Below are 144,179 nucleotides of genomic sequence, written 5' to 3'. Positions count from 1 at the left end.
TGAGAGAGCAAATCTCTCATGACAGGTGGCTTGCTGTGTGGTACTTCCTAGGAAGAAACCAGAGGCTCTGCCTTTACTGTCTCTATGCTCCCAAAGGACTTCCCAGGTGGCGCTAGTGGTAAAGAACCTGTGTGCCAATGCAGGAGACATAAGAGACTCAAGTTTGATCCCTGGGTAGGGAAGATCCCCTGGAGGAGGAAATGGCAACCCACTCCAGTATTCTTGCCTGAGAAAAGTCAGGCAAGAAAAGTCAGTCCAGAGGAGCTGGTATGCTGCAATTACACAGGGATGCAAAGAGTCGGACATGAAAGCACACACTCATGCTTCCAAAAGGAGGGAGATCAGAGCCCCCTGGGCCCTTCCTTGCCAGCTCCTCTCTGCTCCTTACCCTCCTCCAGCCAGCCTGCTCCCAGAAAGGTTCAATTAAGAAGGCATTTCCAGACCTCTCTGTGGCTGGCACCACCACATTTTTTGCATTCCCTCCTCCTCCACTGCTCCAGGAGGGGTGTGTGTGTGTGTGTGTGTGTGTGTGTGTGTGTGTGTGTGTGTGTGTGTTTCACCTGCATCTACATCAGGAGTCCTATGACCCCACCTAAGAGGGATTCTTTCCTTCAACTTCATCATTCCAGCTGGTAGGATTTTCTCCAGGCTCTAGAGACAATTTTCTTCACTCTTCTCTGACTCTCCAGGACTTGTGAGCCAGCGCTGTCTGGCCTCATGGGGATTCTGGGGTAAGTGGGGTCTGGCCCCTGGCCCAAGGTAACCACAATCAAACGGGGGCTATACATACTTTTGCAAGGAGCTCTCACCCTGGGAGAGGGATGATCCATGCCGCAGGGCTGGAGTGCTGAAGACCCAGGGAGGCAGCTGGTGATTAATTCTGACCCCAGGCGCACGGTTCAGCAACAGCTTCAAGCAGTAGGTGAGGTTGAAACTGGGGTTCAGGGATGAGTCAGAGACTGGGAGTGGGAAGAATGCCCATGATTTTGAAGCTCTCGCTGGCTTCATTTTTGGTCTGTGAATCCTTTTGTTCTCTTGGTTTTCACACCAGTGAAAGCATTTCCCTTCCAGGGTGTGACCTGCCCTGGCTTCAGACACCCCTTTGGGTGGGGTCTTGCAGGAAGGACCGTCTGGCTGCCAGAGGTGGCCCAGATCCACCCCCAGCCCCTAGAAGACGCTGCCCCCCTCCCCTTTTCCTCTCTCCCCTCCAATGCCCCATCTGGGGAAACTTATCCAAGTTCCAAATAGTAAATTGAAGTCCTTGGCAGCCCTCCCACAGATGACTCCCGAATTATCCCTTTCCAAGGCTGCGGGTGGGGGAGGCCAGGAGTTCAGGCCTAGGATGTGTGGCCCTGTGGTCTGAGAGCTCCGGGCGCCATCTGCTGGTGAAAACCAGTAGGCAGCCTGGAGTGGGAGGCGGGGGCCCTGGGACTTGACCAGCGACAGGGAGAAGCCTGGTCTCGCATCTCTGACAGTGAAGGCAATTCACTGTCTCACCGACACCGGACAGAGCAAGGGGGAGAAAGGGTGCGTGTGTGTGTATGTGCACGTGTGTGTGCCCAGTCTGTGTATGTGGATTCCTGCATCATCTCCCCCTGCAGCTGGGCTAGGGGTAATTTGGAAGGTGTGTTGGGATGGTGTGCATGCTTCTGTTATTGTCCCCTAGGGTGAGTCTACGAGTCTGTCTCCAGAGTAAAAAGACAGTAAATAAGAAGGTAATCAGGCCCAGATGTATCCCTCCAAGGGAAGTTTCCAGATGTCCTCTCATTAATCCCCAGCCCAAACGTGGGTGATGTGTGAGACTGTTGATTGCATTTTCAGTTGGGGAGAGTAAAACACACACAGTACGATCAGGGCCCAGAACAAGAACACGGGTCTTTACAACAAACATCAAATGACCCGGCAATAAAGACCCTACCGGTCATTTAGTTCAGCCTCACCATTTTGCAGAGTAACAGCCTTGAATTCAATGACAGAAAAGCAAGAGACATCGCATTAGATTACCTTTAAAATCCTTCTCAGGCTTCCCAGATGGTGCCCAATGCAGGAGACTTAATAGACGTGGGTTCAATCCCTAGGTCGGGAAGATTCCCTGGAGGAGGGCATGGCAACCCACTCCAATATTCTTGCCTGGAGAATCCCATGGACAGAGGAGCCTGGTGTGCTATGGTCCATGGGTTCGCAAAGAGTTGAACACCACTGAAACAACTTAGTGTGCCAAATCCTTCTTCACCCTGAGTTCTGGACAAATCCCCAGCCCATTGTGTGTGCCCAGAGGATCCTAGGCAGCTGCTCCCTGCCTTGCCCACCTCTGCCTCACCTCTTCTCTATTTATGTTCCTGAAGGAATTTCCTGGCCCATAAATCTCGAGAGATTTATTGTTTCCTGCGGCATCCCTTCATTGGAAAATGTGGCTTTCCAGAACCAGACTGAGGTCACAGCTTTCAAGTGGGAGCAGAATCTCCCCTGAACGGTGGTGGGAAGGATACCAGCCCTCCATCACACCTGAGGGGCTACCACAGACACACCTTACTTTTCTTGGCTTCCAGCTAATGCTGCCAAAACAACTGGATCAGAAGGTTCTCTCTGCAGATGGTTAAGAGCCGCCAACAGGCCCAGAGAACTGAAGGGCTTCATTCCTATGCTCACATCACCTGGAAGGAGAGGGGAGTGGGGGGCGGATATGTAGTCTTCCTATATTCTCTCCAAAACCATGGCCTCTGACTTTAGTTGCTCCACCATGAGCAAAACCTTCCTAAAACAAAACTCAGCTCAAACTCCTGCAGCCCATGCCTCTTTTTGCCCATAGGATAAGTCCAAATACCTTTACAGACAGGGTCTTCGAACCATTCAAGACATGACCCTGACTTCCCTCCAACACGTGGCTCTCTTGTGGTGTTTCCATGTGTGCGCTGAGCTCCAGCCTCGTCAGGGTCCCCTCCCTGTTTCTGCTCCCGCCCCCACCATGCTGTCCTGCAACTACACCAGCCCCACGGTCACCCCTTGCTCCCTTCAACCTCATGCCCTTTCCTCTACCTCCAAGTGCTGAAAGCTTTTCTATTTTCTGGAAGTCTATCAAAGGTCACTTTCTCCTAGAAGTCTTCAGGGATTTCCTCCCTCCAAAGTAGGCAGAATGTCATTTGGGTCTTCCAGTAGGTATTGGATTTGCACCCTTTCAGATTCTTGTAGGCTGCTTTATTCTGTTGTCCCTCATCCACATAATTACTCTTCTTCTTAGAGTCTGAACATCTTGAGGGCAGGAGCAGCATCTTATTCTTCTGCATGCCCCTCCCCACTCCTTCCCCCACTCCCCACGACCTAGTGCTGTTCCCAGCAGTGAGGATGTTCTTGGGGAAAGTTATAAATGACATCAATATTTGATTTTTCCAACCTCTCCTTCCCCTCCCCAAAGGACACATTAGACCCAAAGAGCAATGTACTTCAGAGGAAACAACTTACCACCATCATCCATCTAAGAAGAGAGGATGGTCCAAAGCCCTGGTGTGCAGACAGCAGCTGTACTGGGTCCCCCAGCCCTTGGTAAGCCTGCTCCAGACTCAAGATCTGCAGGCAAGCCTCATTCCAGAGCCAAGGACCTCCACTGAGCAGGAAGTTACCTGAGCTCTCAGAATTTATACCTGGAGAAGAAAGGAAGGATTCATACCAGAAGGAAGTCTGCCTGTATCAGTCAATCTGCTGCATCCTCCAGAGGGGCCTGGAGAGAAACGGTGTTTTGACAGCCCAGGCCTAGAGATGGGAGTTGGGAGGCAGGTACTAGTCTGGCTTTGATGTAACCAGATCTCAGACCTGAGGCAAGTTCCTCCCCATCTGTATAACGTGGGGGCCAGCCTGGGTCATCTTTAATGCCTTTGCAAGACTGATACTCAGAAATCATAAGGACATGCACCAGATAAGCGGCCCTGCATTCAGAAACCTTCACACACTTTGTCTCTACATTACAAGTCGCACAGGGACTTCCCTGGTGGTCCAGTTGTTCAGACTCCAAATTTCCACTGCAGGAGGCAAGGATTGGGTTTGATCTCTGGTTGGGGAACTAAGATCCCACATGCTGCTCAGCAGGGCCAAATAATTTTTTTTTTTAAACGAAGTGCCAGAATTGCGCTGATATCAAATAGTTTTGGTCATCCAAAGTTTTCATGAAGAGCCTCCAGCTAATAAATCATTTATTTCCTGATCTTTTGAGATGATTGACGGTTGTCATTGTGTATGTGTGAAAGCTGAGATGGAAAAAGAATACATATATTCAGAGCCAAGATTTTATTTCCCTTAAAAAATTTCTGTAATGTTTTTAAATTCTAAGAGTAATTTAAATTCATTGTGAGTAAATACTGAAAATATAGGAAAGTGTAAAGAAGAAAACAAAAATTCCCTAGAATCCTACCCCCCCAAGGATCTCTATGAACATAGTGGTATAGATCTTTCCAGATCTTTGTCTAAACATATCTATGGACATATTTTTGCAAAACTGGTATCATATGAGAAATCCTGTTTAGAAACCTTAGATTTTTGCATAAAAAATACTGTGAGCCTTTTCCCATGCCTACAATATTCTGTGGTGTTATTTTTAATGGTTTCATAGTATCCCATCATATAGCTATACTATATTTTATTTAACCAATCCATGATGGTCTCATAAATACCCTTTTTTTCCCCATGCGTTTGTCTGATTTTCTTCTTGGGTTACATTCCGTAAAATAGAATTGGTGGGCCAAAGTATATGGACTTTCTGAAGATTTCTGATATTTCAAAACTCTTCTTCTGAATTGATCCCCTTCCCAAGGCTGAGTCACCCAGCCTGCCTCTGGCATTTCTTACTTGCTGAATGATGGTGTATCAAAAGTGGAAGAAACCTTAGGCATGAAGATTTACAGAACATTTAACAGGTGGAAAAGAAGAGGTTCACACAGGGCAAGTGCCTTTCTGCAGTTTCCAAAGGAAGCTGGTGGCAGTCTGGATACAGTTGGCTCCCCACCCAGCGAGCTTCTCTGCATTTCCCTGCCTCCCTTATAACCCGGACCCTGAAGTCCATCAGCTTGATGCAGGCTTCTCAGGGTTTCAAACATACATGCAGCAAAACTGGCCATTTACTGAGCTGGCATTTATACCAGAGAAACATCTAGGCTAGATGTCTATATTAAATATGAACATGACCAACTGTCCATCGTCTCAACAAACAGAAATCCTCTCCCAGAGCTTAGATTCAGTTTTTCATTGGAGGGGATAGAATTGAGAGTGTGAGAAATAGCTGCACAGGCTGTAAAACTGAGTTTTGCAGAAACACTGTTGTGAAACAGCTTGAAGACTTGAGGGCTTAAATACTCTCATTAAAATGAAGGACAGAGTCCATGTTTGAAACCCCAGGGTGGGTGGGGTAAGCCCACATCTCTGCTATGGCTTCTCAGGTATTTGAGCCTAGAGAAACCATACGTGTCCCAGGAAAATTCCACATGGCTCCAGATTAAGCCTTCCGTGGGGAGCGGAGGGGCTGGGGAGGCCCTGCTTATGCTAATGAGACACTAAATTAGTGCATTACATGCCTCATTTAACACGACTGTGCAAAATCTAAAAGTACTAATAAATTTTCCTTCTGGGGTCAAGAATCATAAAAGGATAGATGATCAGCCATTAATTAGCAGAGAAATTAAAGCTTGATGACTTCTGTTCTATCCCTGCCTTCTTTCAAACAGCCCAATTTGTTCAAAACTCTCTTGCAAAGCAGTCTTTCTCAAGAAAAAAAACAGCGGCATCAGCCAGGAGAGTGGCTTTCTTATCCTCTCTCTGGATGATGGACTTTGCTTAGAGCTGACTATTCTAGAAGATGAGCCATGGACATTTTGTCAAGAGAAAGGAACTGGCCAGTTCATTTACTTATTTTTCCTCTTAGATTTAGTATGAGATCTATGTCTCATAGTGGGAGCAACTTTTAGAAAAGAACATTCTTCCCTGTTATTTGCACTAAAAGCCTATCACTCTGAAGGATCTCAATGAATTTGGCCATATACTGCAAAACAGATACTTTCAGGATGAAGGGAAGTCAGTCTTTTGTTTGCCTTTTCTAGTGACTTTTGAAGACAAATCTCTTAACAATTCACTGCTCCTTTCTCCCCCTTCCTTTTCAGGATATGTATTTATATATTACAGAAAGTTAGGTGTGGGGCTTTACATAGTTCTCAGCTGAAAGTCTTAAACCTTCAGGGGACCTCTCTGCACATTACTGCTACCCCAGCTTCAGTGCCCTCGTGCACCCACTGGCTATAAAGTGAGATACTTGATTATGCAAACAAAAGATGCCTTAAGCAATAGTATAAAGGTAAGGCTTTTTCAGACTGCTAATGCCCCCTCTTCTCCTTCCCAGGTCTTGGCTTTGCTAGAGGGCAGGTGAGCATCCTCAGAGAGTGGAGGGAGGGCTTCCCCCGAGGCGTCCCATCATCACTAGATCCTCCCAGGTGGCTGCAAATAAGTTTAAACGAAAGCCAAGAGGAAGGTTCAGCTCGTTTAAATCCTCGTGTGTTTTGTGTGTTTTGGTCATGGCTTTGGAGGTATAAACACACCCAGATGTTTTAAACTTTTCCCCTGTTGCATCTAATCACCAGAACCACTGGGACTCAGCTCCTCTCACCCCGCCCTGCAAGGACATGCAGAGTCTAATTAAAAGGGTAGTCTTTTGTTTCCCTACTAGCTCTCAGCCCTGGGGAGTCCAGAGCATTTGGTCAACAAGACAGACCCTAATTTTAAGGCTCCACATGTGGGCATGCCTGCATCAGACATTCAAGGCAGCTTAGCATCCTTAGGGAGTTGAGGGGCTGGAGACAACGCAGCAGGACCAGGTTCGTGGGGAACATCTCCTGAGATGACTCTCAAGGGAGGCAGTTAAGGAGAGTGTGGGAGGGCGAAGCCTGCCCAGGAAGTTCTGTTTTCTAATAGCAGTTGTAGCAGCTGTTGCTGGTCCCTCACTCATTGGAAGAATCCTTTCCTCTCCCCGCAAGGTCTTGGCTAGAGGAGCCCTCTCTGGTCCCCTTCTCTCCAACCTCCAGCCACTGCCCTTTCTGGTCCTAGGACAGCTCTAACGGGTCTCTCCTCTAGTCTCTACTGCTCGCTGGAATCACTGCCAGCCCAATGCATCCCCCAGGCCACTGCACAAATAACCTTCCCAAGAAACAGACTGTGTCACTCCTAGGCTTGAAATCCTTTTCTGATTCTCTGTTGCTTCCAGAATAAAGTGCAATGCTACAATCTCTTGGCCCTGACTTCATCTTTCCCCAGTTCCACCTCTAGTTATCCTACTGGATTTCTTACTCTTCCTGTTGTGCCTTCTACTTGCAAAGCACTTCCCACTGCTGGGCCTGCAAAACTCCAGGTCGCCCTTCACAACCAAATCAAGTGTCCCCTCTGCAGTGCAGCCTCCCTGAGGCTCTGCAGGCAGGTCATCTGGCACCCCCTTCTCTACGTCACATTCTATTGAAATGTACTCTCTGTGTATTTCTTTTCCAGACCTTGAGCTCCGTGAAAGGAGGGGTAGGTCTCATTCATCTCTGTGCCCCCTCTCCTGTGCACATTTCATAAATAATATTTATATCACCTCTGTAAGTATTGTACATGAAAGTGGAGAAATCATATTTGACTATTTCACAGGAATTTTCTGGGTCACTGAAGCTAATCTTCAACCTTAGTCACTAGTACTACTTCCCAGATCACTGCTTATTAGATGTTAATTTCTAGTGTGACAACTGTCCATGAGAGTCCCAATCTTACAGCATGGAGCCCAGGAGAGTATGGGACCCCTCACGCTCAGGCCACTGTAACATATAACCCCTCCCTCAACGCTCCTGGTCGGAGGACACCTGCAGGACAGGCTCAAACTAAGAGTCAAGGAACACCCTAGCTTAAAATGGACATGAATAAAAACACAATGCCTGGGACTTGTCCAGTGTTACAGTGGATAAGATGTAGTGCATGGGGCACTACACAATGCCAGTGCAGGGGCCACAGGTTCAATCCCTGGTCTAGGAAGATTCCACATGCTGTGGAGCAGCTAAGCCCATGGGCCATAGCTACTGAGCCTGTGCTCTAGAGCCCAGGAATCACAACTACTGAACCCACTTACTGCAACTACTGAAACCCATGCTCTTAGAGCCTGTGCTCTGCAATGAGAGGAGTCACTGGGATGAGAAGCCTGAACACTGCAACTAGAGATGTAGCCCCTGCTCTCCACAACAAGAGGAAGTCCACGCACAGCAAGAAAGACCCAGTGAGATGCATTTTTAAACAGTGAGCTTGTTTAAAAAAGCAAAAACGCAATGCTGGATCTCATCTCAGACCAGTTAATCTCAGTCTCCAATTGGGGTGCAGGCGTGAGTGTTTCTAAGCTCCTGATGTGCATCCAAAATTAAAAATCACTACTGTGGTCCAAAATAGTGAAAACCTTGCAACCCACTTTTGAACTCTTAAGAACACAGCCAAAGCAGTCTTTCCTGGAGAGTTCTATAAAATATCACTACCCGCCCCTGCTATTTGAAGGAGTCAAATAGAGCTTGGCACAAGTGGCTTCTCATTATCCCAAACCAGCTGACTCCTTGGTCATAAAAAGGCAGGCAGAGGGATTAAGAAAAGCCCCTCCAGACTGGAACTATTCAAAATCACACGGGACCTGCGCTCAAAGGGCTTTGGATAGCTTCTCTGAGTGTTGTTTTCTTCATCTGCAAAATGGATTTAGCAATAATTCCTACCACATAGAATATGGTGAAGTTTGGATAGGAGATGTGAAAGCATTCCATAAATATAAAGGACAGATGTTAATTGTTGTTATTTCGGTGCTATAATTACACTTTTCTGAGTTGATGGCAAACAGGGCACATCTTCATTTCTGCACGCTTTGCACCAGACTCCTGTCCATGGCTCATGTCCTCCTCAGAGTGTACTGAGTATGTGAATGAATGAGTGAGTGAGGTTAAGAGTGAGTGAGAGAATGAACCAATGCATGGATGAACACTGGAGTTCTGGGTCCCCAAATCCATACTCCAAAGCTCTGCAAGGCTGTGTGACAAAGCGTTTTCCTCTCCTGCCTTCCAGCCTTCAGCTGACATGACCCACACATGCAGCAACTTAACAGACAAGCAAACATCTGGGGACCAGAAGCACCATCACACAACCCACCCTGGACCTATCCCTGAAGTTCAAGGAATGTGTGTAGCTTTGCAGTTTCCACTTGTGTCTCATGCCCTTCCCCTCTTCGATGCTGCTAACATCAGGCTGAGACTGGCCATGGCCAAACGGCCAAGGACAGAGATCAAGGCAAGGAGCAGGAGGAAATGTGTGGCTTCACCCAGGCTATGTTAGTGCCTGAAGGGAGAGAGCTGACCTTACTCACACAGCTCTGGCCCATAGACAGAAGCCACCAAACACAGAGGCAAGAAACAGGATTGCAGAAAAAGAGCACTGGACTTGGAATCAAAAGACCCAGATTCAATTCCAAAGGCCACCATTCATTTTCCACGTGGCCCTGGGCAAGTCACTTAACCCTTTTGTAAAAAGAGGCTAATCACTCCCCAAAGGGTTGTGAAGAGTAAAAGGAAAAAATATTTCTGCAAACTTTGAACTTGGAACAAGCTAGCTTTAAATATTCACTCGTTCATTCATTCTTCAACAAAATTCATTTATGGTGATTTTTCCAAGCGTACACTTTTCCAGGACACGAGGCTCTCAATAAATCCTTCCTCCCTTCTTCCTTCCCTCCCTTTCTCTTCTCAGAGAGGGAAGAAGACTTGCATATTATTTGGTTTAAACATAAAGGCATGGACTGATGAAACGATCATTGTTTTTCCTAAGAGAGCTTCTCACCCCCGTACCCAGGAGGGAAACAAGAGCAGAGAGCTGTGCAAATACACACTTATCACATAAACAGAAAAGCACACACATCTTCAAGATGATTTATCTCAACAGCCTGGAAAAAGGCAAATCAAATTAAACCCTTGATTGGAGAAGCCCGCACTTGGCCAGAGGAGTCTCTGTGGGGCCAGATGTGTCCAGTGGGGCCAGGAGGGCTGGGAGAATTCTGAGGGCACTCCTCCGTGTTCTGCGTTATCTCTCATTTCCTTTGGGAGCCCAGGAGACACGGCCTTCCCAAAGCAGCCTCTGAGGTGGCCTGTGAAGCTTTTGTCCTTGGCAGCAGAGAAATTTCTGCTTCAGTGGTTCCAAACAAGGCTTGCATTAACTCCGGGCCTGTGAGGAGAGCACGCGCGACAAAACCCAACACCGTGTCCCAGCCCTCAGACAAGCACAGAAACAAACGGTGGAGGAATTTTTCAGAATAGAATCATCCGCTCAATGTCACTGCATACATTTACCTACCTCAGTGCCTATTCAGGGCCCCCTTTAAAGGGGGCGATCAATAGAGATGGATCAGACAACATCTCTATGGCAACACCTCCACTGAAGACTGATGGCCGCCACGGCGAGAAGAGCGATGACCATTTTTTTAAAAATATACACAAATACAGCACTACTCACCCCGAAGGACCCCTTGGCTCCTGGGACACAAGATGATGTTTAAAACAATAGTGTAGGAGCCCATGACAAGACTAATTAGGAGCACGAAGGGGCATGCAAACACAGGACACGAGTTTGCACAAAGAATTAAGACCTGGGGCTTCCAAACCCTGGAATTTGTCAACAAAGTTAACATTCTCTTTCCTGAAAACTCTCAATCTGAAGCACTTCACCAGGACCTTATTCTGTGGTTGCATCTTGGGACAAGGAGTCCATCCGTCCATGCTCATGCTCAGTCATGTCCGACTCTTTGTAACATTATGGACTGTAGCCCACCAGGCTTCTCTGTCCATAGAATTTTCCAGGCAAGAATACTGGAGTGGGTTGCCATTTCCTCCTCCAGGGGATCTTCCCAATCCAGGGATCAAACCCTTGATTCCTGTGTCTGCTGCATTGAAAGCAGATTTTACCCACTGAGCCATAGAGAAAGCCCTGGGACAGGGAGTGAGAGATGGTAAAAACAGAGTAGCCACCTCCAGGCCCTGAACAAGATATTAAACCTAGCAGAAGGATGGAGTATACCTCTAATTGGCGCACTCCGTGACCTTCCTTTGAGTCCTTGCAAATCAGGATTTGTGGAAGGAGTGGACTTCACGACTTCAGGGTAGGAAATCTTATAGACTTTGTGGTTCCAAAGGGCTGTGATGGTGGAAAGCCTAAATTGCTACTACTGAGAACAACCACCACCATCATCACAATAATAAGAATAAGAATAGCAATGATGATAATAATGATGGAGCAATGAGAATTCCATTTATAGGCACTTTCAGGGAGTCTTATATATTGAGTGCTTTAGAAAGAAATCAGGCACCATCTCGGCAAAGAAGTTTTTCTGTCAAAAAGGATAAGCTAAGGAAAAAAATCCCACTTCATCTTGCTTCCTATTGAGTTGCTTCGTGTATCACAGAAAAGAATGGAGAAGAAACGAAGACCAAAGTCTAGAAGGTGGTCAGGGCAGACTGTTCTGTTTCCATTTTCCCCACTTACTTTCCCCGTGACCTTAGGCAAGTCATTAACCTTGCCTGCCTCTCGAGCTTCTTTCATAAAACAACTACTTGCGGAGAGTCATTTGAAATATTCCGTTGTGCATGCAGAGTTTCTATCTAGCACCCATTCTACCCAACACGTGAAAGAAATTAGCTGTAATAGGTGAGGTGTCAGGTGGAGGGCATGTGGGGGTTGCCCCCTGTGACCCCAGTGTTTGGATTCCAGGACTTTGAACAGCCTTATTTTAAGAAACCTTGTCAGTGGAGAATGTATTATGGTTGACTCTTGCTTTTTCCTTTTCTTTCCTTTCTGCTCATTCTTTCCAAATACTTAACTTCTTTTAGGCAGTGGCAAGAATTTGTACCATAATTGTTCTAATTTTTAGGATAGTAAAAACTTCTTTTTTTCCCTTCTATTAAGTGAGATGCTCTTAAACACATACAAATTAGATCATTAAAGTTATTCCTTCTTCTAGGACCTATACTTCAAATATCTCTTATGGAATTTTAAAAATCTATTAACACAGTTAAAATGTATATTTTATACTCATTTGAGATATAACAAGTATTAATGTCACTAACATATCAATTTCTCTATTTATTTCATTAATATACAACCAGTATACATTCATTAGAATTTCTGCAAGGGCTACCAAAAAAAGCCTGAAAAACGACTTAAAACAATTAATTAAATTTAAAAGAACAGCACTATTAAGTTCAAAAGCAATGAATATAATTTTGCTTTCTCCATAAATTTTCATCTTATTTTAATTCCCTGTCCAACATTATCCCAATATAAATGCTTTAATAAACTATATTTGTTTTAAATGGCTGCTGTTACATTTTACAAAATCATTATAATATTTTGCTCTGATAATACTACTTTTTAAAACTAACTCAAACTTTTCTGCCTTTTCACTAGGTCAAGAGTCAGTTTCAGCCCAGCTGAAAGAGATACTTGACCATGTGACTAAGGTCCATTCAGGATAAACACATGTTGAAAGTTCTGTTTTTCAGTCTTGGGTTTTATTCATTGAAGTGATGACAATTGTTTCCATGGGGTTTAGTGCTTTACAACCTCAGCCATACAGGACTGAGCTTGACAAAATAATTGATTGAGCTCCTGCTTTTTTTTTTTTTCTTCCAAGGCTATTTTGCGTTAAGATTTAATTCATAGCACAAGTGAGACTTGCTGTGTACTCACCATGCCCTCCCATATTTGCTCCCCTGAGTAGAGTTTGACCTTGGAATAGGGCACCCTCAGAATTACTAGTCTCCTAAGAGGCAGATGACCCAGAAAGCAGCAGACATCTACTGCTTATTCCTCAGGCCTACAAGTGAAGAGGGGGTTCTGGGTCCTGTTCCCATCTCCCTCTGCTGCCAAGAGAAAACAGAGGGACCATCACTTTTTGAGGTCACGTCAAAGATGTCATGATGTATCTCCCACCCCCACATCTTCTTACAACACTTCTGAAGTTCCAGGAAATCCTCATGAGCACAGAAACCATCAATTTAAAAGGAAAATCATACACTGAAGTTAGGATCTAATGCTTAAGACATGCATTGCTGCATTGCCTGCTGATTGGGTAATAACTGGGGACAAGCTCATGGATTGGTTGATTTCAACAGACATTTACCCCACTTCAGGGTGTGTAGGTGTGTGTGTTGGGAAAGCATGGGCATTCAATGATAGGTGTTATAGCTCTATCTCTTAATATGTCCTTATCCAAATAACTAGGCAAGACCTTGCAGATCATACATCTCACTTTGCTGCTACTGCTAAGTCACTTCAGTCCTGTCCGACTCTGTGCGACCCCATGGACGGCAGCCCACCAGGCTCCCCCGTCCATGAGATTCTCCAGGCAAGAACACTGGAGTGGGTTGCCGTTTCCTTCTCCAATGCATGAAAGTGAAAAGTGAAAGTGAAGTCGCTCAATCGTGTCCGACTCTTCGCGACCCCTTGGACTGCAGCCTACCAGGCTCCTCCATCCACAGGATTTTCCAGGCAAGAGTACTGGAGAGGGTTGCCATTGCCTTCTCCAACATCTCACTTTACAGATAGGAAAACTGAGGCCCAGAGGGGGTTGTGTGTTGCCCCAGTTCATTTGGCAAGCAAGGCCTGAAGCCAGGTGTGCTGGCTCTGCATTAGGTTACGTTTTGGTTTGGTGATTAACTCCATCATCTCTACCACATGTTGTATTAGATTCCTACGCCACAGTTTTCACATTGAGGGATTGTGTTAAGGGTCACAGCCAATCTAAGCTCACTGAGATTTACAACATCCATTCTTGCCCTTAGTAATAGCCTGCTGACCTAGGCAGAGAGCTGCGAGGCTCATATGAATAATGGATGAGGAAGTAAGTGACTTGCAAAGGGATAGGCAAAGTACGGTTACGAGGCACTGTTCTTCCAGTGCTTTTTTAGGGACCCTGGTCACAAGATTCGATAGCAGCCTCTCTCCATGCAGCTGGTGCTGCTGACTCAGCTCTACAGCCCCAGGAGCCAGAAGCACAGGCAGGCTGCATTAGAAGGGTGGGTGGGGCAAACCTATGTGGCCATTTGGAAAGCAGAAGCATTTTGATGCAGCCAAAAGAAAAAAAAAGCACACATCTTTCTGTTTGTTTTCTTCTTAATTACTAAATAATATCTAGTTTAGTCATCCCCCTGACTCCCTGGGGGCCTGGGAATGGGTTGAAGGGGTTCCAGAAGGGGGTAGGGTCAGGACACGTGCTACACAGACTGCTTGCTGCAGAAGGGTGTTTGGACACTGCAACACAGGAGCAGCTGGGCCCAGATGGCCATGAGAGCACAGGCTGTGGTCCAGGGCCCAGGGGACAAGGCAGCCCAGCTCTCTGAGCCACTGCCTCATGGGGCCCCCAGGCACTGAGTGAGCATCTCTTTCATGTCATAAGCAGGGCACGCTGGGATGGCTGGAGTGAGTCAGGAAATGAAGGCAGCCACTGGGATAGAAATGCTGTAGAGTCTTAGAGGACAGGCCTCCCTGCCCACAGCTCACGCGACAAGTCAGAAACAGCATGTGCCCAGATCTTTAAACTTCTGGGCTGCCTCTTTCTCCATCGTCCTCCATCACCACTACAATCTTTACTGATTCTAAAGTCATTGAACTTTTGACCAAGGTGTCATTGACCTGGGAGTGTGTTGCCAAAATAAAGAAGGCTTCTACTCTGACTTTCTCCAATCACTCCAGATTAGAAAGTATTGTGCTCTTACTTGGGAGCATAAATGACTCAAGCTGAAATGCAGCCTTGTATATTGGCAGGAGTGGGTGGGGAAGGAGAACCGAGTTGGAATAAACAAACAGCAACATCCTCAACTAGAGGTTAATGTTGTCTAGAGGAGACCAGTCCTCGTGGTGTTCTTTACTCAGTGACCTTGGGTTCATTTCGTCCCATCTTGGTCCCTAGATCAAGTTTCACCACCCACAGGATGAGACCTTTTGATAAATAGTCCTTAGTGTTCTGTGTCCAGGGCTCCTTCAGTTAAAGAATGTTCTGCCTTTGTTCTTGGTTTTTTCTGCTACCGTAACCAAGAGAAGATGCTCTCTGGGTCACATGTGGAAACTTCAGTGCCCTGGGAGTTATTAAAACCCATGCATGCTGACTCCTCCTCCCACAGAGAACAGGAAGTCTTACCCTGGCACATGCTACTGTCAGGGAGGACCATTACATTGTACGGTCTAGGGACAAAATCCAGTGTGTCTCAGAAGCCCCTATGGAAAGGGCAGACACTCTCATGCCCGGCTCTCAGTAGCAGCATCTTTTGATGGATTCTCCAGGAATGATTTCCATTTCAGGTAAAACAATAGCTACTCACAGTTATCTCTGGCTAAGAGGTCTTTGGGTCTTGAAGATTAAAAACTGCAGATATTTAGGAACTAGCCCTTTCTCTTTGAACCCTTTAAGCCTTTCTATTTATATATTTTTTGGTCTAATTCCAAAGAGGTCTGTCCAGTTGTAGAGTCATTCCTTTATTCATTCAACAAACAATTCTCAGATCTTATATACCAATCACTCTGAGACACTGGGGCTACAGGCAAAGTTTTTGCCCCCATGGAGTTTATAATCTATTATGTTAAATGCAAACAAAAAATTGGGAGAGGTTGAGAAGATACATGTGTGATTACAAACTCTTTTAAGGGCTCTGAAGCAAAAGAGGGAGCAAAGGGCAAACATAATAGGTACAACTAATCACTGGACAAGGAAGAAGTGACATCTTACCCTGAGATAGGTTTTTACAAGGATATTCAGTGCCTATTTGCTTCAGGTAGATCTCAGTTTTCTATTAACCTGAAAAATGGGGATTCTAGCAGAGGGTGATGGGTATAAAGGGAAACAATGGTTTCATGTGCTCTGACACCACATTTATTTCCTACATGGAGAACAGAAAATTACAGTAAGCCTGCTCAGAGCTGAACCTTTTCCTTTTGGGGAATTTGCAGTCAGAAAAGATTTTTTTTAGCAATAAAGCAACCATTTATCTCTTTATAGTACATTTTGGCCAGTTTCTAGCTAGTGCTCATAAAACTTCTCAGTTAAATCATTCAGTCAGCCAAGCCTGAGTGACACATGACTTCTTGCTTCCAGTTAAAGGGCCTTATTCAGGAATATGTGATAGTTTAAGAAGACTTGAACCCTTTCACTCTGAAACATCAGGAGAGCTGATGTTGCAAAGAATTTAAATCCCATGGGGATTTCTGTTTCTGGCTGTGACAGAGTAACTGGTACATAACTTGTCTCCCTGCTTTAAACAACTACAAACAGGGCCAAGACATGCAGGGCAGATATTCTCAGACACTGAACAAGAGACAGCTATTAACCTGATTTTGAGGTTAATTTCGAAGGCTGATTCAAAATTAGGAGGCTGATTTTGAAGAGAAGTGAACTATATGAGGAGACTCAAGTGGTCACCCCAGCTTTCTGCCCAGGGGGACTTCCTGCAACAGTGAGGAGTGAGCCCAAGCTGAGTAGGGCCCTCTCAGCTGAGGAGGCAGAAATCAGAGCTCCAGACTACAGGAGAGGCTGGAATTCATGAGGAAGATATCAAAGAAAGAGCTCCACAAAAAGGCAGGCCCCTGAAGTCCACATAGGGACTGACTGTGGTCCATAGCTGAGAACTGAGCTATACATACACAGTGAAGAACCCAGGAGACCTAACAGAGGTCACACACTGCAGGGTCCAGACCTGGACAGAAGCACTAGAAGTCCTATATCGCTGAGAGACTGTGGACTCCTGGCCCAAGCAGAGTGGACACACCTTTTAAAGTACCTTGAGGATTGAGTGGAGGCCTCAAAAAGTCTATGCCCTAAGAGTAAAAGCCATGACCTAGAATTAGGACCTGAAAGTAGGCTCAAAACAAAAACAGACTCTCCCGTTTCACAAAGAAAAAGAAACAGGCCTGACAGGACCAGACACATACAATCAATTGATGTTTGGCAAAGGCACCAAGGCAAATTGCTGGTAAAAGTAAAGTCTTTTCAACAAATAATGTTGGAACCACTTGACATCCTTCAGGGAAAATGAACCTTGATTCCTACCTCACACAGCTCATGAGGATTAATTACAGTTGTCCCTTTGTATCTCCAGGGCATTGGTTTCAGGATGCCTCCACTCCCATCAAAATCTGAGAATGCTCAAGTCTCTATATAAGATGGTGTATTATTTGCATGGAACCTATGCATATCCTTCTGTATACTCTAAATCAGTGGTCCCCACCTTTTTGGCACCAGGGACCAGTTTCATGTAGATAATTTCTCCACGGACAGGAGTAGTGGGGATGAGAGAGATGGTTTGGGGATGATTCAAGCTCATTACATTTATTGTGCACTTTATTTCTATTATTACATCAAATCTACCTCAGATCATCAGGCATTAGATTCTGGACGTTGGGGACTCCTGCTTTAAGCAATTCTAGATTACTTATAATACCTAATATAGTGTAAATTCTAAATATGTAGTTGTAAATACAATGTAAATGATATGTAAATAGTTGCCAGCCCTTGGCAAATTCAAGATTTGCTCTTTGAAACTTTCTGGAATTTTTTTTCCTGATATTTTTAATAGTTGTCTAAATTCATGGATTTGGAACCCACGGATATGGAGGGCCAATTGTAATTCAAGATGGATCCTAGATCTAAACCTAGAGGCTAAAACTATAAAACTCCTAAAAAAAGGAAAATATTTTTGAGATTGGAGGTGTGCAAAGATTTCTTTAAGTTGACACTAAACCACTAACCATGAAATTTAAAAATCAATAAGCTTGACTTTATCAAAATTAAATATTTCTACTCATTAAAAGAATTTTTTTAAAAAGGAAAACAACTCACAGCCTGAGACAAAATATGTATAGGAGAGACAGAATATGTATAACCTGAGACAAAATATGTCCCACTAGGGGAGAAAACGGAAACCTGTGTACTGTTGGTGGGAATATAAATTGATACAGCCTCTACAAAAAACAGTATGGAGGTTCCTCAAAAAGATTAAATATAAAACTACCATTGTTATTCAGTTGCTAAGTCATGTCCGACTCTTTGCAACCCCATGAACTGCAGCACGCCAGGCTTACCTCTCCTAAACTGTCTCCCTGAGTTTGCTCAAGCTCATGTCCATTGAGTCAGTGATGCCATCCAACCATCTCATCCTCTGTTGCCCTATTTTCATCTTGACCTCTGTCTTTCCCAGCATCAGGGTCTTTTCCAATGAGTCAGCTCTTTGCATTAGGTGGCCAAGGTGATCCAGCAATTCCACCTTTACATATTAATCCAAAGGAAACATAAGCACTAGCTTGAAAAGATATGTGCATCTTTATGTTCATTGCAGCATTATTTATAATAGCTAAGACGTGGAAACAACCTAAGTGTCTGCTGACAGATGAATGGATAAAGGAAAAAAACACACATATGTATAAATACGTACAATGGATTATTGTTCAATCATAAATAAGAAGGAAATCCTATTTTCAACAACATGGATGAACCTTGAGGTCATTACACTAAATGAAATAAGACAGGTAAGTCAAGAAGAGAAAGACAAACATTGTATGATCATACTTATATGTGGAATTTAAAAACAAAGGGAAAAAATTAACGCACAGAGAACTGTTTGGTGGTTGCAATGGGTGAAAGGGGTCAAAAGATACAAACTTCCAGTTATAAAATAAGTAAGTCATGGGGATGTGATATACAGTTCTGTGAGTGTAGTTAATAATAATGTATATTTCAAAATTGTTGAAAGAGTGATCTTTAAAGTTCTTGTCACAAGGAAAAAATATAACTATGTGTGGTGATAGATGGTAGCTAGACTTATTGTGGTGATTATTTCACAATATATACATATATGAAATCATTATGTTGTATAGCTGAAACTAATATGTTATATATCAATTATATTTCAATTTTAAAAAATGCCCCATTAAGAACTTGTATACAGAAAATATACAGAAAACATAAAGAACTTATGCAAATCAGTATTAAAAAGCAAAGGCCAACTGTCTTTTAAAATGGGCAAAAGACTTGAATAGACATTTCATAAAAAAAGATACATCAATGGCCAATGAGCACATGAAAGGAGGTTCAAGTCTTCAGTCATCAGAGAGATGCCCTCATAGTGCTTGAAGTTCTGTAAGGAAGATAGACATTGAACAAGCAATTAAGTAACATTTGATGAACAAAATAACATCAAAATAGCAGAAACATACCAAGGAGGTGGACATGGTGGAAACAGTCACCCCAGAGTAACATAGATGGTAGGTTGTCTATAGAAAATTTTAAAACAATAGTAAAATTGACTAAAAGCTGTCTGCCTTCCATTATGTGACAGCAGTTCGAAACAGTATCAGTGAAAAAATATTCTTACCACTCCCACTTATCTTCAGTGATAGTTAAGCCCTTGCAACATATATATATTATATGTATATATAATTATTTGTATATACAGTGTATATATATATTAGAGCCCATGTTCCCTCTTAAGATTAATCTTAACATGTTTGTTTTTGTTGTTTAGTTGCTCAGTCATGTCTGACTCTTTTGTGACCCCATGGACTGTAGCCCGCCAGGCTCCTCTGTCCAGGGGATTTCCCAAGTAAGAATACTGGAATGGGTTGCCATTTCTTTCTCCAGGGGATCTTCCCCACTCATCATCTCCTGCGTCTGCTGCATTAGCAGGCAGATTCTTTACCACCGAGCCACTGGCCTATTCCCTCTTTAAAAGCTTCCTGGAATAGGACATTTTAATGGCTGTGTGATACTCCATGTTTTTTTAACCAACTTTCTCTTATTAAACACTAAGCACTCCCAATTTTTCACCTACAAGTAGCATTGAGATCATATCTCTGTGTATGAATCTTTGATGTTTTTTTAGGTTATTTCCTTAGAAGAGGAACATCTCTTTTTGGTGGTTGAAGTGTGAGGAAATTTGTGGACAGTGAATTAGCTGGAAGTGTAAACATGAGAGTGTGTATGAGAGAACCATGTCCCTTCTAGGGCTGAGAGAGGTGGAAAGGGCAGAGCAGCAAGTGGGAAGCAGCCTGGGAAGGACTTTTGGGAAAGAAGTAAGCCTGGAGGACTCTACCTATTAATAGATGGCAAGCAGAGGAAACTCCAGGCCATGCCTGCACCCAGAGCAGGGATTAGAAGCATATGGAGGTAACCATGTTCCTTGTGCCTGGCAGATTTTATCCTCTGGGACTCAGTTCCCTCATCTTTCTAAAGAACTTGGATATAGTACCTAACTCTGTGACTGTCTTCCATAGATTAGATAGGTTAACGTTTATACAGCACCGAAAATATGATCTGGCACACTGTGAGTGCTATGTAAGTGTTTGGTAAACAAAATAAAAATAAATATGATTTCTGTGGGGAGCCTAAGTCAGTGCTCAAGAAAGAAATCTGCACATAAAACAAAGAGCACATAAAACAGACGCCTTGTGTCCCTTCACAACAGAATGTGACTGGCAGCCTTGCCCTGAGTCAGCTTCCATCAGAGCAAGTGCTATGGGGGGCCAGCCAACTTTCTTCTCTGACTCTGGCCAGTATCTCAGAGACAAGCCGTGAGAAAGAAAACACACTGAACTAGGAGACAGAAGGCACAGCCTTCCCCTTCCATCAGCAGTTTGGGGGCACCAGTCACCGCTTATTAAGCAGTGTATGTCATTAAGCATCTCCCTGGGGAGCTGGAGAACTGCAGGCTAGTGTAGATAATGAAGATCTATTGCATAAGCAGAAAATGTTCAATGGATAAATACCTCCTTCTCTCCCTGGCCACCCCCACCCCAGTAGTCCTGTCTCCTTTTAACAGAGGATTCAACATGGATTTTATTTTCTCTCTCCTTGTGGGAAAAGACATCAATTCTGGCTTAAAGAGCTGTTCTGCACCTGTTCCCTGAGGTGGAGAATTCGGTTCCTCCAGGCACAAGCTGAATTGCTCCACATGCCCGGGGAGACCTGGCATGCTTCTGACCCACCTCAGTTCCCTTTCTGGGCATGTGAGATCACAGATAGTATCTGCTCTCAGGCCTCCTCCAACCAAGGAGGAGGGGCTTAAAAAATATAAGTCTGCCTTGGAAAGGGAACCAGACACTTCGGTTCCCTTGTTTGGGGCTTCTCTGATGCCTCAAGCGGTAAAGAATCTACCTGCAATGCAGGAGATCCAGGAGACGTGGGTTAGATCCCTGGGTTGGGAAGATCCACTGGAGGAGGAAGTGGCAACCCACTCCAGTATTCTTGCCTGGGAAATCCCATGGACAGAGAAGCCAGGAGGGCTGCAGTACACGAGGTTGCAAAGAGTTGCGGTTTTGCCATGGGATTTGCCCTTTCTCTGTAAAACACAGGGCAAAACTGGAAAACATGAGGCCTCAGCGCCTTCTAATCTGGACATTCTGTGGACTGGAAAGTCACTGATGGGCCAGGCAGCATGTGCAGACAGGCTGGGCTCAGACCTGGTTGAGGTCATGAGGGGAGAAAGGGGAGGGACACACTGCCTGGCCCCTGGTCAGTGGAGTCTTTACTGCAATCGTTTATTTTACTCCATTTCTGGACCTCTCACTCTTTGATCCAGTCAGGTTTGTCATGTTTGAACAGAAACAGGTGAAAAGCGGCCTCTAATGTCTAGCACGCATTTCTCTGAGCCATCTTCAGTGAGCAGTTTGGAGCCTATATTCCATTTCTCCCGCTCTTTGGTCTCCTGCCTTACTTGTTTGCCTAGACCTTGCAGACCAGCTCATTCAAGCTAATCTGAGGTTCATGTATACCATCTGAAACTCATATGCCCTCCAGCCCAAATATGGGGCTTTTAAAATCTCACCTCGCTAATACACTCTATCCGTGTTCACTTCATTCTTGTACTCCTTAGCTCATCTCACTCCATTCCACCTCTGGTCCCACAAAAACCAGGACCCTGTGACCATATGAGATATTGCATCATAGTCAACCCCATGTTTACTTTTACAGGGAAAGTAAGTACCTACAAGCCTCTGTGGTTTAGAACAATGGTGTGACCTGAATGATTGCCTTAAACAAAGCATTAGGAAAAGTGCCTTTCTCTTAAACCTGGTAAGCTATGTAGTTCTGAGGTAGAGATCAAATTAGAAACACTACAGCTTGAAGACAAGTCACACATCCAAACCCTCAAACTGTGTTAAAAATTGGAAGTGCAGAAATGAACAGCATATAGATTGATTGAGAGAAGCATACATCACCCAGTATATCGAAATCAGAGGACTGTGAAAGGCTAGTGATGTGGAATTAAATTAAAACACTGGAATTGCCACTCCGGGGAATTCGTGTTTAACTCAGTGTTTCTTAATCTGAGCACTTTTACATTTTTGACAAATAAATATTTGCTGTCAGAGGCTATCCTGTGCGTTGTAGGGTATTTAGCAGGATTCCTGACCTCCACCCACTGGATGCCAGAAGTACTTTCTCCCAACTGTGACAACCAAAAATCTTTTCAGTGTTGGTACTGGTACCTGTGTCCCAGAGGGAAGGTGAGAGTAGCCATTGGGATGAGGAAATAAAATATGAGTTTGTCTACATATCTTTATTTGATTATAACATATAGCAGTTAAATTCTATTAACATCAATGATATCCTCATTGAAGATATGTCACTGAGATAACCGATAACTTGAACAGGTAGACAGAAAAATCCTCATTTGTTCTGTCCCTCTAGGCTTATTACCAGCTGTTGCAGTTCATATGTGCACAATTAGGTGAATTTAGTAATTATTTTAAATAGCAGATGGTAACCATAAGACTCCACAGGTTATCTCATGGCAAGAGACTTAAAAATGAGGCATTTTTTTTTCTGTTACAAAAAGACAAATTATTCCAAATTTGCTGCCTTTTTCTGTGACAGACAGTATACCAACAGTATGTTACCTAGTAGATATTTTCCAGACACATATAACTCATCCTTTTAAAGAAAAGGTGATATTTTACAATGAGTGAAAATACGACTTCTTTTAGAAAGAAACTTGTGCTATGACACTTCCGGCAATAGCTAGAGAGCTTAAAAATTTGTCCTTAAATAGAACATATTCTGTATAAAATATACACACTTTTAGATTCAAAAGTGAGCTGACCTGAAAGTAAGGAAAATCACCAGATTTTCACTTGGGATGCAGAACCCACAGATACTAATGGCTGAGCATTAGTACTTTGAACATCTACAGATTTCGGCATCTGCAGTTGGTGCTGAAATCAATCTTCTGAGGATACTGAGAGTTGATTGTAGTCTAAAAATGCCCAGGCATTTGTGGAAGAAGACTAAATAGAATATTAAACACAAGAAAATGTAATTGTTATAATTAAAAACTAAATGGGATGAGGAAAAAAGTAGATAGACATTAAGCATGAAATTAGGCACACTGAAGAAAGAAATTAGTGAACTGGAAGATAGACTTAAAGGAACATGCAGAATACATGTGTTTTTGAATTAACAGAAAAATAAAGTGCCGAAAGAAAATTATTGTCAACCAAGAATTGTAAACCCAACCAAAATATTATTTAAGAAAAAGAACAAAACGAAGACATCTCCAAACAAATAAAAACTGAGAACTTTTGTTATAAACAGAATAGTTACTAAAGGAAGGTCTCAAAAAGAAGTAATTCAGAGGAAGAGGACAGTCTTTCCACGAATGCTGAGCTTCAGGAAGAAATGACTTTCCATTTGGGACAAGGATTCCTTAATTAGTTCCTAGTTATTAAAGATTTAAATACAAATTTGTGCTACTTCGACAATTTTAAATGAAGTTCAAGGATATGAAAATAAATGTTAGAAGTTGAAGATTTTATTTTGCCACTTATTCATAGTAAAATTTTAGGTATTTTTTAAAAAGAGGAAAAGAAAGAAAAAAAACAAAAAAGCAAGTGATATCATTTATAAGAAAATGTGTGTTTGAAAATACAAACATATAGATTGGGAAGGAAGGAAAAAATGTGACTATTTAACAGCATTGAACAATCTGAAAATTCAATCCCTCTTGCCTTAATTCAATCCCTCATCAGCCACATGTGACTAGTGGCCATTTTCTGGGATATCCCAGACATATAACATTCCTGTCATGTAGAAAGTTCTACTGGGCAGCACCACCCTAGCATGAAACAAGGGCTCTGTCTCCTCACCTCAAAAACTGGGATAGTTTCCATCTCACAGGTTGTTGGTGACTATTAAATACAATGATGTCTGAAACAGAATAGATGTTCAGTAAGTAGTAGTATTGCTATGATGGATAAAAAGGAGTCAGCAATCCTAGCTGTCGGGATGCCCAGATGGTCCTCAGGCTATCACTCACTCTCCTTGTTACCTTGGCTGGTTTCCTTGGACAGCTCACTTCCCCAGCCTTGGACCTTATCACCCTTGTCTGGAAAACACAAGAGTTGGGCCAGATGCTGGTGATCAGTTCTGACATTCAAAGAGTTGGTGATCAGTTCTGACATTCGAAGAGCCTATTAATCAAAGGATCTTTCAATGATAAATGATTAAATAATTTTTTTCACTGCACAATAGGGCCAAATCATGTAAAATGTAAAGAAAAGGAACCAGGGGATATACGCTGTTTTTTTACTCATTTTTATGAAAGGTCCTAGAATTCTTGGTGAAATTTAACAATTAAAAGTAAAAATGATTCACTCTTTCAACATAATGAAGAGGAGAGAAAGAAAAGTCAGGAGGTTGGGGGGAGGGGAAAAAGTATGTAAATTCACAGGTTGACTCAACCTGTTCCAGCTGGCAGCTGGCGTGGTGGGGCTGGGGGACATTTGACCTCCATACATCTTCTGAACAAAGTGGGAGGGAAGGGCTTCCTGCCATCCTTTGTCATCTAGCAGGCCAAGCCTGGCTAATGGGAACTGTCACCTGGGCCTTTCCAGGTCAGAAACGAAGAACAGCAATTAACTCCTCTTGGAGGCTGGCGGCCCTGAGCTGGCCCTGCTAGGCCAGGTAGCTAAATCATTAAAGACACAGTTCTTTTCAGTGATAAATTGTGCAGGAGCGTGAAACCCACTGCTGGCCATTAATCTGGGCTAATCAGGTTGAAAGTTGGGTTGTTTTATTTAGTAATTAACGGGTTTTGTGAAAAACATGATCCATGGCCTGGGGAGTGTCTATAGAGCACTGTCCCGGCGGAGAGAATGGAGGCCCGCAGGGATTCTCCGGAGAGCCGCACAGCCTGATGCAATTACAGCCATTGGCAATCGCTGAAAAATGACCCTGGCTTCGTATTGACACCCAGGAAAGAAACGTTCCTACTAATAGCACAGGGGAGTCCTGAAGGCCGATAATTGCCCTCTCCCCCTGCCTCTCACTGCCACAGGCTAAGCCAGACCCCAGGTTTCAGAGATGCGTGGTGATCTTTAGGCACATGCCACTCCCTGTGACTGTGGACAGCCTGGGTTTAAAAGGGGCCGGATAGAAAGTGGGGCCCTTTGCAGAAATGCGGGTCCCAGCAGGAAGCGAGGAAGGGGAAGGTGGGAGAGATGAATAGTTCTGGCTTGACACGTTGGCCTCTGGTGTTCAGAGACGGCCAAGAAGGAAAGGCCACTTGGTGACTGGATGGGTGGACCTGGAGCTTGGGACTTGTGCAAGAGGTCTGGGCTGGAGCCATGAGTCTAGAGACACTCGCGGACATCCGGAGAGGCTGTGTTGAGAGCAAAGCGCAGAGTCCCGGCGCAGGGCCCAGGGTGTGGCCCAGCTGGGGATCAGTGCCCACCTACAGTCCAGTCCCCCTCACATTGTTCTGCTGTCACTCTGCCTTCTTGATTCCCTCCTCCACGCTTCCTGCACATCAAGTCTGCAGGGACCGAGTTCTAAATTCCCTCCGATCTCGTTCCACCCCACGGCCTGCCCTCTGGGGCAGGGCACCAGCGCCTCTGCTTCAGAGTCCAGTGCAGTAGTTACTTTCAAGTCCATTTCCATTCTTACCTCCTCTGACTCAGTTTCACCCGTGCAATTAGGGTGATCTTTCTTAATTACAGGTTGGCCTAAAACCTTTGGGAAGCTAAGGATTTAAAGATAAAATCAAAATCCTTAACCAGGTGGCCAAGGTCTGGCACGATATCAGGGCCTTGCTGCCTGTCCAGCCCCTCCGTCCAGCCCCTCTCCCCTCACCCTCTGTGACCCAGCCACCCTACGCTTCACTTCTGCCACAAACCTTCCTCTCGGATACCTTTTCCCCTCCCCACACCATGTTAGCTCCTACTGGACCTTTGAGTGTCAACTGGAACCTCTCTTCCAGGGTAACTCACCTGGCCCCTCAAGCTGGGTTTGGAGTCCTCCTGTGATTTCAGCCTTGTGCTTTCATGGCGTCCACCACTCTGTGGCCCTTGTCTGCTTCCCTCTGTCTCCCTCCAAGCCCTGAAAAGGCAAGGCCCACACCCATAGTGCTGTTCGCTAGTGCGCTTCCAGCAACTAAAATTGTTCCTGACACAGGTGCTCAATAAAATCTGTTGCATGAATTAGTACAAAGATTCTTTGAATCAGAAGCCTTCATGGAAGGCTTAGTGTATAAACAAGGAAACTGACCTCAGAGAAGGCCAATGGTGTACTGGGTCATGTGGCGAATTAGTGGTAGATCTAAAAGGGACTGAGGGTCTCCTGACCTCCCCAGGGGTCTCTCCAGTGCTACCTTTCAATTCACATCTTCCACAGCTTTTCCTTGGAAGATTTACTATTTAAATTCCTTGTGGAAGGCCCTTAACCTCGTGATCAACTTCAGCAGTTCCTCCAGATGAGCAGCCTGTAAGTGGGAATGGCTGACATTTCCATGTAACATCAATGACCAGAAACATTTAAGGAACATTCCTGAAAGTTTATGCTAACCTCCTAGGATCTTCTGGAGGCAGTTCCATTGACAGGTAAGCGGGAGTGTTTTTGAGCCAGAAGTTTAAACCTAGGTTTAAGTTTTGGCTCTGCCTTCTTGCGCAGTGTAATTGGGGGCAATTTATTGGATCTTTCTGTGCCTTATCTTTTTAATCTATAAAATAGGGATATGGGAATTCCCTGATAGTCCAGTGGAGAAGGCAATGGCACCCCACTCCAGTACTCTTGCCTGGAAAATCCCATGGATGGAGGAGCCTGGTAGGCTGCGGTCCATGGGGTCGCTAAGAGTCGGACACGACTGAGCGACTTCACTTTCACTTTTCACTTTCATGAATTGGAGAAGGAAATGGCAACCCACTCCAGTGTTCTTGCCTGGAGAGTCCCAGGGACGGGGGAGCCTGGTGGGCTGCTGTCTATGGGGTTGCACAGAGTCGGACATGACTGAAGCTACTTAGCAGCAGCAGCAGCAGCAGCAGCAGCTGATAGTCCGGTGGTTAGGACTTGGTGCTTTCACTGCTGTGGCCTGGGGTTCAATGCCTGGTTGAGCAACTAAAATCCTGCAAGTTGCATGGTAGAGCCAAAAAACCAAAATAAAATGGGGCTAATAACATTAACCTAATAAATTAATGCTAATATCAAGTGAAATGCTAAGAATAATGGAAGATGATGTTTATTAAGGGCTAGATGCTATGCTAAGTGTTTTATGTGTCATATCAATCTCTAGTATATTAGTGTCTTGTATATCTTCTATCTTATCTCAACATCTATATAGAACGACATACTACTCTTATCCTCATTTCATAGATGAAAAAAGAAGCACAGCACAGAAAGACTCAGCAATTTGCCCAAGGTCACACAGTCAGGAAGTGGAAAAGCCAGGACCGACTCACTTCTAACCACTGCCCTCAATTTGCTGTGCAGCCCAGTGCCTGACTCACATGCTCCATCCATGTTTCCTGATGAGTAGAGGCAACACCAGAAGCAACAGTTGAAATTGCATTTTGTCAAGGACTTGGGTCATAGTAGGTGCTCAATAAATAGTAGCTTGTAGGATTGTTATTAGCCTGAAGAGTCTGTGTGTGGGAACATGTTTCCTTCTGTTTCTACCCTTTCTTTAAAAGGGACCTAGGAGCCCTTGTAAGGAAATCCCATTGGAGAAATAGGTCTCTGTAGAGCTATAGAAGGCATTCTGGCCGTGAAAGGGCCAGTCCTCAGAGGGTCAGGAGTTCTGGCTTCCACTCAGCTGCTAAGTCAAGATGTGCTAGGCCCTGGTTTCATCTCCTTGCAGGTCTGGGGCTAAGTCTCATGCACACAAACCAGATGGAGTGCCAGCTCAAAATGCCCAAGGTGTGGCCAATGGAGCCCCCACAGGACTGCAAATACCCAGGGGTGCTCTGTTCTCGCAGGACTGGGCCATGGGTGTCAACTGCAGAACACACCCTGATGGCCCCCCTGCCCCTCCTGGGCCAGCCACACAACAGGGCAGACACTCCTATATTCCTGCTGTCTCCTCCATCCAGAGGTAGCTTCTCACCCCTCAAAAATGTGCACCTCTTGTTGGCCTTACTGCCTGGCTGAGCAAGGGAAGGGACCAGCGTTGTTGTTGGTTACTCAGTCATGTCCAACTCTTTGCGACCCTGTGAACTGTAGCTTACCAGGCTCCTCTGTCCATGGGATTTTCCAGGCAAGAATACTGAAGTGGGTTGCCATTCCCTTCTCCAGGGGATTTTCCCGATCCAGGCATTGAACCTGGGTTGCCTGCATTGCCAGCATATTCTTTACTGGCTGAGCCACCAGGGAAGCTAGTTAGGTCCAATTTCACGGGAACATCCCTGGCACCATTCTTGGCAAAGTGGGGAGTCTCTGAACCCCAGAGATAGAAGGATGCTTGCATGGAGATCTCTTGTAAAGATAAGTGTTATGGTGTTAAGGTTGAGACTCTGGTCTCTGGATGCATCCTGCCTGGGTTTGAGTCCGGGCTCTGCCATACATCAGCTCTGTGACCTTAGGAATGTTTCCTCATTTCCTTGTGGCTCCCTGTTCTCATCTGTACTAATGGGAATAATAACAATATCTACTTCCTAGAGTTCTGTGAATACTATGTGCGAGAACCCACCAAAAGCACAGTTGATCCTTGAACAACTGCAGGTTTGAATTGCCCAGGTCCACTTATATGTGGATATTTTTCAATTAGTAAATACAGTAGTACTACACGGTCCATGGTTGGTTGAATCCACAGATGCAGAGGAACTGTGTATGCAGAGGGCGACTATAAATGACACACAGATTAACACCCACAATTGATTGTTCAAGGGTCCATGGCATTTCAAATAGTGCTTGGAATATAGCAATTGCTCAGTAAATGTCAAGTGCAGGAATCCTCACTGTGACTAATGTGCTGATTGTGTCCCCTTAACCACATCTAATGATGAGGAGCTCATTACTTTCCAAGGTACTTCTACTTTTGCTGGACATCTCTGATTACTGGGTGGCCCTTCCTTCTCTATGCAGCAATTTAAAAGTGCACATAGGAAGCCTAATATAAAGAAAAGATATGTATATATATGTAATATATATTCAGATATATATGTGTATATACATATATATATGTATATACTATATATGTATATATATATATATATATATATATATATATATATATATTCAGCTTTCCTGATAGCTCAGTTGGTAAAGAATCCACCTGCAATGCAAGACACCCCGGTTCAATTCCTGGGTCAGGAAGATCCACTGGAAAAGGGATAGGCTACCCACTCCAGTATTCTTGGGCTTCCCCTGTGGCTCAGCTGGTAAAAAATCTGCCTGCAATGTGGGAGACCTGGGTTCGATCCCTGGGTTTGGAAGATCCCCTGAAGAAGGGAAAGGCTACCCACTCCAGTATTCTGGCCTGGAGAATTCCATGGGCTGTTTAGTCCATGGGGTTGCAAAGAGTTGGGTATGACTGAGTGACTAACTGCTAATAATAGTGCTATATATATTCAACGAGAAAGATCAAGTTGCAGAGCAATACGTGTATTGGAATAAAACTAGGATTTGCCCTGCTCAGTCCCGAGACAGTTCAGTGACTGATGAGAGACATTGGCCCCTCCCTCAGGGTGATTGCCCTGCCTGTTTTAGGCAGCAGGGCAGGCTGTTAGGTAATGGAGGAGAGTTTATCTTAGGGAGGTTCTGCTGATTAAGTCTCCTACCTGCCTGCTAATCCTGTCTCAAAGAGCGTCAGTCCCAGAGCTTGACCAAACAAAACTCAAAAGCCACAAGGGGTGGTTTAGATCATTTTTAAAATGAAGCTCGGCATCCAGACTGATGGGAATTCTTGGATCTGTCATTTGAAAAATTCCCTAAACTCCTAAGAGTTGGCCAAACATCTCTCGTGAAAAACTTAATGCGTGTTGTTGGTTGTTGTTTAGTTGCCAAGTCATGTCCGACTCTTTTGCAACCCCATGGACTGTAGCCCTCCAGGCTCCTCTGTCCAGGGGATTTCCCAGGCAAGAATACTGGAGTGGGTTGCCATTTCCTTCTCCAGGGGATCTTCCCAATCCAGGGATCAAAATTGTGTCTCTCGCATTGACAGGAGGATTCTTTACCACTAAGCCACCAGGGAAGCCCCTTAATGCATTAATATCGGGACAATCCCAAGTCATCTTCTCTTTCAGGACACTCCAGGGGTCCCACTGAGAGCCTCCTCTTATCCTTGGGTGATAGCCAAGGCCCATCCACTGCACCTGCTCCCGACCTAACCACAGAGGAATCAGATTACCTCTGTGCAACCACTACACCTGTGAAGGCTTGAAATGGTTTTATATAACCACTTCACTGGGGCTTCCTTGGTGGCTCGGTGGGTAAAGAATCTGCCTTTGATGCAGGAGAACCTGTGGGTCAAACCTGTGGGTCAGGAAGATCCCCTGGAGGAGGACATGGCAACCAACTCCAATATTCTTGCTTGGAGAATCCCATGGACAGAGGAGCTTGGCGGGCTACAGTCCATAGTGTCGCTAAGAGTCGGACACAAATGAAGCGACTGAGCACAACCACTTCGTTAGCAAGGAGAGAATGCTCATCTTGTCTACTGGCTCCACTTTGTAGGGCAGTGGAAGTTTGCAGACCTGGGCCATGTGATTATACAAACCTCTATCATATTCATCATTGTATTCAGTTTTACAATAAACCCATATAGGAGGTCTACTTGATCCCCATTTTACAGATGAGGACACTGAGGCAGAGACAGGGAAGATTAACATAAGTGCACACAGGGGCTTGCAACCAGATCTCCCAGCTCCTCACTGTACGTTCTTTCTGGTCCCACTGGCCCCTTTGCAGCTTCATCCTATCCTTGTTCCTAAGCCAATTCCTCTGCCCTCTTCAATCTACCATCTCTTGCTGTCATGGAGAAGAGCAGTCTTTTAGGAGAAAGGAGGTCAAAGGAAAGTATGACAGAACAGAAAACTATAGGAAGCTTAGGACACAGTAACAGCAAATATAAACATGAGGCTGGTTCATCCTGTGACAGCACCAGATTGTCCAGGCTGATGCTCAGGGTCTGATGGAGAGTAAAGACAAGGACCTCCTGATGCTGTGAACTGGGCACTCTGCTCAAGGCTTAACAGAGGCCGGCTTTTCAGGAGGCTCCACAATGCAATTGAAGAAGAGGTTATGGAGATGGCCAGGCCTGCCCTTGGCCCTCAGTGCTCACCCCGAAGCCGCACAGGATATTTGGAGCCCTTAAGCTGTGCTTTGAAGACTGGTAGGAAAGCTGCCAGATAAAGGAGGCAAAGCCATGGACCACCACTGCAACAGCAGCATCTCTCAGCAGCATTTATAATAGAGAGAGAGAGAACACCAGCCCCCAGACAGACCCTGTGCTTACACCTTCCTGCCCCCTTGCCCCCCTGCCCAACTCAGGTCCTCAGCATCTATAGGAAAATGAGGTGAGACTGGTCTGGGCATCCCCTCACAGCTAGCTTGGACTGTACTCTTCAGTCTTCACCTTGGGATTGCCCTGGAGGGTGCCCGCTGCCCAAGGTAGACCAGAGGACTTACCTGGCTTCAGCCAGCACCAATGGACCTGGGTAGTAAGGTGCCCCAGAGGGTGCCATCTTACACTGTGGCTGATGGGGACTGCAAATAGGACCTGCATTTCCTCTGGAGCATTTAAGCAGCTGAAACCCTGGACCAGCCTGAGAACGGGAAAAGTACTTGTCCACCAGGCTAAACTTCCCAACTTAAAATATCAGCACACTGGACATCCTAAGGGTGTGGGGTGGGGCTGGAAGCTCCCCCAGGTAAACTCCTCCTGGCTGAGAAGGTGAAGGAGGAGAGGTTTCCAGCCCATCTTCCTTTTCATCAGGTTTGCTCTCAGGTTTTCATTTTCACATCTGTGGAATGAGGGACTGAAGGAACTTTCCAGTCTCTCCAACTCTGCTCATCTGTGACTGTAAACCCCACACCTGGACTTCCAAAAGGTTGTGTCTGTCCCCAGACACAGTAACCCCAGGTGGACACACATGAGATTTTATCCCAGGGAGAGGCTGCTGCTTATCAAGGGTTTCCCAGCATCAAAAATGAGAAAATACCCTGTTTTTCTGTGACAGCCTAGGATGTGTCCTTATAGCCCCCAATTCAGCTGCATTCAGTTACTGTGTGATTTAATATAATAATTTAGGTTAAAGTTTTTACCTCTTTCCTTTAATTCTGCCAAAACTTTGCCTGGAGCACCCCATAGATTCTTCTGAAAGCACCTATTTTAGATTCTGTTGCCAGGTTTCTTCCTGTTTCCCAGATTCCAGCAGCTGAGGTATGTCTTTTTTTTTTAAAGGATATTCATAAACTTTTTTCCTCTTTTTAAAACTTGAAATACAGTTAATTTGCAGTGTTGTGTTAGTTTCAAGTATATGTCAAAATGATTCAGTTATATATATGTAATTTAAATTACATATATAATTATATATATAAATTTTCAGATTCTTTTTTATTATGCTGCTAAGTCACTTCAGTCGTGTCCAACTCTGTGCGACCCCACAGACGGCAGCCCACCAGGCTCCCCCGTCCCTGGGATTCTCCAGGCAAGAACACTGGAGTGGGTTGCCATTTCCTTCTCCAATTCATGAAAGTGAAAAGTGAAAGTGAAGTCGCTCAGTTGTGTCTGACTCTTCGTGACCCCATGGACTGCAGCCTACCAGGCTCCTCTGTCCATGGGATTTTCCAGGCAAGAGTACTGGAGTGGGGTGCCATTGCCTTCTCCGTTTCTATTATAGTTTATTATAAAATATTGAGTATAGTTCCCTGTGCTATACAGTAGGTTCTTGTTGGTTTTTTAAAAATCTGTTTTATATATAGTAGGGTCTGTCTGTTAATTCCAAACTCCTAATTTATGAAGATAAATTAGAATCATCATAAACTTTAAAAAATACATGGGAAGATGCATATGTAAGCAGGTACACACAGCCATACACATCTGTTCAGCTAATGTGCCCAGTTCTCTCAGTGGAGGCCCTGTGTTGGGTGCCAGGCCACAGCCTCATGAGGGATGTGGACAAAATCTGCAATCAGAAAACAGAAAGCGACATCAGGACATGCCCGGTGCCTTGATCCTTGGTGCATTTGGAATCACATTTGCACCCAGAAGACATAATGCTGAAAGTAGAAAACTCATCTGCCGGTTCACAGGGCTGGGGGCAGGTCACAGAAACCTCACTGGCAGCCGGGAGAGTCTCCCCTCCTACTGACCCGCCTGTCCCCTCTCTCACTGCTCGGATCACGTGCGGCTCCCTGGGGACCCCATTGTCTGCATGGATACGCTGGGGTTCATTTGGGAAACCCGGCTCTGGGAATGGAAAGGGAGTCTTCAACCGTGGCGTTGGACTTTTGTGCCAATACAACTGTGTTTTGTTTGGGAGTTTTGTCTTTTTTCAAATAACACTACACAGAGAACCCTAAGAAAGTCCCCAGGCCGCAACAGACAGACGCAGCATTTCCTTTTATCCCATCAGTCAGGGGGAAAAAGTGAGAAAGAGGAAAGAAAGGGAAAAAAGGAGAAAGAAGCCCCTGAGAGCCCCTTCCATGTCCTTCCCATCAGCCACGTGGGTTTGCACAATTAAATCTCAATAGCTCCTTCCAGGGCTTTGTCCCCTGACTGCCCGTAAGGACGGTCACTCGGGCACTCAGTGACTCCCTGCTCCACACTGCAGGTCTCTCCCCAGCTTCTCCTTCTGGCTGCACCCAGCAGACTGACTCCTCTGGAGGAGTGTGGGGCACTCCCCGCCGCAGGGGAGCCCACACCAGGCACGGAGCAGCCCAGCTTCTGGCTGGGAGAAACCGCCAGTCCCTGGAGAATGCAGAAAGCAGGCCGCTGGCGTCACTGGCCTTTTATGTGGCTGCAAAGGGAGTTCATCCTGAGTGTAGGCTGGTTTATAGCAGAAGTAAGGAAACAGTTTGTTTGGGGATTTTTCCTATTAAGGACTCATCAGGAATCACATGCATTCACAATCATCTAGCGTTTTCTGTTTTAAAAACATCCTAAACTTTCAATTTATCTGATAATAAAATTTAAGTCATGTAACTTAGTACAAGATGTTTATTTTAAATCTGAAGCTATGGTTTCAAACAGGCCTTGGCCCTAGTTTGGAAAGAAAGAATTCAGAAGAAGGAGTGTAGGGAGTTAGAAGGAGGAGATCAAGAGACTTCTCCGGAATGGATTCCCCATGTCCCCCTCCACTTCCATCCATCCTCTTCCTTTCCTTTGCCCCTTCTCCTCCTTCCTTAACTCAGTGGGTCTCTCTCTCAGGATCTCGTGAGTTCCACTGCCTGCACAGAGCATTTCAGGGTTCTGTCCCTACCCCGCCTACAGCACCTTCAGCGTCACTGCAGCCCTGGGTATGGTATCACACTCCATACCCACTGATGCTGTATTATCCCTTCTCTTCTACCAGAGTGGATTTGCCTACATGACTTAGCCATCGAGGACCAGAATTGCTTGCTCCCTGAAGGCAGGGGTGGTGTTTGAAGTGCCCCTAAGATCCCCCTATAACCAGTGGCCTGCTGCGTAATGGGTATCCGGTGTGTCTGAGCAGACCTGCAGGTGACAGAATGTGATACTGAGTCTCTAATAGCTTGGCTTGGCTGGGTGCCACCCCAGATTCCACAAGGATATTGGCCGAGCTGGCTGGAAGCTTTTTCTGCCAATTTGTTCAACAAACAGGTATTCATTACATAAATATCCCCAATGAAAAATAACTCATTTAATCTTGAAGTTCACATGGGGAGGTAGGACGGACATTGAAATGAGTTCACAGACCTTGAATTTGCTTTCAAACTGACCCATGCCACTGCTGATACTATTTCCTCATCTGTAAAATGGAGCTAGTAATAGTAACATCACCCACCCTGCCTTCTCTGTTTGTGAAGAGAATGTCTGTGAAGAGCACTTTGTGAAGAGCATTTACCATATAAATGATTGCAACGCAAGGTTCCCTGTGCCGGGAAATGTCATTCTATAAGCCATTGTTCTCAGTACTTAGAAATAGATTTGAGAATTACCAAAATTAAAGACTTGTTTTTTTAAAAAGAATCTATATATGAAATTATGATCTCTCCGGTGCCAGGGGTGGGGTGGGAGGATATTAGGGAAGGGAACTCGGTGGATATGAATGCGAAATGGTAACCAGTTTTCCTGGAGCCAAGATAACGAGCGAGGTAACTTTGGACATGAAAGTTGGGGCCATAGGGGCCTTGAGGATCTCTGAGCACAAAAGTGGGGAGCTGTGAGCTCTGACTGGTCAGTGTGGCAGGACATGTTGGATGGGGAACAGAGACACTGGAGAGGGCTGACTCAGGCCCACACAGCAGGAAGGGGACTCTGATGGTCACTGCCTGGGCCAGGGGGGAGGGGCAGCCCCAGGACATCAAGGCTGGGTTATCCCAGAGCACCCCCATCCATACACGGCATTGAAGCTACCACGGCTTGTCTGTCTCCCACACTGAGCCATACATTCCTTGACATGGGTGTCAAGCAACATACGTGCCCAGCATCTGGCCAATGGAAGGTGCTAATAAATATATGTGTGGAATAAGAGTGACTTATGTTTAGTGAAGTTAGTGAAGTTGGGGTGTCTGCTGTGTGAGGGAGCTATATTTTCAATAACGTGGTCCCCTGGATCTTGCCCCCCTCCTCACCCCAGGATGGATAAGGCTCTGGGAAGTTTCCAACTGCCTCCCTTCAGACATTGCTTTGGCCCTTCCCATCTGACATAGGTCCCCTGGGAACACTAGACCAGGCTGGACCACAACCTGCTCTTCACTGAGAGCCATCAGGGCCAGACTTGTGGAGTGTCAGCTCTGTGCTAGACCCTGGGTGTATGACATACATCATCTCATTTAATTCCACTTCATCTTTATGGCAATCTTTTAAAAGGGTTAGAATTCCATTTATTAAAGGTAGGAAGTGAGACTCAAAAAGTGCAGTAACTTGCCCAAGGCCATACAATAGACCAGCAGACCCAAATTATCATGCTGTGAACTCTTTTTTTTTTTTTTTTTTTTTGCTGTGAACTCTTTAAGGTGGGATTGCCTTCTGTTCTCTCTCTATCCCCTGCACCTTTGCCCATGTGATGCAAGCCTGAGTGTCTGTTGAATGAATGACTGAGACAAAGTTCTGACTCCGCAGCTCAAATGTGCTCTGAGCTTTCATTGCCTCATTGGGAAATAACATGAAATGGATGGGCTTGGTATGAGGTTAAAATGAGTCCTGGCAATATGTTTGGTAAACAGAGGGGGTATGGAAGCCATGTGCTTTCCAGAATTCCCCGGATCCCAGACTGCAGACAATGCTCACACATATCCTTTTGAAGAGGTTTGGCCTTTGGAGCTCAACTCATTTCCTGTTAGGGCACATTTGTGGGTCCGATCTGATTCTCAAAACTGGCACCATCACCTGTCACCAGGCAAAACTTCCAGGAGAAGCTGAACAAACTCCCTTTATTTCCACAGCATCTGAAACCTACTCACCAGTCCAGTCCACCAGCCCACCCTGACCACACCTCCCAGCTCCCCCGGGGCCCTTTGTCAGGGAACTCGGAGGAAAGGTTAACTGAAAGGGGGCCGTCTTTGTTGCCAGAACAAATTAACGGTGGCATTGCCATCTCCACCTCCCTGGCTGGTTTCAGCTGCTGCAGCCACACAGAGCAAGCCTTGTTCTTTCTTGAAAGTTCTAGTCCCAGTTTTGCTCCAGCGTTGTGGAGACTTCAGCAGGGCCTTTGTGACCAAAGAATCTCCCTGGACAATAGGGACACCTCCTCCAAAGAGCCTGCTCCACCCTGGGGGGAGAGTCAAGGCTCCCAGGCTGCCTGGCTGCCCAGCAACTGTGGATGTGGAAAGTTCCCTGAGGCCTGGGAGAAAAGGAGAGCTTGGCCTCCACAGTGTCGGGCTTTCTTTTAGGCCAAGTCACAGCCCAGAGGGAAGGCTGCCTCCAGCCCTGCCAACGGGGGCCAAAATCAGCCGCATTCAATGGGGACAAGACAGGAGACCTAGACTCAGCTGAACTGTCTCTTTAAGAAGCTGGCTTTTCCTGCCTGGTGTTGCTGGGTCCCTTCTTGATCTAGAATCCCAAGAGCATTCATGACCAAACAGAGTTCAACAGGGAAGGTAAGGGAAGAGAAAACGTGAAACTTTATTGAGCATTTAATGAATGCCAGGTGCTATAGGAAGCACTTAAAAAAAAAAAAAAAGACAGACATAGGGACTTTCCTGTGGTCCAGTGGTGGGGAATTCATTTTTCCACAATGAAGAGAAAAAGATGGTCAAGAATAGTTCTGCCATACAGTATTATACACCAAGTCTTTTTTTCACCTTATTAAATTATCGACTCTATTAAAAGAAAAAGAATTCGCCTTCCAATGCAGGGTATGCAGGTTCGATTCCTGGTAGGGGAACTAACAGCCTGCATGACACAGGGCAACTAAGACCGAGTGCTGCAACAAAGAACCATGCACGCTGCAAAAAAGACCCAGGGCGGCCAAAAAAAAAAAAAAATAGACACACCATGCCATTTATTGGAAGGCTGGAAGGCATAACATAGAAATGATGTCAAATGATCACAAATTGATAGATATAATGCATTTTCTATCAAGACATAATAATTAATATTTATTAAGTACTTACTACGTCCCAGGTATTCTGTTAAGTAATTTATCAGCATTATTTCATTCCATGTTCATCTTATAAGGAAGGGACTATTATCATTCTTGTTTTGAAGATAGAATTTGAGGTTCAGAGAGGTTAAGTAACTTGCGTTAAGGCCCTGCAGCCTGTAAGCTGTGGACTGGGATTTAAATTCATGTCTGTGCAACAGAAACACCCATATTCTTTGTTTCTTTATTGAGGCATAACTGACACGCAATACACTGCACATATTTAAAGTGTACAAGTGGTAAGTTTCTGCATTTGTGAAACCGTAACCAAAATGAATACAGTGAACTTACTCATCAGTCCAAAAGTTCCCTTGTGCCCTTTACTTTCATCCTGTCCCCAACCACCCACTGATCTTCTATCACTTTATATTAGTTTACAATTTCTAGAAGGTGGGGTTCCTAGCAATATACAGTATGTCCTCATTTAAAAAAAAAAACCTGGCTTCTTTCACTTAGCATCATCATTCTGAGATTCACCCATGTTGCATGCATGCCCATTCTTTTTACTTGCTGAATAGTATTCCATTGCATGAATATATCAGTGTGCTTATCCATTTCTCTCTTGGTGTACTTTTGGGTGATGTTCAGTTTCTCGCTGTTAGAAATAAAGCTGAAAAGAACATCTGTGTGTAAATTTTTATTTAGACACAGGCTTTCATTTCTCTTGGGTAGACACCGAGGAATGGAATGGCAAGATCATATAGTGGGCTATGTGTTTAACTTTCTAAGAAACTGCCAACTGTTTTCCAATGTAGACTCAATCAACTCTTCTCCCCTTCTGGGCCCCAGTTTTCCTACCTGTGAGTCCAAGCAGTCCTTCAGGGCCTTCCCAGGGACAGATACCCCATATCCCCTGCCTCCTGTTTGTAAGAAAGTTTTAGCCTCCTAAGTCTGAGTTCCAAAGAATAAATTTAATCAGAAGTGAAAAAAATGCCAAAACAAAGGAGAACAGTCAAGCAAGACAAAATAATACTAGATTAGTCATAAAACAAAATCAAGGACCTTTAGTTTTGCCTCAGTGACTATGGAGAATATCCTTAGACAGATCCTTGGGGGTTTTTTTTGCAGATACTAAAACCCCAAGCATGTGGAAGAAGTGAATTGTATGCTGACCACAAACATGCAGACTCTAGACCAGTTGGAACCAGAAGGTTGATGATATTGTTATTTTAATAACTTCCAAAATACCACACTGTTACCACCAACCAGTCAGAAGAAAGTCCATGAGCTGATTATGCATCCTACAATCTTTACCCCTAATGTTGCCTTTAAAAACCCTCCCTGAGAGCTATCAGGGAGATCAGGTATTTTGAGCATGAGCTGCCTGTTCTCCTTGCCTGGTGTTTCGCACTAAACACTGTACTTGCCTTCACCACAACACAGTGGCTATGGACTGGCTTTGCTGCATATTAGGCAGGCAGACTCAAGTTTGTTTCTTTACCTGAGAAGAAGCAGAATCCCTAGCTCTGGCACATTTTCTGTAAACCTTTTCTACTGCCTGCCACCCAGCCCACCACCACCACTACATACAGACACAGAGGAAGGCTTTAGGAATGTAAAAGGAGTGAGATATCTGTCACACAGCAGAGTGTATTTAGAGGCAAGTTTCCAGCCTCCCTTCTCAGTCCCCCGGGACAGTTTTCAGATAGGAGAATGGACCAGGTTCAGGACCAGAACACGTCAGGTGTATTCCAGTGGTGTGGAGAGAATCCTGAACTGACCTGTCTCCTGATATTTCTGGATGGTGGTATAGAAGGAGGAGATGCGGTGAGGCACTGGGCAGGGCAGCCACCTCTTTCTTAGAACATGTCTCCAAACCTGTGCATGGACCCGGGCTCACAGACAGTTCTCCTGTGCACAGCCCATCCGCCCCCTTAGTGGAGCCACAGACCACACACTGGCGCTGGAAGGGCCCCAAGAGACTCAGACCAACTCTGTTCTCTAACAAGGCCAACCTAGATGCCAGAGTGCTGAGGGCCTTGCCCAAGCTAGGGTGGAGCTGAGATCTTTGCACGCTGCATTGTAACCACACCCTGCTGGACAAACACATAGGACCTTGGCTTCAGATACCAAGGGAAAGTTTCAGAAGCGTGAGGTTCAAAACAGGTGAAAGTAATTTGTGTTAGACTAGGATAGGTCTTCCCAGGTGTCTCAGTGGTAAAGAATCCGCCTGCCAGTGCAGGAACTGCAGGAGAAGCAGGTTCGATCCCTGGGTCGGGAAGATCCCCTAGAGGAGGAAATAGCAACCCACTCCAGGATTCTTGCCTGGGAAATCCCATGAACGGAGAAGCCTGGTGGGGTCTTCTGGGGTCGCAAGAGTCAGACATGACTTAGTGACTGAGCAAGCGAGGATAGGAGAGGTTAGGTTAGCGGTCACCCTTGCAGGAGGTGATCCCGGGAGGGAGCCCAGGTGGGCTGTGGGATGCCAGAAACGTCTAGGCTCTTGACCTGCTGGGTACAGGATGTGGCAGTTCCCATCAAGCTGGACAGGTGACATGTGTCCACTACATTCAATAAAAATGTACTTTTAAAAAACGAATGAAAAGAGACTGGAAAGGCAGCGTGTGGCCTGGACATTGTCGGGCTGCCCCATGGTACGGAGGGGTAGTGTGTCTGGCACCCCCAGCCGTGCCCCTGGGAAGGGGCTGGAGGGCCAATCGCCTGCGCTTGTTGGCAGAGCAAACACCCAGGCCTCTGAGTGCACTGTCTCCTCTGTGTACACAGGGTGTTAGGCCAGGCTCCGCTGAGCTGCACTTCAGGGTGACAAAGACAACAATGCCACCGTCTCGTAACTGTCAATAGCATCACTGTGCTTGAGGCTTTGTTCCAATATTTGCGGAGCCAGAAGGGCCAGGTCGCCTTTATGATATTGACTTAGATGCACCACTAACCAGCAAAAGAGTGCCCAGGCCTGTGGGCTCCTGGCTGGGGCCTTTGGTTCATGCGTGGCCTTAGGCAGACGGTGCAGGGTCTTGGAAACCCAACCCATTGGTTGTTGTTACTATGGAAACCTGACCCGTTGGCTGTTGTTGCTATGGAAACCCTACCCGTTGGCTGTTGTTACTATTGTTACTGTTACTATTATCTTCCCAGTGAAGCAGGGAGACTTGAGTTTCCAGACTGTTGTGAAGACGCCCTCAAATCCTCTGTAATCCGACCTGCCAGATTTGTAGGGAGAGCTGGGAAGATGAAGCATGAAGTTTACATCTGGAACTGAAGTATTTGGAAAATGGCAGTGGAAAGTTTTTCATAAGGAAGTCTTCTTTTTTTATAGGAAAAAGAATTTTTCTTTTTCTCCTTAACTGGATCACACTCTATAAATGCCAAGCTTGTTAGCCTCTAGTCGAGTGTTTTACTGCTCCCAGTCATTTCTGAGTGAGACGCTCTACCACTGACAAATACTGAGACCACTTTCCAGAAACTCGTGTTGCCAGGGGAAGCCCCCGCTCCCCTTTGTGAGCCCCAGGCCTCAGCGCCCGGCTATGACCTGTGACCTCTGGCTCCCGGTCTTGCTGTCAGCGGGAGAAAGCGAGGGGCCAGCCTGCGTCAGCTGGACAAGCCAGGGCCTGGACACACCGCCCCGGGGCTCTGCTCTCCACGAGGGCCTGACCCCTCGCTGCAGGTGCCCCGTCCCTGGGGCGGCCTTGCAGTCCTGTCCGGTGACCAGAGGCTCAGACCTCTCTGCTGTCTGAGAGGGTTTCTCTTCTTCCCGTTTTATCAGAAGAGCTCTCACTCTGTGCCCTGCCCCTCCCTCTGCCTCCAGGCCCACACATTCAGTGAGGCCTTCAGTAACCATTAATTTAGCCAATTTCCTGGGCCCCACCGTTCCCCAGGGACCCCACTTTGGTGGGCAGCAGCGGAACAAGACACCCTGCTGTTTCCCCTTCCCTTTTAATTACACGGGGACAAGCTTCCTTGGGCGGACTTTGGGAGGCAAGCCCCGGGCCAGCCTGGCTGCCCTCCACAAAACAAAGCACACATGTTCCAGAGAATTCCCTCCTCGCCTAATCCGGGCCCGGAAGAAAAGGGCTTTTCTTCTTGTTGTCAAAGGGGGTCTTCGATGCTAAGATACCATTTTGTGTCTCAAGTCATGTCACGGGACTTCTGCCTGGGCCTTATGGCCTGCTCTTTAGAAATGAAAGACACCGTCCATGCTTCACCTCAGGACAAGTACCACCCCCCCACGCCCACCCCAAAATACCGGGGCTCGGGGGGCCAAGAGAAGCGGGGAAATCTCCCAACTCCCACTGTTCCTTTCTTATCCCAGCAATCTCGGCTTTCTGGACTATTTGCCCAAAGGATGAGTAGGGAGGGCTGAGTCTCACCCGCTGATCTCAAGGGTCATGAATATTCTTATAATCCCCTGGAAAGAAGGACCCTTTCATTAAAGAAGCAGATTCCCCCTGGTGGCTGGGGGGCTTACCACCCCTTCTCACCGGCAGCCTGCCTTCTCTCTGCTCCACGGTCTCTGGGTCCCAGCTGGCTTCTCCAGATTTTCCAGAGGCCTGGGTCTGCCACTTTCCATCACGAATCCATATCCCTATTTTACGGGTGAATTAAAGAAAGTAACAGCAAAGATACTACAGATATGCAACCTGATGCTTAGAAAGGAGTTGGGTTCAGGCCCAGAGAAAAAGAAACTTCCTGCATCGCTGATAGTTGCACACACTTAAATGTTTACACTTTACCTTGTTTGGCAAGAGGATTGAAGGTAGCTTTTGGAAATACCCATGAAAATTCAGATGAAGAAATCAAAGAAAAGTGCAAGGGAAGTAGCAAAATCAAATCAAGGCAGAGTGAAGTCAGTTAAGACATGTAAATGCAAATTTCCATTTGTGAGCAAGGCTCAGCTGAGAATTTAGCTTCCGGCTACCTAGCAGCCAAAGAAAAGGGAGAAAAATGGTTGATAGAAGGTCAGAGCACACCAGGCATTCAGGGGAAGCACAGTTCTTGAAACTGAAGCCTGACACATATACACTATCAATACTATGTATCAAATAGATAACAAATGAGAACATACTGTATAGCACACCAAACTCTTCTAGATCCTCTGTGGTGACCTGGATGGGACGGAAATCCACCAGGGAGGGGATATACATATACGTCTGGCTGATTCATTTTGCTGGACAGTAGAAACTAACACAAAATTGTAAGGCAACTACACTCAAGTAAAAAAGAATTCTAAATAAATAAAAACAATGTAATGTAAAAAAAAAAAGAAAGAAACTAAGGCCTGAAACTCTTTGCTCCCTACCCCATTCCTGTGAATGGTGAGATGATGAGTCTTCAAACACAAACACTATGGCACTGAAAATGTCATCTCTGATTTAAGTTTCCTTAAACTGTGCTTTAAAATGGTTGAATGTACAACTCACGTAGCCATGATTACTTCACTCACTAGACTTCCTTCTACTCTTGCCATTGTATTTAAAATATATCCTGCATTCAGGCTAAGAAACAAACAAATAATTCTTATGGGGTCGGCATTGCTGCAGATATTTTACCAGCTGAGCCACCAGGGAAGCCCTGCTGCAGATATTTTAAACAGAGGCTCTGATCCTATCGCTAAGCCTTATAGTACAAAGCAATCATTTTCAAAGTTTTAATCTTTTAAAAACTACTGTGCACGCCAAAGTTTTTCTGACATGGGTTTATGTCTATTGATATTTAATATTTGATATTGATATATTAGAAACTGAAACATAAAAATTAAAATATTTACTCTAATAAATTTTAAAAAATAAAACGATTCCATGTTTTAACATAAATTATATTTCTTATGAAAAACAAAAGAATGTAGTGACAAGAGTAGCCTTCTAAAAGTTCTTTGCAATCCTCTTAAATATCCAGCTTGATAGGAGATAAATGTATTCTTCTATCTGTTTCTAGATTCAATCTGTTGCAATATGTTGTTTTGGTTGAAGGCAGTGAAGAAAACTTGGCCTCACACAATAATGGGATGAGAAAAAACAAGGAGAATGGGAATAGCCTTTCCAGGTAATCGTGCAGCTTCTTTGATGCGACACCAACACTTGACAAATCAGTGAACCTATCCTCTGTGACATAAAATCCCTTGGTCCACCCCCTGCTTAGAGAGGAGCTTCCCCACATGCCTGTTCTAGATCTGTTGCACACTGCTGCTGCTGCTGCTGCTAAGGCGCTTCAGTCGTGTCCGACTCTGTGCGACCCCATAGACGGCAGCCCACCAGGCTCCCCCGTCCCTGGGATTCTCCAGGCAAGAATACTGGAGTGGGTTGCATACTAGCTGACCAGAAAATACTGGTTTCCTTGGTTATGTAGATCTTCCAACTGATACATTTCTTTTGACAATAACAAAAACATCACATTCCTGGATACCATCCTCCATCTCATCAGAAAAATACTGAGAAGCTGTCAGACTCGTAATGTTTTTCCAAATTCTCATTTTGGCTTAAATGCATAAGTTTTACCATTGGTAACCAATACAGCAGAGGTGTTTTCCTTGATGTGGCAGGTTCACTCTTCTTTTTGAGAAAATATCTGCTTTATGAGTCAGTTTGAATTACCACAGTCTGTGAGTCATTCTTTTAAGCAAAATGATATTCCTTGAAAAAAATGACAGTTTCGGTCATAAGTCAAATAATTGCACAAGTACCTTTTATTAATATGACCATAATATTCTGGATGGCAAACAGTTTCTTATGTGACACTCCTAATTTGTCACAGACTATTAAAAAAAACATGTACTTAAGGGTTGAGATTAAATAAAGCTAAAAATCAATAAAATACATTGATAACATAGCAATACAAACTAATAAAATGAATGATTTTTACTATTTCATCAAGTCACTCTTTAATTAAACTAGCTTGTTTGTCTTTTTTTGTTTTAAACCATGAGTGCATCTTAGTAAAGATGACACAGCACCCATTAGGATAGGTTGTGCCATTGTCTTGATTCATGTTAAGCAGTGTTACCCACACTGCTTTCACAGAGCCAGTGAATGTTGACATCGTGAAAAGAAGAACCAAAATACCGGTGCTGTTATAACATCATGTTGACCATGGGATCACTGAAAGGGTCTTAAGGACCACTGGGGGTCCATGGACCACTCTTCTCAGCTGCTGATGTAGAAGACTTGGCATCTAAGACAGCAGTTACTCTAGAAGAGACTCCAGATGCCAAAAAGGAAAAGGATTTCCTTCTGAAAATGGCTTGTATCTTAAGCATAGCTCTGATAGTTAAAGGAATTAACAATGTATCCTGTGTTGCAGTGATAAATGCTTCAGAAATTTAGTGCTAGAATCAAGTTATTTGATTAAGGTTGGACAAATGCTTAAAATAAGCCAATAACTGAAATGTACTCATTTCATCACAATGACTACATTATATTTTAAAGATCAAGTGAGATAATAACTCTGAAAGCTATATCCCAATTCAGGGCAGTTTTATTTAGAAAAGGCAGTTTTATATCAAAATAGTATCAAAGGTTTTTACAAATGTCAGCATTAGAAGGACCTTTAGTGAACAGCCAATCAAACCCTCGTATTTTATCAATGAGGAAATTAATAAAGATGCAAAGGACATTCCAAATTATAGCAAATCCTGGTTTATGGGTGCATAAATGTTTTTTTGCCAACTGAAGTGAAAAGTTAATTATTTATACCAGATAGCAAATAAAAAAATAGAACACATGGATGTTCTCACAAACATATAAACTTGAGTAAACACACAGATAGCAGTAAATGTTACCATACCTTATACATAACTTAATGTCTACATAATATATGTTTTATAGACATGAAAAGTTCACTCACTTAAATAGTTTTTTAATATTTGTCATGTGCCAGGTGTTGTGCTAAGTGCTAGGGATAAGGAGATCTGTAACACTCAGTGTTTGCCCTTAAATACCTTCCAGTACCATCAAAAACATGTGGATGAAGCAGCAATCCCAGTGCACACTGCTGTGTCAAGACAGACACACGCGTGGGGTGCTAATGGGAAAGCAGCCAATTCAGGTAGGAGTCAGGCAGGGGGCACAGAAGTCTTCCAGAGGAAGTGGTGCTGGATCAGGGTCCCCAAGGATGGGATGAGAGTTATCAGAGCAAGGAGGACATTCCATCCTAAGCAGTGTGTGTGCAGGAAGGAGGGCTGATAGCAGGAAGGTCTATGGTTCTGCATATGGATGTGGGCTGAGGGGGGTGACTGGAATCGCTGTTAGAGAAATGAGCAGATCCCATTCCCTGAAGAGCTCTGTGCTAAAGATTTTGAACTTTATTTGAAAGTTATCTGGAGACAGATTTAATCAAAAATGGTCATGTTTGCATTTTAGATTCTTCTTTCTGGCAAGAGTGTAAAGGATGCTTAAGAGAAGTGAGAATGAAGGTATGTGGTGGGAATAGAGGTGTGTTGTGGGGCCATCTGAGGTGTGCAGAGACAGGAGGAAAAATACTAAGGTCAAAACTGTAGACACTGGTGACTAGGTCTGTTGTTTGTATCAGGGACAGGAGGAGTCCTGGGTGTCTGTCTTGGCAGCCATCACAGTGCCTGTCACCAAAACAGTGAAATCTGGAGAAGGAACAGGTTTAATGAAGAAAGGGGTGCTTGCACTTTGGACAAGATGAGTGTAAGACGTCTAGGGTAAATGCAGGTAGGGAGTTGGAGCTGGTGTTTGGTGCAGGGAGAGAGGAACAGGATGGAGCTGCAGAGTTTAGAGTCACAAGCAATGTGGCTGGAAGTTGAGCAGGTGGGAGGGATGGAGACAGAAAAGGAGAATTCCAAGGGAGCACTCCGAGAAAGGCCCGCCCTTGGGAAGGTGGGTGAACAGTCCTGACAACCAGCAGCCATTTTGTTATAAGATGGAGGATTAGGAGAAAGTGGGGTCACAAAAAGACAGAAGTCAAAGAAATAAGAGTTGACAAGGAGAGAGAGAGAACAGATGTCACGAAGTATTAACTGGCCTTAATGAGTCAAACAAAGTAAGTATAGAAGCATTTGGGGGGATTAGCACGGAGGTCACTGGGGGCCTCTGTGAGAAGCAGTGGTGGAGGCAGTGAGGACGTGGAGGAGGGAGGCCCAGCTGGCAAAGAAAATGCCAGCTTGGAGTGAGTTAAAGAATGAATATGGCAGTGATCTCTCTTTCAAGGAGCTTGGCTGAGAATGAAAAGAAAGATAGTGCATAGTTTACAGATCTATAGGGTTCACAGGAGATGCTGATTTATTTCTAGATCCTGGGATTTAAGGACATTTTAAAAGTTTACTTGCTTTATTTCCATATAACTCCACTCAAAGTATTCAAAAGACAGTAAGTTAAACTGGTGGTGTAAAATGGAGGATGAAGTGGAGGTATAAAGTGATGGTATAAAAGTGGACGATGAAGGAAATCGTGTTCAAATTAGAAATATGTAAGAAGAGCTAACTCAAGCACGCATACTGAATACGATGCCCCAAATTCAAGTGTCCTTACACTTGCATGATAAAGCGTGGCCTGTTAACAGGGCCATAGGCAATACTGAGCCAGTCCCTTTGTGCCCCCAAGAACATGAGGATTCACACAGCTCGCACTGCGCCCTCCCAGACAGCCAATCCACAGTCTTCAAAGACCTACTGGGCCCTGCTTCCCTCCAATGTTCTAGTGCAAATTAAGCGCGTGCCCTTCCCTCTGGCAGGTAGGAAATATGGGCATGAACTCTCTCCTTGGCAGTCGGGATCCCAAGACTGGGCGGCCCAGTTCCCAAGGTCTTGGGTGTGGTGAGGTGCGGCAATGAGTCCTAGAAATAGAAAAATGTTCTATTGCAAACATTCCCGAGGGAGCTGGAACTTTCTTATCTACAACTCTCAAATGCCTGCCTTCTGAACTCACAACTTCTCAGACTTCTCTGATGCCCTTTGCCAACAGCAGCTTCAGCCTCAGGCTTCCTGCTAAGCAGTGCAGGCCGTTTCTAGTGGAGAGGCAGTTTCCAGGGCAGTGGTTAAGTGTACAGACACAAGAAGCCAGATATCCCACGTGGAAATCCCCACTTTGCCACCGACGAGCCAAGCAAACTCTGACAACTTGAACAACTCAGAGATGCCATTTCTTTTTCTTCCCCTCCTATCTATAAAAGGGGGGAAATACCAGAATCTAGCTCTCATGGCTGTGGAAACCAACAGTGTTCATGTAGGTTAAGTGTTTACAGTAGGACCTGACACATAATCAGCACTCAGCAAACGTTTCTATCATTATTTAGGAGGATTTAGGGAACACCTTGTACCCAGTTTGGAGGCAAATATGATGCTTTCCACTGAAAAGAGAATGTAATCTGGAAAATGTCCTGTCCTGACTTAGCTGGACCAGGAGACATTTTCCTTTGGGTTTGGGAAAACATTTTTAGATGCCAAGTGTAATCAATGGCAGAAACTCATAGGCCATCTGGGCTGGAGGCCTTCAGGACCATCCCAGAGGAGGAAGGGACTCTGATAAGGTGACCTATCACGTGGGCACAGAGCATAGTTAGAAACACAGCTCTCTGGCTGCATGGCCTGTTCTCTGCCTTTGCTCTCCTACATATAAACACACAGGTTCAAGACCTGAATATATGTGCTTGTCAGGGCCTTGCCCTTCTTAGTAGCTGCCTTCTCTCTGGTGGAATTCCTCCAAGTAGAATTCTTTTTCTGGAACCAGCAATGAATTCTTGATTACAAATCCAGGAAACACACACACACACTCAGTATTCAATAGACTTTCCTTTATGACAAAGCATGCTTTAGTGAGTGAGGTGGTTTTATTCAAGCTGTGCCACAAATAATCAATACAAAATAATTATTCAATACCAAGATTCTGGATTACCTTCTCCTCATGCTCGGTCGTGTCCGACTCTGTGACCTGCCAGGCTCCTCTGTCCATGGGATTCTACAGGCAAGAATACTTGAGTGGGTTGCCATTTCCTCCTCTAGGGGATCTTCCCGACCCAGGGATCAAATCTGGGTCTCCTGCACTGGCAGGCAGATTCTTTACCACTGAGCCACTGCGGAAGCCCAGTACCTCCTCCTCAATAAACCTTAAAAAATAATGTGCTCTGAATACTCAGAATTCACTGAAAATATGAAAAACTGGCCTGACAAGTGCTGTTTTCCCTGACTGAGGTTCACCAGTGTGACTTTCAGAATTGAACAGTTTGATGTTTAGAACAGAACACTTTTATGTAAGCCTGTGCATCTTGTTCAGTTGGGGTTTTCCCTTAGCGCTGACTCGCCCAATCATGCTAGAAGGAGGGCATCTAGTTCTCCCTTTATGAATATACCTGCCTCTTTGCCAGGCTGTTCACAACATGAAAAGGAACTGCCATTTCAGAAGAGTTGAGGAGGGGAGGGAAAGGGCTGTTCAGCACGTGGCCAGCCCATCCAATACCCTCACTTTGTTCAAGGTTCTGTGCTCAAACCTACCTGGGATCCCAGAAAGACTTGGCCAACAAGCCGCTCTTGGGACTGCAGGTAGCCTCTCTGAGCCAGAGTTGACCTGCTGGTAATATGTTCCCTTTAGTCCAGCCTCATCATCAGAGAAGCTAGAGCTCTGTGTATCTAAATGAAGCTAAAAACCTGTGCATCTCTAAGAATGACCAGAAATCATATTATTTTCAGAAGCCCTAGTAATACTGTCACTCAAATCCATTGAGGCCAGAGGTGAGCAAAAATTTACAGTTTAAATCAGAGATTTCAAATGGTGACCCGGTAGTGTGGGCAGTGTATTCTAGATGTTTTGGTCTGACTCACACACTAAGATTCTTAAAATCAGCTGCTAACATTTCAAAGGAAGTTTTTGCAGGACTTTCAGGATCCCCAACTTCTACAAAATGATTGGCTTTGGAGGTATTACATTGGTGTCCCCTGACATAAATCTTCATGGAACAGAAACAATACTTCCCTGGGGAGTCAGGAGGCAAGGGTTTTAGCTAGACCACTAACTGAAAAAATTGCTTCTCCTCTCTGGGCCTCTTTTTTTCTTCTACTTTTTTTTTTTTTTAAACAAAACAAGAACTATTGTTGTTCTAAAACTATATTTTCTAGATAAGCAAAGTAAATCTGAGGGTAGAAAAAAAAATACAATTCCTCTGGAAATCACACCATACAGTGTACAGTTAGCCAGGTGGTAGAAGGTTTTAAAAATGTTTCAGAATATATATAACTGTTAACACAAAAGATTATCCAAACTATAGGCGCCGGTATATAAGTCATGGTAACTCAGAAAGAGGAAGCTATTTTTAAAGGACGAGATGCTGGGTCTCATATGCTCGGGAAGATGGAAGCTGCCCGCCACCAGATGCTGAGCACGCAGACTTGCTACATATCCATCTGCCATGGAAATTTCCCTGCTTCCACATTCTCATCTTGTCGTTCTGAGGTTGAGCATGCCACGCCTAGGCCGTGGAGGCTTTCTGCTCCGGTGGCTTCAGACAAAGTTACCATTAACTCCCCAACCTGCAAGAAAATTATTTGACACAAAGGATTCCAAAATGTCCTCCTCTCCCCCTACAAGCCTGCAAACAAATGGTACAGGAATGAGGTCAGAAAGGAAACCCCCGCCTACCAGGCCCCTGAATTCATTTACCTACCTCAGAGCCCATTCAGGGGAAGGGGTGGGGCTGGGAACAAGAGCCCCTTGGAGGCCAAGTGGAGTTTGGGGGTCGAGCGCTACATTACAAGATCTGACAGGCCTTTGCCAGCCTTCAGCTTCTTTGTGTCTCTCACATAATAGAGAAACACAAACTGAGCAGCACACGATCTGTGGTCACACCCTTGGACGGAGTGCGCTCTTTGCAAATGCTAATAGTATTGTAGCATCCTGTCACCCAGGAACACAAAAAAAGGATGTTGATTTTCACATGAACCAGAACACGCCCATTGTACACAAGTTGGTGACCAACTTGTAGTATCTGCACATCAAAAGCCCAGCCAATCACAGGGCACACAGCTGGCGAACTGCACCGATCGGGCCGCCTGGCCCAGAGAACGAGATACAAATGCCCTGTCCCCTGCTACAGTGACAAAACAGAACTTCTTAAGTGAATGGGCCCACAGTTTCAGGATCCTGATTCAGTGACGAACAGAGCAATTGGTATAATTAGCAAGAACGTCAGTGTCTCAGATATTTAAAAGAGAAACCTGAATGTATGAAAATGGGAGGGGCTTCATGCTTCTGCTGAGAGTCTTCAATGCAGCAGAGGCTGCAGAGGGCAGGGATGTTCAACTAGGCATTCACACTAATGGGTATCAGATAGAGGAATAGAGAAGCTCGCAAGAATGTTGGCAGGAAAGTATTTATTATCTGTTTCTATTCTAATAGTTCTGGGAAACTAGAAACTCTCAGGGCAAGAAAATGAAAGAATATATAAGATATTCCTGAAAATAAACTTATTAAAGATTGCAAAGGTTTCTGTTAATAGCTTTCTGGTGTTTAAGGCAGTCAAAATTTGGAAAAATAAAATATTCTATCAAGGTTTTGAAAACAGGTAAAAATAATTCTGTATCTTAATAGTTGGGCTAACTCAAAAAGAGAGGATCTGTAGAGGTAAAATGGGAAAATTAATATGATTAAGATGTTGAGGGAAAACTGCAGAGTATTCATTTTCACTCCTACAACTTAAGGTCTGGGATAGCCCTGAGATTAGAACTCCACCCCCCCCAAACCCCCTGAATCTCAATATCATCTCGCCTCCCAGGGCCCTGTAGGGAACCACACATCTCTGCAGGGCTTTCCATTCTCATGATGCAGCAGAAACCTCATATAGTTAGGGAAAGCCACCCTAGGCCATTTCTGTAAAGTTAGCTCAAAATGCACTTTCTAGGTATATCAGTGCCCTAATAACTCAGAATTTATAAATAAGTTCATTTTCCTAAAAGTATTTTTGAGAGAGAGCGAGCAAGCTCTGGACAGTGGCTTGTAACCAGATCTGTTTTCCAGTTTAGACTCTATTCACGTGAATGACATTGGTTACTTAAAACTTTTCCGAGCCTATTTTCTCATGTATAAAATGGAAATAACCCTGCCTGTGATAATGGATGCATAACACAAGATGTACTGGTTCCTTTGCTTTAAAGTTCTTTTCTTCAAAATTTAAAAGGAAAGTCAAAGAAGTTTCATGGGATTAATCCTTGGAAAAGACAGAAGAGTGACCTAAAAGGGTTTCAGGGGGTTTCTAGATAGATCCCCAAAAGCTCATGGCCAGTGACAGTCCACTTCCCTGCTGTCCTTTACATGAACACAAAGAGTCCTTCTGGGAGTCCTGCCAAGACCTTTACACGGAGTCCTCCTCAGGATGTGTGGCCACCCTTGCATTGCTGTAGACTGAGGCGGCTGCACACCTTTCCTCCCAAAACACATCAAGCACCACCTCCTCCCATTAGTGTTGCTGCTGGCAGTGGGGAGGCACGTTCTCTGTGAGCCAGTATGTGCCTGTAGTCCTGGCTACTCGGGATGCTGAGGCAGGAGAATCATCTGAGCCCAGGAGTTCTGGGCTGTAGTGCACTATGCTGATTGTGTCTGCACGAAGTTTGGCATCAATATGGTGACCTCCTGGGAGTGGGGGACTACCAAATTGCCTAAGGAGGGGTGAAATGGCGCAGGTCAGAACTCCTGTGCTGATTAGAAGTATTGGTTGCATACCACCTGGAGCACCACTGACTGCAAGTGTGAGAGCTTTTGACTTAAGCCCTCTAGACAAATACAGTTCTTAATGGAGAAACAGTAAGTACGGCATTTTTGTTAATGACCCATGACTACTTCTGTATTAAGATGTATGGAAAAGAGAGATTAAAAATAAAAATGGAACACAAACTAAGGAAGCAGAGAAATGAATAGGTTGATTCCTTAAGAGATATGTTAATTTCAGTATTTCCTGGTAGCTGAGGCAAAAAAACAGGTGAAGTCTTGAGTTCTCTTTGACAGAAGGGAAGCACTGTATATGGGCTTCCCTGGTGGCTCAGACAATAAAGAGTCTGCCTGCAATGCAGGAGACCTGGGTTTGATTCCTGGGTCGGGAAGATGCCCTGGAGAAGGAAATAGCAACCCACTTCAGTATTCTTGCCTGAAGAAGTCCATGGACAGAGGAGCCTGGCAGGTGACAGTCCATGGATTCACAGAGAGTTGGACATGACTGAGTGATTAACACTTTTAAGCACTATATGCTTTGGTCTGGAGTGGGAAAGTTGGCTGGTCCTGAACTATCTAGTAATCATTACTTTAAAGAACCTAAGTGTTAATTGAGACATGTCATTTTACTTTTGCAAAAGGTGCTGTGTATTTTCTTCAAACAGGTGCATCATAAAATATTTGTGAGAGCAAAGGGCATAATATTAGATAAATTAATAAGTGGGTAAAGGTAAGTAGTTCAGGCAGTATTGCCTTGTGATTTGGCCTAATTCCCAGATAAACTTTAACAAAACAAACAAGAAGATGGAGTTAACCTATTCCCTACATACTTTCTCACAAATGTTAGAAGTCTCACAAGCTTTTGGCAAGTGTTAGATCATGTACACCATGACCATAATTTTTCACAAGTGGATAAAATTCTAACTCCTGTGTTGTTGCTATGATTTAGTTATTCCAAGAGAGTTTCAAAATGGACATTCTTCTTTGAACTCTTAAGGAGTGAAACCTATATTCTTAACCATAAGACATGCCTCTCTGGAGGCTGCTGGTGGTTTTCATTGGATCTTCAGTGGGGTCTCTGGTCTACAATTTTTTAAATGACTTTTTGCATTTTCTCAAATACTTGGATAGGAACCATGCTACACGTAGGTTAATTAGTTAAAAACAAAACAAATAGTAAGAATTCTTTACCACACAGAATAAGGAACTGGTTTACAAAAACATTTAAAAGCTGTACTTACTGACTTGACCCCCAATAAACCTTAACACTAATCCTGTAGAATGTGAACAAAACCCACATGAAGACTTCACAGGGTGATCATATACACATTCTCTGTCAAGCTGGTAACTCAACTCTCATTTCAAGACACACACTTAACCCAATGCCTTATGATGTACATCTTTGCTCACCTTATTTTATAAAAGTGTCTTTAGGGTAAGTATCACTTACATTTAAACTCTGGACACTACTCTGCTTTTTTAATCTTTGACAACTTTTACAGTACCTAACTCTAAAGTTTTCTACATCTATCAACTTAGTCTAATATGTGCATAAATTATTTATGACTCAGTTATCACAAGTTTAGTATTTTATTGTTTAAATAGTAATTATTAACACACTCTTTGTAACATAATTAAATAATACATCTCTATTATTTACAGGCACATGGTAGCTACTTCACTTTGACAAAGATGCTAATTCTTCCGCTGAAAGTATTGGCAGAAGACAGATAAATTACCCCATTAAATCTGCAGGAAGCAATCTCTTCAAACTTTCTTGACTTATGAAGATCTTGAAGTGCACAAAGGATGAAATAATTTAAAATGCAACTATGTTTGGGGCCTCACACTAGGAGTGGTCTGTTAGCACTGATAAGTGAAATAACTGTTAATATGATTGAAATATGTTCTTCCCTATAAACTTTCTAAAGGAATTTAGACTATCTTAACATCTATTCACCAGAAAATATACCCCACTCCAGCAACTGTGTACCACTTACGGAAGCAATTGTGACTTTACAGACTTCCTGGTTTTGGCTTTAGCTAACCATATGAAAATCATGGAGAAGATACACCCATGTGTGTCTTATTTTACATATCTAATGATCACCAAATCTTTAGCTCAGCTGGTAAATCCACCTGCAAGGCAAGAGACCCTTGTTTGATTCTTGAGTCAGGAAGTTCCCCTGGAGAAGGGATAGGCTACCCCACTTCAGTATTCTTGGGCTTCCCTGGTGGCTCAGATGGTAAATAATCCGCCCACAATGCGGGAGACCTGGGTTCGATCCCTGGGTTGGGAAGATCTCCTGGAGAAGGGCATAGCAACTCACTTCAGTATTGTTGCCTGGAGAATCCCCATGGACAGAGGAGCCTGGGGGGCCACAGCCCATATGGTCACAAAGAGCCGGATACAACTGAGCAACTAAACACACACATGAACAAAGTTCTGGGAAAAATTCTAAAATAAAAAAAAAAGGGAGTTTGTAATCGGGTGGTGGATGGAATGAAGTGATCTTTAAGGTTCCTTTTGGTTCTAAGACTTAATGATGCCTTCTTAGTCAGCCTCATATATGACTAAACAGGTTAGCATCATCAATGAAAATGATGGCCATGGTAGCAAAATGCAATTAAAAACATTTAAAAAATATATTTTACCGAAGAAAATACCAAAGTGTATTGACAAATATCAAGACATGAAAAAGAGCATGGTTAGATCATGAATTACAACTGTGCAATGTGAGGCATGTGAAAGTCAAGCATTCAAAGAGCCACATGTTAAGAGGCTTGTTAGACCATGAATTTGGTTATACTGTGGAGTCAATTATCATCCTGGATGCATAAGTTTCTCTTTCTCTCCCCCCCTCATTATAACAGAGACAACTTAAAAGATGCTTTCCAATAACATGATTTCAGTGTCTTTAATCGCTCATCTACACCAATGATCTTAGATCAAGCACAGGCAAAATATAAATTGCAGTAACATCTACATATAGTGTGAATGTTTTAAAAAATAATACAAAGTTCATTCATAGTGCACAAGTAAAAACAAGGCTAAGTTTTAAATATGTAAACACAAAGCCATGATTATTCAAAAGGTAAGCGTATTTATAAGCACATTTCTATACTGCTGAAGTTCCTGAAACTATAGCATATACCAGCTTAGAGAACCAAAACTGAAAAAAAACCCCAAAACTTTGATCCCCTTTATTGGAAAACTAAAACATATTTCTTTTAGCACATAAATACATCTAAAATAAATAAAAATAAAATTATTGACTGGTTAAGGGATTTACCTTTTAAACCTACACTCTGAATCTTAATATCATATACAAAATTCCCAAATTATAAGGTCAGGAAATACCACTCTCTGCAACATTCCCTACTCATTATTACACTATTCATTTGTATCTGGAGGCTAAATAATTTGTGGGAAGGAGTGTGTTGGAGTAAAGCCTGGAAAGGGGATAATACAGAGAAAAGAGAACATAATTAAGCAGCTAAGAAAGGCTGACTGCTCCGTTTGTAACTACAGCTCAGCTGAACTATGGTTCAACCGTGAAGCTGCAGGAACCGCTCATTTCCTATCATTCACTGCCTACATAGCTTGATTTCATAATTGATACCTGGATCGAGTAAATTTTAGATACAATCTATTTACAGTTGTTCAGTCTTCAGTACAGAGCTTTGTTCATTCTATTCCTTGCAAATTCTGTGGTGAAAAACAAAATGATTCCTGGTCTCATTAGAATTTTTGTATATTGAATTTGTTTCTATTTGTTACATTTTTATACTTTTGTATAGTGACTTGTTTACATTTGAATCATTTATGATTTTTGAACTACTGACACAACACAGTTTACTGTTGAGAATCTAAAGTTTGTTTTTTTTTTCCTTTTAAAACATCCAAAATTTAAGAAATAGCTAGCTTTGGGTGGGGAGGGAAGCATGCTTAGTGTGAGATCAGCCATAAAAGAAAACAATATATAATCCATGAAAGAAGGCATATTACCGAGTAGGATGGGGAAATGTCTGGACTCTAATATGGGATTTTAAATAACATTTTATTATTTATTTATATATTTAAATCACAAATACTGATCTCAAAGAAATGGAGACATCTCCTTTAACCACCCCTTCTTAAATTTATAGAAAGAGACGCAATAAAAGCACTGACTTAACATCAGCCTTTTGCTTGGGGGAAATCTGTAGAAACACAATTGAGTGCATTTTTTCCTATCCATAGCGCACAGAAATAGACACGGTCCTTTTCCTTTTTTTTTTTTTTAGAAATACATTTGTAGTTGTAAAGTTGTTGTGTTTTACAACTGCAAAAATATTAATTACTAACTGAATGATGTCTGCTTCAGTGAGGGTATTTACCCACTGGCCAGCACTAGTTAGAGGGAGTTAACCAGTAAGGTCACCTCTTAACCTTTGTACAGAACATCAGGGCACTCTGTTCCCTCTCCATTCACCCACCCACTCACTCACGGTTCTTAGGTCTGAAGGATACAGAAATGTTCTCCATGACTCAGCTCCCAGGTAAAATATATTGCTACTCTCTGCTTAAAACTGTATCTAACATCCTATCAAACAAATAATTCCTGAATTTTCAATTTCTGAAATATTTTGTGGTATCCTTTACTTAACCTTGCATATTGTGTCAGATCTTGATAGAGATCACAATAAAGAATGTACTGATGTTAAATTTAAAAAAAATCTGGGAACTGTTACCAAAACATAATTCTAAGAAACTTAAAAATTAAGTAAACTGTAAAATAAAAAAAGTGTCACAAAATGGGCACTTTTATTAGAATACTAAAGGTGTAATGAAATGGCAGCAAGAAGCAGAGTTAAATGGCCAAGACATTGAAAGTCAAAAATGGCCTATTTCTTTGCTTTAAAGTCTTTTAGCCATTACAAAATATTTTTTAAAAAAACATGAAAATGATGTGAGGATATTACTGTAATTGAACTGCAATGAATTCAACTTTATATTTTTCTTTAAACATCCAGAGAAGAAGGGAATGGTCAACATATTCTAATTGTTGAAATAACTTCTATTTAAAACACAGTCTTATGAAAGAAGGCTTTTCCTGAGGCCTCAATGAAATGTTTGACAATAGTCTAAATGAATTAGTCAATTGATTATTCTTAATCTTCCCCATCTTACGTCACAATCCAACAGCTCTTGTCAACAGGTAAAAAAAAACACTGTCAACAAGAAAGCCTAGTTCAAGTATAAAATATCCCAAATGAATGAATTTCAAATGGATAGAGAGAGTACAAAAACATCAACTGAATCAAATAGGTAAGCTGCTACTGACTTAGCTTCTAAGGCAACTTCAAGCTGTCAATGAAGGGTTGAAATGTTTCACTGAATGTACACAGAATTATAATACAAATCAACCTATTTGAAGAGTTTTTCTGTTAACCCACTTTCTTTCAAGTAAATATAAACTGAACTATCCTGGTCAAATAGCTTCTGTACACAGAACATTGCAGATACAGACAACAACGCAGCAGGTTACCGTCATTTTATATACAATTGATAGCCTTTAGAAAATTGCCATAAGTTTTATTTCAAAACACCTAACATTCTTTCTCTGGAAAAGAAACCACATCGAGTAACACTGGCTAATGAGTTAGTTGAACTCAAGCCGCTACAAATGAGACAAAAAGCAGGAGTGCGAGTTTCTTATCTTCAAGGACAGCCTAATGGCCACACCACTTAAATTATCCCGATTTGTCACTTTAATACAATAAAACAGAATGTTAATGGCATTTCCACTGTTCTTCCATTCAAAAGGCAGCTGACTGTTAAAGTGCCTCTAACACACATAAATTATTTTTATTCCATGACTTTATTTTATGTTTAGAAAGGCAGAATAGCAGAAGAAAAATAAAGGCAAGACAAAAGACTTTCAAGTTTTCTTTCTTCAGATGTATGCAGAGGTGATTATATGATGAGTAGGATTCTGTAAAAATAAACAGAATTTTCATTGGTAAATTTAGGTCTGGGGAGACAAATGTAAAATTTCTAAGTAAATTTTACTATTGTATGATCATAAAAATATTGAAGCTTAACTGCCTAATTTGCTAGCTTTATTAAATTTAAAATATCCACCAGAACAATACAACAGTTTTATCAAATATGATGTACGAATCAAAAAATATTGGAATTCATCTTCAGCATATATCAGTTATTCAAAATGATCAGGCTGAGTAACTACATGCCTTCGTATTCACTGAGAAGAACACACATTCCTTAAGATGCCTGGTAACTTTTATTAAACGGTCAAAATGAAGCAGGGCTACAGTTTTGCCAGATTTATTCTTTTACTTTTTTTTTCTAGCCTCCTCTGTGGCATGTGAGATCAGTTCCCCAACCAGGGATCGAATCTAGGCTCCCTGCACTGGGAGCACAGTCTTAACCACTGGACCACCAGGGAAGTCCCAGATTTATTAAGTGGATTTGCAGGATACAAAACAGATCGTTTGTCAACTGGCTCTGTCCAGTTCACAGATCCATGAATCCCAAGGGGTGGAAAGTGCCCTAAAGAGCAGAGACAAGTAGGGAACAAAAAAAGCTGGGACGGTTTTCTAGTACACAATCTGCCTTGTAGGACTGTCTCGGCCTTCACCTGAGACAGACTCTTTGGCAGGAAAAGGCATGTTCCTGGCAGCAACAATCACTCCCGATGTCACACTGACCAGCTTAGGTAAGTGACACTGACCTGGTTGGCTCTGGGCTTCCTTATTTCATTAAAGAGATGGAAATGCACCTGATATTTTTAATTGGGTTTCTGTGAATTTCACTCCCCCAAAAAACTATATTTGTAAACAAAAGTATCAAGCAAACTCTGATGCTTATGAAGAGAATCTGCAAATCCAGAAGATTCTCAAATGTTTCTAACATTAACTACTGATAGTAAGGAACTATGACAGTGAGGAAGACATCATAACACTTCATGGTTTTAAAAGAAAATTTTCATACAGTGTAACTGTATAAAATGTTTATGAGCATAGACACTTAAAAACACTGAATTATTTTTGGCCTGTGTGAAAGATGATTAATATTTAGTTTCTAGACACATTTTTGTATACATCCATATACCTGTCTTAGCTTATGAAAGAGAAACGAAGTAACAAAGCATTATTCTAAAGCTTTTTACTTCTTCCTCTCTCATTCATTGCTGGTGTACCGTTCTGTGTGATGTTGGTCTGAGCTGTGCTTCCTTTTTCTAGCTTGCTTTCTCAAATCTATTGTCTCGACAGTACAAGAAAGTAGGCAGTCTGATTTAAGGGGCTTTTCTGAACACAGTGCAGCTAGGGAGAAAAACTTTCACATTTCTACTGTTTACTTCTGTGTTGCAAGCTGTCTACAGAGCAAGGACTCACAAATAAAGTGAGTAATTAGCATTTTCCCTTTCTCAACTTCTTCAAGAAAAGCCTTCCTAATTATATTTTTTCAGCAATAATTAGCAATTAACTCTGCTATTAAGGGAAGCCTTCAAATATATAATATTTTATTAGGTACTGCTTATAATGCCACACTACAGAAATTAGACAAGAGCCCATACATTCAGAAGAGTCCTAAATTCTACAGCTGTCAAGTTATTTTAAATTGAAAAGGTTTATTTAAATGTTTTCAAATACTGAAAATAAGATTAAGAATAATTATTTAAATTTTCAGTCAACCCCAAATAAAAAGCTTTGCAAGTGAACATAAATGTGATTATTCATTGAATACGAACAATGAGAAAATGAGTGCAACAGTTCAATTCTTTTTTTATAAACAGAAAATCGATGCGTCACCAGCATATCATGAAATAGTCTAGCTTTGTTCATCTTTTTTCTGTTCAAAATGAGTTCTAGGGGATATTTTTAGTCCAGCCACAAGGCGATCAAATTATTCAAAGGAGCATCACACATAAAACTGTAGAATCTAGTTTTGGAAATTCCTGCTTTTTAAATTATTTCATTACATTAAAGATTATTATTAAGGAGCAAGTAGGATATAGCTAAGTAGAATGATAAAACTATTAAAGTAAGTTTTAAACATAGATTTTGTGTTTAGTCAGTACCAATGCAGTAAGAGGTTTTTTTTACTCACTTATTACAATTTATTTCTCCTGATGAAGAGCTTCAATAAATGCATCAAGTTTTTCTTGAATTTCTCTAACTTTTTCTGTAGATATAAAAAGATAAATTAATTAAAAACAAATTTATTTCTTGAAGACATCACAAATCACAAAAGATAAATAGTTCGGGATACTTGAACTACTTAGGAAAAGGGGAAAAATTACCTTCACATGACACACCATCTGATATCCAAATGAAGTTCAAACAGATTATAGCAGTAGACCTTCTAACAATTTTTTGGAAAGGGGAGGAGTGTAGGGGACAGATCCTTTTGAGAATCTAATAAATGCAGATTCTTACACAGAAAAAGACAAATATAGATATAGATACACATACAATTATGTGTAGAATTTTACGTTGTTGTTAAGATTCTCTGGAGTCTAGCCAAGGACTCACAGTTAGCATTATCTGGAACAGAGGAAAATATAAAATAATGAAATAATTTTTTTAAAATCAGAAGAGAATACAGGTGAGTATGTAACTAACCTTCAACTAGGAAATGACTTTCTAGGTGTGAAGTAATAGGAAGAGTTACAAAGATCAACCAATATGACCACATTAAAATGTACACTTTATATGTCAAAATGTCTTAACACTGAAAGACAAAAAAGAAACTGTAGGAAGTACCTTCAACAAAAATGAAAAAGGCAATAACACTTAAAAAAAAATAAAAATGTACTTTTCTTGCTGTGAATGAGGAAAGGAAAGTTTAAAAACACCAGAGCCACTGAAGACAGATTTACATTATTTTATTTGATTTCAGGTTTTTTACTTTAGGTGTTCAAATAAAATCTAAAGATTCTGAGATATAAAAATTTCCTTCAAAATGTATTCACATGGCATGCCAATCTCCTAATATTAAAAGCAGAAGAGTCATGATTTATTCTACTTCACTGCTAACTTAATCATGCCGCTTCTATTTTAAAACACGGGTTAGGCATGCCATTGAACTGTGGTGCTGGAGAAGACTCCTGAGAGTCCCTTCAACAACAAAGAGATCAAACCAGTCAATCCTAAAGGAAATCAACCCTGAATATTCATTAGAAGGACTGATGCTGAAGCTCCAATACTTTGGCTACCTGATGCGACTCATTAGCAAAGAACCTGATGCTAGGAAAGACTGAGGACAAAAGAAGGGGGCGACAGAGGATGAGATGGTTGGATGGCATCACTGACTCAATGGATGTGAGTTTGAGCAAACTCCAGGAGATAGTGAAGGACAGGGAAGCCTGGCGTGCTGTAGTCCATGGGGTTGCAAAGAGTCAGACATGACTTAGTGACTGAACAACAATAGTAAGCATGATAACAAGTACTTTTATCCTGTTAACATAATATGTCAGTGAGAATAGTGAAATTAAAGTGAAATGACTGGTTCAAAGTTGGTGACCTAAAGGCAAAACTGCAAAGCCTTCTATTCTTACTCTTACGATGTTTATATTCTTTTTTTCAGCTTTCCTTTTTTATTTTTTAAAAACTGAAATATAATTTATAACATTTGCATCTTTTACATTTAAAAATAAATAATCTGCAATCAAAGATATAAGTATCCTTTTTTATCAGTGAGACAGCATTTGTGATGAGTAGCCAATAAAAAGAACTGTCCTTTCTGGTAAATTCTTGTTAGCACTGCAGGAACTCAACATAGCCTACCAGAGTTGTATATAAAGAATGCAATGTCTTCATTTTCTTTTTCAAGTAATTTAGCACTTCTAATTCTTGGTATTAGACTGAGATGAATACACACCAAAAAAGGCCAGGGCAGAGGGACCCCCTATTATTTTAAACAGATTATTTACTGAGAAAATATGTTACAGTTAAATATAAGCAAGAATTCCTTGCTTATATCTAAAAAATCAGATTCTTGGAATTTTAGTTTGTACTTTTTGTAGTCTGTTTTTTTGTGGGGGTTTTTGTTTTCTTAACCAGCAGTCAAACCAGTAAACATCCTTCCTTTCACAAAATAAGGCCATATTTTTATTTTAAAAATTATTTCATATAGTTACTTAGGAACAGTTCACCTATCTTCTTTACTGAACATTTACAGAGTTTTAGATACTATAGCTCAGTTGAAGACTTTCTTTAAAGGAGGTTGGGAAATAAGGGGAAAAAGGTTTTCTAAATCATCTCATAGAATTTTGGAAATGGATGGGTCTTTAAAAAATCATCTAGTTTAAATAGCACAAAACATGGAAATCTCAAACAAGTGTTCAGAGCCTTAGCAGCTCTCTAAACACTGTATTGAGAACTACTTCTACGTGGGAAAACTGTATTGTATGAAGGAAGTAAATCACAATCTATCTGCTCCATCATCTGAGTACAATCAGGCAGCTGAAGGGCCAGCTCTACCCGTCCTTTGCCCTGTCAATGACCTCTATGCTCCGCTGGACAGACTATCTGTGAGTGGCTGGGACAGTAGTATCACTCACAAGAGACTGTTCACAGCAAGATCTATTGACAGAGACCAAGAGACACCCTGATGCATGTGCCTAACTGTGGAATCTGAATCAAATTCAAATTCTTCTAAAATTCAAGGTAAGTGATGTTTCTCATAAATTAAAAGTTTTTTTTTAAAAAAACTAATTATATATGAAAACCACAGAATAAAAAATTACCAATTTTCCCTTTAAAGAGTTGTTTTTACAAAATATTTTACCACTGGAATATCAAGACACTGTACCTCTATGCCCTGAAACCTCAAGGATAACACAAAGAACACTAGTAAGTAACTAGGAAGTAACGGGAGGAGACGAGAGAGAAGAGGATGGAGGTAAAAGTTAAAAGAAAAAAGAATAACTGTGATAAACATTTCCTTTTATACTAAATTGGAAAACTGATTTCTTCATTTGTTCCTTCACTTATATAATATACTTACTGAAGTGACATGGGGACATATGATACCCTGCCTTTAAGAATTCCTTGCTTACCTTCTAACCTCTAAGTCTGTAAGTGTCTACTATGTTTTCTGTGATTTCAGATCCCACATTTCATTTGGTCCTCATATAACCACACACGTTTCAGTGCCAAAGACAAGGGTATTAAGCCTGGAGAGTTAGCCTTGTCCACATTCCTCCAATTCAGAGACACATACTAGATCTACTACCATATGCAGGCTCTAAATGGTAACAAAACAAATGCTATTATTACAAGTGTATTTGTTGCAAGTTTTGCCTTTTGTAAAACAAGACATTTTGATAATAAAAATAGGGAATAAGATAGTTACTGAGCACCTCCTAAGTAATTCTGTGTCTAGGAATGTCTAAAAAATGTATATTATGCTACCGTAATACGAATATTATAAGATGAGTATTATTACTTCTTCCTCTTGAGATTAGATCTATACACATTTGGAGAGACCCTTGGAGAACAATATAAGAGCAGGAAACTGGACCAAAAAAGCTCAGTGTCTTTAGTGTCTACAACAATGTCTGACTTACTATACATGCTCAATAAATATTTGATAAATGAAGTTACCAAAAGTATGGCATGGAGAATGACGGCTACCGCTTATCAAGAAGGGGGAAAGAAGAACTTATCATGCTTCCAGGATGTTATGCCAGGATCACAAGAGCTAGAGCAAGTCTGGGAACAAGAGGTAGGGTACACGCTGACAATGAAGATCAAGGAAAGCTGGTGGGCTCCCAACAACACGGAACAGAGAATACTCAGGTCTTAGAACACAATAGCAATTGGTGGGGGAGGGGAAGGAGGACTTAATTATTACACCTTACTTAAGAAGGCTAAAATATGATGACTATACAAGCACACACAAGCATGATTTCAAGCTTTGCAAAGAAGTTATATTATAAATAATAAGCAATATTATTTTCCCTATTTGAATTAATTTTAAATTCTGATGTAAAGTTCCAGCAATGTCTTGTATCTGGCTGCACAGAAAACTGAGTTATGCATAAAAATCAAGTTGGAATGTTAGCAACTAACACTTTCCACTTTCTGATCCTTCCAAATTGATGTCTCACTATTACAGTGTTTTCAAATCCTCAAATCTTAACGGTATTTAATTTATCAACATTAGAACTTACTTTCCCGTGGAAAAATGTGTATATATTAGCAAGGCTAATTATAGAGCAAACTCCTTTTTCTATTAAATATTTGCATTAAATATTTACATAGCTAGAGAATTCTTATAAATTTGTGATTTACTTGATAAACTAAACCAACTCAGGAAGGGATTAACAAACTGCTATTTCTGTACACTGAAACAGCCAATTCCACATGTAGTGAATACGGAGTCTACTTTCCATTTATCCAATGTTTACTTAAAAGATGAACAATTTCAAACATCAATTCATTGTGCTTCTTGATTGAGTCATGAATATTCCCATAATCCCCAACTCATAAACCATCAGTCTCAGTGAATGAAGTTCCTTCTCTTTTTTCTTTTCTTCAGATGACTTGACACCCATTCATGTTTAGGGTCTCTTTATCTCTACATGAAATGATACCACTACTCTCATTTTCTTTTTGAGTCTTCTGATACTTGCTCTAAAAGTCTCAAAAACACACTAATCTGTAATTAGGTTTTGAATACACTGTGAATCCAAAAGGCCAAACCTGGGAGAAGGTTCACTTCAGTGGTTAATAACAGTTTAGAACAGGAACAAAGAATCACACACAAAACACTACCACATGAACCGAAATAAACCTTTTACAACTTTTGATGTTTTTAGAGAAAGCATAGAGAAATGAGCTGCACACTTATGGATGCAGTGTATTTTATACAAGCACACATCCAAAGATCCAAATGTTCCTTAGGAGAGCTATTTAATAACACGCTGCGTGCACATTTTCTACCAAGCTTGGGGACACCTTATAGGTGAAATTTTGCTATAAAAAGCTATTCACTAAGGAACTGAAAATTAAAGGAACACTTCTTATTATGTTACATATGCTGTTCCTGAACAGGCTTGCTTTTTATTAGACAATTACACTGTAAGTGCTCTTTAGAAATTCAGTATTTAAAGGAATCATCTAGGGAAACAAATCATCTAAGGACTCATCTAGGGGTTGGAAGAACACCAACCAAAAACAAGTGAATTCGAGACCAGATTCAAGATTCTCCAAACTACAGTCAAAGTCTTAGACTTAGCACCAGAAAACATGTACACCTTTGACAGCTGAAAGGAAGAGCCAAAGAGATATAGAGTCAAAGATACACATTTAAATCTAACACTTATCTTCTGAGTCCTGGCCCTCTGGTTCTTTTTTTCTCTTCCCTACAAATAGGTATGATTATTTTTAAACATACTCATTAATGAAGACAAACAGTAGACTTCTGTTTGTTACAGAAGAGGGAGGCATCATCTCCTACGTCCTGGGAAAAGCTGTTTGAGACTGGGACAGTAACTTCAAAGCTGGGTGGGGTCCAGACTTCCAGGGGTCTGTGAGGTGGAAATAAGAGTTCTCTGGGTTATTTCTATTGGTTCAAAAGTTCAAATGGAAATCTTTGTTTGGGCTAGAATTACATCTACTCTTGTAACAATTATTTGTTTGGGCCGATTAAGAGATATAATTGCAATTCTATGTTTCAAATTAAAAATAAAAGCGTATTATAGACAAATCTTATAAAACATGGACTTCATAAAACAAAGTATACAAAAAATGAAACGAGTGTCTGACAAAAAACAATGTTAGGAATCCCTGGTCGAATGCTCCTAATAATCAATGGGGTAGTTATCTCATATGATTTTTATAAAGATGAGACAATACTGTACTAACAGGCATATGATAATGTGATCAGGAGAACTAAGTTTCTAGTCCTGGCTTTGTCTTCAACCTTACTAGTGTGGACAAATCACAGTCCTAGTTTCTTTATCTATAAAATGAGGGAATATGTCTTAAAAAACTCAAAGTCTATATTACTGTACTTTAAAACTTAGGACTGAAATGTGCTGTTCTGATGTTATTAATAATTGCACCCTTTAAAACTTATTACTGGTCTTTTGTTCTTTCAGTTCAGTTCAGTCGCTCCGTCGTGTCCGACTCTTTGCGACCCCATGAATTGCAGCACACCAGGCCTCTCTGTCCATCACCAACTTCCAGAGTCTACCCAAACCCATGTTCATCGAGTCGGTGATGCCATCCAACCATCTCATCCTCTGTCGTCCCCTTCTCCTCCCACCCCCAATCCTACCCAGCATCAGGGTCTTTTCCAATGAGTCAACCCTTCGCATGAGGTGGCCAAAGTATTGGAGTTTCAGCTTCAACATCAGACCTTCCAATGAACACCCAGGATTGATCTCTTTTAGGATGGATTGATTGGATCTCCTTGCAGTCCAAGAGACTCTCAAGAGTCTTCTCCAACACCACAGTTCAAAAGCATCAATTCTGCGGCGCTCAGCTTTCTTCACCGTCCAACTCTCACATCCATACATGACCACTGGAAAAACCATAGCCTTGATTAGACGGACTTTTGTTGGCAAAGTAATGTCTCTGCTTTTAAATGTGCTATCTAGGTTGGCCATAACCTTCCTTCCAAGGAGTAAGCGTCTCTTAATTTCATGGCTGCAGTCACCATCAGCAGTGATTCTGGAGCCCAAAAAAATAAAGTCTGACACTGTTTCCACTGTTTCCCCATCTATTTCCCATGGAGTGATGGGACCAGATGCCATGATCTTAGTTTTCTGAACGTTGAGCTTTAAGCCAACTTTTTCACTCTCCTCCTTCACCTTCATCAAGAGGCTCTTTAGTTCTTCTTCACTCTCTGCCATAAGGGTGGTGTCATCCGCATATCTGAGGTTATTGATATTTTGTTCTTTAGTATCTTTTTTATCTGATACTAAGCTACTAGCAAAAACTGCAACCACAAATGAAATTATTCTCATAGGACTGCAGAGTTCATTTTAGAAAAGATTCATTTTATACTGCTCCCGCCCCCAGGAATCAATATCGGACTGCTTATATGAATTATCTGCTTACAAAGAAGTCTGTCATTTAAAATCACTTGGCAAGTGCTACACTTGCTATGTAATAGATGCCCATGAATATTCATTCACTGTTCACTCATTTATTGACTGGTGAGTGATCTGACTTAATCAACACTTAATCTAAACATTAAAGATGATTATTTCAGGGACTTTCCTGGTGGTCCAGTGGCTAAGACTCCATACTCCCAGTGCAGGGGACCCAGGTTCAATCCCTGGTCAGGGAACTAGATCCCACATGCCGCAAATAAGAGTTCACATGCCACAACTAGGAACCAGTGCAGCCAAATAGATAAATAAATATTTTTTAAAAAATATGATGATTTTAAAAGTTTTAGAAGTTTATTTCAGACCCCAAAACAATATGATTTAGAAAGAAAGCTGCCATAAGAAAAGTCTGTGAAATAAATTATAATTTAGGTTCTGCTTCATTGACTACACTGAAGCCTCTGACTGTGCGGACCACAACAAACTGTGGAAAATTCTTAAAGAGATGGGAGTATCAGACCATCTCACGTGTCTCCCAAGAAACCTGTATGCAGGTCAAGAAGCAACAGTTAGAATCAGACATGGAACAATTAACTAAGTGATTCAAAATTGGGAAAGGAGTATGACAAGGCTGTATATTGTCACTCTGCTTATTTGACTTATATGCACAGTACATCACGTGAAATGCTGAGCTGGATGAAGCTCAAGCTGGAATCAAGATTGCTGGGAGAAATATCAACAACTCAGATATGTAGATGATACCACTCTAATGGCAGAAAGTGAAGAGGAACTAAAGAGCCTCTTGATGAGGGTGAAAGAGAATGGAAAAATCTGGCTTAAAACTCAACATTCAAAAAACTAAGATCATGGCATATGGTCCCATCACTTCATGGCAAATAGAAGGGGAAAAAGGGAAACAGTGGCAGGTTTTATTTTCTTGGGCTCCAAAATCAAGATGATGACTGCAGCCATGAAATTAAAAGATGCTTGCTCCTTGGAAGAAAAGCTATGACAGACCTAGACAGTGTATTAAAAAGCAGAGACATCACTTTGTCAACAGGTCTGTATAGTCAAAGCTATGGTTTTTCCAGTAGTCACGTATAGACGTGAGAGATGATCCATAAAGAAGATCGAGTAATGAAGAATCTATGCTTTTGAATTGTGGTGTTGGAGAAGACTCTTGAGAGTCTCCTAGACTGCCAGGAGATCAAACCATCAATCCTAAATGAAATTAACCCTGAATATTCATTGGAAGGACTGATGCTGAAGCTCCAATACTTTGGCCACTTGATGTGAAGAGCCAACTCACTGGAAAAGATCCCGATGCCAGGAAAGACAGAAGGCAGTAGGAGAAGGCAGCGGCAGAGGATGAGATGGTTAGACAGTATCAATGACTCAATGAACATGAACCTGAGCAAACTCCAGGAGACAGTGGAGGACAGAAGAGCAGTGGAGGACAGAGGAGCCTGCCGTGCTACAGTCATGGGGGTTGCAAAGAGTTGGATACGACAGTGATAGAACAACAACAACATTCCTTCACCACAACCCAGTGTCAGTTGATTGGCTTTGCTGTACATAGGGCTAGGGGATCAGAGACTGGTTCGGCAACACCAGTAGGAAGCTCAAGACTAAATCGGCAGCTTGTTTATAACAAAGTATGCAGAACCCTCGAGAGCACCAATCTCATCCTAAGTTTCACATTATTTCACTTGCCTGGATTTTCTCTTCCCTTCCACCCTTTTTATTTAAGTATTCTTACCTTTTGCATAAGGTAGATCTTTATAAGCTGTATCAAACTGTTTCGGGAATAAGGTAGAGAACGAGTAAACTAACAAGCTAGTTTGTAGAAGATACACCACAGGCAGCTAATTCATACAATATACTATAATACTCTCAAAATGATCTTTTTACACCAGCAGTGGTTTTAAAATTAGCAATTTAAGAACATTTTGGGGAAACAATATTATCACATTTAACCTTCTATGAACAATCTCTACATGAGAGAAAAAATTATTTTCATTTCTGCTCAATTCTCAGAAAACTCAAAGACACAAATATCTATACTTAAAGTCATTCTTTTCAACGATAGAAAAAAAATCATATATTTCTATACGATTCATGATCATTTTTATAAAAGCTAGATTCTACCATAAGATTATAATCATCTCCTGTTATTTCATTCTGTATCCAGTACATAAAATATTCCATATTTATACAACTATCAACTCTAATGATGAAAAAATATTTAGAAGTTATTTTATATGCTAACTCATTAACAATATATTGATTTTTTTCTCAAAAAAGTTTAAATAAATACAGTATTTCAAAGTAAATAGTTTCTTTTTTCCCCATAGGAAAGCCTAAAAAATCAATACAATTTAACAACTATGATATAGGTAACTAATTGGGAAAGCTAAAAAAGCACTAGCCTTATGACCAGTAAAATATTCAGTCCCAAATAATTAGGAAAGTATAAAAATAATTCATCATTTCTTTCTTTCCTATTTTCTTCTTACTCTTAAAAGCATATTTTAGTCTGAATTTTGTTAGGAGGGACGTTGAAACATTTTAAGAAAAGGAAAACCACCCAGGCAGCTCTTAAAGAGAGAGGACATCATTTATCACTTGCAAAGACAGATTTATAAGAAGAGGGCCCCTTCTGTTCCTTTAAGACTGCCAAACAGATGGGAAGTGAATGGACAGTCAATGGGACAAGGAAACACATGGGAGGTGCTACTCTATGTATGTTCCCAGCATAAGAAAGAGGTCAAGATTGTAACTGCATGACTGGACCCTGGAAAGGGTCTTTCTTCAAGCTGTTACAAAGACAAACGCTGTTCCTCATCCTGCTGTCAAACTGTTATAAATATTGGTTTGTCAAAAGGCCTTCAGTTCTGAAGGTTTAAAAGGGAGGAGTAACAGATGAATGAATCATGAGAATGATTCTTAAACAGTCAGCTCATTAATGTAATTTTAAAAGGAAAAGAAAATAATACAAGAAGAGAGAATGTAATTCTGATTTATGAACCAAACTAAAGTTTGTAGAAAATAAGGTATGGAATTAAAAATTGTAGACTTTAATAAAGTTATGAATTAAGTGAGATGAAAAACAAAAATGAAATATAATTTTATCTCTTAAATAAAATGTTGCATTAGAACAAAGTATTATTAATTTTATCACAAGGAGAACTAATAGGCATTCATGTTTTTTTTTAGGCTGATTTCATAAGTTTTCAGTTATTTCTCACTATAACCCTATAAAGAGGTATCATTACTGATATTGGTTTCATAAGTCAGAATAAGGCTCAAAGACACAAAAATAACTTCAGAATTAATTTCATGCATTCACTAACTTAGAAAATCACCTTGAAATTATAATCATAATTTCTTCTACAGAAAAAGAATAATCGTAAAATTGAAAAAGCAATAAGCATGCATAGATTTATATTCCTGAGTTATCTTTTTTGAAGAATGAAATCATTACATGTCTTTAGGAGACAAACTTATTGTTCTAGAGTTAATGATTAGTTTAACTAGGAGAGCAGGATCTGAAACCAACACACTGAAAAATAATATAAAAAAGGAAGCCAAACTATATGAACTTGGTTATATACAGTCACTCACTAGCACAATCCTAGACTAAAGATGAACAGAATCCCAAAACAAATCCAAAAAGATACTATCTGTAATACATGTTGTTAGTCCCAGCTTTGCAATCAAGATTTTTGTGCTTGGCTAAACCCTTTTCCTCAATGAACATCATTTTTCCCATGTGAACCATGGGGATAATAACTTACAAGCCTTATATGCCTTTACAAAGCAAACCTAAGAAACGGTGTAAAGTGTAAAGCTCTGTACACATTTAAGGGATATATACAGAGTCCAAGCAGGATTTGACTGGGATTCCAAAGCACCTCATGATGCAGCTACACGAGAATACTTCTTTTCCTAAAGCTTGCCTGGCTCATCGCTTTGATTGTCAGCAATCTCAGTGAGAATAAAAGGTTACAAAGTTAAGAAGAGAGTGGATGGTTTAAAGTGGAGGTAGCAGCCAAACATTCAAAGCTTTCCCTGTTTAAAAGAGAATCATGAATTGATCCAACAGTTTTAAGAAGCGAATGCTTCAAGCATCTTGAAGGAAGGGGAGACATAGTGAAGGCACAAGCACATATATGAAGTGCCAGGGTCCTAAATACAGGTGGAGATTAACTTTAAAACAGTAATTTTTAGTACCTGTTTTGTTACAAGATAGCCTCTGGAATACCTCATCTATTTAAAGTAATGAGCACCATAGTTTTTATTTTACTAACGCTCCTTATTCCTCTCAATGAATCTTTTTGAAGTAAGTTTATATGAAGAAAAGGAAAAGAAATGTAGCCTACTCTGATAGATGAGAAACCAGAAATAGGAGTAACAACAACAAACTGAAGACTCAGGGTATAGGTGGAAGCTGATCCAAGATCTCTTCATGAAACATGTGTTCCAGATGTGTGACACAAATTATGGCCCTAAGATCACATTAAAAACTTTATTAGAATACAGAGCTACAGTGGTTATTTCTGGGCAGTGGCAATAGCTTAAAAAGTTCTGCCTTCTATATTTTCTAATTTTACACAATGCATATGCACTAGTTCTGTGATTTAGAAAAAGATGAAAACAAAAACACCCCAAATTCTGACAGTTGTACTGGGTGAAAACAGGTACATATGACTCAGAACTGGCACCATGAAGTGGTGCCAATAAAAAGAGAGACTAAAAAAGACTTGAATTCCTTGACCCAGAACAAAAGATCTAACTTAAAGCACTAAAACTAAAGGAATAGATTGAAAGAATTCTCTTAAGAGGAATTAAAATAGACCATTTCCATACACCAGCTAACGAAGAAGCAGATAAAATCTGTTGTCTTTAATAGGCTGCACAAACTTGAAAACTTCACTAGTTCAACAAGAAAGGTTTCAATTCATTCACAGATGACAGATCCATGAAGGAAATGAGAAGAATTCAATGTGAATTCCCTACCACAAAGGATGATACGTTGATGATCACTTATTATGTGGCCCCATGAAATGTCTCTTGGTGTCACAATCACCAAGAGGTTATTTGGGAAGATATCAGTCACTCTTAAGATTTATCATATCACAAACCAGCTTTATCATTTCTATGAACATGACAGTTAAGAATATGAAATTTCTAAGGTAATTCTGAATTATGCTCATTTGGGCAAAGAAGCAGTTAAGGAATATACAAAATGGTAAAGAAATTAAAATTCCTTTTGCCCTTAACGCCCCCCCTACAACTATTCTGAGAATCCTATTTCATAAAGATTACCAGTTCAGTATGCATCAATTTGTCCTTCAAGATAATTTTTTTTAAAAAATTATTCATTTCTGCTTAATTTTATTTTTTAATATGCTGTTACACATGTCGATGGATTGTTTCACAGTTCGATTTAGTTATCAATGACTAGATTCCATTTTTCTCTCCATCTCAGAATGGAGAGAATAATACAAAAGACATAATCAAAAAATAAAACAAATCAAAGTTTAATCCAAAATATAAAGATATTATTTCATTCTAAACTCTCACTGAGGGAGTGGTAAGCATTAATAACAAGGGGGAGAACAGCCTAACTTCTAGTTTTAAATATGAGCACTGGCTTTTTTATACATATTAATATACACACAAACACATAACACAGTAACACATAAATAGAATCCACGTTAAAATGATAACCAAAATTCAGTTCATAAATTACTGAAGAGTCCTTTCCTATCCTTATTCTGACTTTTATCAGTTAAAAATGTGGCTTTTAAGCAAAATGAACATACTTGCTAGTAAAGCATTGAGTACCAGTGGCCTGTGTAAGATTTTAGAGAAGTAAATATCCTTTTAATCTTGTACCAATTTATCAATATCCTTCAATGTTGTCCTTAAAAGACAGACTTAGTGCATGAAAAATGTGCTTGATTCTAAAAGCCCCATTTTGAGTGTACATTTTCTCATCAATAACCTGGAAAGCACACAATTTGGACTCATCTTGTGGAATCATGCCTGTAAATAACTATTTCTCTAACACAACGGACTCTCCCTGGGGATTACTTTATTCTTTGTGTCAACTCACACACACTCTCTTGCCCTTTTTTGGGCTACAACACAAAGGCAGACTCTACTTCATCTCTGCAGACACAAGGTAAAAATAACTCTTCATTCTCTTTCTTAGCTGCTTTGTCAATTTCATTTTACTAGGAAAAATATTTCACAAAGGTAGAATTTAGAAACTCAACCACTTTTACCCTGTGAAGATGCCTGGAAGACCTCAAACCACTGATAACATAAAACAGGAAGCCGTTATTTACTCTGCAGTGAAGAAAAAAATTCCAATCTTTCCATTTTTCAAGTATATTCACGTCTACTAACCATGCCAAAAAGTACTAAATATCAGAGAATAAAAATACTCCAATCAACTTAAGACTTCCTAATAAACACACACAAAAATGAAAATGCTTCAGTGAATTGGGTGGGCCACTGATTAGGACATCACAGGTGACCTAGAAAGCAAGGGTTTTGTTAGGGATGAAAGCTAGATTACAAAATGTGAGCAAAGGAATGTGTGGATACAGAGCTGAATGCAGGAAATGTGAGCTGTTTCATACGAGAAATGAGATGGCAGTTTCCTGGCAACACAGAGGAAAGCTTCCTTAGGATGAGAAAGCTTCCTTTTTCCTCTCTTTTAAGTTAAAAGAAGTGGGCTAACGAAGAGTCTATATTAAAGCAACATGATTCAACATTCAGCAAACATATACAATGTAAGATTTACAAAGTAAGGCGAATTTACGAAAGAAGCCTATCACTTGGGCAGAAGAGACCATGCATAACAGACATGAAAAGAACTCTTAAATTGGTTATTTTGGTTGATCTACAGTTGTCTATAGTGGGAAGCCTGCCTTATGCTCAATTAAACAACACTGGCAGTACCTCAGTAAGGTTTGTAACCATTGAAGGAAGGTAAAAAAGCAGCGAGGAGGAAAACACTAGCTCAGGACCAAGAGATAATAGTGACATGGAAGAAGGAACAGTGAGAGTTATTAGAAAAAGAGAGACAAAGGGAAAAAGACTGCTTAGAAATGTGCTAGAAGCCAGCAGAGATGAGAAACCAGTATTGAGGTTCTATAATTATTGGCCAAAACTCACAATAACAGTATTTAGACATAAATGATGCCACAGGGATTGTCTAGGTACCTGGAATTCTACAACTCAATACTATCCTCTTATCCTTTAAATAAAATCCCTTCAAAATTAATTTTCTTTGGTTATGTTTACAGAAACAAAATGGACATGCTACTATAGATGATAGTTCAAACAACAAATTTTCAGTCGTCACATGATTTATCACACTCTACTAAAAGAAGATACATGACAACTTCACCCCAGTTACTAACTTGGCAGATTGTGCTGCTGTAAACATGAAGAACTCTCTAGAGCACTGGTTTGAGGGCATGGCATGAGTAGCTATTGTGATGCATGGCAAAAATCATCTACGGAGACTTGGCAAAATACGCATGCCAGAGCCCTGGCTCTGGGAAAGGTAGTTTAAACATGACTTCCCTTTTCTACAGTTTTAAGTTTCAGATTCTGAGTACAATCTTTCAAGGATACTTTTTAGTCTCACACTACAGTGTGGCCTCTATTTTCATCCACCAAGGCCCTCAAAGATTCTGTAGGTATGGCAGAAGTTTAGGAATGTGGAGGAACCAATGAAAATTAAATTCAAGAGTTACCTATTTCTTTTTTCTAAATGAAGAACAACAAAATTATTCTTGCTGAAGCTTTTCTCATCTTGATGTTTTCTGACTAATTTTTATCCAAGTTTTAACATGGTGTGAAGAAACGTTAACTCTTATAAATTCGAATTATATTTTAGAGATAATGAAGGTACTTCTTAAACTGGAACAGCTAAGGAGCATTTCGCTTCCAATCTTAGCTTTTAAATGTAGCACTGGATCATTCTGCTGTTGCTCCCTTTTTATGTAATTTATAAAATTAAATTATAAAGCCACTAGTATACTAATCATGAAGAACAAAGTTTTCATTAAAAAAATAATGTTACTACCTGATAGCTTAGAGAAAAAAAGAAATTTCCATCTGTCATCTATATTTCTAAGTTTTTAGCATAAAAACTGAATCTCCCACACACTAAAATACAAAACTTGTATCTTTACTGCATTCTAATTATCAAGAGAAAGCACAGAAAGAAGGATAAGAGGAGACTGGGAAAGTGAGGAGATACAAAGACGAGCCCCACCAGCATTGTATACTCCCAAGAGAAACAAACTTTAGGATTCGAGAAACAATTGCTGGCTGTCTGGGAGATGCTCAGGCATCAAACAATAAAGAACGGTCAACAGAGGCAAGAGGCCGAGCACACTGCTGCGACTGCTACTCTAATCCCCACAGCGCTAGTAAAAAGGCCAGCTGTTGCCACCTTGCGTAGGGAGTCAGCAGAGCAAATTAACTATGGTCGAGAAAAGCTGCGGATATTGGAAAATTCTAATTTACCAGCCTCTTTAATCTATGCTGTTTTTAACATTAAGGGCATCAAAATTATCATTAAAATAAGCCTGTGCAATGGTAGCCCAAGTAAAAAATTTATGACTGTTTTCATATTTCATTAGTAAATGAGATGTAAATATGAAATATTTGGCTTTGACTGAAGCATATCTTCTCCTCATGTAAAATACAAGAAATATGAAGAAATATACTGAAGCTTATTATAAAACATCTCAACACTCCCAGACAAGCTCAACAAAAAAGTTCAGCTATTATGCTCAAGTAAAGATTCTGTATCTGTTACAGTTGTATCTTAACTCTCTAAGTACAAACACACCAGACTGAAAAGCTGTCTGGATTTTGGGCAACTTAGATGCTACTTACCTATGGCGGAATCTGATTGAGTACACTTAGAGACATGTCTACAAGTCATATAAAGAAAATTAACTTCCTTCAATATGTTTACTGGTGTCGTTCACACTTTACTGTTCTCCTACCCAGATTTTCTAATTCTATCAAAGGTTTCACATTGTTTGAAAGTTTAAGCTGCAATGCTTTTGTACTTACTACAGGAAGTACATAGGATGATAATGATCATGATCGTAACTAGTATGTACATCTTTCTGACCCACTCCATAAGGAACACTGTAAACTATGGAAGTTTCCAAATATACAAGACCGTTTCATATAATTATATTGTCTAATGCCTTGGGGTTTTTTTCTCCCCTCAAAAAAATAGTTCAGCACAGTAGTTAAAAAACCTGAGCTCAAATCTTGGCTTTACCACTACGTGGGTGTTTTTAGGACTCCATGTCTTTATTATATACAAATGAGAAAAAATGACTGTACCTATGAGAATATGAAAATGTATTTTAAACACATAAGCTAGTATCTGGCATAGGAAACTTATTTAAATATTAATTCATTTTCACAAGCAGAATCAAGTTCCGATACAAAAATGAAAAGGAATTTACTGTAAAATAAGGAGAGGAAAATCTAAATGACAGTTAATACCCGTTTAATTACTGGGTACCAGTGATTCTTTGATTATGTACAGAGAATGAAAAGTATAACTCAGACTTTAGTGAATAAGAGTTGACAAAGAAACCTAAGCTCTAAACTCCTTGCAACTGATACCAAGGTCCAAAAACTCACAATAATCTAGTTAACTGTTGATACGATATTCATAGAGCAAACAACAAAAGAATCCCATGCTATACTGATGAAACTCAGTTTAGTAGCACTGCCAGCAGCTGTTACCAGTGCCCAGACACTCAGTGTCCGGGCTGGAGTGGAGAATGAATTCCCAAAAAAAAAAAGTCTACAAGGTGTTAGCAATATTATTTTATATAATGACAGTCATAAAATAGATCTTATAAATCATAAACAGATTATAGAAAAATTTTGAATTGAGCTATATAACATGCTGATTTTTCCCTCTCCAAAGAAGGCGTTTTAAAATTGCAGTCTATTTCAATAAATAGGAGAAGGAAATGGCAACCCAGTCTAGTATTCTTGCCTGGAAAAGTCCATGGACACAGGAGCCTGGTGGGCTGCAGTCCATGGGGTTACCTGACTGAGCATGCGTGCATGAGGGTGTAGGGAGATGGGTTGGTAGCAATAAACTGGTAGAACTAAAAAATAAATAAATAAAAATTGATAATATTGACATATGACTATCATGTAACCCTCAGATCCCCACCAACTGTCCCATTAACATCCTTCAGAGCAAAAAGATTCAGTTCAGGATCACATACATTGTATTTTGTTTTCCTGTTCTTGGTCTCCCTAAAGCTGGAACAGTTCCTCAGTCCTTCCTTGTCACTCATGATCTTGATACACTTAGAGATTACAGGCCAGCTATTTCGTAGACTGTGCTTTAGCTTGGGTTTTTCTGATGTATCTTCATGATTGAATTTAAGTTATACATCTTTGGTAAGAAAATCACAGAAGTGACACTGGGTTCTTCTCACTGAATTCTATAAGGTAGCAGCACATAGTTTTGATCTGACCATTACTGACAATATCATTTTAACTGCTTGATTAAGGTGGTTATTACCAGTCTTTTCCAACATACAGTTACTCTTTTTTCCTTACACCATCCTTTTTAACTTTGATGCCCAAATTGTCCTAGTGTTGGCTAGCAGGAGCTTCTGCACGTTGGCTTCTGTATCTTGTTGACATGTCCTTATCATCCTTCAACTACTTCCTTACTTTCTACATCCTCAAGATGCCCCAGGCTCCTTCTGACCTTTCCCTGTTCCACCGATGGAATCCACTGTGTTTCTAGAGTCTGGGTTTCTTGTACGACTCCTCAACCGATGAGCCTCCTAGGACTAGAAGAGGCAAACTCTTCTTTCACCTTTCTAATTCTAGTTTTGTGGCTTCATTTCAATATTGAACATGGTACATCTTCTTAAAATGAAAGAATATCACACTACTTTTTATGTCATCATCTTAAAGTATAATCAGCTGCTGAACCTCCAAGGTACAGTGGTGAAATGATTTGAAAATGGGCTAGCTTAAGACTGGCAAAATACACGATGCATCAAACTTGTACCAATTTCTATAATATTTCATCCTGTATCCATTTCAAATTGTAAAAAACAAAACAAAAGCCCTACTGCCTCCTTTTCTCTAAATATCATTAACCAACTTAACATATTCTAATTGAATATGCTATACTTAGAACTTTGATCTGTGTAATACAGTAGTAACCATTAAACTTTGAAAGTTTTCTGGCTGAAAGTAGCCATGACCATATTCCCAAGTGTTAGACTGAAGATAAACTGTAAGGAAAAGGTACTCTCAAGATTCCTTTTCAACTAATGGGCAAAGTCATGTCTCATCTCCTTCAGTGTGACTGATGTGGTTGAGTCACTGGTCAAACACTTGCTTCCAAGGACATTATTTGGTACAGAAACATGATGATAATTATATATTTATACACACACACAAAAGTGGTAAGTCATTTCAAGGGAGTCATATGAGTACTTTTTCAGGAAAACCAGCAGGAAAACATAAGAGTTGGCTTGACAGTACACAAATTTGTGTCAGCAATACACTTTCTTTAAATAATCAAATTGGGAGTGAAAAGTGATGGGGTTACACAAGACTCTATTAAAGGGACTTCCCTGGTGGTCCAGTGGCTAAGACTCCAAGCTCCCAATGCAGGGGGCCTAGGTTACACTAGTCAAGTAACTAGATTCCACATGCTCCAACTAAAAGTTCACATGCTCCAACTAAAGAGCCCACGAGCTGCAACTAAGACGCAGCGCAGCCAAGTATATCAATATTTTTTAAAAAGAAGACTATTCTAAAACTTGAGAAAAGACACATCGTTTTCTAATCATTTAAAAATGCATATTCAGGTAAAACACATGGAAGTACTTCACTGTCTGATAACTATTTCTTGAGAGATACAAAAGAAATAGATTTGCATACATTGTGAAACTGATACTTCTCTTCCTGAACAGTACTAATTCAGCACAAAATTATGAACCAGGAACTTCCAAATGTTTTTTGAACCAATTTCCCTAATAATCCTATAAGAAAAAGAACTATTGTAGTACCACTCTTTCAAAGGAAGTTAAGGCTGTGGGAGATAGCCTGCCTAAGAAGGGGGAAACAGAGGATGAGATGGTTGGATGGCATCACCAACTCAAGGGACATGAGTTTGAGCAAACTCCAGGAGATAGTGAAGGACAGGGAAGCCTGGTTCGCTGCAGTCCATGGGGTTGCAAAGAGTCAGAACACCACTGAGCAACTGAACAATGACAACAAAGTACATGGTAGTTCAGATTTAAGAACAGACCTGTGAGTTAGCACAACCTTAACTGTACTGCCAAAGTGGCATGAAAAATTGAAACAAGAGCAACAGGAGATGGAAACAAAAGTTAAAGTGAGATATGCTTCAAAGAAATATTACCTAAAGAAAAGACGGAAAAGGCAAGGAGAAAGAAGTAAGAAGCTGAGGTAAGTTGGGAGAAGAGGAACAGTGGAGGAGAACACACTGCTCCGGCACAGGGAGGAAGACTGGAAACTCTGCCTGGTTTTTCTTGGATGTTCTGGGGATTGTGTTGTAGTGCTACATATCAGCTTAGAAACTGTTTCCAGATTTGAGTAACTGCTTTCTGTTGAGCATGTGCTATCTTTTGGACATCAGAAAATTCATAGATAGTAAAGCTAAGTATACATTGAAATGAAAAACTACTGTTTTGTGAAGCTGAAATAAGGGAAACTTGTTACAAGGTTAATGCAAACAGAAGCACTGACCACTAGTATTTTTATTTAATAATGTAAATCTTTCACTAATTTCCTTGGATTCAGAAGTATTTAAGTAAATCTTAACATGAAATCCAAAGAGCTTAAAGCAAGGAATTCACTAGCACCCAGGAAAGAACCCCCTGACCCCTATACTCTGAAAACAAAGTGACAAAGTGACGAATAAGGCCCAGCGAGGTTGGGGGCTGAGGGTAGGGAGCCATATCATCCTGGCGTATGTGTTAAAGCCAGACCAGGTTTAAGAGGGCATTCACGTGGGGGTGTGGTGACCTGCCCAGTAGTGAGGAGAGGATCCGTGGAGGAGGGTAGGCAGGCAGTGCAAAGCGCCAAAGCACAGGCAGACAAAAATGGTATCTCTACAAAAGCATGGTCAGGATTCAGGTGAGGAAGAGTCCTTGTGTAGCTGGATAGGGAGTAGGAAGAATGAGAAGGAGAGATGCCTGGCAGTGTCAGAGCATGAGATCAGTAAAAAGAACTCCATGAGGAAGGGCATCCTGGCACAGAATGTCACAGCCAAGATGAGGTGGAAAGGGTATTAACACAGGGGGAGGAACTGTGGTGATGGCCTGGAGTCAGGTGAGGAGAATCTGGTCTGGGTGAGGACATTTGAGTAATGAAGGTGACAATGACATGTTTAGTTACATGTAAGAGGACTGATCAAAATAAGTAAATATATTAAGGACACTAAGAGCCAGAATTCTCATTTTCAGAAAAAGGAGTTATAAATACGGAAAAGGGGAGACTTCTCTGGATGGTCCAGTGGTTAAGAATCTGCCTTCGAAGGCAGGGGAGGTGGGTTTGTTCCCTAGTTGGGGAACTAAGATCTCACATGCCGTGGGGCAACTAAGCCTCCATGGAACAACTGCTGAGCCCGCAAGCCAGAGCAAAAGGTCCTGCATGCCCATGTGCCACAACTAAGACCTGATGCAGCCAAATAAATAAATATTTTTAAAAATTACAGAAAAAGAGAAAATTAGAATGAGCTCAGTATTATTAGATTAAAATCGAAAGTACTGGTGTCAACTTATGGTTTTCAATATAGACACATATGATTAGAAATACAGATATAGATATGTGTATATGTGCACACACAGACACACATGCATATTTATTCCCTTGCTCCACTGAGCGCGTCTGGGAACAGTGATATTTCAGTAACAATGAATGTATCTAGCTCCCAGCTCTTGATTTCTAAAGGCTGTGCTGTGCTTAGTCGCTCAGTTGTGTCCAGCTCTTTGTGATTTCTAAATATCATTCTACAAAAAAAGGAAGCTGGGTCAGGGAAAACAAAAGATGCACATGGAGTATCTTGTGATATGGAAGGACAATATAAGGACAACAGGTGAAACTGGAATGGAGTCTAAAAATTAGATGTAGTAATTTATCTTGTTGTTAAAATCTTGATTTTGATGGTTGCTAGGAGAAAATCCTTGTTTCTAAAATGCATACATTAAAATACTTGGAACTGATGGAATTTTAGGACAGCAACTTTCAAACAGTTCAAGGGAAAAAGCTTTTTGCATACACTTTTCTGTGAGTTTAAAATGAAATGGAGAAATAAATGGACATGGGGAAGGTGAAAAGGCAATGAGACGGAGGCCAGGCAGGATTACTTACTGAGGTCTTCAGCCAGTTGAACTCGTTTGCCAGTAAGCAATTTTACCTTCTTCTCACCGTCTTCAGCAAAATCTTCCAATACCTCTTTAACATTTTTCTCTAATCGCCTGACTGTTTAAAGCAAATAAAGGAACACAAGAAGCAACATTTTTACGAACGTACAAGAATGTCAAAGTTAACAATATATATGGAGAGCAAGTTCTTATTTTTCTTATCATGGTAAATCTATTGTTAAGTTCAGACTTCTCAGTTATAGGGAGAATCTCTACCTGATATACAGTACTTGATATATTCTCAGAGAGTCTTATTCTTAAGCCCTAACACTTTCACAGAAGTACAGATTCCCCCAAATCCTAAGTGATGCTTAGCATCCCTTTCATAACAGAGTTTTTGGGTAATAAAGACTCCTGGTATGTTTATTTCCCATATTTCTCAATTATAATTTTATTTTCATTAATATTTTAAAGGCAAATTATTTTTGTTTTTTTAAATAAATCTAATTTTCAGGAACTATTTTGGCATCCTTCTATTTAAAATGAACATTACTGTTATTTTTGATGTCAAATTAGAAAGCGGTGCCTCTGTGGCTTACCTTCAGTGTTTGTAAGTTGCTGTCTTAAAGTATTTGCGGTGATAGCAAGCATACGCTGTATTCGCCAAAACAGGACAACATCATTGCATTCCAACTGAAATATGAGATGATTAAGATTACCAGATGCAATTTAAAAATGAAAACTAGAATCATGAACCCATACAACTACTAAAGTCAGTATCTATAGCCTATGATTCAATAAAAATATTCAGATTTACCTAATGTACATACTCCTCTTACAGAGAGAACCTAGTGATTTTTTTTTCTGTATAGGATCCATGAAGTTCTGCATGATTTGGGTTTTATCTGCTGCACAGCTACATAGTTTTGATTTAATGACAAAGCCAAGTAAATGCATTTCATTACATTCTATACAAGTAGAAGTCCACAAGATATATCCTTAATTAGCATTTAGTTTCAACTAACAATCACATTATCTTAAATATGTCCTCAGGCTAACCTCTCTTCTTTGAATGTGCACTCAAGCCATTTTTGAAATTCACTTGCATATGAAAATAAATTAGTGATATTTTAAAAAAGAAGCTTATCTTCTGGGTGAGGAGTAAAAGAGGGATAGGGATTAAGAAGTCCAAACAATTATGTATAAAATAAATAAACTACAAGAATATATTGTACAGCACAGGGAAACACAGCAGTATGACAACTTTAAACGGAACATAATCTATAAAAATATTGAATCACTATACTGTGTACCTGAAACTAATATAGTCTTGTAAAATCAACTATACTTCATAAAAAAAAAAAGCTAGCATGCTGCTTCTCAAAAGAGGGAGAAATAAAGCTTATTCTATACAGAGAAGTCTTTCCAACAATTTTGTGTTAGCTGCATGCGTGCTCAGTTGCTCAGCTGTGTCTGACTCTTTGTGGCCCCATGGACTGTAGTCCGCCAAGCTCCTGTCCATGGATTTTCCAGGCAAGAATACTGGAGTGGGTTGTCATTTCCTCCCCCAGGGGATATTCCCAACACAAGGAAGGAACCCATGTCTTCTGTGTCTCCTGCATTGTAGGCAGATTCCGTACCCACTAAGCCAGTGGGGAAGCCACATTCCAACAATTAAAATGATGCAAAAAACTTGTCAATTTTTACACAGTCACATTTAAACAAAAATTTTCTTTTAAGCTGCTCAAAAGAAAACCATTTTATGGATCTCAAATAGGACTGCTGATTAACAGAGCTCTTTCAGTATACTTTGAAAAGCATTTCTGCTTGCATGAAAATGCTCAAATACATTAGTCTACCGCCACCTAGGGGCTTCCCTAGGTCCAGGGAGTCGCCGAGTCGGATAACTGAACAACTAACACGCACATTGCCACCTAGGGGTTACTCTGTAAAATGTGACATTAAACTGTGCAATTGTCCATTTTAAGAACTTTATACAGTTCTTTAAAGAATTAGTTAAAGCAAAATTTTCATGATATAAAGAAAGAATTATAATATGGAGAAAAAGCATGATAAAAATGTATCCCATTATTATTTCCACTATGAAATGGACGATTATGTTATAAATATACACACATACAACAAGTGTAGAAAGAACTGACTAAAATTACTTCTAAGTAAGGGGATTATAGGCTTCCCTCATAGCTCAGTTAGTAAAGAAACTGCCTGCAATGTGGGAGACCTGGGTTTGATCCCTGGGTTGGGAAGATCCCCTGGAGAAGGGAAAGGCTACCCACTCCAATACTCTGGCCAGGAGAATTTCATGGATTGTATAGTCCATGGGGTCGCAAAGAGTGGGATACAACTGAGCAACTTTCACTTTCAAGGGGATTAAAAATTACTGTTTACTTTTGCATGTTTTACATTTACTTATTCCATTTACTTTACAAAATGGAAAAGTATATCTTTCTAACATAAAGTTAATCCTTAAAAAAAAGTCTTTAAAAAGTAGCATAGTGCCTATTATACACACACAGTTTTATAAGTGCTGGAATCATAGCATGTAAAATGCAATTACTACCAAAGTGGCAAATATCTTTGAAAAAAAATATGTTAGACTATTCTTTCTAAATAATGCATACTTTTTTTCTCAGAAGGATCAAAAGACTTTAATGCTAAACCTCAAGGTTACTTTTAAGCACTTAAACAACTATCACTAAAAAACATTCCTCCTTGCTTTTGGAAACCTTACCTCAGAATCAACAAAATGCCTCTGGTAGTAATAAAAGCCTCTTCGACAAAGGTTACAATGGTTTAGAGCTGTTTTTAAGAAATGTCTTCTATAAACTTGGTGCCAGGTATCCTTAATCTAAAATAAAAACAAAGAAAACCAAGACTAAAAAGTTACTGTATACTCTCCAGGATGATCAAACACATTTTGAAAAGTCATATACAAAGTTTATTTATAAAAAATTAAAAACAACAACAATGTTGTTATTCTGTCAACTGTTTATATCCATTAAAAAATTTGTTTCAAGATAAAGATTAGATTACTACTAATCTGACTCCTTAACAGTCTTTGTACTTCAAAATTTGTACTGTTTCTAACAAGCATTATTATTAATAATCTAGTAGAGTAGACAGGGTGGGGATTATCTTCCTGTAGTTAGAATTAAGGTGTCTTGAGGCAAACGAGGCTGTGAGCCTTGACTGAGGTCAGGGCTAGACTAGGAAGCTGGTCTCAGACCATGTCCATCAACCCAACAAGATTTCCTTTCTCATTATTAAATTTCACTGTTACCTCAGCAATATGATCCCCATCATTTTATTACTATATAGTCTGTCAGAGTGTTCAAGGTTCTTTCACACCACTGTCTTTTCTTGAGCATGACAATGATAATGTTGAGAAAGTAAACAAGCATCATCAACACCATTTGGCAGTTGAGAAAAGGGGGCTGAGAGAGTTTACCAAATATTAAAGGCAATATTACTAGCTAATGGAATGGAAATGTACCAGAATTCACATCTCTTGACATCTAGCCCATCTAGATTACAGTACTTTGCTCAGTGAACATAGCTTCTCTTGGGGAAAAAACTGGTATTTTCTTACTCACAGAAAGTAATTAAGATATATAGCCAATCCACATCCTAAGATATGGACAAAGTCCCTCCTACTGTATTAACCATTTATGAAGTTCAAAAATATCCAACCAAACACAATTTATTGTTAGTGAGAGCCAGGAATAATGTGGACAAATTCAATCTATATTCAACTAATAACTGCATGTGATCACTAGCTTTAACTTAATTTTCAATTTATAAACAATGAGATATGTAACAGCTTTATCTGTTTCTTTTCATCAGTTTTCTTTTCTTGTTCTGATCTCTGGTGAATTTTTTAAATAAGTATACTCTTTTCTCAAGTGCAGAAACATAAATAGCAAATACTCTTTAAAAGAATTTATCTGTGGTTCTGAAATTTCTTAAATGATTGTTTTACCCACTAGAATTACTTTTCTAAATGGAATTCACTTCAGCTAATATTGAAATGAAGTTGATCCTTTACACCCTAACTAGGGAACATAGATCCAGAAACACAATTGCTTTTTAAAGACACTCTCCAAATAAGCATTATGAAAGTAAGCAAAAAAGTACTCTAAACTATAATTATATAGCCTCATATTTATTTTAAAAAGGGAAAAAAGAGATAGAACTCAAAGGCATTATCCAATTTACTCAGACACATTAAGTATGATTAAGATACATCTAACTGAAAAAACATACATATAAATGAACTATATTTAAGCAAAAATTTTATTTTGTAATCTGAGCCAGTGTAATGTGGTGCAGAGATGTGAATGAGTTTCATCCCCTTTTGCCAGAACTAACTGCTAAATTTGCCCAGATACTTTCCTTTTCTAGGTCTCAGGTTCCCCATTTACAAACTAAAGCATTACACTTAAAAAAATAATACTGAGAATAAAATTTGAAATTTTTTCCACACTCAAAATCACTGAGTTCTTTTTGTCAGCAAAAGTACCCATGATCAAAATCAAATTAAGTACTTAAGTAGCTAGGTAATATATTAGAAGTAATAACATTTTACTACAAGAAACAAAGACTTAGGAAGCAAACTCATGCTTTTCAGCAACATTTATTACCAAGCTTGGGTCTACTTCTACTCCTCGTGATTCAAGATTCTTTCGGACTGTAGTTATCTCATCACTCGCAAGGTAAGCTGGGTGCTCCTCATTATAGTTCAGCATCTTCTCCAGTTCATTCTTGGTTTCATTGTGAACACACTTTGAAATGTTTAAAAGAGGACTGTGTTTAGATAGTTCATGATCTGGCATAATTATAAAAACAGACCCCCAATTTTAATAAATATATTACTTTGGCACGACTGGTGGCACATGCTCAATTATAACAAACAAGGAAGACCAGAATAGCACGGCTTATGAAGGTAAAACAACCTGGACGTATGAAGGGCCACAGGGGTGAGGGGATTAGCCCTATTTACTGTATTTTACTTTGGCTGAAATGTTTTACTGTTCAAATTACAGAACCAGACACCTTACTATGCACTTCCTTTCTTGACCTTAGGGTATGAGTTCAATCTAGGAAAAAGTACCCTGTAAACATGGGAAGAGGTAATGTTCTATGAATGCCTTGTATCTAAGAAGTGGATGACTATAAGGCCCTGTGCCTGTTGACATAGTCCTTTTCTGATAAATTAAACATGAAATTCATGGTTTTATTTTTTTAAGTCTTTTCATTAAAAATCATTATTAGACTGCTTCTGTGAAGTATCTATCATTCTTAAATTCATTTCCAGTCTCTTCTAAACAATTATATTGCTTATAATCTCTTCACCAAATGAGGAAAACACACACACTAGTGATAACTTTGAAAGCAAAACTAGCATATGGTGTCAAAGTAACTTTACATTTTCAGTTTTTCATCCTTTCCAAATTGCATGGTACAGGAAACTAGCTTCAAATTCACTGAATTACACGAAACAAGTTACTGTCATAGCACCTGGCCCATAAGAATAACACTTGAACACAAAGAAATGGCTTGTAAATGAAACTACTAAATAATATTCTCTGAAAACATGACACATTAAAAGACATTTAATAAAGAGAAATTTCACTGTTTTCTTAGCCTTCTGCTATCTGGTCTGACAGAGGAAGGAAATCTCTAATCATGACATCCTCCCACTATTCCTGCCCTGTTTCACTTCCACTTGTCCACCTGTCCCCATCACACTGGGTGTCCAGGAGACTACTATTCTCCCGTCTATCCTGACCAAGATTTCCATTAGTTTAGCTCAAAGTGAGAATGCTTCAAAGGAATGGATCTTTTTCCCCCAGATTAAGTAAAAGTAACAATACAAAAGCAAAAAATAATTTTCAGAACTTGGATTTCTCCTCTTCAACACAGGACAATTTTAAGTTTCTTTTCCTAAGTCCTGCCAATTCAAAAAGAAATGAAACTGTTACACAGCTATCTAAATTTGCAGTATGAGACTTTAGGAATATTCTCAATCTCTTCTAGAATCTGTTTCTCACTAAAACCTCCAGGTATGAAGTCTAGACCAGTGGTTGTCAACTGGGAGTGGGAGGGTTAGAGAGATTAGAGAAGGAGAACTTAATTCGGTGAGTCTGACATGAAGCTTTGTTTTGAAAGAGAAAACAAAACATACAAACACCTCCCCTGTGATTCTCCTGTCACTCCCCTCTCCAAACTATAGCCTCCATTCATCTATGGATCTAATGCACACTGCCCTGAAACCCTAGAAGAAAGTTTCCTCAACAGATCCTTGCTTTGACCTTAAAACTACTGGGCTGGCCAAAAGGTTTGTTCAGGTTTTTCCTGTTGTTTTTTTAATGGAAAAACCTGAACGGACTTTTTGGTCCATCCAGTAATTCCCCTGCTTCTCTTTAAGGGATTCCCTGTAAGTTCAAGTTCCTGAGAAAGTAACATACAACCAGGAACCATTCCTCTCTGAGAATGTTTGGCTAAAGCATATTTACAACTAGTTGCTGAAGAAAGTGCTGCCATCATTGGTTGTTCTAGACCTAATTAAGCCTAACTAAGCCTTAAGCGTCAGACACCATTTTCCTTGGAGTTTATCTGCCTTACAACAGTTCTTTCTAATCAATGTCTCTTCCTGTCTCAAAGTCAGAAATCTCCGATGGATATCCTTGAAATTCTTTTTTGAAAGACTGCCTCCCCGCAGCCCATCTGGAGAGCAGAGGTAACTGATGTACTCTGAACACAGGCAAGTGAGTGAGTGAGTGAGTGAAGTTGCTCAGTCGTGTCCGACTCTGCGACCCCACGGACTGTAGCCAGCCAGGCTCCTCCATCCATGGGATATTCCAGGCAAGAATTTCCTTCTCTAGCAGAACACAGGCAAGACCCAACCATAATTCTGTCAACTTCATCAGCTTCTCTTCATGACTCATTTTCCCAAAAAAAATCAAATTAGAAAGAAAAAGAAAGGAGGAAGACTGTTCCCTCACTATTTTAAGACAACTGGGACTCAAGATAGTCAGCTTATGAAACAAGAAATATGTAAAACCAGAAAAAAAAATAGGGTGCTGATCATATAATTAATATATATATATATAATTCTTTTTAAAATCAAAACAAAAAATTAAAAAATGGAAGTGATATATCATTTGGTAACCTTTCATTCTCTTTATATGCTCTTTCAGTATTTCCACATCTGATGGTCTCATTTTGCTAATTATATGGATTCAAGAAAGGAAGAAAGGAAATGAATTGTATGCCACGTCCTTTTCTTATCCATTACTTTCTTCCTCTATGTATTTTGATTCTATATTCTATTTTCAATCTTTATTTAAAGAATTAACATAAGAAAGAGATAGTGGGGTAAGACTCAGTGCTAACAGGAAAAGAAACCATAACAAGGAAGGAATAAAAATGGGTAGAGGGAGGATTTTAATGACTACACATTTTCCTTCTATTTTTTCATGTATAAAGCTACTTATATTTTCCTTACCATTTTGTTCAAGTGCTCATTAAATGTTTATAAAATGAATAAATTATATAATTCTACTTTCTGTCTGAATTTTTATACTTGTGAACACAGGAGCAAAAATCGTAAAAGAGTAAAATAACTTGAATAGACAACTAACAGAAAATTTCAGTGATAACAGAATAAAAAAGTTATCATATCTTTTATTCTAATCACATTTATTCTACATCCTCTGAAATCTTTATCATTTTTTTCTTCTGATTAAACTTTAGTCTTTATTTTACCTCAAACATGCACTTCAAATGAACAAAATAATCACTCTTTTTAATAACACAGCTACCTCACTTTTCAAAAAACTTTCTTTCGTAGTTTATTGTTTATTCTAAAGATATATTATATTTTAGAAAGGCTGATATAAAATATTTGAAATTATTAAGTCTGGTCTAGAGGCATTCAGAGATTATATTTTAATGCCTGAATTAAAATGCCAAAGATTTGTTTTTACCTGTTCTTGAGTTCGATTCTTCCAGTATAACCACCTCTTTTTCCAGTCTGGACCTACCATATTTTCAATTGCATTTTCAGCTAGAAAAATTTAAAAAAAAATTGATCACTTACCAGGCACATAAAATATAATTATCTTGCTTTCTTAACTACTTCAAAATACTGTGTCAATACAGTCAGTTGAAATAAAGAAAAAAATTGTATGATTGATATGGTGCATATAGAAGCTAAAGAATTTAATTTTGTATGTTTAGAATCTATGAAAATTATAATTGCTTATGAAGTTTCCATAAGTATAATGGCAAATACTAAAATAGTCTGAATTACAGCTTTTTGGAATATAATTACACATAAACATGTCCAATTTAACATTTTAGTAGTTACAATCAGTTGACTGAAAAACTGCACAAATAATATTCAACTAGAGTAGTACTGACAAAGAACTTGAGATGTTAAAGTTTTTTTAACCAATGTTTACTAAAGTTAGATGCCTTTCCACTGAGAATACTAAGAACTTAATAATCCACATTCCTACTTACTATCCTTGAGACGAGCCTGAAGAGCCTCTTCCATAAAATAAATAGCTGCGTCCCATTGCTGTTTATCAGATATGGATCGATCTTCTAAGGCATTGTGTTGAATAACCCTCTGAAATAACAAAGAAAAACAACTAATTTGATTTATGTCTTGTCATCTTAGTAACTTTTTTCTAACCAACAGCTCAGCAAATATCCAAATTAAGAGATGTATCTACAATAATGTAAAAGTATGTCCCTCCCATGCAAATGCAGAGGGTCCCATTATCTGCCTGCATCAGCTTCCTGTATACTTCAAGTTACACCCTAGAATCCTGGTACTCAGGAGCTAATGATTCAGATTATATCTACTGCTTCTTTTTGCCGTATGAGCTACATGTTAGCATTTTCAAGAAAAAAAAAAAGCAAAAGAAGAAAAAAAGCAATAAACATTATTTCATCGTTAACAGCAATGGAAAATGTAATGGAAGGAGGCTTAAAAGGTCTACACAATCGTAAGTAAAAGTGAGCTACTTATCATAAAAAACTGGTTTTCAAATCTTACACTTTTTAAATTAATGAATGAATGAAAATAGCACCATTCTCTCTCAGAAAACCAATCTTATTAAGACACTTAACAAGAATGAATATGGCTTTCAAATATGAAGACAAACATTTCTTAAAAAAAAAACACACCACCTTATAATTAGGATTAGCCCACAGTGAGATATGCATTTCCAGAAAATAGAGCAATCTTACCAACAGTTCCTCTCATAAATGAGCAGAACTGGTGCTGAATGAAGGTTTGACTATGGTGATGAGAACATTGTACATAACAAAGGATTTATCAGGTGATGAAGGTCAGGAGCCAGGCCTTTCTTTATAACTAAGACAGGGTGGGAGCATGTATCCCAGCTTTGCCAGTGACAATAATAGATATGCTTAAGAATGAAATAAAATAATGTTTATAAAATACACAGCCGAGCTTCTGGTACCATGTAAGCATCCAACACATTATGATTTTAGGAGTCTTAACATTTTGACTCAGTTCCATTGAAAACCAATGCACCTAATTCCTTTTGTTATCGCTGAGGGTAAAGTGAGAAGTAGCTATCTGTAGTTCAGGACCATGCAAATTTTGTGGAAGTTTATAGAAACCTGTTTACTGCAAGGTTTGATTTTTTTTTTCTGAAATGATAGCCAAGGAAGAAATAGCAGAGGGTGATTTTAGAAGGGCAGAGAAACGTCAAAAGGCCGATTGCATTCTATAAATCTATTTCTTCCCTTCATTATTTTCAACTCAGAATCTAATTTAAACTCATATAAAAATAGTCTCCTATAAAAGAATATCAATTTGAGAAATCATACAAAAATATGAGACTGGCACCCTAGTATACAAATGACATACCAAGCTGTCCTCTGCAAAATCATTCCACTTGTGACGTTTAATACTTTCTTCCTTAACAGCCTCTTTGAGTTTATCAAATATGTCATCATGTTCTTTTCCTTTTGGTTCTGTCATGAAGCGGGAAAATTCTTCTTGTAGGGTCTCCCAAGCTACCTAGAATGATTTAAAAGAAAGCTGTATTTATATTCATACTTTCATTTAATGTGTAACAGGAAGAATAAACACATGAATATAAGCCAAGTAGTTGTGATAAATCAGTTTATCAGAAAATACATTATGAAATCACATTTTTTAAAAAAGATAGCAAATATAAACTCTGCCCTAAAGACCTCATACTAGTTGCTGGTGGGATAGATTTGGCTTACTGATATGTTTTGCTACAACACATATTGGCCTCCTAAATTTTAAAAAATTAGTAACCAACATTTAAAAACTGACACACTTCATATAAAATCTGTTCCCAGTCTCCCTTGAACTAACTAGCAACACTGGGCCCACATTCTACACACCTCTGCCTGCTGGGGCAGAGAAAGCATGCAGCCCCCATTAGCCACCAGACTCAGTTCACTTACTTATTTACTTCACTCTCTACAACATCTGAGTTTGCCTGCCTCTTCCATACTGTAAAAAGTTTTAAATTTCTTAATGATTTAGTCTTTTTCACATCTTTGCCCTTATGCAAATATATGAAGCAACGTGTCAACACTTTCAAACAAAGGTGAGTACTACTGAGTTTTGTACTATTGCTAACTCCCAACGATCTGAACAGTGAAACGAGAGCACAGTGTCAAAAGCAATTAAGAACTAAACCTACTTAGGACTACGTGGGCTAGTTACTGTTGTACTTATTATTCTGCCCGCTTCATTTTAAACATGAAGAACTTATGGCATAAAGAAGGTGACTGTCCCAGGAAGGGGAACACATGTAAACCCACGGCTGATTCATGTCAATGTATGGCAAAAACTATTACAATATTGTAAAGTAATTAGCCCCCAACTAAAATAAATAAATTTATAAAAATAAAAAAAAAAAGAAGGTGACTGTCCAAGAATACACAGTAGGTATTAAAATCTGTTTCCTGACCTTCAGCAGGTTCACGTCTTCCTACCACACCTAGGTGTGAAGGGAGAAATTAGCAAAAGAGAGAGTCACTTGTCATTTTTATGACTGCTTCCACTGCTTGAAACTTAGGATATGAAAATATGCTATCATGGGACATGGCCCATGTCAGGGCCAGTTGTGAAGAGAAGAGGTGGCAGCGGCTCTCTAATTACTTCAGGGGGAAATGTGTTGAGACCAGGGGTCAGGAACACCTGAAGGCAGAATGGCTGCAAGAGTTCTTAGAAAAAGAGACTTGAGGAAATTGAGAGCAGAGATAAAGTAGCAAAGACTGGCAGGATAGGAAAGGGTAAAATACACTTGAATAAGTAGACGCTGACATTTTGTTTCTAAAGTAAGTATGAAAAACAAAATTATTTTTAACATGGGTTCTAATTTTGTGAGCAACTTCACACAGAAGCAGAGAACACACTGACTCTGATCTACAATAATCACTCTTCAGAGTAACATGCATGGCAAGATCAATTTGGATGATGATAGTCATCATTGTAAAGCAGTTGGCATTTACCGAGTGGTTACCATGGACCATACACTGTCTATGTATTCTACATATGTTAACTTTTGACTCCTTATAACAATATTTTATGTAGGCCACATTTTCGCCCTTATTTTAGAGATGAGAAAACAAAAACGTTACTAAGCAAACAGCCCAAAGATCACACAGTTGCAAAGTGGTAGAACCAAGGTACACAGGTATCAGAAATGCATTCTCTAAGGGGAAAGGGTAACTTTCTTATATTCCTAGTCTAACTTTCTGGCAGGGTTTTAACTAAGGAAATTATTTAATTAAAATTGAACCCAGCAGAAAACAAATGAAATGTTTTATCTGTTAAACATTTTCCTTATGGAATATCTAACCACAGAAGAAGTTAAAAATATTTCACATTCAAGCAAATTTTGCTGGTTTTGTTAAATGCCACCTTTGGAAGGAGAACCAATACCCTCACACCAACACCACAGCAATTAGCAAAATTTTTTAATAGTGGTAACGACAGCAGCATTAAGGTTAATCCCAACACAGAGATCAGGAATAAAGAATAAAAGGAGCTTAAGAACCAAAGGAACTATAGAGGCTGTGATGGGAATAAATCATAAAATTCACAGCTCCTACCCTCTTCAGATAATGCTTCTTACCCATTTAATTAAATTATATCCTAACCTCGACTGCTTTATTAGGAAGCTGCTTATCAGTCCACTGTTTAAGCTTGATATCCACTGTTGTATTAAAAGTCCCAGAATTCATGGTCTGTGCAGCTGGAAGATAGATGTTTTCAATCACATGAGTTGATACTCTTTCCCACAAAGACCGCTGAAGGATTTCCTCCCTGAAATTAAAAAAAAAAAAGTTCCAAGAACACCAAATTCAAATATAATATCAAGTTTTTATAAATAGCTTCACTGAAGTATTGTTAAAGATATTATTAACTTACAATAAGCTGCATATATTTAAAGTTTTGACATACATACACATCTGTGCATCACAGTACTCGAGATAATGAACATATTCATCATCTGCAAAAACTGTAACCACTAGATTTACTTTCTGTCACTACAGATTGTATTTTCTACAGCTTAATGTAAATACAATCATATACCATGTACTCTTATTTTGTCTGTCTTCTTGCATCAGCATAATTACTGTGAGATTTATCCATATCATTGTGTTATATTAGTATTTCACTTTCTTTTTTGCTGAGTAATATTCCATTACATGAATCTGTTTACTTTTTCACCTTCTGATGAACATTTGGGTTGTTTCCAGTTGTTGGCTATCACAAATAAAGTTGCTACGACCATTCATGTATCAATACAAGTTTGTGTATGACATAGGCTATTATTCCTCTTGGGCAAATAGCTAGGAGTGGAATGTCTGGATCATACAGTAATTATATATTTAACTTTATAAGATACTGTCAAACCATTTTCCAAATTGATTGATCCACTTTACATTCCTAGCAGAGAAGTATGAAAGTTCCAGATCCTCTACATCTTGTCAACATTTGGTACGATCAGTCATTTTCGTCATTCTAATAGGTGTACAGTGGTATCTCATTACGGTTTCAATTTGCATTTCCCTAATGACTAGTAATTCTAAGTATCTTTTTATGTACTCATTTACCTAATATTAATACATACTTTATATGCGTTGACTGTGAAGGAGTCCAAGACTATACTTCCTGGTACAATTTTAATAATTTATCAGCACAGAGCACAGAGATGTTATGGTATATTGCTAGGTAAAATTCCTCAACATTTCATGATAATATAAAGGATGAATAATCAAGCTGAAAATTGTACCTTAAAAGATATCTTATAAGAACTGCTACTGCTGCTACTGCTAAGTCGCTTCAGTCGTGTCCGACTCTGTGCGACCCCATAGACGGCAGCCCACCGGGCTCCGCAGTCCCTGGGATTCTCCAGGCAAGAATACTGGAGTGGGTTGCCATTTCCTTCTCCAGTGCATGAAAGGGAAAAGTGAAAGTGAAGTCGCTCAGTCGTGTCCAACTGTTAGCGACCCCATGGACTGTAGCCTACCAGGCTCCTCCATCCATGGGATTCTCCAGGCAAGAGTACTATAGAAAAAAGAAAATTATTTCAATCGAGAAAAAAATTTGTAATCTCTAGAAAATATTTATTCAAATTCTCCAAAATTAATCTCTACTGTAAAATAGTGCTACAGCATACAAAAACACCCTGCTTATCAAGTGATCAGTTTGAAAAGTAATCTCACCTTTTAGGATAGTTACAAAGCTCAGGGTAACAGAAACACCCTCTTCTGTCCAAAAGCCAAACGGTACTTTTCTTGGTTGAAGAGAGTCAACACTCCCTACTGTGCAAGTTGACTCAAATTCACTCAACATTTTGTGTAACATTAAGTCTATTGAGTTAATGAGCTTAGCTGCAGGTTTTCCTCTGTTAATTTTCAGGTCTTTTTTCCATTACAACCAGAAAACAAAAGTAGGCAAGGGAGGACCAAACAGGTGAAGAAGATGAAAAGGTATACATATCCAGTTGTAAAATAAATAAGTCACAGGGATATAATATACAGCATGAAGAATATGACCAATAATAATGTAATAACTTTGCATGAGGACAGATGGTTACTAGACTTACAGTGATTGTTCCATTATGTATGCAAATGTCAAATCACTATGTGGTGCACTGAAACTAACATAATACAGTATGTCAACTATATTTCAATAAAAACAGAGGGGAGGAAGGGAGAGAGAAAGGAGACAAGAAAGAGTGTGAGGAGAGGATGCACACTGAGGGTCAGAAGGACAAAGTCCATTTAGTCATGGCGATAATGACAGATATCGGGAGAATTTTAAGAGCAAGATGGAAGAAAAGAAGCTTATCAGAGCCATCTATTCAGGCAACTTTAAACGCAAACTCAAGACTTCTGAAAGATGAACAAAAAATCAGGAGTCAGCCTCTGACCGGAGAAGGCAATGGCACCCCACTCCAGTACTCTTGCCTGGGAAACCCCATGGACAGAAGAGCCTGGTAGGCTGCAGCCCATGGGGTCGCAGAGAGTCGGACACGACTGAGCGACTTCACTTTCACTTTTCACTGTCATGCACTGGAGGAGGAAATGGCAACCCACTCCAGTATTCTTGCCTGGAGAATCCCAGGGACGGGGGAGCCTGGAGGGCTGCCGTCTATGGGGTCGCACAGAGTCGGACATGACTGACGCGACTAAGCAGCAGTAGCAGCAGCAGCCTCTGACCAAGAAGGCCTTTAGCTGCTCCTGCTTCAGTCTGTGACAAGACTCTACAATCCATACACCTTTTCAAGGAGATCATAACAAAATTCCAGACCATCAAATTCTGACAAGCCTTAGGTTACTTTTTGCAAAGGACCCTCAATGATTATCTTCAAATTCTGCTGCCTGGAAGCTCCTCATTAGCTGAACATGCTTCAGTGTCAGGAAGAGGAAGCTACGTTCTCCTGATCCCACAACCTCTCTAGCAAACCATTAGTCCTCAGCTTACATTGGTCAATTCCCCAGTGTATGTTCTAGGTAACTGGAGGCTTCTTCTCTACTCTAAGTTTTGCAATCATCCAAGGATTCAGTTCAGTTCGGTCACTCAGTTGTGTCTGACCCTTTGTGACCCCATGTTCCACTAAAACACAAAATAGTTACCATTATAGTTCTATTTATTACCCTCTTTATCTCCCAAACTTTACCTATATATTCTTTCTTTTAATTAAAAATTTTTTTCTTTCTTCTTGAAAAGCATAGGACTTACCCCATAAAATAATTTAAAATCAATACAGAAAAAGAAGTCCTCCATAATTTCTCTTTCACTGAAGGTAAAAGTGTCAGTCACTCAATCGTGTCTGACTCTTTGTGACCCCATGGACTGCAGCCCATCAGGCCCCACTGTCCATGGAATTCTCTAGGCAAGAATACTGGAGTGAGTTGCCATGCTCTCCTCCAGGGGATCTTCCTAACCCAGGGATCAAACTTGGGTCTCCTGCACTGCAGGCGGATTTTTTACCATCTAAGCCACCAGATGATCACTATTCACAGCTTAATTTATCATTTAAAAAATTTAATGCCTACATTACTATCTGTGTGTTGACACAGGTGATATTACACATTATTGTTTAATTAATACAATATAAAGCTATATAGTACATGGTTTTCCATGTTAACATCCTATATTTTTCAATGGCTACAGAGCAATCCACTCTATGGATAAATCAAATATTATGTAATTCCAAATAAAAACCTAGTTTTCAATTTTTTTACACTTATACTATCACTTCTATCCTCTAGGTAACCTCTCAAATATCTCAAAAATGTACTCTCTTCTCCATCTGCACAACTACTGTTCTAGTCACTATTCTCTTCTCATCTAGACTATCTCAATAGCCAACTGTCTCCTTGTTCAGTTTTCTCCACCTGTATTCCACTCCCTCTATTACAAAAATCTAAAATGCAAATCTGACCTAAACTCTTCACTGGCTCTCACTGCTTGCAGGATAAATTCCAACCTTCTGAACATGGTTTCTAAGGTCCTTAATCATCTATATTTTGTTTATATCTACATTATTTCATCTTCTGCCTCTTGCTTCTTCTATACTAAAACCATAAGTAACTGCCTTAAGTTACGTGTGTCATTTTTCTTGCTCTCATCTCTTGGCCTCTGAAATAGTCTGGTCACTGGCTTACCTAGCACCTATATATTCTTTAAATCTCAGATTATAAGAATATTTTTTGATTCTTCACACCTGAGTTAGGGTGCTTAACTATGCATTCCTATCTTCCTTTCATTCTTTTAACTTCAACAAAATAAACTTAATACTTCTCACCAAAAAATGTATGCATACTATACCATTTTTTAAGTGTATTTCTATAAATCCAGCCAGTACCATACCATTTTTTAAGTGTATTTCTATAAATCCAGCCAGTTATCCTTCTAAATAAGGATAATTATCTCCTGCTAGTGTCCATAATCGACTCCTAATGATCAAGTAAGTATACTATGTGAAAATGCTGCGAGTGTATTTCTCACTATAATGAATCATAAGACAAACCTAAACCTCCAATAACTTTCTTAAAATATAGCTGAAGTACAGTAGACAAAAAGCTTGTAAGAGCGCTTCTGGATCACCAAATACAGACCAAACAGTCCTCTGACTCAAATAATAATAAACATTATAGAGGTGTACCTTAAAATGTCACATAAGACATTAAGCAGCAAAAAGATACTACCTAATACAACATAAACTATGTCACAAAAATAAAACATTTTGGGTGCAATGCAGTTGATATCAGTGTGTTAAGAACAGCTAAGATTAGGACCTGCTATTTTGATCAATGTTTGTGTTAATCTATAGAGTCTGGGGAAAAAGAGGGGTGGTGATGAAAATATCCAGCAACTCAAAGAATAAATCTCTAGCAACCAGATGTCCTAGTTCTCTCCTTGCTGGCTCAATAGGCAATCTGACAATATAGTTTTCTTGTCCCTCCCATAATTCACTTCACCACCCATATGTTTATCTTCTAGGCTCACTTAAATGTAGGTATACTTTGATTTCAAACTTTCTGTGTCCAAACAAAACTAACCATTCCATTTGATGATGTCAGAAATTTACAAAGGCACATTTTTCTCCATAAATAGCATTACGGTTATTATAGTTTTACAAATCACTTTTTTTGTACATTATACTCATACAATCTAGTCAGGTCAATAGTATTATTCATTCTGTATGTATGTATGTACGTTTACATGCAGACACACACATATCTATCTCTGGCAAACTTCAAAGGCTGGATGACTTACAGAAAAGCATTGCTGTTTAATTGCTATGTTGTGTCTGACTCTTTTGCGACCCCATGGACTATAGCCTGCCAGGCTCTTCTGTCCATGGGATTTCCCAGGCAAGAATACTGGAGTGGGTTGCCATTTCTTCTCTAGGGGATCTTCCCAACCCAAGGATGAAACTCGCATCTCCAATAAAGATAACAAATTTGTTGTGTGTGTATGTGTGTGTGTGCACTTTCCTGATGGCTCAGATTAATCAAGAAATATAGGTAAGATGAGAATTCTTTTTTGGACAAGGAGAAGAGATTAAAAATAGGCAAATTTTCATTAAGAGAGACAAGAGGTTTTACTTTAAAATAAAAATCAAATTTTGATTACGTTAAGAGATTACTGAGGAAGAAAGGGCACCAACATAAGGAAATTACACAGAATATAAACTTCAGGAATGGATACTACTGTCTAGGTTCAATTTTGATAATCTCCAACTGAGCATATAAAAGTTACAGAAAAAATATTTATAATAAATGGCAGTAAAGACAGTTCTACTCTGAGGTTAATAAATTCTTAAAATACTACAGATTTCATTATGAAGGTAATTTTTATATGTTATTTTTTAATTAAAATACAGATTATAAAAACTTAAAAGGATATTTATATATAGCTTGCTTAAGATACATGGACCCTAGTTTGGTTACAGTGCCATTCCAACATATTGATATAAAACATAAATTGAAGATGACAGTTGGCCTTAAAAGCAATTTGCATGAGTATTTTCCAAAAGAGTACATTTACTTGCTATTAAAAAAAAATCTCAAATAGGATTCATTTTCAAATGTGATTTGCACAAAACATATTAGACACACATTACAAACGCACCAGTGTTATGTAGATATGAGAATTTTAAAATAATATACTCTTCTCCTTTTACAAATCAATTTTCTCTGTAGTTTTGTTCTCTGTGTGTGATCAAACAAGAACTAGTTTTGACAGACTGATACTTAGCTAAAGCACAATTTAACAAAACATTCACCTTAGGTTTTTCCTTACCTTGTACTTAAAAAACACACGATTTTATAGAAATCAAAATTATGCATTTTTTAAGTATAAGGTAAGGAAAAACCTAAGATGAATTAAGATCTCAAAAGAGCATGGAGAAAGCTATCTTTCAGAATATCTCTTCTCAGATACTTAATAAATACCTAATTCATTATACTTAAAATATTTAATTGGTTAGTGGTTTTATTTTATAAAAAGACATTTTTATCTTCTTGTCTGTTTACTAAGTGCTTGGGGGATGAGCCAAGGCCACAAAAAATCACTGCCATATCAATCTAAATTTTAGCATTCCTTTATAATTCACATAGTAAAGTCTTTGAGAAAAGGTCAAATACTCACCAATGTTTTGGGGTAACCTGGCTCAGACTGATAACTTCATCGAGGATTTCATTTTTAGCTTTTTCAAATAGTTCATTCTAGGCAACATAGATACAAGTAAGTAAGATTTTCATAAGACAGTCAGTTTGCCCTGCCATGATTTTCAGAGGTTAACTAAAAGGAAAGCCTGTGACAGGCTACTGGCTGGGCTTAGGTTTGAAGCATCCATGACCTGCAAGTAATGCTCTTCCTCTTCTAGACTCTTTTTAGGGATGCCAATTACCAGATAAGGACACAAAAACTGACACAAATGCCTACCTTATTCACTCAATTCTGAATGTAGCTTTTCATGTAACATTTGTTTAGGTAAGTTTTCCATGTAATGTTATGTGACAGCTGTCCATACATATTAACTTAATACAGTAGTGACAGTATCTGATGCTGTTTTACAACTGATGGCATTGTAAAATAAAAGAAAACCAATACTTAAGTCCTATTAACTTAGAGTATAATTAGTAAAAAGGTTAAAGAGCTGATGCATAATTTTTAAAAGTTTATATTACATAAACATGTTAATTTATAAGACCTTGAAAGAACAGCCTTCAACTTCTCAGAAAAAAATTTTTTAAATACTTGTTTGCATATGCTAGAATCCCTAATTGATTTTTAGTATTATGTAATAAATGATTTAAATTATTGTAGAAGTGACAACTGCTCCTTCAAATGTATTCCTGTAACTCTAAAACTAGTAATCATGGTTAAAAACAATTTAGCTTACCAGATTTTATTCATCAACTTAAATTTTGTTAGAGCACAATATTAAATTAGATATACACAAAATTCATGAGGCACACAAATATTACCCGGTCAAGTTCTCGCAGGCGAGGATAGTTATTCTTCCACTCAGTTTCAAGGTTAAAACGTGTTGCTGAGGAAGAAGGAAAGATGCTCAGGTTTGAGGATTCTCCTTCGTTCCAGACACAGTGGTTAAAGGCTATCTCACATATCTGGTATATTAACTGAATTTCTGAATGTGCACTGATAGCTCCTGAGTACTCTGGGCTCTCAATATCTGCTGCTGCTGCTAAGTCGCTTCAGCCGTGTCCGACTCTGTGCGACCCCACAGCCCAGCAGGCTCCTCCATCCCTAGGATTCTCCAGGCAAGAATACTGGAGTGGGTTGCCATTTCCTTCTCCAATGCATGCATGCATGCTAAGTCACTTCAGTCATGTCCGACTCTGTGTGAACCCATGGACAGCAGTCCACCAGGCTCCTCTGTCCGCACGATTCTCTAGGCAAGAATACTGGAGTGGGTTGCCATGTCCTTCTCTATCTCAATATCTCAGAATCTGCATTATTGCAACAGTTTATCAAAGTAATCCTTTTGACTTTAGTTTTCCCATTTTCAATCCACAAATTGCAGAGCTGACACAATTTAGTACAGTTGCTAAGAGCATGGGACTCTGAAGTCAAGTCACCAACTCAATTCTGATTTTAAACTCCATTCAAATTCCAGGTCTATTATCTATTACTGTGTGATGCTGGGTGCGTTATTAGGCAGGTTGTTCTCTGCCTCAGTATGCTCTTTGGTAAAATGAGAATAATACAAGATTGCTGAAGGACTAATGGGATACATAGGTAGTATTTCCTACTGAGAAAACGGAAGGAGGGTATACTCTTGCCAAATAAAACTATGGAAGCAAGCAAAGCCATGGAAAAGGAAGGCCTGGGATTCAGGAACCAGTACAATACGCCTGAAAGTACACTGGCTGCTCTGCCTCCCGACACATTTCCTCTCATTCCTCTAACAAGGCGGAATCTGAGTTCTCTATAGTTTTCTAGGCTCTTTCTCTCAAACATTACTGCAAACTTTCTGTTTAAACTTTGCAATGTACTCCTAGCAACTGTTCTTCCAAAAGGAAAAATCCTGCTCTCATACAACCAAAGATTGGTATTTTTCCATTTCCCACATACTGTTTTATAATAAATGAACGAAAAGCAACTGTTAAAGGAAGCCAAGAATCTGATGGATGCCTAAATCTGTCAGGTAATAAAATACATAAATTTGAGAGCTTATTTTAAAAACCCAACATACCTTTGAAACTATCAGCCTGCTGTTCAACTGACTCTCGTACCATTTTCCAAAAGCAGTCTGATACAGCAAGGCTTAGATTTCTTGTAGTCACCTGGTGTGCCTTTAGCATGCTTGTCCTACAAAACAATGACCAGAGTTAAAGTATATTAAAGTGGCAGAAAGGACAATACTACCACCAAGTTTGAGAATGTGCTTGTTATAACCTAATGAGAACAACCACTTACTTACTTTATACTAGGGCTGTCCAATGATCTTTCCACGATAAATAAAGTAATCTATATCTGTGCTGCCCAATACAGCAGCTACTAGTCACATGGGGTTACTGATGCCTTGAAATGTGTGGCTAGTGTGACTGAGAAACTCCAGTTTTCCTTTACTGTTAACTAATCTGAATTCAAACAAGCACAGAGGGTTAGTGACTATTGTATCGAATAGCTTAGTTCTTGTTGTTGTTTAGTCGCTAAGTAGTGTCCAACTCTTTGAGACTTCATGTACTGGAGCCCACCAGGCTCCTCTGTCCATTGAATTCTCCAGGCAAGAATACTAGAGTGGGTTGCCATTTCCTTCTCCAGGGAATCTTCCTGACCCAGGGACTGAACCCACGTCTCCTGCTTGGCATGCAGGATTCCTTACCACTGAGCCACCAGGGAAGCCCTAGCATAGTTCTACCCCCATCCCAAAAGATAATTCTCAAGACTATGGGTGAAAAGACTACCTTGACTTACTACACTAATATAGAGGCAAACACACTCTTCCAGCTCAAGATTCTTTACATGTTACAATGTTTTAAAATTCAGTTGCTCTTTAGCATCTCCTTTTTGCTTTTCTGTTAGTATCTTATTTTCTGTTAACATCTGTCAGTATCTATTTAAGGACACCCCTTTGACACTGCCACCTCTCACTCCAACTTTCCCCAATACTCTAAGAGAAATCTGGACACGTATTTAAAAATGTAAATGTTGATTTTTTAAAAATCACCTTGTAAGTAAAACAACTTAAGAGGTACTGGTGTTGTCTCCAGTGCCCATATGCCAAGGGGAAGTTGATTACTACACAATGTTTTGTACTATGTGATAAACTGCTCCCAACTTTGTCACAGTAGTCTGAGGACTTGCTTACTAGATATAGATCACTATTTGAGAATTCATCTCTGGAAAGTCAATGTTAAACTGATAGCTATAAGACAAACTTTTAAATTGAAAACAGCTGAAGTTACTCCCTCACTATAAATTCTTTAAATATTTAAACAAGATACTTACTTTAGGAGTTTTGAATTCTGAAAAAATTCTTCTTCATAGTCCCTTATAGCTTCAATGCTTTCAGAGCTGTTTCCTAGGGAAACATGGTGGTAAAGTGCTAAGTTCATTTTTATTATTTGAAAACAACAAAAAACTGTAATAATCCATCTTTGCATACCTTTTCCTGTTACAACAGCAAAATAACCTAGAGCTTTCATTGGGAAGAGTTTTCCTTCAATTATCTGCTGAATCTATTTTTAAAAGTGGGAAAAAATAAACATGACGTGAGTTTACATAATTTTAAAGCTTAATATGACATTTACAAGGCAAATTTAACAATGCTGTGTATGTATATGTTTTAGGTAAAGGTATGTCTGTACAAGTGCTGAAATGTATTTCAAATGCTATTTGAGGAAACAATAAAACATTTGTTTTATTAAAAATGTATTATCAAAACATAAGTACCAAAATTAGAACTCAGAATGATATACAGTGGCTTAGAGTCGGGCCTTAGTTTGAATTTCTGCTCTGTCACTTACTAGGTATGTGGCCTTCAGTAAGTTACATAACTTTTCAAAATGGTAGTTGAAAAGAGTATATGATATTTAACACAGTGTCAGGCATGCAGATGCAATTAGTAAATGGTCAGTCAGTCAGTTCAGTCGCTCAGTCGTGTCCGACTCTTTGCGACCCCATGAACTGCAGCATGCCAGGCCTCCCTGTCCATCACCAACTCCTGCAGTTCACCCAAACCCATGTTCATTGAGTCAGTGATGCCATCCAGACATCTCATTCTCTGTTGTCCCCTTCTCCTCCTGCCCCCAATCCTTCCCAGCATCTGGGTCTTTTCCAATGAGTCAGTTCTTTGCATCAGGTGGCCAAAGTATTGGAGTTTCAGCTTCAACATCAGTCCTTCCAATGAACACCCAGGACTGATCTCCTTTAGGATGGACTGGTTGGATCTTCTTGCAGTCCAAGGGACTCTCAAGAGTCTTCTCCAACACCACGGTTCAAAAGCAGCAATTCTTCGGGGCTCAGCTTTCTTCACCGTCCAACTCTCACATCCATATGTGACCACGGGAAAAACCATAGCCTTGACTAGATGGACCTTTGTTGGTAAAGTAATGTCTCTGCTTTTTAATATGCTATCTAGGTTGGTCTTAACTTTCCTTCCAAGGAGCAAGCGTCTTTTAATTTCATGGCTGCAATCACCATCTGCAGTGATTTTGGAGCCCAGAAAAATAAAGTCAGCCACTGTTTCCACTGTTTCCCCATCTATTTGTCATGAAGTGATGGGACCGGATGCCATGATCTTAGTTTTCTGAATGTTGAGCTTTAAGCCAACTTTTTCACTCTCCTTTCTCACTTTCATAAAGTTTTTAGTTCCTCTTCACTTTCTGCCATAAGGGTGGTGTCATCTGCATACCTGAGGTTATTGATATTTCTCCCGGCAATCTTGATTCCAGCTTGTGCTTCCTCCAGCCCACCATTTCTCATGATGTACTCTGCATATAAGTTAAATAAGCAGGGTGACAATATACAGCCTTGATGTACTCCTTTTCTTATTTGGAACTATTTGTGTCTGTTGTTGCATGTCCAGTTCTAACTGTTGCTTCCTTACCTGCATACAGGTTTCTCAAGAGGCAGGTCAGGTGGTCTGGTATTCCCATCTTTTTCAGAATTTTCCACAGTTTATTGTGATCCACACAGTCAAAGGTTTTGGCATAGTCAATAAAGCAGAAATAGATGTTTTTCTGGAACTGTCTTGCTTTTTCGATGATCCAGCAGATGTTGACAGTTTGATCTCTGGTTCCTCTATCTTTTCTAAAACCGGCTTGAACATCTGGAAGTTCACGGTTCACGTATTGCTAAAGCCTGGCTTGGAGAATTTTGAGCATTACTTTACTAGCGTGTGAGATGAGTGCAACTGTGCGGTAATTTGAGCATTCTTTGGCATTGCCTTTCTTTGAGATTGGAATGAAAACTGACCTTTTCCAGTCCTGTGGCCACTGCTGAGTTTTCCAAATTTGCTGGCATATTGAGGGCAGCACTTTCACAGCATCATCTTTGAGGATTTGAAACAGCTCAAGTGGAATTCCATCACCTCCACTAGCTTTGTTCGTAGTGATGCTTTCTAAGGCCCACTTGACTTCACATTCCAGGATGTGAAGGGAATGGCAAACCACTTCAGTATTCTTGCTTTGAGAATCCCATGAACAGTATGAAAAGGCAAAATGATAGGATAATGAAAAAGGAACTCCCCAGGTCGGTAGGTGCCCAATATGCTACTGAAGATCAGTGGAGAAATAACTCCAGAAATAATGAAGGGATGGAGCCAAAGCAAAAACAATACCCAGTTGTGGATGTGACTGGTGATAGAAGCAAGGTCCGATGCTGTAAAGAGCAATATTGCATAGGAACCTGGAAATTTAGGTCCATGAATCAAGGCAAATTGGAAGTGGTCCAACAGGAGATGGCAAGAGTGAACATTGACGTTTTAGGAATCAGTGAACTAAAATGGACTGGAATCGGTGTATTTAACTCAGATGACCATTATATCTACTACTGTGGGCAGGAATCCCTTAGAAGAAATGGAGTAGACATCATAGTCAACAAGAGAGTCCGAAATGCAGTACTTGGATGCAATCTCAAAAACGACAGAATGATCTCTGTTCGTTTCTAAGGCAAACCATTCAACATCACAGTAATCCAAGCCTAAGCCCCAACCAGTAACGCTGAAGAACCTGAAGCTGAACGGTTCTATGAAGACCTACAAGACCTTTTAGAACAAACACTCAAAAAAGATGTCCTTTTCATTATAGGGCACTGGAATGCAAAAGTAGGAAGTCAAGAAACACCTGGAGTAACAGGCAAATTTGGCCTTGGAGTACAAAATGAAGCAGGGTAAAGGCTAATAGATGTTTTGCCAAGAGAACGCACTGGTCATAGCAAACACTCTCTTCCAACAGCACAAGAGAAGACTCTACACATGGACATCACCAGATGGTCAACACTGAAATCAGATTGATATTCTTTGCAGCCGAAGATGGAGAAGCTCTATACAGTCAGCAAAAACAAGACCGGGAGCTGACTGTGGCTCAGATCATGAATTGCTTATTGCCAAATTCAGACTTAAATTGAAGAAAGTAAGGAAAACCACTAGACCATTCAGGTATGACCTAAATCAAATCCCTTATGATTATACAGTGGAAGTGACAAATAGATTCAAGGGATTAGATCTGATAGACAGAGTGCCTGATGAACTATGGATGGAGGTTCGTGACATTGTACAGGAGACAGGGATCAAGACCATCCCCACGGAAAAGAAATGCAAAAAAGCAAAATGGCTGTCTGAGGAGGCCTTACAAATAGCTGTGAAAAGAAGAGAAGCAAAAAGCAAAGGAGAAAAGGAAAGATATTCCCATTTGAATGCAGAGTTCCAAAGAACAGCAAAGAGAGATAAGAAAGCCTTCCTCAGCAATCAATGCAAAGAAATAGAGGAAAACAACAGAATGGGAAAGACTAGAGATCTCTTCAAGAAAATTAGAGATACCAAGGGAACATTTCATGCAAAGTTGGGCTCGATAAAGGACAGAAATGGTATGGACCTAACAGAAGCAGAAGATATTAAGAAGAGGTGGCAAGAATACACAGAACGGTACAAAAAAGATCTTCACGACACAGTAAACGGTAGCTACTATTTTTATTTCCCCAGTATCTAAATTCTAACAAAGCTGGATGGTCTTTTTTAATTAACTCTGAAAAAAAAAAATTTGCATCCATTGGTTGTTAACTCTTTTGGGGCAAAACTCCTTTTCTAAATGTAATAAAATCTACCGACTCTGTCCCCAGAAAAATACACATTTGCAGATATCTATCATTCACACACAATATAAAGGAATTCCTACTTTCAGAAGCTCACTCAGATAAATATTGAGGTAAGAATCCCTCCTCTAAGATAAGTAACGTTCTTAAGCTAATGCTAAATCTTTAGTGTAAAAAGAAAAGACTGATATAAGCTTCAACTGCATTCAAAGGAAATACAAGCTCATTACTCTAAAGAGAAGAAAATGAAAGAAAAGATGGGAAATGGGAAAGAAGCACAGAAGTTTGCTTCCACCTCACTTTCCCCTTCTCCATATCAGGACCAATACCGCCATGGCAAGCCTTCCCCTTGAAAACAGGGCAAAGCTAAGGTCATGGAGACTGAAGACAAGAGTTAACACAGCAGGCTTGAGACTGCTGTCCTCCGAAAGGCCTGCTTGTCCTTGGCTGGCATCTGTGAACTTCACTGGTAAACAATCCCCTACATTGATACAGAACTTTCCCTAAATAACAGTGGCTTATTGTACAATCAATGCGGTTTATGCTGAACATCTGCTTTCCTTTGGGCGTCTGGAATTTTGGTACTTGTGGGTGCCTATGTGACCAGCCCCCAATAAAAACCTTAGGTGCTGAGTCTCTAGTTAGTACCTCGTTGCTGGCGGCTTAAGCATTTCCTGTGTGACTCTACCGGAAAGGATTCCTGGAAACTTGAGCGTGGTTTCCTTCAGACATCATCTCTTGCATTTTTTTCTTAGTATAAGTATGACTATGTACTGAGTCCTATGAGTCCTTCCAGACAATCAGTGAACCTAGGGGTGTTCTCTCTTGGGAATCCTTACCACAGAGGCATAGTCTCACAAATTTTCAGATTTGTGAGAAAAAGAGAAATTCTAAACAGAAGCACAAGTGATGGCTACTTATATTTCAAGCTGTTGTTCTATGGGGGATGAAGTTATAATAATAACTATGGATGACAGCCACAATTTATGTAACACTTTCATGCTAAGCTCAACCACTTTACAACAAACATTTAATTCAATAAATCTTCATAACCTGTGAGATGTGCTTGTGCTTAGTTGCTCAGGTGTGTCAGACTCTCTATGACCCCATGGACTGCAGTCCGCTAGGCTCCTCTGTTCACGGGATTCTCCAGGCAAGAATATTAGAGTGGATTGCCATTCCCTTCTCCAGGGGATCATCCCAACCCAGGGATGGAACTCAGATCTCCTGTGCTGCAGAATTTTAGTACCATTAATATTTTCATTTCCAACAGGTGACAAACCTGAAACCACTGAAAAAGTGAAATAACTTACCCAACGTTACATAACAACAGCAGAGCAAATGGGAAACTAAGCAATCTGGCTTAGTTTGTGCACTTTCACCCACTTTTACATTATGCCTTCACAATTAAGAAGAGAGCATGCTCTAGTAAAACTTGCACACAATGGTACCTTGAAACAAAATTCTTTCCTTGTCAAGGGAGGAGGAGAAAATGGACACGGAACACCATGTATAGATGTCATGTGTGTGTGTTTGTGTGTATGCTCAGTGGCTAAGTCGTCTGACTTTGCGACCTCATGGGACTGTAGCCCACCAGGCTCCTCTGTCCATGGAATTTTCCAGGCAAGAATCCATCTTCCCAACCCAGGAATTGAATCAGTGTCTCCTGCATTAGCAGGGGGATTCTTTACCACTGAGCCACGTGGGAAGCTCATATACAAGACACAAGAATATCAGAAATGAAAATGACCCTAGAGATAAACTAGCCTCATAGACTGGATTGTGCACTGCCTGGCTGCAGAACAAATTAACAAGATTTGCCCAAGGACATGTAGCCAGCTGTTGATAGAGCATGGATAAGAATGCTGACCCTGGACACCCCCTCCAATGCCTTCTCTATTATGAAAATCTGCCACACGTTCTTTAATCAGTTAAGAAAGGTAATATTTATCTGAATAAAAAATAAAAAAATTTAAAACAAATAACACAAGTAATGTCCAAAAGGAATTTAAACTGTCACTAGTTTTAACACTAATTTATGAACATTAACTAATGTTAAAAAATACTGCAATGAGGTTAATATGTCAGTCTACAAAATTTAGAGTAAGCAACATTACTTTTAAGAATTTGAATCAAACTAGTTATAACTGTAGAATTAAACTTCAGTTCTGCACTTACATAATTTACTATAACTTTACAATACTTTGCTTTTTTTAATGAAAACCAAGAAAAATCCCATTACTACTTGTATTTCACAAGGAAATCTTTTCTCCCCCCAATCAGTTTCTGTCATAACTAAAGCTTGCATAAAGAATTTGCCCTCACCCTGCTTGGACTAGTCACATTTTTCTCTGCCAGGTCTACTTTGGTCAAAACAAATATTGTTCTTCTTCCATGAGGATCCATTTGACTGACCAAGTCTGTAACAATGCTGCGTTCAGCATCCACAGATCCATCTGAAAATAAATTGAAAAATGACACTGTTATGGTTACAAAGTGGGTTTTAAAAACTTCAAGAAGCTACATCTTGTGTCTACACTATTGCAAGATCATCTTTCTTAATATTTTATCTTAGTTGTGAAAAGAAATTCTAGCCAATAAGAATTTCTATGATGCCTACACAGTGAAATTCATCAAAATATCACCAACTTCAATTCTACTTACTAATAAAATGAACAAGAGGAGAAAATAAAACATTTATTTTATATGTTTATGTAAAGTGAAGTCGCTCAGTCGTGTCCGACTCTTTGTGACCCCATGGACTGTAGCCTACCAGGCTCCTCTGTCCATAGGATTTTCCAGGCACGAGAACTGGAGTGGGTTGCCATTTCCTTCTCCAGGGGACCTTCCTGACCCAGGGATCAAACCCGGGTCTTCCGTGTTGCAGGCAGACACTTTACCATCTGAGCCACCAGGGAAGCCCATGTTTATGTAACACATATGTAAAACAAACCTTTATTGCTAAATAAAGAAGAATACTAGTGCAATTAAAATCTTTCAATAAGATTTACCTTGAATACATAGTATGATGGCATTAGGGTTCTGCATGTAAGCTTTGCTGATACTGAAAATAGTTTCCTTTGTGTCAGGAGCCATGCCTGATGTCACAGTCTTGAAGAAAAAAGTTTTAAAGGTCATTATAAATGTCTGCCACAACAGAATAAGATAAGATACATGTTTTGTATACACTTACATTAATCACACCTGGTAGATCAACAAGCACCATCCTCTGCAGTCCAGGACCTTTTACATTTAAGGATATGGTCTGTTCAGGGAAAAAAACATCCAAAAGCCAAAAAATTAACTTTGAGAGGCAGCTTGTTAGGAATTTTTTTGTTGACACATATCCTGAAAATTCTTTATCTCATTCATTTAGATATGTGGTTCAGAAAAAAAGTTACACTTTTTCTGATCATGGGAGTAATTATTTCATAAAACTTTTCCAAAAAATGATACATTCTTTGGAATATTAAAAAAGACTATGTATCTTTGAACTGTTTCAATCTAAATATCAATGCTAATATCATGATTTCAAATCATAAAACAGTGGATTTCCATAAAACATGGCCGAAATGAATTGCAGCACTTACCTCAGGGCTAACAGTACAGCCTTCTTTCACATTTTTCCGCATTCGGAGTTCTATTTCATGTCTTAATGCTGCAAGCTATCAATGGAAAAACAACAAAATCCTAAGAAAATTGTCAGATAAATATTCCATCTAGTTGTCTTTTATAAGTTGACACAGATTATAAAAAATTACACATATAAATCTCATACGAAATCTACTTACATCTTCCTCTTTAGTAAGATCAAACTCCCGAGAACTATCTTTAAATAAGGCCACGTGATGAGGGCCTTCACTGAGAGTCACCTGAAATTAACAGAAAATTGAGAAGACTGTATTTACAATTTCTATTAATTCCCACAGTACTTACATGGTTCCATTTCCCAGTCAATGTTATACACAGTACCAAGCACAAAACCATCAATCTCAAAACTTGAAAAACTACAAGGAAATTTTGCATTTCACATCAACAGTAAATTCAGGTAACAACTCATTTCTTTAACATCTACTTATTGAGAGTTAAATGTGCCAGAGGTTTTAGGTCTTCTCCATCTCCACTCACTCCCTAGGTGATCTTATCCATTAGGGAGTTAACTACCACTTTTAGATGTTTGATTATGACTCCTCCATTTCTATCTCTAGTCCAGACTGCCCTCCAAACTTGCATATCCAGCTGCTGCTTTGTTAACATGCCACAGGCAAGCCCCAAACTCCTGATCTTTGTTCTTGTCTGAGGGGTGACTTCTACTAATTTCTACACTAGGAATAATTCCAAATGCTACATATCAATTATTTCTTTTGTCAAAATTCTTCATTTCAACACAATGGACAAACTTCGTTAAAGTGATTACTTCCCTGAAGAACTTCACTTGGCCTACCTTTTTCTTTTAACTGAAGTATAGTTAACAAATGATATTATGTTAGTTTTGGTGTACAAAATAGTGATTCAACATTTAAATACATTAGAAAATGATCATCACAATAAGTCTATTAACCCAGAGAACCTATTTTCTCACCTTAACTGGAGAACGTGTCATCATCTCCCCAGATCCTCTAGGAAATATTCGTGCTTGAGCAATCATTTCCAACACACTCGTTTTTCCAGCACTTTGATCTCCAACCACAACAACCTTACCACAAAATAAATACCATATATTCATATTTTTTGATATGAACTTAAATTTAATACATTTGGAATGCTTCTGAGAATTAGTCTTTAAAAACTGTTCAGTCAAATGATTTTAAAATATCCAGAAAAAAATGATAGTTTATACATGGATGTGTACTGAAAATAAACAGTAAAACATTAATTGGATCCATTATTTATAGCCAAATTTTTATTACTAATGCCAATTTAAACTACTAGTTTTAAAACCAGATTAACATTAATATTGCATAAATCTCTTCCATAGCTAGTTTACTCCTTACAAAGACATTTTCAATTCTGTGAGGTTATATTTCTCCTATGTACTTAATTTTATCTACCATTCAGGAATTTTAATATCATGGACATCATGAATATATAATGCCAAATATCTAAAAGCCTTCTTTCATTATGCATAAATATAAGTAAACTGCTGCTGCTGCTAAGTCGCTTCAGTTGTGTCCGACTCTGTGCGACCCATAGACGGCAGCCCACCAGGCTCTGCAGTCCCTGGGATTCTCCAGACAAGAATACTGGAGTGGGGTGCCATTTCCTTCTCCAGTGCATGAAAGGGAAAAGTGAAAGTGAAATAAACTAATGGACCAAAATAGTCAAACAACATTCAATGCTTGAGACATCACCTAGAACACATGAACATCATAGAGAAAATTTTATGTCTTTGTCTATATATACACACACACATATAACATTTTAAAAAACTAATGTGCTTTTTTGCTAATGTGCAATTTCACTATGTACTAATTTTTCACTTACCCTTGGCAGATGATCTTGTGTATTATAACTGGCATCATAATCAGACAGAACATCAAGAACTTCAGAATACATATCAATCAAAGATTTCTGTAAAATTCAAAAAATCAATATTATAAAATACATAAAATATTTTTAAAAACCCACAGATGTGTCAGATAAAAAAGCTGATAAATTCAAAGAGTCCCCATAATTGTATTCTGAGTAAACGTAAAACAGTACAGAATAAAATTCCATACCTTCTTATCCAATTTATTTCAAGAGACACTGATTTAACACAGTATGTTAATTCAGGATTTCCTAATCTTCCAATTAAACACTAAAAGAGAGAGTCTATTGTTTAATATTGAAGAGCTAGGGACTTCCCTGGTGGTCCAGTGGCTAGGATTCCCAGCTCCCAATGCTAGGTGCCCTGGTTCAATCCCAGAGCCAGGAACTAAGTCTCACATGCCCACAACTAAGAATTTGCACACCACAACTAAATATCCTTCATGCTGCAACTTAAGAGCAACTAAGGATCCCACGTGCTAAAACTAAGGACCTGGGGCAGACAAATAAATAAATATTAAAAAAAAAAAATACTGAAGAGCTAATATTAAGTGCCCAACAAAGAAAGATCATTAACTCTAAAAAGGCCCAATAAGCCAGGTACCAACTGAAAGGAATGTTTGGTGTATGTGTCAGAGAGGGACAGAGGGAGAGAGAGACTGAAGAAAGGGTATAGTAGAGAAAGAATCACCAAAATTATTGCTAAATCAGTAAGAACGAGTACTGTATACTGATAATTGGGCAGACTAAAACGTGAGAGCACCAGGAGCAGACATCCTGTATTGTTCTCTCAGTAAAAACAGGGTCAAACATGTTTTCTGGAAAATAACAAGCTACAAGTATTTGAGGAATGACTGAACATATAAACAGGCTTGGGAAAAAGGCTACTACCAAGCATTTAATAATTAAAGGTAAGTTTTAATACCAAAGTAGGAAGAAAATCAGGGCCTGAAGTTCCTTTCATCTCTTAACACCTAAAAGTAATTAAAAGGAAAGCAACTATTATCCCTTCGACCTAAAGATAAACAACAAATCTTATTTTTATTTTTTATTAAATTTTTATTAATTTTTATTTTTTATTAAATTTTATTTTCAAATCTTCTTTACTATTTCACTTAATGAGAAAAAATACAATTTCTCAGGTAAATTCTCAGTATTTATTAACACTTGGATGTGACTTTTCCAACTGCCACATATTGGCTTATAAATAAAGTCATGCTAGTATATTTTCCCTTTCATGCACCGGAGAAGGCAACGGCAACCCACTCCAGTACTCTTGCCTGGAGAGTCCCATGGAAGGAGGAGCCTGGTGGGCTGCCGTCTATGGGGTTGCACAGAGTCGGACACGACTGAAGCGACTTAGCAGCAGCAGTAGTAGTATGCAGTTGCAATTTGGAGTCAGAACTACTAATACATGTTGGCTAAACCAGAATTGTATATCCTTGGACCTTGGCCACAAAATGCATGTGTCATGATTTATTGCAGTTTTGCTACACAAACATTCTGTTTACTTATATGACATTTAAGTTAAAAAAAGAATTACTTCAATTTAATGAAGCACATACAGATTGGTTTAGTGGAGAATAACAATATTTAATTCACTGATAATGGTAATTATCAATGTGCTGATAACAATACCAGCATGTTTTTTCAAAAATTCTTTAAAATGCCTAAGGAATTTTCCAGAAGAAAATGTTAACTATTGTAAAACTGAAGAAAATGGCCTCTTCATTCAGTGGCACTACAAGTAAGGCAATAAAGATAGGACATATGTAATTTTCTATTAACTTACTGATTTTACAGCTGCAGAAATGAAGTAAACCTAGAAGCAAAGTGTTAGTCACTCAGTCGTGTCCAGCTCTTTGCGACCCCATTGACTGTAGCCTGCCAGGCTCCTCTCTCCATGGAGGTCTCCAGGCAAGAATATTGGAGTGGGTTGCCATTCCCTTCTCCAAGGTATCTTCCCCATCCAGGGATTGAACCCGGGTCTCCTGCATTGCAGGCAGATTCTTTACCACCTGGGCCACTGGGGAAGTTTCAAATATTTCAGAAAAAAATAAAGTTGATTCACAAGTATGGAGAATTTATGGATCTAGTGAAAAAACAAATGTTTGGAGACTATAATTTATGAAGTCTTAACAAAAGAGGAGACCTCCCTTTCCCCCAAGGACATAAGATTAGAAAGAAAAGGATGATAGAACCCTTTGCAGTTCCTTAAAAACTGGTATTGATGAACACACAATGTGAAGTGGCAGAGTTCTGAGAGCTAACAAGTTAAGACACACTTAAAATACCTTAAGCTTTCTATGATGGATGCCTTTGTCATCTTTCTGTAATACTAATTTTCTCAATTCTTTGTTCTCCTTTTCTAGCCGTTCCAAGATTCTCTGGTACTTTAACTGCAACACAGTAACAGAAGTAACTTTATAAGAAACTGATCGGTTAAAAAATAACATTAATTAAGTATAAATTAAAATCTTCCTTGATTATGAAGCACTTAAAATGAATTATTTCATTTAAAAGTCAACTATGAAAATGTTGAACAAAATAATGATGAATATTATCTCAAACAATGAACTTCATAGTTTTCTGTTATAATTGGCATCTTATTGGAAAATTCTTTGCTGTTTATATTGAAGAAATTAATAAAAATACTAAAAATAAAAGGAGTTGAAAAGGCAAGCTCTTAAGTATACTCTATGAAGCACTATTTCCTGCATCGAAATTTTAAATCTTCAGTTAAGGCACATTTGACAAAAATTCAAATTTTCCTTATGCCCCTATATTATTTTATTAAAATGGTATAAAATAAAAATAGCTAATGGCACCTGACCATGCGTTACATGACAGGCCCTTTACTCAGTGTTTCACCTGTATTAACTCCTTTAAGGCTTCATGTGAGGCAAAGGTTATACAGGTTAGGAATCAGAGGTTAGGGATGCTTAGGAGCCTATCCAAGGTCACAGAGTTTTGAATATAGGTCTGAGTTGAGGGCTCAAACTCTTAAATTTTGGTAAGTTTCTATGGCCAGAGATCACACATTAATTTTTAAAATATTGATATAAGAACAATTTAAAAGACTAATACGTTTATACAGGCTTTTTTGTCAAATTAGATGCTTGGCTACACACTGTTCTCCAATAAATGTGATCCTTTTCTAACTGGTCTTCTCTGTTTATACTCGATTATTTCTTCTATAAACATTAACCATGTTCAGAAAATTATTAAGAATTACTCTTTCTTACAACCAACTGGATTTTTTAAAATTTTATTTTCAATTGGAGGACAATTACTTTACAATGTTGTGTTGGTTTCTGCCATACATCAACATGAATCAGTCATCAGTATACACATATCCCCTCTCTCCATAACCTCCCTCCCCATCTCACCAACTGGATGTTTTTATCCAACTTTACAGTAACATGTCTTTTGTTAATGGAAAGAAAGAAATGGAAAATATTTCTTGGAAAATATGTTAAGCTGTTACAATCTTCCAAGCACAAAGTAAATAACAAGAGATCATGGCTTTATCCTCAGAGAATGTCCAACTTAAGATAAATTTAAGAAATTATATAGTATGAGACAGGTAGAACTGTAGGTTAGTTTATATTATAAATATATTTTTACAGAACTTGTTCATTTATATTCAGTAACAGTACACACAACAAACTTCTGGTAGTTATCTAAGAATTAGACCTATGCTGTCTAATACAGATAGTAGCCACTGGCCACATATGGATACTCAGCACTTGAAATGTGGCTAGTCTGAACTAAGGTGTGTGTTAAGAATAAAATACACATCAGATTTCTATAATTTAGTAAAAATACATAAATACCACATTAATATTTTTATACTAACTAGATATATAACTATTTTAGATCTACTTTGTTAAATATATTATTAACATTAAAATTCTACCTATTTCTTTTTACCCTTATTTTAATGCAAAAATTTTAAAGTACACATGGCTTGCATTTTATTTCAACTGGACACTATTAATACAGGTAATGCCATTATTATATCATGAATTCTCCATAGAGTACTTTCATCAATGCCTAGCAGCTTCCAACAAATGGAAGGATTGATATCAATAGGTATATATAACAGTGGTAGAATTTCTACTGGTTCACTTGGTAAATACAGAATCAATTATGGAGTCTACATTTTCTGGGGCTGGAAACACTCTTTAGTATATGTCAGTCTGCAGGCTTCCTGCAGAGATGTGCTACTGGGCCATCCTGCAAAGTTCTAGGCCAGTAATTTTCAAACTTAAGAACTCATCAACATCACTCGAGGGTTTTTAAGAACAAAGACTGCTCAGTTCCATATCCAGAGTTTCTGATTCAGTGCACTTGGAATGGGACCAATAATCTGCATTTCCAACAAGTTCCCAAAGAATATTACTGATGCTAATGCTCCAGAGATCACATTCTGAGGCCAGTGATTCTTAATCTCTGGCTGCAGACTGTAATCACCTGGCTGTGAAGCCATAACAATGTTAGGGCTGCTCAGAGCACACTTGATTCTAACGTACAGCTGACTCTAAGAATCAATGCATAGATATTAAGAAAACCTGAGACTCAACATACACTGGTTCCTAATTTCATTTAAATTGCTTTGTTGTACTTTTCCCTAAAAAGAGACCCAATGAGTCTTTTTAATTTAAACTTAATTACCACATATCATTGTATCTATAGAGAATAATTAATAATAGAGTGGATAATGTGGCAATTTTTCATGAGAATGTCCCTACTCGATTACATTGCACAGAACAAGTCTTTAAAATAATAATTGTATCATCAACTATAAGAGAATAACTCTTTAAAGTAGTGTCAGAAATATTAATACCTTTGGAAAGATTATTATCTGATTGGCTTTGGACTTTAGAGAACTGTGATAGACTCCACTCCAATTTCTTTTAACTGTTACTCTAATTAGCCAATCAATGTAAAAATGAAAGCACAGGTTTATACAAGGACAAGTCACTTTCCCGTCTTTTCTGCCATAGTCTTCCTCTAAAATTAAAAGCATAAGATTCACTCAACAATAGGTTTTACACATAAATGAGTTAATTAAACTTATCAAGTTCCTTCATTATTCCTTATTTCTCAATTAGCTTTTGCATTTGTGGTGGCATGTATTGATAATAATAAGGTTCTATCATTAAATCACTAGAAACTTTGCTCAGATAAATTTCCACATCACCAAATTTAGAGTACAAGACAAACTCTTTGGTTCTTTTTACCTGACTATGAATTACATTAGTATTACCTGAGTATGCAGAAGCTCTTCTTGAAGTTGGTCAATTTTCTCTTTGTCTGATACCTAAATATTTAAAATAATTTTTTTTATTTGAGTAGAATTAGGTTTATATAGAATATACAGTAAGTTAACTTTTTAAAGAAACCATTTTTAAGAGTAAAAACTATAGACTTTATATGGATATTTAATCAAAGGAAATTTTTAAATCAAATGCTTATTTAAGAAAGTAATCTTATTCATCAACAAAAACAGCTCATGAAAAGTTTATATAAATGAAAACCTTAAAAAGAAATCATCTTCCTATTGCCGTTCTAGTCATTTCTTATGACTGGCTTGTTAGAAAAATAAGAGATCAACACATACATTTGCTATGTTCTTGACAGGTTCTTTTGTACTCAAGCACAGGGTACTTGGATGCTTGAGAAATAAGGCACTGAAATCCTTACAGTAATGTTTTCGGAAGTCAGACGCGTTATAATGTACAGCTACTGAAAAAATTCATTGGTCATAGTGTATCTTTTGAGAAAACACTTATCCATTTCTATTCCATAAGTAGGAAAGTGTTTAATATATGCAAAGAACAATTGCGTTTTCAGAGCTTTAAGTGGAGCCAGATGCTTGTTTTTAAATTTAGTTCCACTGCAAGATCTTCTGACCCATAATAAAGCGAATGCATCAGAGGCAATGAAGTTGAGTAAAGCAAATAAAATTGATTTGAAAATAAAACAAAAGTACGATAAAATCCACAGGTATTGGGGAAACTACTCCTAATTATTACTAATGCTAATAGTTCTAAGATAAGATATTCAAAATAAAGAACTTTATTCTACAACAGGCTTTAAAGTAATCACAATTCTAAATATAAAACACAATAATCAATTGCAATTAAAATGATGTCATTTATGACAAATCCATATAACTGCTTTGACTCCTTAGTGAGATGCTAAAGTTGCCATTCTCAATCTCAAAATAATTATCTAATTTCTGTACCCAAAATTTTTAAACATGATTTTATTCCATAGGAGACAAAAATCAAGTTAAAACTCATGTAGATCTTTATTCATTCTGATTTCACTGGCTACTTAAGCAGCCAAGACCTCATGGTAGCAAATACATGTGAAAATATTCTAAATGATTTGCTTATTGAAGTGGACATTAATAACTCTTATCCATGCAATAAAATGTTACTTTTGAGATTTTAATTCCTATTTCCAAATGCTTTCTCAAAATTTCCCCCATACTTCTTTTAAATAAAAATGAAAATACTTGCTAGAAATAATAGGTACATAACCCATAATTGCTTTTTCCTAAAAAGCCTTTGTCTAAAAATTTCAAATTTTATTTTGTGAATTAGAAAAATGCAACATAAAACAAACTTTGTATTACTGCTTCTCACTCCTGTTCAGCAAGCAGCAACTTGTGGATAGAAGCATTTTTCATTTGACTATGTGTTTGTGTAAAACGGACAAGAATTATTAATCATCTCCTAAAATGTGAGAAAACAAGCATGTTGAGGAGCCCACAACCCAAAGAACAAAATCCTGAAGGTCAATGAAGAAATAAATTCCATATTTTGATCATATGGCATGACATCACACTGTAATAATGTGATCATAAAAATTTTGTTATGCGTATTTCCAATTCATCTGGAAAGTTACTCTGATTTACTCTGTTCTATTAAATATTCATTCAACTGAAGTTAAAGTAGTATGAAATGTATAAACAGTATTAGTATAGGATGTGAATATTTAATGATATCATGCAATATAATCTAAGTTACAGTAGAAAATCCAACATATCTCTACAACTGGGGCAATAATTAAGAAAGCAATATAATTACACAAAACAGAATGTTTATACAAGCCAAGGACTATAAAGGACTAACCTTGACAATTTGGAAAATAAAAAGATATATAAAGAGTTAAAATGATATAAGGTTATTAGAATATTACAAGCACAATTTTTATGCTAATATTAGTATTTAGTAACAGTGACTTAGGATTTTTATAAATTTGTATTTTTAGGAGTATTTAAATTTATCATGTGCCATTATGGCATGATTGTTAGGAATAACTCATGCATAGTTTCACCAATACACTTCCTATCTGCTTAACGTTAAATTAAAAGATTAATACTATATTATATAAAAGACAGGCTGATGATAGAGTCAAGAATTAGATCTAGGCTTTTATAGAAAACAAGATTAAAACCTTTAGGTTCACAAAATAAATCTTAAAGATTAGTGATAAGATACTTTGACATATTTTAAGAGAATAATACATGCTATTTGTTAGTCTATCACTTATTTGAGGTCTTAACTAGCAACCTGGGATATATTTTATTTTGATACACTTTACTAGTAAAATTCAGCTACTTACAGTATGTCCTTGTCTTGTTGTTTAATATATTTAGTTTTCATTATGAAATTAGTTCAAAACTCACCCTGACAGAAATGGGTATCAATAGTCTTGAAACCAGAGCTTTCCTACAATTCCAGGGCTGTAAAACTGATGGAGAAAGAGTGGAACCCTCTGCAGAAACAAGCTAAAGCTGAAAAAGAAAAACCTTTACTAGCTCCTAACAAAAACAAGCCTGATTTTTAAATTTTAAGTATTTCTTCCTACTAAGCAATTGTAGCCATTCTGAAATACGGAAATGTGTAAGACTTGCAAAAATTTCTACGTATGCGTACATACATATTCACAGGAGGCAAATCTACCAATGGCAATCTACCATTTTAATCTACTATCTCTGCATGAGCTCCTCTGCTTGAATAATACAGGGAAAATCGACTAGCTGCTACCAATAAGATATAAATAGGGACTTCCCTGGAGGTCCAGCAGTTAAGATCCTTGGAGAGGGTGCAGGTGTGATCCCTGGTCAGGGAGCTAAGATCTAACATGCTGCACAGTATTACCAAAGAAAAAAGAGATAGCATTAAAAAAAAAAAAGGCCTACTAATATTTTCAAAACGTAGTGGGAAAGAATCATCAAAAAATGACAAAAAGTAGCTGTGGTTTTGTACCTCAAGTAAACCTCAAATGCCTAGAAAGATAAAAGTCTCATCAAATTAGCACTTTGGTCATTATGACAATGTAAGGCTGAAGTCACCAGTGTACTAACTACAAGGGGAACGGAGGGAAGATACAGTAAGGAAGTCATCTTTAAGGACAGTAAAAGACTACTGAGTAAAAGAACTCTACTACTATAGAGGTGCACAAACTGTTTTTCATCTCATTTACTTTCACACAAGGTAAGTGGGCAGGAACAAGCCCTGTTTTGTGCCCTTTTAAGTACACCTTCGGAAAAGGCAACGGCAACCCACTCCAGTACTCTTGCCTGGAAAATCCCATGGACGGAGGAGCCTGGTAGGCTGCAGTCCATAGGGTCACTAAGAGTCGGACACGACTGAGCGACTTCACTTTCACTTTCATGCATTGGAGAAGGAAATGGCAACCCACTCCAGTGTTCTTTGCCTGGAGAATCCCAGGGACGGGGGAGCCTGATGGGCTGCTGTCTATGGGGTCGCACAGAGTCGGACACGACTGAAGCGACTTAGGAGCAGCAAGTACATCTTAATAAACAAAACAGACAGAGGTACAGCCCTGTCAGTAGCTCTTTCACAAATACGGAGAGTGAGGAATAAAAGGGTTATACATAGATAATCCAATAAATATTAGGAAGAGGAAAGATAACTCTACGTCTGAAAAAAGGCCCCAAATGAACACTAACCCTTGGCAGTATAGAAAATAAACAGTATTCACTACTGCTTTCATTTAAAACTGTCAGATTCAATAGGATATTAATAATCTTAAACTGTATCTTAGCATCTTAAAATAGCAGATCTATGGGGCTCACTGTAAATTATTTTACCATTAAGAAAAAAAAACAAGATCTACTGGTCTTGAAAATAAGAGCTATAGTCATATTTCTAACTAACACACCAAAATATAACAGTTCCTTTCCCTTTCTTTTGTAATGAAGTTAAGGACAGAAGCTTAGCCTGAGCATCCAACTTGTTAGTATATTTAAGTGGTACTCTGAACAGCATGAGGAACAGAGAATGCTAAAGCACCATTTACGTTAAGACCTCCTGTGATTTAACACAAGTAGGAAAATAATTTGTTTTCTATTTCCACTTATATTATTCGTTTACTGAAAACTAAATGATATGTAGCAGTTGATTTCACAGCCATGGAATTGAGAAAAGCCAGGAAGCAACACTGAAAAAATAAACTATGATTAGTACTCTCAAGTACTAACCACCACCAAATGCGATAGGGTTAGCCAGCAGGATCATTTCACTAATTATCTGTAATATTGGTTGATTTCAATATCAGAATGTACAGGAAGCTAATTTTATGACGGGATCATTTTTCCTAAGATTTGTACCTAACTGTGAAATTTTTCTAATATACGTAACTAGCTGATGTCAAGATCTTACAATAAAATTTTTAAAATCATTTTAAATACTTCATTTGACTCGAGTCTCTTTAGGACATTAACCTGGGGATCTACACTATAGGATCATCTAAAGCCAACAGCATTATTTTTAAGGATTTCTTGGTGACACCTATAAGCAAATATTTGTACAGTGTTACATTGAGTTTTGTTAGAATCCATCCTTTAGTGACCAGAATTATATCAAATTTCCAATGTTCAATTTTTCAGTGGATAAGGTGAAAATCTGTGCTTTGTTAATAAATGTCAAAAGTCTTATTACAAGTTTATCAAAGTATTTAAAAATAACTGTATAAAAGTTAGGTCAAAATAGTTTTCTTTTGTAGGAAACAAGAATTCTTTCCTGAATCATTTTAACTAAAACAAAACAATTTCATTCTTTAATTTAATATGGTCATTCACAGTAACCCTCTTCATTTTAGAAGTGAAAACTCAGAGAATAGACAAGTTGGCCACAGATTTAGGGTGACTCAATAACTGGGCCAAGTAAACCGCAATTCACAATTATCTAAATACAAGTCCATGAACCCTTACAGATAATCTAATTTTCAGAAAATAAATTACTATGTTTAATATTTTGGGTTTGTTTGCATACTCTAGAAAGTTGCATATCTGTATTATCCTTCATATTTTCATCTTGTCAAAACTAATTTCTCATAATTGTAGTCCATGAATGGATTAAGGTGACATGATATTGGTAGAAATGGCTGATTAGTGTAAACAAATCAGTAGCCCCCTTAAACCATCCATCACCTTGCGCTTCTGTTGGGCATAGCTCGTGCTATACTGGCCAGCAGCTCTGCGTGCTTCCTCTTCATGCTCTTGAATTTGCTGTTGTAAGAGAATGAGCTCACCAAGCAGACCCTGCCATGAGTTTACAGCCAGGAGAAGAGGAAAATTGGGGAGGAGAACAATGTTAAACCAAAGGGCACAAGAAAGGAACAGATGTAAGTTAGGGAGGAATGGATAGCTTGTAACAAAAATGGAAACTCAGTTATGTACCTTTAGAGCCACTATATAACTGGGCTCTGTACCACATTTCCACTTTTCCCCTCAGTAAAATTATGTCTCAAATATAAAACACCATTGTCTAAAAAGTGAAAAGGAAAATGCAGTAAGTGACTGTTTGCTGAATAAAATGAGCCAGATATAGTATCAACATACAGTAAAACCTAGACTAACTGGAATGCTCAAGGAAGGTGGCACTACAGTTAACTAAGTGAGTAACAGGAACACTGAGAAAACAAATACTTTCACCCTTATTTTTGAACTGCCAATATGAACCAGTGTATGCTCCTGACTTGATACATAGCAGGAAAAAAAAAATCAAAACTGATTTTTCAACTGTTGATCTTACAGGCCTAAATCTAATTCTCAACCGTTAAGTTTCTTAAGACTAAATGGAGAATACATAATAGTTTAATTACTTATTAAATCATTATTTTTAAGTAAATCTTTTTCCTTGACATTTGTCTTCAATTCAAGATCCCTTAAGGGACTTCCTTGGTGGTCTAGTGGTTAAGACTCGGCCTGCTTCTATTGCAGGGGGCGTGGGTTCAATCCCTGGTATGGGAACTAAGATTCTGCGTGCCATGTGGCATGGCCAAAAAGTAAATAAATCAATAAATATCCCTGAAAACTTAGTTTTGAGCATCAAGTTAATCAAGGTTTTACATTAATTCATAATTTTACATGCCTACACACATAATCTTGTTTGATTAAAATTTAAGAGTTTTTTTAATTAAAGAATATTTGAGGTACTGTTTTAGCTTTATACAACAACAAATAAGAAGTGTGACTGAATTTTCACTTTTTATGAGCCGTTCTGACATTAAGTAAAAACGGCCTCTGAGAATATAACCGAGGGTACATTAATTACTAAAGCACAAGTTCCATTAAAGAACATAATTAAAATATGGAGATAATACAGTTGTTACAAAAACAAAAAAGAAACAAAACTCAGTTTGGACCTATGTACAAAGTAATCACCATTTCTATGCTTAAAATTCATTCCATTTAATAATAATGAAATGTTCATCTAATTCAGTGCATTCACTTGTGTAATGAAACTAAAATACGTTATTTTCTATACAGTGTTTTTAATTGCTGGTCTATTAGATAATCAACATCAAGAAAAGCAGAAATAACAACTGGGAATTGATAATGCTATGAACCTTATATTTTCTCAATTAGAAACCCTAAAAAGGTAAAGTTGCAATGAAGTCACTCTTTAATCTTCATAAGAATAGTTTACCTGGGAGAACAATGGGCTCAATTTTTACCAACTCATAAAAATAAAAAGTTAGGAAAATTAGCACTCATTAAAAATAATCTAAGTTAGGAGTTTCAAATAGCCTCACAGCTTTATAAATAACTGCCAAAAATATTTTATTTTCTTTAATATAATCATAAAGCTTCTTAAGATGAAATACTGATTAGTGTTACATTTACATTTTAATTAGCAGACTCACCAGAAGCTTAATAAGTTAGTTTATATAATCCAAAGATTTATATAAATAAAAAAGTTTACCAGAAAAGAAATAAATACAAAAAGAAAAGCTGTATTAAAGTACAGCACTTTAAGGAAAATATTAACAAACAATTAGGGGAATTTTTACCCCGATACTTAGGTTTAATACATTAAGCTATACCAATATAATGAAACTGGTTGACTTACTACAAATCAAAGGATGAAACTAGTTGATATTTCTGCATGACAAGTAAGAGAACATCAAAGTGGCAAGTAACATAACTAAAATTTCGACATTTGTTTCCAAATTCAATAGCACAAAATATAATAAACTGCAGTTATCTTTAAAATATATTCTTTAAATAAACATTTTTATGGTCACTGGTAAATCTAAAAGAAATGCAATGTCAACTCACTAGTCTCATCATTCCCATAACTGTTAATGTCCTTTTCTTTCATTTCATGTATCACTGCCTTTCATCAGGCAGAAAGAAATTACCCAGCTCATTTTTATTCAGTCATTTATCATAATAGCTTCTACTCATCCAAGTGTTTAGATTTCTCAAAATAGTTGTCTTTTAAAGAAGGCATCCCATGTTGGCTTACACATTAATGTGCCTGTGCTTTAATTAACATAATCCCCATTATTATAGTTTATAAAATGCCAAAGCAGTAAGAAAATATTCCACATTTCTAAACTGTGCTGGTCTCTCAGGCACAGGTTCCTTATTTATTGATAACTTAAATACCCCTCCCTAATCCATTGCTTACATGTATATACAAACTGTATGGTAAATACTCTAACATCTATTAAAGTACAAGAAAAACACCCTCTTTCTAGTGACACCTCACTTTCCTTCCAAGTCTGTTACTGAAGCACTGTTATGTGAAGGTAGTTGAAATTAACTGTTACCTCCTGAAAAAAGTAGGAAGAAAACAAGAATTAGACACAGAAAAAAACTATTTACACTATACTATACAACTAAAAAAGGTTACTTTTATTTTCGGCATCACATCTCACTGTAAGCACTGCTAGGCTAGCTTTTAAAGCCAAGGCCGTGTTGAATAAGGAGGAAGAAAAATGTGTGTGCCTCCTGTGTAAGATACATCCTTATACGAACAAAACACTTAGTAAATATTTTCCCAAGTTCAGATATTTTTCTCTCAAGAGACAGCACATAATTTTTAAATGATATATATATTAAAAATGCAGTAATTGTGGTCTATAATAATAGATATTGCAAACCACTACACACGATACACTCTCAAAACATCTCTTGGTTACTGTCAATTTGACACTGCTGCTCTCATGGTCCCATATTACAAGTACGATGTTCTCAATTTTTAAAAAAGTATAGTGTCAGACCAAGAAAATCAGTGATAACTCCAAAAACCAAAACATAAACTGAAAGTGCTGAAAGACCTCTAAAAGTTAACAGTTATTATTTTTAAAAACCTTGAAATTATGACTCATTTTTATGTGAATACATTTAAAATACTACATTTTGGTAATTCCTTGGCTGTCCAGTAGTTAGGACTTGGAGCTGTCACTGCTAAGGCCCTAGGTTTGATCCTTGGTGGTCAGAGAGCTAAGATCCTGTAAGCCACAAGGCATGGCCAAACAAAAAAAAATACTGTATTTTTAACAGTATTCTAAATATTAATAGCAGAGCAGGGTCTACACCTTGTTTGTTTTTATACCTAGCACATAGAATTACGGAGAAGGCAATAGCACCCCACTCCAGTACTCGTGCCTGGAAAATCCCATGGATGGAGGAGCCTGGTAGGCTACAGTCCATGGGGTCGCTAAGAGTCGGACACGACTGAGCAACTTCACTTTCACTTTTCCCTTTCATGCACTGGAGAAGGAAATGGCAACCCACTCCAGTATTCTTGCCTGGAGAATCCCAGGGACGGGGGAGCCTGGTGGGCTGCCGTCTATGGGGTCGCACAGAGTCGGACACGACTGAAGCGACTTAGCAGCAGCAGTAGCAGCATACAATTAGGTCTTGACACTTTAGGTGTGTTCTGGTCAGCACCTAGGTTAGGGCTTGGCACATGTTTGTTGCAAAAATACACACAGTTTATAGCATAAAATCCAAATTGGGTTTCCTAAAAATTGCTTACTCTGTAAATAAGCTACACATCAACACTACAATCCATTTTTCCCACTTATCACAGTTCCCAGAAGAGACTCAACAGGAAATAGAAGAAGAAATTCATCCAATAACATTAATATGCTGTTAACTCATGCAACAATTCAAAGTATTAGATGATAATAATATCATCATATTAATATTTATTGAGTTTTATTATGTGCCAGATCTTGTGCTGAAGGGCTTTATGAATTGCTCACCCTAACCATTATCAGGTAGCATGCCCCCTATTATTGAAGAGGAAACCAAAAACTTGGAGAAACTAAGGAACTTATCCAAGGTCATACACCTCAGAAAACCGGAAGGGCAGGGTCTGAATACAGGCAGTGTGACTCCAACGTCTGCACCTGATAGCATCCTGTGAGCTCTACAGTCTCACTATTTTCAGTGTCTTTGATCCTTCAGGTTCAATCTACACGTAAATAAGGAAAATGGTAAAACTACAACACATCAGAGGACACATGTAAATCACTCTTGAGAGAAGGAGGTGGAAAACTATAGCGGGCTGGCTGAGCCCATAGGGCTTGCAAATCTAAAATATTTCCAATCTGGACCTCTAAGAAAAAGCTTGTCAACCTCTGTTTTATTAGTTTGGGGCCCAGAAAACAACTTTGCTAAAGTAAAAACTTCTTTCCCGTTCCACTTAACAAATATTTCTAGGCACTAATCTACTGTGGAAAATTCTGAAAGAGATGGCAACACCAGACCATCTGACCTGTCTCTTGAGACACCTGTATGCAGGTCAGGAAGCAACAGTTAGAACTGGACATGGAACAACAGACTGGTTCCAAATAGGAAAAGGAGTGTGTCGAGGCTGTATATTGTCACCCTGCTTATTTAACTTATATGCAGAGTACATCATGAGAAAAGCTGGGCTGGAAGAAACACAAGCTGGAATCAAGATTGCCAGGAGAAATATCAATCATCTCAGATATGCAGATGACACCACTCTTATGGCAGAAAGTAAAGAGGAACTGAAAAGCCTCTTGATGAAAGTGAAAGAGGAGAGTGAAAAAGTTGGCTTAAAGCTCAACGTTCAGAAAACTAAGATCACGGCATCTGGTCCCATCACTTCATGGGAAATAGATGCGGAAACAGTGGAGACAGTGTCAGACTTTATTTTTTTGGGCTCCAAAATCATTGCTGATGGTGATTGCAGCCATGAAATTAAAAGACACTTACTCCTTGGAAGGAAGGTTATGACCAACCTAGACAGTATATTAAAAAGCAGAGACATTCCTTTGTCAACAAAGGTCCATCTAGTCAAGGCTATGGTTTTTCCAGTGGTCATGTATGGATGTGAGAGTTGGACTGTGAAGAAAGCTGAGCGCCGAAGAATTGATGCTTTTGAACTGTGGTGTTGGAGAAGACTCTTGAGAGTCCCTTGGACTGCAAGGAGATCCAACCAGTCCATCCTAAAGGAGATCAGTCCTGGGTGTTCATTGGGAGGACTGATGTTGAAGCTGAAACTCCAATACTTTGGCCACCTCATGCGAAGAGTTGACTCACTGGAAAAGACCTTAATGCTGGGAGGGATTGGGGGCAGGAGAAGGGGACGACAGAGGATGAGATGGCTGGATGGCATCACCGACTCGATGGACATGGGTTTGGGTAAACTCTGGGAGTTGGTGATGGACAGGGAGGTCTGGCGTGCTGCGATTCATGGGGTTGCAAAGAGTTGGACACGACTGAGCAACTGAACTGAACTGAATCTACTTTTCAAAATTTGAATAATTCTGCTATCAGCTATAAAGATCTATTTTTCTCCCTCCTAGTAATATATAATTCTTAAGATATTCAGAGCCAATCAAAATATGTTTAATATTGGATATCAGAAGGAAATAAGTCTTTCTACTTGAATTATTTAAGTTGCCCCAATTCAGAAATACCATATCCTATTTTACTAGTTGGGCAATTTCTACAAATGATAATTTTAAAAAATGAACAATCTATTACCAATAGTTTTTATCAAAATGACAATTTCTACCAAATTCCCTTTGTTCCAAATTATTACACCTAAAGACAGTGTTATGTACACAGTATATATTTAATGTAAAAAAACATAAAAATGCAGTATGCTTATTATTAAGGAATAAAATAAGCATCTAATCACATACAGTTGCTAGTTGTTAGCTGCTCAGGAAACTTAAGCTTCCTGACTCTGTGGCTACTTGATGGTGCTGGCTGTGAGAATTTCATTTTGCCACAGTTTACATCATATGTTGCATGAGGACTTCCAGAAATGTAAATCCTACTTAAGCAATACTGCTTTGTTACAATTCAGAAATCCAAGTACATGTGCTCCTTCACATTCTTATTCTTCTCAATAGTTGTCAAATATTGAAGGGCAAGAGAAATTCACAGGTAATCAGAGCAAAAAGACACATTACATAAAATATTTGGGTCAAATCTTACTTACTTTACAAATTTACTTACTTTAAATTAGCCTTTTACTGAGTTAAATCAATTGACGGATTTTTTTTTAAGAGTTCAGCAATATCCTAGGTGCTTTGAGAACAGAGATTTTGTGACAGAAATAGCCCATTAAATACTAAGAATGGAACCCAAAGTAAATAGTGTTTCATCTGTCTAATGTCTTAAATGTTAAGAGTATAATTATTGGGACTAAAATGGTTACAGAAGGCTTCACGAAGGTAACGACTGAGCTGGACTTTGAGGATGAGGGAAAATTAGGCAGAGAAAGGGAAGAGAGAAGTGGGGAGGTACAAAATAAGCAAAGGCACACAAATAAGAACTATAGTAACATGTGGAAAGGAAGAACATTACTATTTAATGATTATTTTTAAAATGGTAACAACACTTTATGATTTGAACTTCAAATAATTTCTATAAATTATAAATGTACTTATAACCTTCAGAATAATCATACTCCCTACTTCTGTGAGATGTTTATGCCCAAGAAGAAACATGATAGAACAAAAGCACAGATAATGTCTCATTTAACAAATTAATTTTCACTAGAACACAACAATGTTACTGCATCTAAAAAGAGGAGATACACTATGTGGTCCCGTTACTATATATAATATGACTGAATACAGAAATCTGGGGATTTACAAACCAGGTGAGTCCATTAATTGACTAGAGAAGGCTTGCCACTCCAATTCTGAATTTGCCTTCAGGTCTCCAGGTCTCAAAAATATTAAGTTCACACTAAGGGCTCTTACCAGTATTTTTCTATAGTGGACACAAGTTTAAAATTTTCTGATTAAAAGCCATTTACTAAAATGTAGTTTCAGTATTTTTCCATTTTTTATTTATCAGAAACATATACAAGAACTTTTGATCGACATAACTACTGTCCACAAACTGAACAGATATAAATCCAGGCAAAATCAAAGAAATCTGATTGATGTTTAGTTAGCTTGTGCAGCGTTATGTGGAAATATATGCTTTTTGACTTTCTGAAGACCTCAATTACAATTTTTCAGAACACCTAAAGTCTAACAACTCCAGACTGGGAACCACAGGTAATCTGTCTATTTTGTTTTCATTCTGTCGACTCAAGTCAATCGACCTCCATGTTCCTGCAACTCTCTGTCACTTTCACTTAAGTTGACTTACAAAGGTTCCTAACTGTCCTTCTACTCACCAGTATTTTTCCAGATGTGTTCTCTTATTAAAAAGAACACGTTTTTCTTTTCAGTTCTATTCATAGCAATGTTTTTTATTACATTAAAAAAATCTGATTCACATTTACATTTCTAAGATAAGTCTAGCTAGAAACTTTGGTATAAACCAGTCGATCATTAAGCTAAGCCATGACCATTATTTTAAATCTTGGGGCTCTCAGACACCAGACTAAACCAATCAAAAAGGCACCACCTGAACTCTGGCTACCATCCTACTACCTCTGATTATTGCCCAAATTTTCAAATTTGATGTTTTAGAGTAATTTCAAAGAGGCTTCTGCTAAGGTCTCCCTTTCCATGCTTACATTCAACCATCCATTTACAGACAAGTCTCTTACAATCCATGTATCTGCATCTTGTCTGAGTAGTTCATTATTTTCAAACATCACAGGTACACAGTTAAGCCTTGAAAAAATGATGCATATTAATAAAATTCAAAACCACTAGTTGAGGCTGACAATACTTTCTCTGTATAGTAAATATTTATACTATATTTAATGCTATCTGATTTAACCTATGAAAATGGCTTAATTAGAACTCGATGTAGTACTTATAACAAATAGTTGGAAATAACTGATGAGTTTTTAATGGAAAGATAATCACCATAAATTATGGAAAAGTTAAAAAGAAATAGTCTACAGCAGTATTTATCTTCAAGCAAAGTGAATTTTAAAATAAAGCCTACTGTATAAAATAAAATCTGTAAATATAAATAAATTTTCAGAGATTAGTTCTCGTTTCTTCTATACTGCAGAGCTCCTGACCATTTATCAATTACTACTACTCATTTATCACTTTAGCAGGATTATAAGGGAATTATCTGTCAGGTCCAAAACAGGCAGGATTCTCATGATCCAAAACAACCATAGGCCATGTCAGAAAAGAACAGAGATGCAGGCCTTGCCTAGCTGATCTAGGCAACAAGAAATCTTGTCACTTGAAAATCATACTACCACCTCTGTAACAGATACATTCGTTTCTCCTCAGATACATTCGTTTCTCCTCAGATACATTCGTTTCTCTCTGCACATTACATCTACCCACACCAAGGATCAAGGCTTTGGCTCAAAAAAGAGTTGATCATCATAGGCTAATTTCTATTCAGATCTTTCTTCCCAGTAGCATGCATAGTCAAGGGTGTCCCTGGTCAAAGTAACGCCAAGGGTAAAGGAAAAGGAAATGGAAAACGTTATCAAAAATGATCAAGTTAAGAGACAAATACACATGCACACATATACACACATCTTGAAAAATGTTTTCTCCAAAAGATCAAGTTAAAAGACAAAAGAAAAAAAAAATCTTTTGAAATATAATTGACACGTGGAATATCACATAAAAAGTTCAAAGCTGAAGGAGAGAAACCAGATGGAAATCTACACAAAGGAATTATTTTTTCCTGCTTCCCCCAAAAGCCATGAAATTATTTACCTCAATGCATTAAAACCACAATTACCTTCATTATTTAACTGTTAAATGTTTGTACCTAATTTTTAAATGTTCACAGAGTATTTCCCAGATATCTATTTATCTAGGTATTATTTTGAAAAAGCTTTCAAGGAATCACTTATATTACAATTTTGAAAAGAGGAAAAAAGTGAAGATTAAGACAGTATCAGGCTAACATGAATATAAAAACACAACAATGCATGTTATTCTATATCAGCAAATCTCCTAAAACTTTATATGGATTTTAAAGCATGTATGGAAATTAGCATATCCTAAATAATTCCATACATAATTTTGTTGACTACCAATGTAATAAAAATCTATATCCCCCAGTAACAAACTTGCTATTTCCTTAAGATTTCCCCTAAGTGTATATCATGAAACCTTGGTATCTAGAAGATATTTCATGGAAAAAAGAGTTTTGTTGGGAAATATATCTAGAAAACTGCACATTTTGATGAATTTCTTATAGCTTCACAATGCACATGCATATATCAAGGTCTGAGAAATCCTAGAGAAAAGAAGCCTGCTTGTTTTATTTATACCAGTTTTCCCCCACACATACTTAACAACAAAACCTTTTGTTGCAGAAACCCTGGAAACTAATATTTCTCAAATATATTTGAGGGAAACCGGCTTATCCAATTTTATTTCCAGAACTGTTGCATAAATGCCTTGCATTTTTTACCAAGAATAATAACAATACCTCCATTGAATAATTTTATGTTTGCTTCTCAGATGTTACCATTTTAAAAGCTTCCAGGGTAGGTAAAAACTTCAAAAAAAAATCTTTCAAGACTATCTATATGAAGAGTGCTCCTTTATACTTACCTTTCTATAACGCTTGTCACTTTCAGATCCGGGATCTGTCGCTCTAAAGGCCGTTTCTCCAGGTGAACCTTAAAGATAAATATGCAGTCTTATAAATTCTCCAGTGAAGCCAAAAGTCTAAACTAAATTCCATATTATATTTAGTCAGTTGAAAGGTAGGTGGATTTTTAGAGTAAAAACCATTTTGGAAAGCTATTCTTATTTTAAGGAACAAAGTGGTAACCTAAGAAAAAAATTTTCAAAACCACTATAGGACCTGTTTAACTGATTTTTAAAAATGTCACTGAAAAGTACAATTAAAAAATAAGAATCTTTGATAAGGATTATTTTACATGAGAGTACTTACAGTTCGGCCATACACTACTGCCATAACAGACCACATACAGTAAAAAAAAGTAAAAATGTCAACTGTGACAGGACAGATGAGACAAACTAAAATGACTTTGTTTCAATTATGAGAAACAACCAGATCTGGTTCAAGAAAATAGTTTGGGTAAGTAAACTTTCTTTTTAACAGTTTTAATCTTATAATATAGATACATACTTAGGAATTTTAGTTTTATCACAAAATAATTATTTTATTATTTCCACCTAAATTTAGGATAATGAATTTGCCCAATATAATTCTGACATTTTAAAATTCAGCACAAGCAGCATTATAAATTTGGTCTGCAATTTTATTTGCAACTAGTTTATTAGAAGCATTTAAAAGACATGTTAAGATCAGCAAAAATATCTGTTTACACACCTAACAAGAGAAGTAGGTCAGAAGCTTCTATGACTTCACTAACCAATTTGTGACCTGTGAAAAATCAGCAAAAGGGGAAATAGAAATGTAAAATTTAACAGGAATGAGCAAACAAAGATGTCTGAGACCTCAGATTTATATCATGGTAGGGAAGAATTGGGCAAATACACCAGGATTGACCTTAGTAAATTCTACTCATAATGGTCCATTATAATTAAAATGTTTTAAAATAAGCTCTAACCAATTATGAAAAGCAAACACATAGGAAGTCTCATCTACTTGCCAAGAACAAGTGACTTATTTTCCCCTCACTGACTAAAGCCAAGATGTTTAAATTCTTGAAAATTTTCATTTTGCTGGGCCAAACAAAAATTAAAACCACGGGAACTTCCTTGGTGGTCCAGTGATAAGACTCTGTGTATCCACTGCAGGGGGTGTGGGTTCAATCCCTGGTCAGGGAACTAAGATCCCACATGCTGTGCAATGTGGCCAAAAAATAAAAATAAATAAATTAAAAAAAATTAAAACTATGGAGCAACAAAATTTTGTTTTATCTTTTTAATAAAAAAAAAACCCTGGCTTTTATTTATACTAAACATTTTCATTTAAAAGATGGAAAAATGAATGCTTCTTAAGTATCTTTCCTCTGTGTTTCCTGATATTTTAAATGAGATCAAACACAGATCTTTCCTTACCTGTGGTGAAAAAGTCCTTTAGTAAGCTGAGGCTTTCAGCAATCTTGTCAAAGTCAGGTGCCAATTTTGCAAGGTCCTCTGAATTAGGAAGGGCTTTTTTAATTTTCTCTGAAGAAAAGAAAAGGATAGTCTCCAAATTAAAATGTGACTACTGAACCATTCATACAATTTAAACAATCATATACCAACTTAAATAGTTTTTCCATTTTTCTCCCTATTCCAACTATAACTGCTACATGTATCTGAAACAATGTGTTATTCTGATGATATTCTATAAGCCATGAAAATTTTTTAAAAAGACTCAAACATATGGCTTAGATATTTTTGATTCATAAGTTAAATGCCTTGAGACAGAAGCACAGTATAAATGTTAACACTATCCAAAAGTCTACAAGCAATAAATGCTGGAGAGGGTGTGGAGAAAAGGGAACCCTCTTACACTGTTGGTGGGAATGCAAACTAGTACAGCCACTGTGGAGAAGAGTGTGGAGATTCCTTAAAAAACTGGGAATAGAACTGCCATATGACCCAGCAATCCCACTGCTGGGCATATACACCGAGGAAACCAGAATTGAAAGAGACGCGTGTACCCCAATGTTCATCGCAGCACTGTTTACAATAGCCAGGACATGGAAGCAACCTAGATGTCCATCAGCAGATGAATGGATAAGGAAGCTGTGGTACATATACACAATGGAATATTACTCAGCCATTAAAAAAAATACATTTGAACCGGTTCTACTGAGATGGATGAAACTGGAGCCCATTATACAGAGTGAAGTAAGCCAGAAAGAAAAACAATACAGTATACTAATGCATATATATGGAATCTGAAAGATGGTAACGATAACCCTATATGCGAGACAGAATAAGAGACACAGATGCATGGAACAATTTTATGGACTCTGAGGGAGAAGGTGAGGGTGGGACGTTCTGGGAGAATGGCATTGAGACATGTGTATTGTCATATGTGAAACAGAGCACCATTCCATGTTCGATGCATGTGACAAGGGCTCAGGGCCGGGGCAATGGGATGATCCAGAAGGATGAGAGGGGGAGGGAGGTGGGTGGGGGGTTCGGGAAGGGGAACACATGTAAACCCATGGCTGATTCTTGTCAATGTATGGCAAAAACTATTACAATATTGTAAAGTAATTAGCCCCCAACTAAAATAAATAAATTTATAAAAAAAAAAAAAAAAAAAAATGTTAACACTAGATTGGAATCAGAAATACTTAAAAAATCTTTTGTAGCACCTGGCCCAAATTCTAAAAAAGTAATGTCAGTTTAAACTCAAGAACAGAATTTCATTACTTCTCTTTCTCCTTTTATGTTACCATTTCGAAAAAACTGTCTATGAACCCAAGACAAGCCTTTACTTTTGCTAGCTTTATTTATAAAGTGACCAAGTATTTATTTTTGTTTACAAATGCTCAACAATTCTGTCCAAGTATGGTACAACTTTACAGTGTCTTCTGATTCAAGAAGGGCTTTTCTAACTTTCTCTGAAGAAGATAAAACACAAAGTTTCTCAAAATAAAAGTATGTATTAGGTCTTATTCTAAATGCAATAAAAGCATTAACTTGTTCCATCTTCATGGAAATGCTACAAAACAGTTCTCATCAGTCCCATTTTACAGATAAGGAATGGAACACAGAGCTGTATCAGGACCTGTGCACCCAGCAAAGTGGGGCAGTCAGGTTTAAGCCTAGGTAGCCTAGCTTCAGAACCGAGGCTCTCATAGCCATCACAGTGTATTATTGGTAAATGTATCAAGTTAAAAGCTCTCCTCATAAATGTTAGAAAAATAATTTGAAGGAGTGCTTTTCCTATAAATATCTTTATCAATGCAACAATCTTCAAGAAAGTGCTGTGAATAGTGCATGCAGAGATTAAATCCATCCCTGCATACACCTAAAGTCTAAAAAAGTCTACACAAAGTCTATAAAAAGTGACCTGAGGAAAATAATTTCATCAATTTTTTTTTTCTAAAGATCACCATGACTTACTGGCAATCACAACTATCAAATATACCTGTTTCTCATCTACTACTAGAAAAAGGGAACAATGGCAGACTAACAGGAGAAATTACTCTGGCCACTAGCAGGCTTTTAAGGAACTTGGTTATAAAAAGTAGAGGTAACCAAGGTACTCAAAGAGAGTTAGTTAGATGAAGCTGTTCTGAGCAACATACAACACTGAAAATGATGTTTAAGAAGGCTGCTTGGCAGCACAGAAAATGCTGACAAATGTGTTAGGTAACAAAAGACAAGATAGCAAAGTGTTTGTTCACTATGACTATACAATTTTTAAAAAGGAAAGTAAAATATTAACCACATATACAAAATAGGTACAATTAAAAGAAACTACAGTGGCAGCTGTATTAAAGTGATGAACCAGTGGATTATTTTTGTTTCTTACCAATTTTTCCTCTGCTAGTCTATTCCTTTCATTATGAAAATAAAACTGCTGCAACCTTAAATTTAAAGTTAAGGAGCTATCTCAATACAACTATTTTTCTTTCCTAAAGAGACAATCAAGAAAAGTATTCTAACGTTGATACAAACCCAAATCGATATACTCATCAATCTCCCACACGATGTCAGGTACAATCCATTTATAGTCACTAAGGTCAGGTATCATGTCTTTCCACTGATCAAAAGTCTAAAAGATAAGAAAGTATGCCAATCAAATTATCTGAATGCCATATAAAATATAAAGAAAAACTAGCTAAATTTATTTTGTGAAAACTTGCTAAGCTGCTAAGAGTAATGTATTATGTTCACAATTTTGAGAAACAAAGTGGCCTTTGCTCTTCTAAAAATAAATTAACAGACAAGCATATAAAGCATGTAAATGTTTCTTTACTATATATACAAAATGGAAAAATTCAAAGTACACTTCTACTTCCAATAGGTTTCATGATTTGACTTTAAACATGATTTGAGGAACAGAGGGAAGACAAACCAGGGATCAGGAGACCCTGCCTCTGGTCTCAGAGTTGCCACGAAGTGGTTGCAGGAGCATGCCACCTACTTCCCTTCCTGGGCTACTAAATGGCACAGTTGCAAATCAAACCAAGGTATTCTCACTTCCACGTCAGTGCTCCTTCCATTAGGCCATTGTCACCTCTTATAATAACTAAGATTCTGAGAGCATTTTCCTATTAGCACCATTAAAACAGTTTAGCACATGACAGAAACACACAATAAATGTTTAAACATCTAATTATATTCCACTGCACTAAAGAAAAATGACATATGCTATGAAACCTTAAAATATTCGCTGGAATAACTGGAAAAACAGTAGCAAAGTGAAACTCACCTTTTTGGCTGTATAGCCACCCCCAACAGCAGATCCAAGTATGAGATACCGGAGTTTTAAGAGTCTTGCTGCTAATCTAGCTGGCCAAAAATTCCTGTGGGGCTGGTAGCCATATTTAACTGGAGAAAGTTTCAGTTTACGTAAAGAAAGGCTAGTTAGAGAGGAGAACTGCTGCAATGACGTCCTTAATTGGGGTCTTTGAAGCTTCAAGGTAGGATGATGTGTATGATAAATACTTCGTGAAACCAGATGTAGTTTTTGTAGTGGTAAACTTCCTTTCGTTCCAGAGCTGTGTTTCACTAAGGATTGGCAGACCTCACTGAAGGAAAAGTAAGTATGAGAGAAAGATCAGACAGGGCAACAATGTAAAGAAATGATATTAAAAAAGCAATATGCAAAAGGGAAAACACACAGGGCACACCCGACCAATTACACTGTGTCTCACGATAGCACACAGGCACTAACCATTTACTGTGTGCCAGACACTGCTGCAGTGGGAGCTAACTCAGTTAATCCTGCTGATAATCCTATGATAAAAGTACTAGGATCATCCCCATTTTACCAACAAGGAAAAGGCAGACAGATATAAGTAAGTTACTGAGGTCCCCACTGATATAAGAATTAATGGAGGGATTCAAATCTAGACAGCGGGACTGCAGAGCCTGTCCTTTGATTTACTATATGTGGGCTATGATCATGGCCCAAAAAATCAAAACTAAAGGAAAAAAGAGACTTCTTTTATTAGCTATTGACAGCTACTTGCTGTCAGTAAATTTGAAAACAAAATATCTTTATTTAGTGACATATCCGACCTAGACTTTACCATGGTGATCATTTTGAAATGGTATAGAAATACCAAATCACTATGCTGTGTAACAGGACCCAATGTAGTGTTGTGGTCAATTATACTTCAAAACCGAACATTCATACTTAGAAAAGAGATCAGATTTGTGGTTACTAGAGGCATGGTGGTAGAAGCGGGAATTGGATGAAGGCAGTCAAAAGGCACAAATTTACAGTTCTAAGATAAATACTAAGACTGTAGTGTACAACATGATAAGTATAATTAGCACAGCTGTTATGCTATATATAAAAGTTAAGACAGTAAATCCTAAGAATTGCCATCACAAAAATGTTTTTTCTATTTCTTTAATTTTGAATCTATATGAGACTATAGCTGTTCACAAAATTTATTGTCATAATCACTTCATGATGTATTTAGGTTAAATCACTATGCTGTCCACCTTAAACTTATACAGTGATGTATGTCAATTCTACCTCAATAAAACTGGAAAAAAGATGTGTTATAATAGCAAAAAATGTTACCACTTAAATATATAATATTAAGAGCAAAAATTTATCAACTATGGCATATAAACAAAAGAGGATACTGCACAGCCACTCAGTTCAGTCACTCAGTAGTGTCTGACTCTTTGCGACCCCATGAACCGCAGCACGCCAGGCCTCCCTGTCCATCACCAACTCCGAGTCCACTCAAACCCATGTCCATGGAGTTGGTGATGCCATCCAGCCATCTCATCGTCCCCTTCTCCTCCTACCCTCAATCTTTCCCAGTATCAGGGTGTTTTCCAATGAGTCAGCTCTTAGCATCAGGTATTAAGGTGATAAATATGAAGACCATGTAGATATACCAAAACACTTCCATGTAATGTTAGGTTAAAATAGTGACATGAAAATAAACGTGGGCTCCCCTGGTGGCTCAGTGCTAAGAACCCACCTGCATATACAGGAGACATGTGTTCGATCCCTGGTCTGGAAAGATCACACATGTTGGGGGACAACTAAGTCCAGCGCTACAACTACTGAGCCCATGTGCCCTAGAGCCCTCACTCTTAAGAGTAGATCCCACTCACCGCAGCTAGAGAAAGTCCTGTGTGGCAACAAAGACCCAGCACAGACATAAATAAAATGACTAAAAATTTTTTTAAAAAGAAAGAAAATAAATGTGAATTATGGATGCACCTATACAAAAAGGGGCACATAAACTTTTACTTTAATCACAAAAGTTCCAGTAGCTTACAACATCCTATTCTTTGCCTTCTCATGTCTCACAATCCAGAGATGGTTCAGGGATGGAAATTAAGAAAAAATTAACACCTCAGATACCAGGCTCCCCAGAAACAGAAAGAGAAAAAAGAAACACCCCAAAGAGAAAAGGATCTAAATGCACATGTTACTATCTGAGCTCTTCCCTCTTGTTCTTCCTGGCAGAGAATGAAAGTCTCCTACCAACAAACATACACCTGATTATCTTATTCAACACACAGTCATAGTACTTACTACAGGCCAGGCCCCATTCTAAAGAATTAAAATATTTCATTTAATTACATGGGACTAGAAATATCTTAAGAAAAAGGAATCAAGGAACACTGAAATTATGTTGTGAAGAAGGACAGTGAGGGGAAAGGGGTATGTAACTGACAGGCATTATGTCAAATGTTTGCACAAATGCTACTGTTAATTCTCAGAAAAACCTGGTATGGATCCTTATTTTTCCAACTTGCTTTTTTAAACTGTGTCTCACCTAAGGTAGAATGACCAGTGAATGGTGGAAAAGAATTTGAATATATACTTCTGTATTTAGCCCAAACTAAAAATCAAATGTGATGCAAAACTAGGCTCCCTGACCCTCACTCCAGAAATCATCTATTCTCATTTATCCATCTTCTTTTAACCTATGCACTGTTTCCTAGCATGTAATTATTTTTTCAACAATTTTAGGTAAATACTTATCACACCTACATAAATGTTGGTCATTAGTCTTCTTACATGTCTATGAGTATGTACTTAGATATACACGTCAAAGAATGTTTGTTAAAGAGTAAGAATTTAAATGTACTCCTTCATAACGTTCATAGTAACTACATCAAAAGACAAACTCCAGAACATGGGGCATCTGACCTTCCTCATCTCTACTTGGGCAGGCAGCTAAACTGTGCTGTCAACATAAGATACCTTAAACCATGACTATGGAGTCAATAGTAACTTTAGAAACAATTTAGCTGACAGAATCCAACTGAATAAATAATTATCAGTTGATATCTAGTTTGTTTCTAAACTCAATTTTTAAAGTATTCCCTAAATATCTTAATCAATTCAACAAAGTACGCTATTGTCTGAAAAGTCTTTCCTCTTATTTAAAGAAAACTAGATATATTTCCCCAGTAAATACTGAGAAGTAGAAATAAAAAGGTTCTAAGTAACTTAGTTTAGTACCAAGAGCTGTGGATTTACTCAGAAATTAAAATTCCATGAGGTTAGAAGTAACTTATTCAAGTACTCTAATTGACTAAAACTACAACTATTGTATGCTTTTTTCAGTTCTAAATTTAGACTCAAGTTTAACCTATATAAAGCAAATGGATTCCATCACTTACAAACACTATAAATTACACCACTTAAAACACTCCGAAAAAAATATTCAGGACAGGTGTTTAGAGACTGAGTTAATTCAGGAAATCCAGGTTTTTCCAACTTTGCTTGATACATAGTACTTCTCACTGAATGCCTGCAACAATGAGTTAAACCTGAAGGTATTTAAGGACATTGGAACAAAACTACGTGCAAATATTAGAGCCAAATTTAATTTCATTAAAATGCACATAGCAACCCATAGAAATGTAAATACTTCTATCATTTTCGGTTTAGGATTAAGTCAGACTAGGTCAACAATAACACGGTGATTAGAAAAGTGGTGCTACATTCACCACCTCACATCCAAAAAGCAACTCTCCCTCCATGAACACTGAAAAGAAAGTTGCTATTAAGAGAGTATCTCTAATCACCATCTCTGACACCGTAAGCGTCACTGCTCCAAATCTGACTCCAAATCATATTCTTTAGCGGACTAAGGAAAGAGGCAGAGTCCTCTTTACCCGAACAGAAGAGCTCGGGTACCTGCAAAAGCAATGGTAACCTAACGTGGAGGTAGAAGAAAAAGACGCGGAAAAGGTGACACATGGATAGTACCATAGAGCCCGGAGAGAGAGGGGACAGAAACTAGAAGCCGACAGAGATAACAGCGAGGACAGAAGGGTGAAGGAGCAGGCACAAAAGGACAACAGAAACAGGCCAAGACTGAAATGGGCCCAGAATCTTCCGAGAGGAATAGGGACGGGGGACAGTACTGGGGCCAGCATCTCAGGTAAACCCAGTAAGGACTCCTGTCACTCTGGGACCTCAAAAATATCCCGGAACCATCCAACTGCCCTCCGCCTGGCCTTCGAGTTACCTGCACACTCTGCAGGTAGTGATGGGGCAGCCCCGTTTTCTGGACGCCCCAGAAATAACGGGGCCAGGTCGGAGCCCCGACTTACCAGGCCACGGCAGCCCGGCGTACTCGCCACATCCCGCCGGCAAGGAGGTCACGCAGGCGCCGAGGCGGCCAGCGGGGAGCCCCGGTGTCAGCCCCAGTCCGGCTCCTGCTCCGGGAATGACCCAGGAAGAAGCCCGCAGCAACAAGGACACAGAGCAGCCTCTGCGGCCCTCCCAATGGCGAATGGACTTCCGTAAGAGCCTGCTCGGCACCCGTACGCGGTCCGTCGGCCAAACCTCCACCCCGCTCTTCCAGGAGGGCAGCAAAAACGGTCCGGCGGAGGACTCGCGCATGCACTCAAAGCCTCTGTAGGAACCACTTTATTTCCCCCTCCCCTCTCTCCACCTCGCCCTCTTTGTTTCCGGGTTGAAACTGGGAACTTGTGCCTCTCAAGTAAAATTCTTGAGGAGCGGAAGGGTGGAGGTTCAGGGCTGGGACTGAAAGGCGTGAAATACAGGTGATAAATTCTCACTGGGTGGCTACCAATTTAAGAAAATTTAATATTGCTAGAGCACAGAGGACGCTAGGGAATACAGAATGAGTTAATACAGGGATAGAGCAATAGAATAGAGTAATGAAAACCGACTTCTGCCCCTTTGCCCTGCTCCTTTGTATGACGTCTTTGTTTAGGAAGAACTTTCATAAGCTTAGAGCAATCTCGGGGAGGCCGAGAGGAGTATTGGACAGGTTAAATGCTGTAGAATCTGAAGGAGATCCAAGAGAAGCTCATGAATTAGGCGAGCTGAAGACTTGAAACATGCATGTGCAGTTTATAAAGGCATCAAAAATAATTTTGTTCATTCACTCCTTAACTGGCAGTCATCTGGCTTTTAATCTCACTAATTTGTTGGTATTGCTGTTGTCAAAAGCCACCAACAATTCCATATTAACGGTGGTTACTGGACTGCTCCACGTTCAGCTCAGAATATTGGATACTCAGCGCTCTCCTGGCTTTCAGGACCCACATTAACCTTTTCTCCAGGACCTCAGTCTCCTTTGTTGTTTCCTCCTCCCAGCATTTCAATGAAGGGTTCCAGATCTTAAGAAATCCTGGACCCCATCTCTATCTTCATTATCTCTGCCAGTAGTCTAAGGCAGTTCTATAACTTTAAATATCTTTTTTCCCCTTACAACTCTTACCATTTTATGTTTTATGTGGAAACGGACCCATACGAGGGACATGGCCTGTGAAAGGTAGT

At 39.1% G+C, this 144,179-nt stretch overlaps 1 protein-coding gene across 8 annotated transcripts; it reads right to left on the bottom strand.

Annotated features, from left to right (window-relative positions):
* Positions 1-58,248: 58,248 nt before the first annotated feature.
* OPA1 (OPA1 mitochondrial dynamin like GTPase) lies at positions 58,249-143,161 on the bottom strand. 8 transcript variants are annotated; one of them, XR_014067833.1, is made up of 31 exons: positions 142,982-143,161; positions 138,645-138,963; positions 137,888-137,984; positions 135,320-135,427; positions 134,625-134,678; positions 133,877-133,944; positions 124,074-124,184; positions 118,869-118,922; positions 115,891-115,995; positions 113,552-113,638; positions 112,650-112,763; positions 111,859-111,939; positions 111,658-111,732; positions 111,261-111,332; positions 111,079-111,178; positions 110,393-110,523; positions 104,421-104,493; positions 104,264-104,336; positions 103,005-103,120; positions 101,773-101,837; positions 100,931-101,007; positions 94,417-94,582; positions 92,138-92,290; positions 90,754-90,862; positions 90,216-90,295; positions 86,868-87,008; positions 84,959-85,075; positions 82,806-82,899; positions 82,210-82,324; positions 60,808-60,882; positions 58,249-58,669 (listed from the first exon to the last, which is right to left on the bottom strand). XR_014067833.1 is itself a non-coding variant. In XM_081537650.1 (31 exons), exons 1-30 carry the CDS (start codon positions 143,011-143,013, stop codon positions 60,818-60,820), a joined length of 3,048 nt encoding a protein of 1,015 aa, XP_081393776.1. In that variant the 5' UTR covers positions 143,014-143,161; the 3' UTR covers positions 58,249-58,669; positions 60,808-60,817. The 8 variants fall into 8 exon arrangements, 4 of the variants coding, with proteins under 4 accessions (XP_081393776.1, XP_081393795.1, XP_081393787.1 ...); XM_081537650.1 differs by having other exon boundaries at positions 82,214-82,324; XR_014067842.1 differs by lacking the exon at positions 124,074-124,184.
* Between the last annotated feature and the right edge of the window lie 1,018 nt (positions 143,162-144,179).

The sequence above is a fragment of the Giraffa tippelskirchi genome, chromosome 2 (assembly GCF_054371585.1).
Source record: "Giraffa tippelskirchi isolate mGirTip1 chromosome 2, T2T-mGirTip1v1.2.pri, whole genome shotgun sequence".
NCBI lineage: Eukaryota > Metazoa > Chordata > Mammalia > Artiodactyla > Giraffidae > Giraffa > Giraffa tippelskirchi.
Note: the sequence above shows the minus strand (reverse complement) of the source record. Positions and strands in the feature narration are given on the sequence as shown.

What these genes read in the sequence shown, in the direction of transcription:
- OPA1 (XM_081537650.1), bottom strand. Translation starts at nt 143,013, where the DNA reads ATGTGGCGAGTACGCCGGGCTGCCGTGGCCTG. An exon ending in CATCATACTATGTATTCAAG is followed by an intron (nt 110,524 to 111,078) that starts GTAAATCTTATT and finishes ATTTATTTTCAG; the next exon opens with ATGGATCTGTGGATGCTGAA. An exon ending in TCAACTGGCTGAAGACCTCA is followed by an intron (nt 60,883 to 82,213) that starts GTAAGTAATCCT and finishes TTATATCTACAG; the next exon opens with AAAAAGTTAGAGAAATTCAA.